The sequence below is a fragment of the Cottoperca gobio genome, chromosome 10, assembly GCF_900634415.1.
Source record: "Cottoperca gobio chromosome 10, fCotGob3.1, whole genome shotgun sequence".
Classification (NCBI taxonomy): domain Eukaryota; kingdom Metazoa; phylum Chordata; class Actinopteri; order Perciformes; family Bovichtidae; genus Cottoperca; species Cottoperca gobio.
Genome location: NC_041364.1, coordinates 5,581,422 through 5,725,600, shown reverse-complemented (window position 1 = coordinate 5,725,600; position 144,179 = coordinate 5,581,422). Strand labels below are relative to the sequence as shown.

At 41.5% G+C, this 144,179-nt stretch overlaps 4 protein-coding genes and 1 long non-coding RNA gene across 5 annotated transcripts; 2 read left to right on the top strand and 3 right to left on the bottom strand.

Annotated features, from left to right (window-relative positions):
• Positions 1-40,496: 40,496 nt before the first annotated feature.
• fgfrl1a (fibroblast growth factor receptor like 1a) lies at positions 40,497-98,319 on the top strand. The gene is made up of 8 exons (XM_029440884.1): positions 40,497-40,634; positions 42,228-42,331; positions 65,802-66,074; positions 89,915-89,992; positions 93,730-94,032; positions 95,730-95,902; positions 96,000-96,180; positions 96,325-98,319. Exons 2-8 carry the CDS (start codon positions 42,271-42,273, stop codon positions 96,741-96,743), a joined length of 1,488 nt encoding a protein of 495 aa, XP_029296744.1. The 5' UTR covers positions 40,497-40,634; positions 42,228-42,270; the 3' UTR covers positions 96,744-98,319.
• A 9,020-nt stretch (positions 98,320-107,339) lies between these two features.
• Positions 107,340-116,276, bottom strand: rnf212 (ring finger protein 212). The gene is made up of 13 exons (XM_029442315.1): positions 115,981-116,276; positions 115,635-115,751; positions 114,491-114,552; positions 114,272-114,346; positions 114,035-114,091; positions 111,857-111,915; positions 111,695-111,754; positions 110,557-110,621; positions 110,268-110,328; positions 109,291-109,333; positions 109,035-109,089; positions 108,028-108,097; positions 107,340-107,659 (listed from the first exon to the last, which is right to left on the bottom strand). The coding sequence occupies exons 2-13, from the start codon at positions 115,741-115,743 to the stop codon at positions 107,515-107,517; spliced, it is 861 nt and encodes a 286-aa protein (XP_029298175.1). The 5' UTR covers positions 115,744-115,751; positions 115,981-116,276; the 3' UTR covers positions 107,340-107,514.
• On the top strand, positions 115,662-120,167 carry LOC115015120 (uncharacterized). Its single transcript, XR_003832969.1, has 5 exons — positions 115,662-115,766; positions 117,766-117,857; positions 118,765-118,833; positions 119,172-119,269; positions 119,404-120,167. It is a non-coding gene; the product is annotated as an uncharacterized LOC115015120 (long non-coding RNA).
• On the bottom strand, positions 117,094-119,379 carry LOC115015119 (transmembrane emp24 domain-containing protein 11). Its single transcript, XM_029442317.1, has 5 exons — positions 119,179-119,379; positions 118,736-118,827; positions 117,773-117,898; positions 117,477-117,623; positions 117,094-117,243 (listed from the first exon to the last, which is right to left on the bottom strand). The coding sequence occupies exons 1-5, from the start codon at positions 119,306-119,308 to the stop codon at positions 117,094-117,096; spliced, it is 645 nt and encodes a 214-aa protein (XP_029298177.1). The 5' UTR covers positions 119,309-119,379.
• A 2,013-nt stretch (positions 120,168-122,180) lies between the features above and the next one.
• spon2b (spondin 2b, extracellular matrix protein) lies at positions 122,181-129,327 on the bottom strand. The gene is given in 7 exon segments (XM_029442314.1): positions 122,181-123,111; positions 125,183-125,369; positions 125,602-125,793; positions 127,156-127,379; positions 127,731-127,818; positions 127,820-128,001; positions 129,216-129,327. Coding segments are annotated over 6 exon segments (1,017 nt in total). The 5' UTR covers positions 127,967-128,001; positions 129,216-129,327; the 3' UTR covers positions 122,181-122,932.
• Positions 129,328-144,179: the final 14,852 nt, after the last annotated feature.

Genomic DNA, 144,179 nt, shown 5'->3' with positions numbered 1-144,179 from the left:
TCGAGAGCAACTTACTTTTAGCACAACCTGTATTCCACCACCATATCAGTCTCTCCTTATTGGTTTAAGTAGAAGATGATGGAAACAGAATCATATGCAGGTCCCTTAAACAATCCATCAAATGAACACCAGAGTGGGAGACACACACACACACACACACACACACACACACACACACACACACACACACACACAGTCACACACTTGGATTTTAGCCTTTTTTTAACAAGAGGTCACAGGAAGGAAGGGCTCGTTTTTATTGGGTGGTGTTGATGGTCTGATCTTTGCATCTCACTTCCCAGAAGATGATACAGTTTAATCCAAGAAATGATTCACACACACACACACACACACACACACACACACACACACACACACACACACACACACACACACACACACACACACACACACTACTGGAAAACTCACATTTATGTAAATATTAGCTGGCAACAAAGTCAACATCCATCATGTGTTTTATGGATTCACACCTACATTACTAATGATGAACACACTCTTTTGTGTTCCTGGAATGAATATGTTGTTTCTCAATGTGAAAGTTATTAAGAAACTAAAGCTGAAGCTGCGTAATAACAGAGTCTCTTCTTGTCGTGCCAAAACTAGATGACTGATACCATTAAACATCAAGAGAAGTCTGTGAGTCACAGTCTCAATTAATGGAAGTGATGAAATGCTGGCACATCCAAACTGCGTTTCTCTGACGGTTGTTGGGATGTTTGTTTTAGAGAAAGAGAGTGAAAGGCAGATGGAGAGGAATAAGTGCGAAAGGGGTAGAAAGTAGAAATGTTATCCAATAAAAGGAGCCAAATAACCAGCATTCATTTGACAGAGCAGGAGAAAACCCCTTTGAAAAGTGGCTTATTAGATTTCACTGTACTTTGCTTTTAAAAGCCATGAGTTTGGGACTAAATTATATGTTTCAAAGCAGTGTTAGCAAAAAATTCTGCCTTGAGTAGCAAAAGCAAAGACATTTGTCTCAACAGTGAAGCGGCCGGCTATTCATTTTGAGCAGAAAGCCATGTAATTTACTGCTTTCCCAAGCACAATGTAAACTAAATTACAGGTTGTAATACAATGCATGGCTTACATTGATAACAAGGCCATTCGGCTACAAGGGAAAGAGTCAGATGGTTGGCCCGTGCCCATGTGCGAGCACACAAGTCATTATCACATATACACACACCCTCACACACACACAAATCATTGTGAAGTTTAAGATGAGACTGTAAACTTTGCTACGAAAGTCTATTGAGGCCAGATCTAGTGATAATCATTAGATTAGTTTACTGAAGCGAGCAGAGAGAGAGAGAGAGAGAGAGAGAGAGCTCAGGTCTTTACGGTTTCGACTAAACATTTGAGAGAATTATTTAAGCTCCGAGCGGAGAAGGGAGAAAAAAGTTTACATTTGCCTTGCCCGGGCCCTCGATTTCCTTTCCCAGGATATTAATGAGGAAATGACACACACTTGTAAAGAAAGAAAGAGAGAAAGAGAGGGAAGAAGGAGAAAAAGAGAGAGCGAGGGATGTAGGTTTCTGGGGGATGAGGGCTGGTGATTAATCCCGCTTTGAGTCGACTCCGCCGGGAATTCCATCAAAAGGACGGAGAAAAGGGGATTTTAATTGCTGCTCCCTCCACGTTTCCCAAAACGCTTACCTTCTACCCTCCCCTCCACCACCACCACCACCCGCCCTCCATTCCTTGCCCTTTCCTCCGCCATCCTGGTGAGGGGGGTCGCCCTGGAATCCGGCAGGCCTCCCACCGCACACACACACACACACACAGACCCAGAATTACTTTCAGATGTGGGGTGAAAGCAAAAGGTAGGTATGCGCTTTAAATGCCACCTCACCCTCTCCAGCCCGTGTGTGTAGCTCCTCATTTTAGTATTTAAAAGTGTGTTTATCTTGCTGTCACATGCGTCTGTGTGCTGAAACCCCACCTGTATTCAGTTACAGTCTAATGCAGAGTGCTGGTAGAGTTAAACCATCAGTGCTACTCACTGTGTTGATAACCTAACACAAAGGACTGACCCCCTTTTGTGGCTGTTAGATTCGTCCGCGTGGATAAAACTGCCAGTGGAGTGTGTTCCCGCCACATCTGCTGGATGCGTTTCATCCTTCTGCTGCAGTGACTGTCAGAGTGGACACTGGGGACCCATCAGAGGTCCTTGAATGAATCCCTGTGGTTCCCCAATAAAAATGAAGAATAGTTTCATTTCAGTATTATTTCACTTACCAGTTAGCTAAATCAGAGCGTAACTGTGCCGTGCAGCTATGTACTGTACACCTTTCCTGTCCAAAGTGCCACTCCATTTAAAGTTTTACAGACCTCCTCTCCCCTGGATACTCTATAACTGTTAGATATCCTCAATTTATGATATTCTAAGCAACGCAGGAGCTGTTTTAAAAAGACCAATCCACCAATTGTACTCAGTTTGATGAAACTGAATGTTTTTATGTGGTTCTGGATGAGCCTTCTCATGTCTGGAAATAGGATATCTCGGCCTCGGCTGCAAACGCCTTCACCGTTCTTCCTTTAATCTCAACCTAGTATCCCCCAATTGTATGGAATGCCCCTTTAAAATGCATCATCTAGTTTAAATGTAGTCCTGGATTAAATAGATGACTCAGCCCATTAATCGATTAATGGAAGTGATGAAATGCTTGAACATTCATCATTGTTGGGATGTTGGCTTTAGAGAAAGAGGGTGAATCATCTACTGAAGTTTAAATTTAGTCCGTGATTAATACTTCCCAGAATGACTTTAAAGAACACACAGGGTTCAAAGGTCTTTCTCTGCAGTCAACAGCAGATCTATTAGAATCAACATAGATAGATGACTTATCGTACTGAGAGATTTCTCTTTGAAACATTGCTGAATTACACTGTCTGAAGGACATTCTTCTTCTATGGTGGATTTCTCATTTGTATCACAAAAAAACGTTTCCAATCAAAGTCCACAGAAGTTCCTATGTGGAACAATTTGGAGAAGATAGGTGGGTAAACCAAACACTTTCACCCAGGAGCACGTAACTATAATAATGTAACAAATGTACTTATTTCAAGTCAAACCTTGATCTTGTTTAAAACCTAACCAAGTACATAGCTAAGAAACTATATTGCATTTTTGTCATCATTTTGTAGGAGACCGAATTTGCTCTCCTCGCTGTTTTAACTATGTTGAAGAAAATACAGTAGATTGCACTAAATAATGTAAATGAGAGTTGCTGGCCTGCAGCAGCACCTTTATTATGTTTTAATAATGCATGAAGTAGCCTAACGTAGCTGCTATCAGGTTTAACGTCCTTCAAGTGTCTTCGCATCTACAGAAACACGGGATTGAAATCTGTTCATATCCAACAGTGGGACTGTGTAACTACCACACGGATGAAACAGATCTACGCTGAGTTTAGACAATACGTAAGCAGTCCCTCTTTATTTTAGTAGTCCAAACTGTTCTACAACCCTATTAAGCTTAAAATCCCCTCATCCTCATCCTCCACTCCACTCCCTCCTTTACATCACACAGGATCAAAGTAAAGAGGTTAAGGGAAGGAGGTCTTTAAGTGGAGATAAGATGGGGGTGTTTGATTTCGATCACAGCAAGAGGTCTGACTGTCATGTCATGGATAGAGGACTTTAACAAACTTCCCTCAGATGAAACCAGTAGACGTGTACCTCCCCATGTGGCATCATATGGCCCTGGTTAGAGATAAGAGTCATTTTAAATGTATTGTGGAGTTGTTAGTGTTCTTTTCCTTCATTGAAACAGAACAAAGTGACAAAATATTTGAGTGACAAATGGTCAAAGATCACACATGTGCAGGTGATTTTGAACATATTCAAGATGTATATATATATATATAAGGTTTAAAATGAATAGTTTTACATCTTTCTCAGCCAATAACACACCAGCAACACATGCTCGCATACACTTGATATCAGATGGTTCTTGTCGGACTTCTTAAAAGGCCTCTCTTTGTTCTTAAATGCTAAAAATACCTTTTACAATGCAGCAAGTTATTGTTTGGTCATCTGTGCCTCAGGAGGGCAGCCACAGGATAACATCTTTACTGTTGATGTTTGCAGGGACAGAGTGCAAGGGGATGTCATTTCCATGTCCAAACATATATCAGAGAAGCACAGGGAAAGTAATAGTGTTTATGTGTGTAGAATACTGCTTACATATAACTCAGTAAGATAGACATTTCTGATTATGTGTGGATTGGTAACTAACCATAGAAGGGGATCTTGTTCTTCACTATGTAGATACATCTTTATCAGGCTACACAGCAGAAGAAGAAGACCGTGGTGTCTCTTCCAGCTACTTGAACAATTCTGAGAAATGTCCAGAGGCACAAGACTGCAACAGTTTAGCAAACACCCAGTCAATGTATTCCCATCATGTCTGCATTTAATATTTTAATGAATATTGAGCTTGGATGGAACTTTGAATCATTTGCTTAAACCTGAATCGTACTAATCTAGTAACTATATGCTACTACATCTATTTATTGTATACACACACACACACATATATATATATGAAGGTATTAATGTTACTTACCAGACCTTTATATATAAAGAAAAACACATTGGTTGGTTTGCATTGAGACTTAATGATCCCCTCTCACTCTAAAATGTTTTGTCTGACGTTGTCACGCAAGGACTAAAAACATTTCCCTCAGATGTATTTGTGCGCCATATTTTCTTTAAAGCATAGCAAAAAAAAGAAGCATATTATTTTAATTTTAATGACAGTGGCTCCATGGGTGGATATGTTGAAGTAAAATAAAGATTAAAGATAAGGACATATACAACAAAAAAAAGGTAAATATCTTTTTACACAAGCTTGCAATAGTTTCGGGAAGAGAAAGAAAAACTGTATCTAAACAACATCTCACGATGTCCTTTCCTCATGTGTGGCAAAAACCACCGGGTAGGAACATATTATTTTGCTTTGTGTATAATGGAAAGCGCATGTAGAAAGAAACATGTGGGGGAAAAACACAATTCATATTCATGCAAATAAACTCCAGAGCAATGTGTGTTATCACTGTGGCTGCATGGAAGTGATAGCAGACATTTGTTTTCTCCTCCATGAAACACAGAGAGAGCGATGTTTACAGACACCATGTAGGACACAAATGTAAACAGAAAGAGGGCGCAGGAAGAACCGATGTGGCGGCACATTTAATTAAATACAGCCGTGGGAGATGAACGGAAGTGATACCAAGTTGGATGTCTTAAACATCTCTTTATGATCAGATCTCCAAAATCACATCCACACTGGGAGAGCATAGCATGATGCTTTAACCCTTAGTTAACCGAACATGCATAAAGCCTTTTACTATTTCTTGTTCCTTATTGCGCTTTATTTTGTCACTTGTATCGCCTTATGATGTGTAAGAACAACAAGTGTTGAAATCCAGATGCACAACAGTTGGACTTAGTTTACTAAAGCTGCCGTTTATAAACCTTGTGAGGTCCCAAAGATCTACAATCTTTACGATCAGACGTCATTGAAAAAGACAAGTGTAACTCTAAATGCATCACATTAAGAGTTTGTTGTTGAGCTCGCTCCTCAGTGTCGGGTATGCTTCTAGTTAGCGGCCAACAAGAGTGTCAGATCATAGTCAACGTGACACCTGCAGGGACTACCCAGAAGCCCCTGCTCATATGGGCTGTATTACCGGTCTCTCTAATTGGCTGGCTCCCCTGTGAGAGCAAAAGAACGTCTGCACTGTGATTGGCGGAGCTGCAGTTTTTAAGCCGGCCGGGTGTCACAACTGCGAATCTGTACGTGGAAATCTATATGTGGTGTTGTTTTTTTGGAGAAACACTTTTATTGTTTTCCCTCACGGAAAATGGAAAGAGATGGCCTCCGAGAAACAGTCTTAATATTTAGTAAATTAACTGTAGGCCACTTCCTTACGGCTGAAGCCATGAGCTTGTGGGTTCATAAAATGTCAAATGTTGCATGTGCAATGTTTTACACCCCGGGAGGAGGTCTGTGTAGTGTTCTCGCTAATTCAGCCGCTCTGCCAGCCTCCTCAGTCGATCCCATGATCCTCAGTGAAACATTCCCTTTAGCCCTCAAACAATACAAAGTTCTTCTGGTACATATTTTACAACCAAATGGTGTCATGGGCACGCAATGCCAGAACACATTGTGCAGAGAAAAAAAAAATATATATATATATGAATGTTTTCATGTGTGCGCACACACACACCCACACACTGCATGCACACACATACACACAAAGACAAACACACGATAAAAGTCAATAAAAAGGGTTTAAGGATGCTCCGGAGAGCAGAGTTTTAAGACTTTCTTCCTGCTTTCACTACTGGATACCCAACACTTAGGATTTCAATTACTATCATTCTGCCGTGTGTGTGTGTGTGTGTGTGTGTGTGTGTGTGTGCACCGGTCCTCCATCAGTCCATGTGAGTCAAGCGCACAATTAACGACCTCTGTTCTCTGGTAGCCGGCAGCCAAGGTGGAATGGTTCGAGTTAGTAGGAAAAATGGCGTGAAAAGAAAGCTAAAAAAAAGAAGAGAAGAAAAAATACTAAACGCACTCTGGCTCCATGGTCGTCTCCTGTGACAGCGGAGGCTGAAGCTCTCGTAAGCCTCATTTCCACCCGGCTTACTCCCTGAATTTAATGCAACACTTGTGGAATAAAGGGACTTTTTTTGCCTGACTTACTTGAACTTTGCTTAACTTACAGTATTTTGACACCAGAGGAAGCACAGAAGCCTGTACGGCTCTTATTACTGATGCAGCTCTCGTGTGTGAAGTAAAACACAGCATTTACATAATATATATTTATATATAAATGTAAATAATGGTGACAACATGGTGTTCATTTGGGTAAAGTCGAAACCATAAATGTCAGATTTAGTAAAGAAAGGTTTTTGGGGGATTTTGGGATTATTTTGTCAGCCAAGGGCCAAAGCAACCTACGATCCAGAAAAAAAAGACATTTGTTTAAACATTTCACAATCAATTAGCTTCTAAGAGAAAGTAATCAACTATTGCGAATGAATCTTGTTTTCAGTTGCTGCTCAACACACATCCAGATTCTTCCAAATGCTGCCTGCTAACCGTGACCTTGAAGGGAGTTTTACTGCAGGGGAAACACAGTCAGCCTCCAACCACAGTCAGTGTACTGCTGCACACTGAGTTAATCACACTTTCTATTAACCTTTATTGCTTACACACATGTAATGACTTTTAATTGAGTAGAATGTAGATAGTTTAAGGCTATTTTTCTTAGGTTTGGATAGTGTCCATTGTGGGTTGAAAAAAAAAACATGAATGGAGCTAACGCGGTAGTAATTAGTGTACGAATGACGTGGGGGGGTTTACTCATGTCTAACTTTAATTTCGGCCAATTACCTTTTTTTCACCCGATTGGAAACATCATATAAAGCTACTATGACTAAAATTAACCACTCTCTACAATAACAATTGTTTTCCATGGATTATACTCCAAGTACTACAGTTAATTCAGTAAAAACAAAAGATTAACTTGTAAACTCAAGAGCCCAATACTTCATCTTGGGTTATATACTCCTTCCTATTGGCCAGAGAGGTCTAGAAATGAGCCAATCAGGGATGAGTAACATGATTCCTGGGGTTGTTTTCATACATCAAGAAGAAAAGAAAAGAAAGTAAGTGACCATTCAAGTAGAGGGAGAGAAAGAACAGAAGGGGAGAACGAGGGAAACGAGTCTTCTAAAAGGTTAAAGGAAAGATTAATGAGGAGGCGAGAACAAAACAGAAACAGAGAGAGGAAGTGTAATATGAGTGAGTAGGTAATTGTGAAATTAGTGTCGACCATAACACTCGTACATTCACGTTAGCCAAACACACAAATGTTGAGTCTCTGCAGTGAGAAGGAATCTGTAACAGTAGATTACCAGCGGGGCAGAGGCAACACACATTCAATCTTAAACCCACATTTTCATAACATAAAACCCAGTTCAGATATTTTTTAAATCGGCGCCGCGGGAGCAGGTGACCCATATGCAAAGAGTCCTTACTGCAGCAGTTCAGATCCATCCTGTGGCCCTCTGCTGCATGTCCCCTCTCTCTCCCCCTTTCATAATCTCATGCTGTACTATCATTAAAGGCGTATAAAGCAGATAATCGCTTATAGCTCGTCCTTTGAGACTTCAACTTTGGGATTTTAAAGATGACCTTAAAAGGTCACATCACTGTGTATCCGCTCGTGGCCTGAGAACACCTATTCATCGTTTCCTTTGGCTGTGTATATTTAAGTGAGTGACCACATCGCTTTTTCCAGCCCTAGCTTTATTCAGAATGGGTCAGTGCACATTGTGGCTGGATTAAATCAGTGCCAGAAAGTTCCAAATTGGGTGTGGAGTGAACCATGTTTGGGGGGGAAAGTCAGGCCATCTATCCGTGTCTCTCTGGACCCTCATCAGTGGACGCCCTTGAGAAAAAAAGAGCCTTTGTTTAAACTCTGAGGAGGAGTAACTGGACGGTGCTGCACGGCCTTGAGGCAGCATGAATGAAACTGCTCAGGATGTATTGACATCTTTGCTAACAATTCATTGTGTATCCTGACAAACAGCCAAATCAAAGAGGCTCCAACTGAGGATTTCAGCTGCCAAACTCTAACCCTTTAACGCAAGAAATAACAAAAGAAATATCGTGTTTTTCTCAGTGTCGGATGTTCTTATTGTCTCTTTTATGACAAGCTCACGACACAGATCATGCATTCTTGTTTTTCAGCAGTCGACTCTTAAATCCTCCCTTTCTAAAGGTTATTTTATAGACAGAGTCCCCGTCCTTCCCTGGATGAAAAAGAAAGCACCTGCACAAAGGGTTTTTCTACTTCCAGGTATTGGCACTTAATATGTATATGTATTCATATATATATATATATATATATACACATTGCATCATCAAATACAGTATGTCTTTTGTTTGTTATGACACAAAATTAATTGAGAAAATGTTCATTCTGGAAAATATCTGCAGAACGTTCACTGTCAACATGTTTTCTCCTTATCCACCCGAACAACTCAAGCGTCATTTTAAAAGTTATGTTTATGCAGCTCAAAGCACTTTCTTTTTTAATTCAACCAAAGCCAAACTTTAACTCAAGTCATTTAAGCACCTAAACCTAAGGGAGCCTTGTAAACGCTCCATCCGCTTGACTTCAGTGCAGTATAATCACGTTGCACTTCATGAATTTGAAAAGTTAAAAAAAGGGTTGCAGGCGGTAATTACACTTCCAAGAAAAAAGATTTGGCAAAGAAAATGAGTAGTAGTAGACAAGGCTGGCAAACTGTAAGTTGTGTAGTGCAAACAAAACTCTTGCTGTTTGCCATTGAGCAGCTTGACTAGAAACAGTCAGCAGTTGTGCACGTCAACACAGTTGACAGCCATTGTGGAGGAGAGGGAGAGCATTACTAAATCCTGTATCGAGCCTTCGATGGCCGACGTCCAGACACAAACAGATTCATTCAAGCTGAAAGTGATTGGAAAAGAGAGGAGTCATTTGCTCCAATCAGACCTGGTGTTGTTACAACAGCCTCCTGGGTTCTGCTTGCGTCATTCACAATTATTTACTCTTTCTCTCCTTCGATCTGTCTCTCTTCACTTCTCTTTCCCCCCCCCCCCCCCCCCCCCTCTCTCTGTCTTGATGGAAGAAGAAGAAAATATCAGCTACCTTTTGTAGAGCCACATCAGCATCTCTCTCCCATCCTCCATCTTCTGTTTTATACCTCTCATCATAACTCTGTTTCTGTCTGTAAGTGTGTCTGTCTCTCTCTTTCCCTGATATATATTCAGTTGATGATTCCTAGAAAAGCAGTCATTGTTTAAACACATCCATCTATATGATGCTATAAAGCTTTGGGGTATGAAACCGCTAACCGCATAATGACACTCAGGAACGCAATCTTCAACTAAAGTCTTTATTATAAATTAACTTAAAGAGTACCTGACATGTATTTAGCATTTGTGGACCTTTCTCTGCCCTTCTCTCTGTCTCTCGCTGTCTCTTGCCAAAAAAAAACATTGCTGGAAACACTGTTTTGTAAAAAAAGCTATTTGTTTGTCTTTCTCTGCTCCATCTCTCTCTTTAGATGATTTATTTGACTGCGTCGTCCGCGCTCAGCTCCAGTTTCAGGCGGTTCGGCCAACATAAACCTTGTCACAACTCTGAATTCCTGACTGGGCTACAGCTTCCAGGCAGAGCTACAGTGGATCAGCGCTGGATAAATACACGAGATAAGCCGCGCCAGAGCCGTGCATAGCACACGAGTTAGGCAAAGATCTCCTAACCACAGATGATGATGCACGGCGGGATGCTTCATCTGACAGAGGGCTGGGATGGGCAACTTGAAGAGGAGCCGGTGTCAGTGTTTCATGTCATTCTGTACGCCATGCTGCCTTGTCGAAGCCTTTTACACAGCAACAGCTCTCTGAAGTTTGCTAACATTAGCTACAATTAGCCTCCATAAGCTACTAAATCACAGCAGACCAAGTGAGGCTGTTGCTAGTGAGTATACCAAAGAGACTGTGTTTTATTGCTAAACACAGGAAACACATATTTTTGTATAGTTTAGCAGAGAAATCTGATCATATTCACAAGGCTGAAATAGTTGTGGCTCACCAGAACAACACTGTCAAATATGACTGATCGCAACATTTCAAATCACATATTTCATTTTTCATGCTCTAGCCATTATCTTATATTAACCACAGTGGTGAGTATTTTTTTTTTACAGGAGAAGCAAAATCCCTTTAAAGTTATTGCATAACCATTTCTCACAGAGTGTGAGAGTTTATGTTACAATGAAAAAGACAGTCACAGTTTGCTTGCTCAGACTGTTGGCTGACAGTGAAGAACAGGGATCACCGCGTCACTCAGCATCTAAGTTTCAATGCTCACTTTCTGCAGAACAACCAACGAGATGAAGTGGTGAGAGAGAGAGCTGCCAGCTGGAGCGGGAAGGCTGCTGACTAACAAGCAAATCCCTTCCATTTGCTAAACTATGCTAACCTGACAAATATTATGAAATATAAATACTGCGTCATGTTGGCCTGTTATTTACCCTGTGTGCCACATAAGTTGTATAAGTGCATTGACTTTGCAATGTTTTGTCCACTCAGTTAGCTTATAGCCGTCTTTGTATTTACTTCAACAGAAGGTCTCTTTGTCAGCATATTGTGCCGACAAAGTATTTATTTTCAGTTCTGCTTTGGTTTACCATTATCCTTTATTAAATTAGTCAGACCCTGTCGTAAATCCATCGTGCTATTATTTCTGTGGTGATTCTGCAGCTCGGGGTGATGCAAGGCCGCTTGGGAAACTGTCACCCAAACTTTAGGCTCCTGGCTTTTATATTGACGACGCACAGTTCATATGTTGTTGTCCATGACACTGTCATTGAGAAGGATGCAGGTAAGATTGTGTTGAGATAGAAGCTTTTGAAAGTAGGTTGTTGGGTTATTGTATGCATGTAGAATGACTAAGTTTAGGTTGAACTTAAGTTGTTCTGTCTGTTTATTAACCGAAATGAACTGAAAGCAGAAACAAATTCAAAGAGTGCAGAGAGAGGAGGGCCCTATGTCGATGTGTTTGTGAGAGAGCGGGACCAGAGGGGGGTGGGGGGGGCAAATCAATCTGCTGAGCGAATCAATCTGCACAGCTCTACAATGAAATAAGATTTTACCCACTTAAAATCAATGTAGCGGTCAATTTTGATTAACATACTGTGTGGACCACCAAGATAAAGCCTATGTGTGGGAAACACTGATTTATAGGAAGGATGTTAACAAATGTGTGTGGTGAGACACTTTTCTTAATTACATGACAGGGGGATGAATATGATAGCAGTCATCGGTCTCAATCATATCAATCAATTATGTTCAATAAATAAAACAAGAGGACTGACCCACATCCATCATAGAAGCACACAAACATGACTATGATGGATCCATTTTGTTTCATAACCTTTTTAGTTAAAAACCTGTGGTCAGTCCTGGAATTTGCAGCTTTTTGTTTTCCTATGACCCAGATTTGCCTAACCCTAATGTGAACCACGGCTCTGGGCCGGACTAAAGCTCTCCAAACAACCAAGAGCGCCTCGATCAGGGGTCGGGTCAGGCAAACCTGTGAAGTAATTTCTACCCCGGTGAAACAAGGATTAGAGGGGAAACAGCAACCAGGGCCACTGGAGTGTGTGTGTGTGTGTGTGTGTGTGTGTGTGTGTGTGTGTGTGTGTGTGTGTGTGTGTGTGTGTGTGTGTGTGTGTGTATCCATGCATGAGAGTGTGCATGCCTGCTGTGTTTTGAATTAAAAGCATGCATGCATACAGTATGTGACGCATATCTGATATGGGGATGTGTATGCATTTTGGGTTGATTGTGTGTGTGTGTGTGTGTGTGTGTGTGTGTGTGTGTGTGTGTGTGTGTGTGTGTGTGTGTGTGTGTGTGTGTGTCTGGTCTGAGCCTAGCTGTAAGGCCTGAAAGCACCCACCCTGTGTTTTCCCACCAGTGTTTGATCAGGCTGACAGGAGACCATTGTTTAGAGCTGGCTGGTTAAATCTTTGTGACCGAGTGCTGCTTGGCAGAGAAATTGCATTTCTGAGAGTTAGATACACAAATGATGGCTTAGATCACTGACCCTGTTAGCCAGGATAAAAATAATAACACTGCTGTTGTTATTCAGGGACCTACAACAAAGCAGGACATATTTTTAGGTCTCAAGGAAAAATGTAAGAAACCAGGAAAACACAAATACTTCTATTCTATTCTATTTATAGGTACATACTCCGAATGATTGGGGTCAGACTATTTACTGTGGCTGAAATGAGTACAGACATGTCATCTATATTAAAATACATTCTCCATCTCATTGTTAGGTTCACTCTTGCCAATACGTAATATTAAATATGATTATTTGGACATACTTCTTCAAAAATCATTCCTATAAATTAGACGTAACCATCAGTAGCAGGCTGGAAAAAGAAAAGGAGGTTTTTTTGTCATTAGATGCATTTTCAATCTTTCTGCAATGTTAACAAACGGACACTGCCATTTTCAACTAGAACAATGAACACTGCAGTCTCTATGTTTTATCCTAACAGCATGTGAGCCTTGCATCACGTCTGTACAGTTTCAAACACGTTTAGGGAGCTCACTGCAGTCATCTGTTAGCAACTGAACTTCCCCACTGCATCAGTTTGGAGCTCTACAGTCACTTCAGTGCAGTTGTCTTATATCTATGACTGAGGGATTGCCTCCACACGGTTCTCAGCATGGCGACAGCTGAGCCGGCGGCCCGCAGCTAACAGCGCTGTAAGTAGTGTAAGTTACACGTGTAACCTCTGGATTCTTTGTGAAGTGTTCCTCAAATTGTTGCAAATGAAGAACCCATGATGTTCCTCCCAACTGTCTCCTGAACAGTGCCACCCACTGCGGTCGAACGCTGACTGTCATGTGCTGAAAAGCCACATAATTTATGTGAGCTCCAGAAATTCTCATGGGAGCCGTCCTGGAGTCGCTCATTTCTGCAAAAGGGACATCTCCCAGCTCGCCTTGGTTTAGAGAGAGTGCGGTTCAGAGTCGGAGCTCTCCCAGGGAAATCCAGACTTTTGGGATTTGGCCAAAGAATATATGTCTGTGTGAAGCGCTAGAAAAGACCAGAGTCAAGAGCGGGTTAAAGGAGTTTAATAATGTTGTCGGCCCCGACTCATTTTCAGTGTGAAAAGGGTTGTTTCTGATCAAATAAAAACAGACAAGTTGTATCACTTAAAAACAAATAACAAATTAGCATTTGGGTGACTGCACTCACACACACAACACACACGTACACACTATTGGATCTCCCCACTCTGACAGTGTAATTATCCGTCTGTCTCTGGTGTTTGCAGCCAACATGGTCCACACAGCAGAAACCACTTCCCCTCTGCCACAATGGACAGAAGCACAGAGGAAATAAAGACAGACTTGAAATACCTTAGGGGTCTCTGTTTCGTGCCCCTTTTTCTATCTGTCAATAGTGGATTGAAAACCAAAAAGTAGCCTAAACATATTTTTGCAATTGTCGACTGCCAGAGATTTAGTGTATTTTAACATTGCGGCCTGCACAGAAAATTAAAACCATGTGGACAGCTCAGGAGCAGAGGATAAGGAGGAAGAAGAGAGGAGGGATGCAGCAGCCAAAAATGCTGAATTGTCATCCGTCTTCCCTCTCTGCAGGCCACGAGACACCAGACAAGCTGACAAGGATAACCAACCCCAGCAGAGATGAGTCAGTGCTTGGGTGGAAACGTTGGGATGTTGACTTTATTTTTAACCTTTATTTATTCGGGGAAAGCTCGCTGAACATGCAACCTCTTCCCAAGCTCTGCATCACACAACCACAACCTTCAGTCTTCTATTCCGCTGCAGCTGCTGGGGGTTACCTGCCGCGCTCATCTCACAATCATAGCGTCGAATGAAGCGAGAGCATTACTCATTCTTTCCTCGACCACATTTCAACAGCGAGTACGAGGGGATTCAAGCCGCTGATCGTCCAGCCTCTAACCACATGGGTAGCATTTATTGTGTTAGAACAATGGTGTTAAGTTGGTTCACATAAAGTTTATTAAAAAAGGTGCTACTTGTAACTTTTTTTCCCCTTAAAATTAAGACCACGTTTCCCATAAACCCTGTTGCTTCCTGTGGCAAATGAACGTGTTTTGAAAAGTAAGAAGGACAAGAGCCAGTAACAAACGTTTGATAACAGCAGAAAATTGCTCCAGTAGGTTTTAACTGTCATTTTGAATAATGGCAGTGGGCTGATTCCTTCACAGTAAAAGAGTTCCCATTACAGATATTTCCCCTTCGGGTGTGAGGAAACCCGGCGGCTTCCCAGCCAAATTCAACTTAAAGTTAGTCCGTGCAAAACAGTGTAGGAGAGAAATCAGGATTTTCCTCTAAATTCTAAAGGTTAATTAACCTGGAAAACTAGAAACCCTATTTTAATTCATACATTACATGCGCTTTTGAAAGTCTGTGTGTCTTTATGAGTCAATATGTGTACATAAATTCTCACGTTTCTCAGCATTACCTGAGCTGCCGCCCGCACCCTGATTAAAGGACAGCTGATATCATTACATCAGTGGTTGCTATGGTAGTAAATTGGCACAAATTACCAGAGTGTGGCGGTCATTTCCTCGTTAAGTGCTCTGGGAGGTCGCAGAGGCTAACGTTACACCAATCACATGAAGTGTTCTCAATCAAGTCCTCAGATTACCAGGAGTGTTATCGCAGCCCGGGAAGGTCTTTCTCTTTGTTTTTGTCTTTTCACTCAAGCATCTCTCTTTCTGTACGAGCCGTCGCTCGAAATAAAACGTATTTAACACTTACGTATCACACCCTTTCTCTACATATCTGTGTGATTTCTCTTCCTCTATCCAACACATCTGTCTTCTCTAAAATAAATAAAGATTTCCCTCTGTCTTTCTGTATTTCTCCAATTTCAATCTCATCATGTCTCCTGCTTATCCTCTCTTTCCTCCATGTTTCAACTCCTTGTTTATCCCTGAAACGTTCCCCTTTGAGCCTCTACCCCTTTCTCTGCTTTAGCCTTTATGATTTTACAAGAGGAGAAGTGCGGCTAGAGGGGGGGGGGGGGTGACAGACGAGTTAAAAATTGAAGAAGGGATTGAAGAAGAGTTTGGGGAGGAAGCAAGCGAGGAAGAGGAAGCAGCCCAACGTTTCTGCATAATATGAAATCAACTCGGCATGTCGTGTAACAACTTTTCCGAGTTGTTACGACTTGAGGGGGGGGGGGGGGGGTGTTCACGTGAACTTTCCCAGGCAGGAAGTAATATTTTCGCTTATTCCAATGCCACATGAATGAAAGATGGAAGAAAGGAAGAGGTGAGGAAAGGGAGGGGGTCAGGAAATAAGTGGAAAAAAACAATTGAAGGATGAATGAAGGAAAGGAGAAAGTTATCAGGGAGGTAGAAGTGAAGGAAAGAGAGAAGAGGTGGGGGAGGAAAGGTGCACAGGCAGGATGGAGGCAGGCTCAGCAGCGGGAAAGGTCAAAGCTGTTGAAACTGTTGGCACTTTGTTAAAAACTCCAACCAACAGATTATTTTTCCCAAGACGGAATATTTAGGGCTCTTTGCGGTATTAAGAAAATGTGAAAAAATGACATGGTTGTCATAACATTTGTACAGCAAAATGTTTTTAAGAATGATGGCTCCTCTGCCCGCCTCTGCCTGAGTAAGATTTAATGTGCACTGATGTCTGGATGAATAATGGTGTTTCCATCGTAGCTGAAATTCTGAAAAAAAAAGAAAACAGCAGATTTTCTTGTGGCTGGGTGTTCAAAGCTTTATCAACACGTTATATCTCTCTGAACGTAGAGAAGGGAGGAATTCACTCTCACACAGGCACACAAACACAATTGCAACTAAGACCTGTGCAGGAATACACATTCACACATGCCTAATATATACAAACACACACATCATCATCATCATCATCATCATCATACGCACACATGGTCTCGCTGTGCAGAAATGAAGTTGTGCCTAATTCTCTGTGTGTTGAGTGATACAGACCACATAGGAAGGGAATGTTTCTGCTTCACATCAAGTTTAAATGATGAAAAGTCAAACTGAAAGCCCACACACACACACACTCACTCACATACACACTGTACTCATTCATATAAAGTACACACACACACAAACACATTTCTCCCCTAAACTCTTATCTGATGTGTTTTCAGATCGTATCATGATTACTGTTACTGTGTACAAAGGTTTTATGATTTTCATCAGTATAATCTATTTTCTGTCTTTGATTATTGTTCCAGGCGTAGGTACTGATGTTCCTATCTGTCTGCGGCAGGCTGTGCAATATGTGATAGTGTCATTTTTGACTCTACCACTAGGAGTCCCCAATTTCAAGAGATTTATTTTCTTTGATTGAGAGAAACACAAAGATCGCTGTGACTTGCTTTAAATCAAGGAAATGGTCAGATTCTTTAAACATGTTGGTCAGATCCACAAGCCTCCAAAGCGTCACCAAGCTCTACCCTTGATAATCCTGTTGTTCACCATACTGTACGTTTCCATCACAGGACCTTAAAACAAAGTGCATAACAATTTAGAAGAATGATGAACACTGCAGAAAGGTTTTTTGGGTTTATTTGAAAATCAAACTGCAACATTTTCCTAATTTCCCTTTTCCTTGTTCTGCACAGAGTAGTTAAAATATAAGTCTGCATTTGCAGAATAAGCCTTTTTTTTATTGCTTACAGGTGCAGCATGACTCAGCTGGGTCTGCTCCGTCCTCAGATGCTGGTGCAGGACGTGAGTTTATGTAATCTAGACCAATATTGAACCAATCCTGTTCTACATTATCGTCTCTTTTATTATTGTGGAAGAAAACATAAAAAGCAGCAATCCAAAAAAAATCTTTATTAAAATAACCGTTAAGATTGTGGGGTAAGCGAGTAGAAAGGCTCCAACTAGTGGACGATAAAGTAAATAACGAAATAAATGACTATTACAGCCAAAAGAGAACACGAGCAGAATGATAGCAGATGGGCTGAGGAACACATGAGGCCCAGTGTTGAGCAGGATGTCATTATATTAAACTATTTTGGACTGAAAATCCTACTGCAATAATAACTAACACTAATAATTTAGCTTGTGAGTGATCTGTGCGTATTAGGATATTTTAATCAAAAGGTCATCTTGACACAAAGAGGCTGTAAAGAGTCTTCTCAAATTGGAGACCCAAAGTCAATAAAGTCTATTTTCATTGCCCTTAATCACAGTTAAAGCCTCAAAGGGCTTCATGAGGTTCTTATGAAACAAAAAAGGAAAATAACGACCTCTAGAGGCCCAAGGTTGGCTGCAATCCCTGACAAATACTTAATGTTTAATCAATGTGGCCTCTGTGGATTAGAGAATAAAAATCCCCATCTAGACACAGGCAGTGGAACTATTCGCCAGATTTGGGACCGCTTCACTGCCATCAGAGATTATATTCTACTAAAACTGGCCATGATTATGTAAGAATGGACAAACGAGACTGGCACAACTCAAATTGGGTGGTTTGTTTCTTCCCTTAGACGCAACCGTTTCTCAAGCCCGTTCAGTACGTTTCACCAGAAACTGTGCAGAACATTCATTAATGCTGGTTTAATCGTTCCGCAGTCTGCAATGTGAGCGGCAGAGAAAACAAAGCGAGACAGTGAGCCAAAGAGAAGAGTAGTATAGTATAGTTCTAATATTGTTAGAGGCTTTTGGGCCACATACGTCCAGAAGACGAATTCTGAGAACAGAGAAAGACAGACACGTAGAGGAAAAGGATACGAACGAGAGACCATTCAATCATGTAATGTAATATCAAGAAGGAGGTGATGAGATGAAATAACCACACAGGATTTCTGCCCCATTTATCAAATATCTGATATCTCCTTTAGGGAGTTCCCCCCCGACCACCCAGCCAATTGAGTTTACAGTATGACTCACAGATACAAAGGAGGTTAGTTTACACCACTATCTCAGAAACTATCTGGAATATCAAAGGACTGATCATATCCTTGACACAACAACCAACATATTTAGAGAAGTTACAGCTGCCCGGCATCGTTCTCCCTTTCTGAACTTGTTGACGTTCAAACTTCCAGTAACTTCACTTATCGTTTGGAATCAGATCGTGATTGCTCAATTATTTTTGTGGTAGGTCTGGTTGAGAGGTTAAAAGAGGCCGCATATATATTCTGGGATGGATGAGCACCTTTACTTCCACAAATGGTAACTCAAGTACATTATTTCTGTATGCTGAAGCCGTCACAGTAAAGGTCATACTGAGCGCAAATAAGCAAATTAGACTTTGCCGATCATCTTTCTTTATGTTTGCTACGTCAGTATGTAAACTGATTCCAAATGGCACGATGCAACACAAAGCTTTCTGTGGATCCGAAGCAATTTGTTTCGTAAGGCGTGTGGGATACCAGGCATCACGGGACTGACTAGAGATGTGAAAAAAGGGAGGGGCCGAAAGTCTGAAACTTTGACTTCATGCAAAAGAGGGTGAAGTTCACCTGCAATACCAGAGTCATTTACTGAAAACTGACAGAAAGGTGAAGTGAGACAGGAAGTTTAGGCTTTGCAGGTGAGGATAAACATCTGTTGAGGAGAAGATCACCATCCCTCGCCTCCAAGATTACAAGTACGAAACAAAATGAAGGGCTGCTCGTCACAAAGTCACGGAAATTTCAATGTTTGCTAACGAGCAAGCTAGCGTCATAGCGTTTATATGCACACAGCAAAGACGGATGAAATCCATGACGCAGGATGTGCTCCAGTGGGTACCCTTCTCTAACACTATTCTTAAAGGATAATGAGGAAGGGTGGGGCGGACTATTCAAGTTAACCTGAACATTAATGTTGTGGAATAAGACTAAGAAATAATTGTAAAAGTGAATGAGGAAGACAGAGAGAGAAACTGTGCATCTGTCTAAACTCCATTAACAGAATGAAAAGGATCAACAAAATCATTGTGTTGGTGTGAGAAGCATGATTTACATATATTAAACACAAACCAGGGGAAACATTAAATGATTAATGATGAGCAGCTGCAGGTGCATTGCTGTTGTAGCCGTTGCTATAGCAACAAATGTTCAGCTGAAACCAACTGCTGGTGGCAGAAGAACAATTTGAAATGTCGCACTTCCAAACTATTCGTACTGATTATGACATCAAATTGAGTATAATGTGCGTACCAACTGCATAGTGTGTAGGATGCAGTACTTTAGGATGCAGTACTTTAGGATGCAGTACGTTAGGATGCAGTACGTTAGGATGCAGTGCGTTAGGATGCAGTACGTTAGGATGCAGTGCGTTAGGATGCAGTACTTTAGGATGCAGTACTTTAGGATGCAGTACTTTAGGATGCAGTACGTTAGGATGCAGTACGTTAGGATGCAGTACGTTAGGCTGCAGTACTTTAGGATGCAATACGTTAGGATGCAGTACTTTAGGATGCAGTACTTTAGGATGCAGTACTTTAGGATGCAGTACGTTAGGCTGCAGTACTTTAGGATGCAATACGTTAGGATGCAGTACTTTAGGATGCAATACGTTAGGATGCAGTACTTTAGGATGCAGTACGTTAGGATGCAGTACGTTAGGATGCAGTACTTTAGGATGCAGTACTTTAGAATGCAGTACTTTAGGATGCAGTACGTTAGGATGCAGTACTTTAGAATGCAGTACTTTAGGATGCAGTACGTTAGGATGCAGTACTTTAGGATGCAGTACGTTAGGATGCAGTACGTTAGGATGCAGTGTGTTAGGATGCAGTACGTTAGGATGCAGTACTTTAGGATGCAGTACTTTAGGATGCAGTACGTTAGGATGCAGTACTTTAGGATGCAGTACGTTAGGATGCAGTGTGTTAGGATGCAGTACGTTAGGATGCAGTACTTTAGGATGCAGTACTTTAGGATGCAGTACTTTAGGATGCAGTACGTTAGGATGCAGTACTTTAGGATGCAGTACTTTAGAATGCAGTACTTTAGGATGCAGTACGTTAGGATGCAGTACTTTAGGATGCAGTACTTTAGGATGCAGTACGTTAGGATGCAGTACTTTAGGATGCAGTACTTTAGGATGCAGTACGTTAGGATGCAGTACTATAGGATGCAGTATGTTAGGATGCAGTACTTTAGGATGCAGTACTTTAGGATGCAGTACGTTAGGATGCAGTACTTTAGGATGCAGTACGTTAGGATGCAGTACGTTAGGATGCAGTACTTTAGGATGCAGTACGTTAGGATGCAGTACGTTAGGATGCAGTACTTTAGGATGCAGTACGTTAGGATGCAGTACGTTAGGATGCAGTACTTTAGGATGCAGTACTTTAGGATGCAGTACTTTAGAATGCAGTACGTTAGGATGCAGTACTTTAGGATGCAGTACGTTAGGATGCAGTACTTTAGGATGCAGTACTTTAGAATGCAGTACGTTAGGATGCAGTACGTTAGGATGCAGTACGTTAGGATGCAGTACGTTAGGATGCAGTACTTTAGGATGCAGTACTTTAGGATGCAGTACGTTAGGATGCAGTACGTTAGGATGCAGTACTTTAGGATGCAGTACGTTAGGATGCAGTACTTTAGGATGCAGTACTTTAGAATGCAGTACTTTAGGATGCAGTACGTTAGGATGCAGTACTTTAGGATGCAGTATGTTAGGATGCGATTTCGAACACAGCCCACGTTCCAGATATTGTGTTCTTAACCTACGTAGAGGGACAGGAATTCATGTAACACAAGCTCATTTCCTTTATTTTCTATTCCCTCTCTTTCTCTCATTGTAAAGGTATGCTGTTTTAGGCTATGTCATAAATTCAGAATACTTCACCTAGCCGCCAAGCTCAACAGGTACATTTGAGCCGTTTTAAAATCCTCTCTCACACAGTTCATTTCCTCACTTACATGTTTTTTGTCTATATACCTTTTTGAAGTGTTGCTCTCCCTCATTTATCTCTTTCTGTGTTTTGTTCTGGTGTCGCTCACTCTCTCTCTGGTTTCATTGCTTTCCACTGATTATTGCCATCAAAGAAAAAATAACAGATTCCACCCAGATGTAAGCACTCAGAGTTCAAGAGGCAGGGTGGATGCACGTTAAAAGATTTTGACCAGATTTGCTTCCAATTAGAGAAACACAAGAACATAAATCCAAGTGTATGTCATGTCTTTCTTTGCAGGCTCTCCTAATCCAAAAATGTATCGCCGAGGGTAGCATTTAGTCTAATTACTTAGGGAAATCTTGCAGGCCAAGTTCATGCTTTGTCGAAGTTGAGGTAATACAAACAAATGGCTCATGAAGTATCCCTCCATTAAAATTAACATTAAGAACGGGTTTAATTGTACGACTGCCAGCACCGCCACATCAACAGTTACTCTGAGGTCTAACGAAGCAGCAGGAGTAAATAAGTGGGTGAAAGAGTATAAATTAATTCATTAAAAGAGCACAATACATCATGAAAACATGATCAAAGCAGCCAACTAGTGATGCGACAGGGTGAAATATATTGTCAATATATAGAACAAATACATAGTAAGTGGATCAATGAGGACAGTACATGTACAAAATGCACAGGCTCGACAGAGTGACTGAATGAAAAGCAACAATGTCAATAACAATAAGAGAGACAGTGCAATGAGGTAAACAATGTGCCACAAGGAAAAGATGAGGGGGGGTTGTAAAGGAGCCAAGATAAATACAGTGAAAGATAATAGCAGAAGTAAGAGGAGGAGAAAATGAGACGAGAGGAATGAAAATTACAGAAGGAACGGCTTCAGTCAATCAATAACATCATGAAACATAACCCAGTAAAACAGAGAAAACTGAAGTGAACTAAAACAGATGCATGCCGTCTCTAACTTTAGAAGATAAATATTTAGTCAACAACATTTAAAAGATAAACCACCCATTTCATGAGTAATGTTTATCAAGATTACATTTCAGAGTCTCAGAATCAGTTGTTTATTCCTCACATATTCTCACTTCAAAAATGTTTGGAAAGTATTGCAAAAGTATCCTGAAGTAGAAGTATGGCTGCTGACATTTTACTAAAGTAAAATCAGTTGTGATGTACTTAAATGAAAGTTAATTAGTAGGTCAGTTGAAAATGTACTCTAAACAATACAGCATTCATTTTTAGAAGAAAGTGTTTAATAGGACATCTTTTCATATCTAGGCTACAAGATAAAGTGTCAGCATCAGCAACAAGAGCCAAACTAGTGTACAACCAGGTCCCGTCTACGAGAACATGCGGCAGGTGCAACAACCAGCATTATTAAGCCACTTTATCATCACCAAAACAGACAGCATGGCGATGAATGAACAATATAAACTGTACAGCACCTGCAGCCACAAACACACACATTAGAGCAAAAATGAGAGACTGCAAAGTTAACACACACACACACACACACACACACACACACACACACACACACACACACACACACACACACACACACACATACACCATGGGACGCTCAACCGTTGTTGAAGTTACATCTAACAGTAGAGTCACAAAGTCACTTCAACAACTGTCGGGACATTTTGTGTCCACTGTACTATAGTGTGATTGCCATGTTCCTTCCTAGAGTAATACTTTGCCTCTTGCTAGAAGAGTGTCATTAACATTCAGGACGTCCGAGACAAGGTCTGAAGTGAGGGACTGAAATTACAGTAACGTCAGAATTGAGAGTGAACAGGGAAGTGCCAACTGTGTGACAGTGGGAGGTCGATAAAGCTCCATAAAGGTTATGCCAAAGTCTGGATACTGATAACTGTTAGCTCCAGTTGTCTCGTGGGCACACACACAGGTTAGTTCATGTTCTCCCAATGTATGTGTTACATCCTGCAGTCTCAAATAATGACAAATGTGTCAGTCAGTGTTTACTGCGGAAGTTTATACTTGGCAGGATGGGGAAGCCTTTGAAACAGCATCTAGACCAGAGAAGAAAAACTTTTTGTAGTATTATTTAAGGTTTCGGGTTTGATTTTGTGATTTTCCCCTCAGCATTTTCATAATTTCCCATTCCGAACAGCACGAGGGCATTTAACACGAGCTTGATTCAGACCAAAATAGAAAAATTGACCTTACTGTTGAAAAGTGCAACAGTGTCTCTGTAGCACTAATCTAATAATCTTCATTTGCAGGTGTAAACAAAGATGCTGCATTCAGCATCAAAGAGCAGTGGTCATGGAAACGGCAACAAACACAGCAAGGTGTGTGTGCGTGTGTGTGTGTGTGTGTGTGTGTGTGTGTGTGTGTGTGTGTGTGTGTGTGTTTGTGTGTGTGTGTAATTTGAGCTTTCATGTGTTAGTTATCAGTACCTGTGCAGGTTTCTTTGTCTCTATCTGTCTGTTGCATACATCTGTCTGGGTTATCAGTGCGTGTGTGTGTGTGTGTGTGTGTGTGTGTGTGTGTGTGTGTGTGTGTGTGTGTGTGTGTGTGTGTGTGTATGTGGGGGAAGCTGTTGGCCTTTTAAAGTTGATTAACAACAAATGGATGCACATTCCCAGCTGTGAAACAGTGTGCTGTGTTCCAACATTCACAGTCGTGTTGTCTCCACTCACCTGATCAGTTATTCATTAGGAAAAGTGTAATTGGCCATTTTACAGCCTCAGAAGGAGAGAGAGCCCGCTTGTTGGTGTTTTGGTTTGTTTTCTTTGACCAGTGATGTTATAATGTTGCATATTGGAGGGCTTTGGCTCTAGAAGTAAATGCTGTAAATGTCATGCTTTTAATTATTTCAATTTTGTTTCTGAGAAATCATGTTTTTACGTCAGTTTGAAACGTTAAATGGCTGTAAATACTACAATACCCACGAGCCAAGGCTGTCATTGCTGCGCAGGAGAAACCAGCCAGAAGCCTGAATGAGAACCATAACAAATTCAGATTGGTTTGTTGTTGCAAATGAGAGCAAAACACTGAGCCAGAGTGGCTTAATTCATCAACATGTATACAGGAAATCCAAATAAAAAACCAGATTTAAATTGCTAAATGTTTTCTCAGGTTTCTACTAAATGTAATCTTCAGCTTCAGCTGGCCATTTGCAGAAAGTTAAGCTGAATTATTGTTTGAATGAGTCAAATAGCTCGATATTGTAAATGGTTGCTTTGTTTCTGATGAACATTGTCTATCAGCTGTATTTTAATCTTCACTCTTATATTGCTCTTCATCCAAAGTCTGTTTCTTTTTCTTTTTTTACAAAAGTTCACCACAAGCAGCTGGCAGCTGCGGGTGTAGCTCTAACCTTTCCCTCAATGTGATTCTGACTGCGTCCATCTGTCTGTGGCTGCCTCTTGTTTATGCATCCACAGTATGTGCTTGTGCACATGCATGCTACTGTATCTCAGGGGTCACTGCACTTTGGCATCAAAGAGAGGATGTTTTTCGCTGCCGTTGCTTGGCAACTATCTCCGTAGAGACGGCTTATCGCGGACACAGAGAGAGGAGTTCTATTGTGAGAGGTGTGGCGTTAAGGAAGCTGATCTCTGGGAGTATAAGGATGATATCAGACGAGAGGGACGCTCATCTCACCACAGAGCAGGGTCTTTGCGTGAATGTTTACCAGTGAAACAGAGGGGAGAAAGTGAGGAAAGACTTTGTTGACTGTGTGCAGGTATTGTGTTTGTGTATGTGATCGTGTGCAAAGATGAGGAGAAGAGGGGGGGAAAGGAGATCAGGGCCGTGCTAGCGTCATTGTTCGTTCATGGGTTTCCTGTTGTCACCAGTACAAAGGAGGCTTAAATAGAGATAAGTAGAAGACAAACAAACACGCAGGATCTACACTTCCCTCCACGATGCTGATATCAGTATGAACTGCACTACACACACTACATTACACCTCCGGGGCTCCAAAGTAAAGCCAAAGCGGAAGCGCCTTAAACTTGCATTCTTTCTAAAAGTCTGATTGTATAGAAGTCTATGAGAATATAAACCTACTTCTCCCTTGATTCATTACCTCACTAAACATTTTCCTTATGATTTTATTGTCTCAATCAGCTAGTTTCAGGTCTTCTTCAATACGAATATCTTGGTTTTATGATCCCATTAAGAGTCAAATCGACGATAAAGCTGCTAATTCCACTTCTTATACTGTCTAACACTCGCATGGTATCGAGGAAAATCTCATCCCAAAACCATATGTTGCTATTTTAATATGTATTAAAATGCTGCTATAACATCTTCTACTTTTTTGGTTTCAGGCTTTCCACAAGATTTTGCAGCCTGGCTGGAAGGAATTTCTCCCATTCAATGAACATTACTGAGGCTGCTGTTGGAGGATAAGTCCCGGCCAGCAGTCGATGTTTCAATTCATCCAAATGCTGTTGAATGGGTCGAGGTCACGGCCCAGTCCAGGGAAGTTCTTCCACAACAAACTATTTCTTTATCTTTGAAAACTGTATTTTATTCAAAACCTTGAATTCAAAACAGTTTGTCACAAGAAGTATTAATATGTCCATCATAATTACATTTTCTCATTTCCCTATGTCACAGACATTTCATCATGTTTGGATGTGAGTTCCAACAAAACACTCTCAGTTATTATGAAAGAAGGTTTTAATCAAATGAAGGAAGTACGTTGTTGAAGTTAATAACAAACTTTCCATCAGGGGGAGAAAGGATCCGACCAAAGCTGAAGGGTGGCACCTCTAATAAGTAATAAAGCAATGAAAAGAGTATTGTACAATTTTATTCATTTGTTTTTACCTGACAAGGACCTCCTCCATTTGAAGGATGCCTCTTGCCTGTCAGAAGGCAGAAGCAGCATGTTGAGCTACAAACCTTGTAGGAAGAAGATTGAGTTTGATGGCTGGGTTTTTGAGCCTTAATCCTTCCCTGACCTTTCTCAAGATATGGATTATGTTTCTTTAACATGGACGTGAGTTATCAAGAGCCACGAGTGAATTCTTGTTTCCAAATCTTGAGGTCGGTTGCTTTTGAGGCCTCCCACAGGTGAGCTTTCACTAATTGCTGATCATGTGATTGCAGCTACATGAGGAAGGTGCGATGTGCTGAGAACTCTCCCAGCATGCACTGGGGCAATAGATGTGTGGACATGAGTCTCATGTTCTGTGTAATCCTGCATCGTTAGTGGTGCTATTTCATTCTGCACGATTCCACTGTTTTCCACATGACAAATTTGCTTCATTGGTCTTTTATTATTATATATTATTGTATTATTATTAATCTTTTATTTGAGTAAATGCCTTTTTGCTCACAGTTTCTCAAACTACATTTAGTTTAATATTAACAATAAATGTATCAGACCATAGTGTGAACACAAGTTAATGAAACTGCTGTCACTCATTCATTTGATTGACCTGTTTCCAATTTAAATCAGAATTCCTTTCCACCTTCCTTCCTTTATATATTTATTAATTGAGTGATCAGTCATTTTGTATATTCCGTTACCTACATACCACCATGTCAAGTGCTTCTTCTTTCATCCGAATGGAGAGAAAAGGTTTTTATTAAAACAAGCTTTATGGACCAGAGGTACAACGCATGTTGAGGCATTAATAGGGGGCAGCTCAATGCTTCTAAATAGGCTATAAAAACAAAGTAAAACGTAACAGAAACCTGAATCTAATATAAAAGAAGAATGCTGAAATACATACAGGCTGAAGGACCCTGTAAATCCACTGATTAGGCCTTCGCAGGAATGGTAAACAGTATAAAAATTAATGGCTCTCTGCATGGGCTCATGTGTGACTTCACCTACATTCATATACTTTCATGTGTAAAATAGGGAGTGAGCCCGTGCGGAGAGTAATAAGTCATACATGTGGTAAGTCTGTGGAATTCCTGTGGACCTGTAGCAGCGCTCACAGCCAGTAAAGACAGCCTGTTAAGCCGGGCTGATGACTTCGGCCTCTGATTTACAGGTGGACAAACACCAGGTGACTCTGGGTCTCGCTGTGGGAGTCTGACTTTTGTGTTAGTGAGGAAAAAAAAGGAGATAAAGAGAAATGTACTAACAAACAGTCCAACAGGTTTATCAGAGGAAGGCGGCGGCGGCGGCGGGGGGGTAATTGCAGTCCTGATAGTACTTTGTTGAATGAACTAAAGAAATCTGAAGCACGTGTCGACCTGTGAGTCTTTGTTTTTATTTCAAATACAACAGGACCTATAAATGCTCAGCCTGTCACCAGTGATATACAGTAGGGAACAAGCGTGAATATCTGGTTTCAACCTGAGTGTGGTTCTTACGAAGACTTGAATAGGTGCGACCTAAAGTGTGAACATTTTTATAACACAATACTCATGGTTTCACTACGGTTGGGTGAGTTTGGATAGTTTGGATAGCGGTGCAGATATCTCAGTTTCAATATCAACACAGAAACAATTCAATACCAAAGTTTGGGGAATATAAACATGTTTTTCTAATTGAACTAAATATGCCATGTTAATGTTCAAACATGCAAGATGTTTACAGAATTACTGATACTAAAATTTGAATTTAGATCTGGGAATATCTCGTCAAGGTCAAGATTTAGTGCCAACTTTCAATTCTTTCGATAGTTTAAAATCGTTATGTGAATATAAATTATACCTGGTGGTACGTAAAAATTAGTGTCAACTGCTTTTTTTTGATGCCATCAGATTGTTAAATATTCAGCACGAGTCAGCTGATAGTCGTATATAAAACTGATTTGTGATGATTTAACCATTAATAGACGTGCGGTATTTTGATGGCTGATGTATAACTCCAAGGCTTTTGGCTCATTTGTCCTCTTTAACCTTTAGACTGAGTACAGAATGATGAGAAATACCATCCACTTAAAACAAGAATTAATTAATAAAAGGAAGGACGCTGCTCATTTTGGGTAATAAAATCCTGACAAAGGGGAATTTCTTTGGACCATAAATTGCACTGCAGACGTCAAAGAGCGAAGATGGACAGAGACAAAAGTGACAAAAAACAAAAAAAGTGGAAAAGGGAGAAAAAGAAACGGACAAATGTAATGGAAAGCAGATAAACAAGACAAACAAGTGACAGAAATTCAAACATCCTGAAGAGCATATTTAAAGAGTTTTATCTTTAAAATGTATGCAAATAGAAGTTATTTGACACAGATCAGGTTAAATCCTCAGCTACAGGAAATATGAGCAAAACAATCAGTCATATTCGGACTTACAGTATATCATAGCCAGGAAACTACCTAACCCAAGGTTGTAACAAAGTTCAACACCTTTAAGGGTGCAGAGGGAGTGAGAGAAAGTGAGATATATATGGTCTGAGTGTGAAAGGTGGGCGAGCTCAGAACATGAGCTCATGACTGCAGCATTAGTGTAACATTAGTGTTAAGTGCTCATAAAATCCCTCTTTGCTCTGCATTACCTCAGAGTGTGGCCGGACGAGAGATGAAGTTAATAATATCGCTGTTATGAAAACTTTCATTTTTAATGTTTTTAATGAAACGTCTCAGAACCGAGAGGAGGAAAATGTTTAAATCAACACCTTCAGAAAGCCACCAGCTCCCACATTCATATACGGACACACAGACAATTTACAGCAGCACTAAACATACTGAATGCTATTAGCTGCGGTGCCAGTGGCCCACACAGGTACAACTGGCATGTAAATACTGACATGCAGTCAGAGCTTCTCCTCCCTCTCTACGTATTGTGTTTTGCAGGCCCCAAACGATCATAAATGTGACAGAATCACTTCTGTGAGTAAGTTTAAGAGACTTTTAATGCTAAACGCTCGCCAGGAAGTTTTCCTCACAGTGCTGGTTTCCTTTTTATGATCACTTATGATGCACATGATTTGCTGATGTTTGTTCCCAACAGTGTTGAGACAGAGAATTCCAAATTATTTCAATTTGTTGTACTGGCATCCAGCTATTTTAAACGGCCAATGTCCGCTTCTCCCCTGGGTTCAAACCAGCTGGCCTTTCAGTATAAATTTGTATTTCTACCCATGACTGCTTGTGTCCCTGCAGGTTAGGTTAAATTGTCTGAATGTCCCCTGCCACTGTGTTGTATGTAATCGTGCAGACATAAAAACATTTATCACTGAAAGCATTATATAATTATAAACAGGCACAATTAGTTATAAGTTAAGTTGATTTTAGTCTATTGTATAATAAAAAACAAACAAATGATACTTACAATAAATAGAAACGTAACGCATTTTCATTTTGCAACCAGAGAAACCCATGAAACATTATTATTATGTCATTAGGGAGTCTCACACACACCTAATACAACCTGCTTTTATCCCACATCTGATCGCTGACCCTGAATCAGTCCAGTCTCAGGTTTGGTTACACTAAGTCACACTACGTTAGGCAAAGTCCTGTTGTATTCAGTTCTGCAGCATTCTGTGCTTTTACAGCTGGCTCCATTACATTACACTTTTTATTTTCCCAGTCTGGGGGCTAAATATCTCCCGTTAGCTTAACAGGCCCCCATTGGTCGCTTGGACCAGTGTGTGTGTGTGTGTGTGTGTGTGTGTGTGTGTGTGTGTGTGTGTGTGTGTGTGTGTGTGTGTATGTGTGTGTGTGTGTGTGTGTGTGTTTAGGTGCGGCGGGGGGTCAGACTACCTGGCATCCAGATGTGGAACACAAAGTTCTGTTTAAAACACAGCTATTGTTTCCTGCAAACTGTACAGATTTAGTGACAGCTGTAGTAGAAGCGGTACTAGTGTACTGGAGTGGAAGGCAGGTGATAATGGTAGCAGTAGCAGCAGCACCTCTTCCAGGATGCCACAGGTAACAGTGGTAACGATAGCAGTAGTAGTTGTAGGAGCAGTAGTACTACGATAGTAACAATGGTGGTAGTAGAAGGAGTTTGAGCAGCAGTATATTGTGTATCGAGCACAAAAACATCACATTTCACATTTCAAATGTCAGCAAAATCCACAAGTTTATTTTTAACCATAACTTTGTAAGTAAGTAACAGTAGTGTTGGTGGGGGAAATATAGCACGTTTCCCCCTGTTGCCAAGAGAGAACCTCTGGGTCTGAAAAGTGAAGCCAGTTAAACCTGCATTCTTTGTAATGGCCAGCAGGGGGCGACGCCACAGGTTTCAAAAAGAAGTCAGATTGTATAAAAGTCTATGAGATAATAACTCTACTTCTTAATTGATTTATTACCACAGTTCACATTCTCCTAACAAGTTTATGGTCTTAAGTTTCAGGTCTTCTTTAATGCAGCATGACAGAGGCAGAGAATGAGTCCTCGAGTTGTTAATGCTGGTTCCAAAAGAACAAGATGATGACAACCAACATGTCAAACTCAGGGCTTCAAAAGAGATCCACAAACCGATGGGTGACAGCACAGTGACACCCACTTCCTATATACAATCTATGGCAGTTGCACGTTAGAAAAGTGAGAGTTGAAATATACATATAAGATATTTAATAGAAGATTTTGACTTTTCCAACACAGTTAGATTAAACTTTAAGCACAATTCATACATCATTTTGACTAACTACCAAAATAAAAGAATGGGAGGAGTGGGCTGCAATGCTTTATTCTGTGTGTAGGCTATACCCTATATATTCAGGCTGTATCCACATTAGTTATCTGTCATATCGGAACTAAAATATGGCAAATAGTTGCTGAGTGGGTCTCAAATTTGGCTGCATGAATCAAAGTTGAGTTTGTTAAGTTGTGTACCAGCCAAGTACGGTTGTCAGTTTAGTTTGTTTGGATATTTTGTTTGAAAGATGTCATAAACCTCAAGTTAATCAAGTTTTTAAATTGGTCAATTTTGACATAATGGCGCTGCCAAGGTGAAAAACATGTCACACTTGACTCCTGTTTTCAGAGTTTAGATCCCAGTGAAGGATGATGATGACAATAATACTCTGTGTCACTCCTGATTCTGCATTTTGTGGTCACGACTCCATATTCATGGCACTTCACATACATCAACTTTAATGTATCTCTTCGTCCTTTAAATCCGTTTTTTTTTGTCCAGAGTTTGCCGTCTAACTAGCATTAGGAAATGATAATACAAAAAGTCCCTGAACGACAAAAACATATTTTGAGAAATGGGAAGTGAATCAGAAGGCTGCCAAAAGTCTCTCTCTCTCTCTCTCTCTCTCCCGCTCACTCTCGCTCTCTCTCTCTCTCTGCAGCCGTTTTCCATTATCAGTGCCCGAACCAGCTTGTTAAAAAGAGTGAAACTCAAACCACAGTTTTGAAAATTACAGAATTCCTTCATAAATGCCCAGCCCTCCCCGTGGCTACGCTGGGTTCAGGCTTGAGGTGAGACCGCCATACTACAACATACACACACACACACACACTCGCGCACACACACACACACACATTATATGTGTATATGCAGAAACAGCCAAAGGTATAAGCACACAACAAAATGTTGCACAGTAGATACACATGAATCTACACACACTCTCAGCACAGTAATAGCCTTGTGGCGACATCGCCTGCTTTCCTTCCCTCCTTTCATACTTTAACCAGAGCCATTTCCTACAACAGCTGAGGCTGCCGCATAGCAACTGGTCAGACCGCCCTAGCAACAACAACATTATCACTCATTTGACCTTTTTGTGACAGCAAAAGTAATAATGAAACATTTCTTATTTTGCACATTTGGGGTTTAAGTTTTTAAACTATATATATATTTGCTCTGCAGCACTGACATCATGTTACATTGAAACAGTTACCTTTAATTCTGTTTTAAAGGCATGTTTAAGAGTAATATTAAACAGTATTTCTGTTAACAATTGTGATGAAATCAAATGTCAAATGTGTTTTTGCCAGCAGTACACCTGGCTACTCAGTAAATTGCTTTTCCAAATCTTTGAACTGGCAGGTAATTTGTGGCAGGTATGGTGATGCTGGAGAAATGACACTTCTCTGCAGCTGCTGTTTAATTTTCCTCATGTGTGTGTGACCTCCTATTGCCAAACCCTCTCCAGCCTGGCGAATAAAGAGTAATCATTGTCAGCTGCTACATGTAGAAGTGTTAAACTGCTTGAATCTAACAGCATTCATGCTCTGCAGACAAGATTCAAATGTAACAGCCAGTCTTTCCGCGTTACATTTAACGTTTGTAGCGGCTACAGAAACAAAGCATTTGATGATGGAGTAAGAAGTAAGAATGGAGTAACACCAAACCACAAGTGTTTCACACATACACACCATTCAGTTTCGCTCTCCATGAGTAATTCTATGTTTTGCTTCAAGGGAAATTGGTGCACTTTGGCCATAATTGTTTCAAAACTGCTAGCTAATTATGACCTTTTGAAAACAAAGTGTACAGATTGAATGTGACATTGTGCTGCGTCTGCAGAATATAAACGCCCTCTTGCACTGGCTGAAGCCCAGTAAAACCTTATAATGAAAACAACCATGTCCCAACTTGTGCTTTAACTGAACTAGAAAGACTACATTCACAGTTTCTGCCCACTGACCCCCAGGACAAAATACTACTTGCACTTTGGTACAGTAAGACTGTGTGCTGCACTTTTATTTAGGATTGTCTCTGATGTTATGATTGTGCCGCCACAGTAAAGTGATTATCCTACATCCTACACGCTTTAGATGCGTACGATATTCAGCTACAACCAAAGATCATCTGCATAGGTAGTAAATCCTACTACACAATGTTTATCAAGTCAACGTGGACAAAGAGAGCCCAGAATAATGGAGAGATTGAACGTCTGTAGTTCCACAAATGAGCAAATTGTATCTGCTGATGAAGACGAAAGCGTATGAACAAGCAAGTGTGTGGACCTTGAGTCAAAATTGTCAATTTAGTAGTACAGTAGGTCTACATATTACAAAGTGCTTTACAACCTACATCAAATATTATATGTAAATACATAACATATTGACACTTGGAACTGCACAAGTTCATTTACAAATCATTTACATCAATTTCAACTAGTTAGAATCCAACATTCATAATAACAAATGTATAATAATAAATCTTTAGGGTATGCAACATTAACGGGATGATTTGGATTATGCATAGTCATTGTATGACCTACAGTAGTAACACACAGGAGTTATGGCACGGAAGCAAAGCAATGTACTGCTGTGGACGGAGGCAGCCAAAAAGACACTGTCGTTATACAAACCACCAGACTCCATTGACAAAACAAGTAATTTTACCTTGCAGAACACAGCTGGTATCCCGCTGCTTTGATCGATTAGTTTGTTTCTGTTACTGCGTGACACCAAAGTCACACAGTTACGCTAACAAATCAAGGCAGCGGTAGAGCATTAACTACCGTGTTCTGCAAGGTAAAATTACTGTTTTTATCAATGGAGTCTGGTGACTTTGAGGAGGTCATATTATGGCTTCAGTCCCCGGTGGAAAGGACTGTCTGACGGCAAGGTGAAGCGGTCAAAATATTCTAAAGAAACAAAATAATTTAATTGGCTAAAATATGTTTTGCTGCTTCTCCTCATCCACAGAAGTACTTTGCTTTGCTTTGCAGTTTCTCCAAACTGGGGGCTTGCCAACCACCATCTACTGTAGAGGTGTACTGTAGTACATCATATCCCCCGACTTCCAACAATCCGAAAACAATCCCTTTACATCCCTCTTTGCTTGACCTTGCCTACGTGAAGACTACACATCCTATGAACACTATACACACACTGTGCTGGTGTGGAGAATCAAGAAGGATTCAATCCTGAAGTAACTTCACACTTTCAAAATAAACCTAACACCCATTCAGAAAAAGACATGCTGTGACAGATTCCCAGTTGCTGTTGTTTGTCTGATTTAAAATGACAGATTCCCAGCTGCAGTATGACAAAGGTTGCAGTAAGAGTCAGAACATGTAGGAAAGTTAGTACGTAATCTGCTGCTGACAGGGGATATTCTGTTGAGTTACGGTTATGTTCTCCTCTCAAACAAACTGGCAGCGACCATCACCGCTGGCTGACCACTTCTCTCACTTAGTCTCTCTGCTTGTAGAAAACAAATTGACTTTTGGCTTCTAGCGACAGTTTCTTTGGGCCAGGCAAGAGCAGAGTATAGCAGAGGTTAATGATATAATAAAGAGAACCGAGAGCCTCTCACAAAAGTAGTATTCATCAGACGATTATATGTTCGCCAACAGTTGCAAGAGGTGAAAACCATTACACTCCACAGAAATTAAGGAATGTGCGTGTTACAATAATTTCTAGAAGTTGGACAGAGCTATTGAATACATTATTAAACATGACTCTCTCCCTCTCTCTCTCTCACACACACACAGACACACGCACACACACACACACACACACACACACACACACACACACACACACACACACACACACACACACACATAAATAGTTTCAACCTACTGCCTGTCACAGTGCATGGATTTCAATGGAGCATACTCAACCATATTCCCACCATCTGTCATGATGATTTGAGAAGAAAAGCAGGTTCTTACAACTACAGCTGTACTTAAAACATAAAATAGTAGTGTGTGTGTATTTTTGATCTCCTTATATAGTCCTGTACTACCATCTACTGGGAAAAACATGGAATTAAACTGCCATAAATCCCCCTGGCAATAATGCACTGATTTCTCAATTGGATTAAATAATTTACATTTGTATTCATATATTGTATTCTATTATTTATCTTATAAATATTTAGTATTGACTAGATTAAATCAGATTTGAGGCTGTAAACAGTTTATTTAATAATTAGTCTAGTCTCCAGAGAAGTGGGAATTCAGTCAACTTAAAATACATTTTTGAGCTGTAATAATACTCAATGTAATATAAATATGGTTATTATAATCTTCTAGCTCATGATTACTTCACTTTCATGGATACTTGTCGACATAAGACCTCGACATATTAGAGTAGTACCACAATACACAATATGTTGCAAGATAAAAGATGTAGAAATAAAGAACATTTAAAAGAAATTAAGATTTTACAAAACTGAGTCATTAATATTTGTACACAAAACTTCATAATCATCCTTGCAACTGATAAACTGTCATAGTTTCACTTAACCCTTGTATTATGTTGAGGGTCAATTTCAGTTTTTGAGTTGAGCATTCTGGTTAACTCGTCATTTTCTTCCTGAAATGTTGTGACCTTTCCTCATGTAGGGTCCTGAACTGGGGTGTAATATCTGAACACTTAGATGTGTAGTGGAACGTCTGTGCAGAGTTTGTATACAAAGATGATGTCGCAGGTCATTTTGATCCGGACACTGTGAGGTGGGTAGGTAGCTGTTCAGACCCAAAGAGAACATGTCTCTTTGATGCACTTCATTTTTATTGCATTTGTCTACTGGCTCTGAACACCTGTTTAGAGCCAGGTGTGTGTGTAGATTAGGAGGAGGAGTTAGCTTTCTCACGCTTGTCCTTGTCAGTGTTGTAATGTCATCTCTCTGAGACACACAATAAAAAATGAGCTCCAAAAGATTTACAACTGAAGACGCTTCATCACAGATTCTGGACTGTGATAGTGATGAAGAGGAAGAGGTTTCAGAGACCGAGGACAATACTATTGACGATCCAGATTATGAATTTTCCTACGATGAAGATGATTCAGAGGACGATCCTGCCGTAGTCTCTCCATCAGATGAAAACCAAGGACTGCAGCGATCCTCGACAGAAGTGACATGAGCATCTAAAGATAAAGTGGTCAACATCACCACACCAAAGCCGAGTCATCTTCCAATGTCATCAAGATGTGCTGCCACACGAGTTGATGATATTCAATCAGCATTTCAGCTCTTCATATCCCCACCAATAGAGAGGATCATACTGGACATGACCAGCTTGGAGGGGAGGCGTGTATGTCAAGAGACATGGAAGCCACTGGATCAGATTGACTTGCATGCAGACATTGTAATCCTGGTATTAGCAGGAGTGTGCAAGTCAAGGGGAGAAGCAGCTGCCAGTCTGTGGGATGAAGAGAAGGGAAGGCCAATCTTTGGAGCAACAATGTCTCTGGAGTCATTTCACATGAGAATATTTTGAGAAAAAAGTGAAATTAATTTTTTTAAAGTGTCATGAGGGAAAAATGGTGAATATAGTGTTGGATTGTTGGATGTTGAATAAAAAATGTCCCTTTTCTAAATAGTCATATGATCTAAATTGATGTTATTTTTGACTGTTTTGAGTGGATTTACACAGTAACGGTCAATATGACCCTAAACCTAATTAACCTAATTTCGTTTCAACGTAATACAAGGGTTAATGACCTAGATTCAGACTGTTAGCTTTAGTTGTTTTTTTAAGTTTTAGAATTTACAACGTATTCAACTGGGATGGTTTGACTTTTCTCTCTTTTTTTAAAATCGGTTTGACATTTATTTCCAGTTAGCATTAAAGGTTCTTTCTGCTCAGACACTCAGAGACTCCGGGGAGTTTGTTCTGCCGTCTCCTGACGCTGAAATAAAACATAGTGGTTAAAGCCATGGAACTGGAGCACAGCCATGGACAATACTCTGCTCTGTTTCACAGTTTAACCAAATCATTGCTGTAAAGATGGCTGTAGTACATGACCGTTTAACAGATATAAAGTGCTGGATGTCTTAAATAGTCCTTCATGCCATTTCAGACAACTCAGGGTTGTTTTCAGACAAAATACTGAGTTATTTTCCTCGCTGACTCAGTTAGCTTCCTTATCCTGGATTATTGTTGATTTACTTCTGTTATTTTTTAACGTGGTTTCTAATGCAGCTTTGTCTCAAAGCATCAAATGTGGACAACATTTTTAGATGGAATAAAAAAATCTATTTTGGTATAACTCGATACAGACGTCTCTGCTCCGTCTCTTTATCTAAGAACTTGTTGGTGTATTTGTGTGGAAGTATTCTCTGGGTGGAATTCCCAGAGTGGTGTTATCGGGTCTTTGTGTTCAGGGGCTTTTAGTGCCACGGATACACATGCAGCTTTTAAAAATATTTTCTTTCATATTTTATGCATCAGGTTCATTCCTTCAGGCGCCGATGTTTTGGTTACTGTTAATGAAACAACTGCTTGCACATCTGGTGGTGCAGCAGCGTGAAGCATATGTATAATTAATATGTGGCAGACTGAATATTATCTCCCTTCTCCCCCTCCATTTAGTTTTACATTTTTGAGAGTTGTATTTTGGTCGTTCTCGACCTTTTCAGATCTTCTTATGTTGTTTTATTTGACATGGATTCTAAGAAACAAATGTACATTTCTAAATATGGACTGGCTCAATAATAACTTGTGAATAATGATCTTGATCAAAGAATGTACATAGTCGAATTTGATTGGCCAAGTCTTGCCTATCGTCAACAAATATTGGCGTGTGTGGCTATAGACCTATAACTAAACATAATAACATAAATAACTTCTGTATTCACTAAGATACAACATAAAACACACACAAAACACATGTGTTTTTTATATATATATATATATATATATTTGAGAGGGAGAGAGAGATGCTCTCTGCACGATGCACGTCATGCTGTTTTCCGGAACAGGAGAAGCCATCATTCGCTCTAAATAGTACTTATTATGTGAGTCAACTATAATTTCGCTGAATGTGATCTCACTCATTTTCCTTCAGCATGTGTATCTGCTTCATGGACTCTCCGAGAGAGGACTACAAAGACTCTCCAAGTCCTCCAGTGCACATGCCCTCCTTTCCACATCCTGCCAGAAGATCCCCAGGGTTGGCCTGAGTCTTACATGGTGTTCACAGATTAACACAAGACATAGTGTGACACCAGCACATATGCTGTGGTTCCCGGTTTACAGGTTCAAATTAATAACATTTATGTATATGTATGTATACGGCCAGATAGCTGTGAATTTCAAAGTCTTAATCCATAATACATCATAAGTAATCTGTTAAAAGTAACAAGTATCTAATAGTATCAAACTGAAACATACTATATATTTCCCTTTGAATTGTAGTGGAGTAAAGCATAAAAGTAGCATACAATGGAAATACTCAAGTAAAGTAAAAGTACCTCAAAACTATAGTTACGTACGGTACTTGAGTAAATGTACTTAGTTACTTTCTACCACTCACAATCCGTTGCTCTTCATAATTCCTTCAGGACTGCTTCACAACTAATAGGTGACAGGACAGATCAGAGATCACCTTGTCAACCACTGGCAATCATTAATAATCCAAAAAACATGTGTTTTTGTGCATTTGTGATTTATTATTTGAAAGAGAGAGACTTGAACTCCTGTGTGAATCATTGTATTGGTTATTGTATTCATCTATTACCTTTCTTAGGCCATCTGCAGGACATCTATGTCACATAGTATGTGAGCGACATGTTTTAAAAGTCTATTTCTGTAATAACGTCTAAAGTCCATGAGGCGGCAGTGTTGGTCCATAATGTTACCTGGAGCGAGCTCTCACGGACCACAGAGCAAAGCAATGGGGTACTGTACATGCAATGGACTGCCTGAATAGAATTGAATAGAATACAATAGGGCTGCAACTAATGATCATTTTCATTATCGATTAATCTGCAGATTATTTGCCAGATAATCGATTAATGATTTGGTCTTACAAAATGTCAAACATTTGTGAAAAATGTTCCTCAAAGTCCAAGGTGATGCCTTGTTTTGTCAGTCCAAAACCCAAAGATATTCAGTTTAACATGATTTAAAAGAGAGTAAGAAAGAAATTTACATATTTTAGATGCTGACACCATTTTCTGCTATTTTTGCGTGAAATGTTTATTTGACAATTAATCGATTAGTTGACTAATCACCAAATTCTAATAAAACAGAAAATAAAAAATAGGAAAATCAATTTATATTCTAAAAAGTAATTAATTATTACTATAATAATAATTGATATACTATTAATAATAACACCAATAATAATCAACCGAACCATAATACATAATACTACTACTACTACTACTACTACTACTACTACTACTACTACTACTACTAACTACTACTACTACTACTACTACTACTAATAATAATAATAATAATAATAATAATAATACTACTACTACTACTACTAATAATAATAATAAGAAGAAGAAGAAGAAGAAGAAGAAGAAGAAGAAGAAGAATAATAATGATAATAATAATAATAATAATAATAATAATAATAATAATAATGATAATAATAATAATGATAATAATAATAATAATAATAATAATTTCTATATAATAATAATACTATATAATATAATAATTGTTCTTTATAGCTGGAGGTCATATAGCTGGATGTCATTTATATGGTTCTAAACTTTCTGTGTTTTACAGATATGAAATCTTATCCTTTAGGGATAATACAAAGCATTATTTACTCTCCAAAGGTATTTTATAAAGGTAATAAGGTAATTAATAAAGACAGGTAGTAAATAACGGAAGTCCAAAATGTGTGCACCATTCCTGTTAATAAAAAATTATTTTCGTTCATTTGGGTTAATGTCCCCCTGGTCTCCCCCCTAAACCGCTCCAAATTTGTCCACCAAATTCCTGCTCGCTGATTGGTGGGCTTTCTGATTGGCCTGCCCGCTGATTGGCTGAAAGTTCCTTACTCGGGCAGTCAGTCGACGCAGTTTGTTTTCTCGCCTGCGGCTGAAATGTGGACGGTGAGACGCTGCTGATATGTGGATAAAGTATTCAGCTTTGCATTTTATAGATACGTGTGTGAACAGTTACACAAACAGGCGGAAAATGTAGGAAAAGTTTAGTCTTTTTTTTCTCTTAGCTTTCTTTCTTTTCCCGGTTCTGTGAGTGGTGTCCCTCGAGCGTTTTACATGCGGACTGTCATTCAGAAATACTACAGCCTCACGTGTTTGACCTTAGCGTATGTATTTTAGATTTTTTTTTTCTACATTTACTCGCCTATATTTCGCTCGTGCAGTCAGAGCCTACTTTGTACACTTTGTCAAAGTCGACTTCATTCACTACAAGTTGGCGTTTCGGTGACAGACGCGTCTCTTTACGTTTGTAAATTATTGTGGGTTTGAATCACGGATTAAGATATCGCAGTCATACAATCATTGGAGAGGACGTGAAGGACTCTTTGGGAGAAAGGCATGATATACGTGCAGGTCATCACAGGGTAACAGACCATCACTTTTTACAGTAAGTCTGACTACTAATAAGCCAAAGTCAACGTAATATTTATATAATGTATATGTACATGAGTCTTTATGCATGTTTGTTGCACTTTATAGTGCTTTTTAAAGTTAATTTGTATTGTCTGGGTATCACCTTTTCATTCGTCTTTCTTTTCTTATTACGCTACCTAGTTTTTGCTTTGCCTATTCTAACTCTAAAACTTTAATTTAGCGACTAATGTACATATTCCTATATACTCTTTAACGCTGTTAATCTATAGAAGTTGTTGCTTAAAGTTATTTTTCTCATATCTGTGAAGAACAGTTATTACATGTTACAGCACCTGCAAAGTTCTCTTATAAAGCGGTAACAACTTATTGATGGCACGTTCACATAATACAATATAGTTTAATAAGGGAAGGTGCACGTGCCTACCTGTATGAATGCAAGGGAGCAGGGCTTATGATCAAGCTTTTTAAAATGAATAGGCATCTACATTATGGATTTTAAACAAGTGATGCATATAAATTCATTTGAGTTTATCATAATGCAAACAATCACAGGCTCTCCTGCTCCTTAAAGAATCTTTTACTCTTTCATTTGAAGCCAATTTCAGCTTCTTTGCACAATGTTTATTGTAAGTTTAGTGGATAAAGATTGTTCTCCCAGTAAGATAAGTAGTACACTACTAAAAATGTGACTTAACCTGACTTTGGTAGGTTGAAAATCAACTCTTGATTGCCACAAATCAAATCAATTATCCAGCACTTTTAAGTGAGCAGCAGTTTCTGGTGAACTGAGACGCTGAGGTTGACAGATGCTGATCAAAGATACGCGAAGTACTGAAATAAGATCTCAAGTTCGGGGAAGAATTTATGTGGCGGGGAGATTAAAACCGCTGTAAGGAAATACATGTGGACAGGTGGACAGAATAAATCTGTGGGGAAAATACTTCCTGAAAATCTCTGCTCCTGTGCCACAGCATTAGGACGGATGTGTAGTGGTGTCCAGCCAGGTGATGGACACCTTGTTTAATTCTGACTGCAGTGGACTTATGTTGACCTGAATAAGGTTTAAGGGACAAAACACACTGAATAGAGGGGATGACGTTGAAACATTTTGATAGAGAGTGCACTTATTCAATCCCCCCCGTGTCTAACGTCTACCTTTTTAGAAACTTTAGCCTGGTATGTTTTAACACATCTGCGTCGGAAAGAAATACACACATCTCTCACTTTAGTTCAGTTCAGTTATTCCTACTTTTGTCTCTTCTGAAAATCAAGGCAATTTCTCACATTGATGCTCACCAGCTGTCAGACAGTTGGTAGTAAATTGTGTCTTAATTCCTTTGCGCTAGCAGCTATTTTGGCAGCAATTAATAATAAATAAAAATAAAAACAGATGGTGAAATAATGAATGTGGCTGGTGGATTTCTGAAATAAATCAGACTCTTGCAGTGGAGGATACAGCAGTTTTGATAAATTGATGATTTACTGTATATACAGAAGAAAATGCACCTTCAAGGTGGGAAATAATTACTCAGTCTCTCCTAAATATAGATATATCACCTGTTATCCTTCAATAAGCAACTTCAAGAAGCTTTCATTTTTCCTTCAGACCAAAGAGGCTGAGAATTCATCTTCCGGAAAATTAAACCTAAATGGAGCTTCTCTGGGTCTTCCTGTTGCTGGAGGTGCTCCTGATGTCCACTGCTGCCAGGGGTGAGTAACAGAAGCACTGACTTCCACAGACACTCGGAGCATTACAGTCATCAATGCCAGCAGTAAGATGAATCACTGCAGCTGACATCACTATGTGGCAGTACTTGTAAAAGTGCCTTCACCCGGTGTGGAGTACATTTCCTGATGTAATGAAATTGACTTATTTTTCCATTCTTGCTGTCACGATGCTGTTCCAACCTCAGGAGCATTTGATGGGGGTACGATTGCTTTGACTGACACATGTGTCTCATTAAAGCTGAAGGTGTGATGGAAAGACATTAGCAGGAGTGAATCTGTCTTTTCTATCGTCTCATCTTCAAAACTACTTTAATAATGTGCTTTGTGTACATCTTTTCAATTTGCTCAGATATTAGAATACTGCAGACATTTGTCCTTGAGAGAACTTTACTCAATGAATGCTTTTGCTCTTCGGAGAGTCCGTGAACCTTTGACTTCGACCGGTTATTCACTTACTGTCAGGTATTCTTGCACTCTCCTGAGAGTTTCAGATTTGTCGTGTGGTTTTCAACATCCTGCTTATTTTTGCAAAGATGCTACCTCGTTGGCTGCAGAGTAAAATGTAGTGTTTCAACTCAAAATCTAAATTCAACAACTCCACAGGAAGGTCGGTGGTCAGGGTCAGATCGGGAGCAGGATCCTCAGTACTTGGCACGCCACTTTGTTTTTTTCATTGAAACTAAAACAAACAACAACAGCTACAGAAGCTGTTAAGAGATGAGAACGATCCTCGGTCTGCAGGCATAATGGGCAGATGGTCGCAGTGTTAGCGCCCGCTCCCGAGATCACACCGATGATGAGTTTAGAGCGGGAACAAAGCAGCATTCAGCCGAGCCAGACTGCAGACACGGGGCTGAAAGTTAACACAGGCCCATAGACCGCAAAGAGATGAGATTAGATTAGCCTATTAGGGATGTTTACTGTGCAATGCTACATCATTTACTCCCCCTTACAGCTTGCAGTGTGTCAATGAAACCAGGTCAGGCAGCAGAGAGAGACAGAAGGCGGGGGTAAGGGCGCAGGGGAGGGAAGAGGAGAGAGGTGGAAAGGAAAAGGGGGCCTCAGGACTCGAGTGATAATGGATGATAAAAGAGAACGAAGGGGAAGTGGGGAAATGAGGAAAGGAACTAGAGAGGAAAGAGTTAGGAAGTTAAAGGGGAAAATGGACAAGGGTAGGAAACGGATTATGAGAGGGGGTGTGAGCGAGAGAAGGGAGAGCATGACAGAGGGGACCACATGCTATAATTAAGCTATTAGAAGCTGCAGTTCTCCTTTATCTTGTGATAGGCTGGACTTGAGTTGCCAGACAGATCTTATCTATTGGCCAAAATACAGTATTAATACTGCAGAAATCTAACTGAAGCTGCTGTGAAATGTTGTAGAAATGAAGAAAATGCAAAGGGTTGTTTCATGTGTACCAAGGACTGAAGACTGAAGAGGCATACGAAAGACATTTATACAGTACTGGAGTGTGTGTGATGAAAGGGTTGCTGGGTTTTAGTGGCCTTGTGGTCTTTTCGTGGCCTGAGGTTCAAACCATTTAAACTATTTGAACTTGAGTAAAGCAGAAAGTCGTCTGTTCTCTGTCTGTATCGCATCGTAAAGTAGTTTAAAGTGTTTAACACATCTGATCAAAGAACGCCGGAAATCGCAGATTCTTTTTGAAAAGCAGGAGTTTTGATCTTGGAATTTTTGAGACAAACTTCACCAACATTTGCATATAAAATAATCCAAGTCACAATATTGAGCGTCAAGGTCAAACAAAATGGTTGTGGGAAAGCTTCCTCTCATAGTGTGCCCTTGTTGCATTCTCCACTGCACGCTAAGAAGTGACGTAGAGAAAGCGTTTTATTGGTGACTTGGTGACGACTGAGCTGTCCCAGAGAAATATGCATACCGGAGAGGGGTTACTCTGGGCAACTGTATAAACAATGAACAATAAAAAGCAAAATATCATAAGACACATTGAAAACATTAACTCTTTTGTGGCCTTATCTGTCTGAGCAGCCCCCCCTTTGCACACAAGGTTCAGTTATAGTTGATGTGAAGCCGCTATTGTATAAATATCCTACAACTTTATAACTGCATACGATTACTGCAAAGTACAGTATGGCTTATTGTATGAAAGAAATAGCTGCATGTAATGTAAGAAAAAGAGAGCAACTTGATTCCTTTAATGATAAATGATGCCAGAAGGCCAAACAGTTTTAAAGATTGTTCCTGGTGGTTACTTTTCCCTGGGTGTCCTTGGACTTGGTGAGTGCTGAGCATCAGATGGCACTGAAGGCTGTTTTCCACTGTGAGCGCTGATTGGCGAAAGGAAGCAGGAACAGTGGGTTAGCTAAAAGCTTTGCTGGACCGCTGCGAGACACGGAGATGAAGAGAAGAATTAGGAGATGGAGGGCTGGAGCAGAAAGAGTGGAAGAGATACAAATGAAGAGAGAAAGAGAAAGGAAAGGGTAGCCAAAGAAAAAGAACAGGAGGGAGACAGATTTGGACCAAAGATACGGACAGAAAGCGATAAAGACGCAACATTTATGCCCCTTATTACAGCAGATGTAGAGTTACATAAACTGCACTCCAGAGGCTTACACAACCATGCTGTTTGAACCAGTCTGAGCCTCTGTGTGCGTGTGTGTGTGTGTGTGTGTGTGTGTGTGTGTGTAGCTGAGCATAAGACTGAGCAGCTGAGAGATTAGCATTCTCCACTGTTAGCTGAGCAACATTGAGCTTGAATACAGAGGTCAGAGACAAGCAGTAGACCAATGCATTCTGGGCTACCTGCAGCTCTAGACAGAGTTATGCAGCATTTCCGCTGCACGGCTGATTGGAACCGTTCTCTTTTGTTTTCCTTTGGCAAAAGTTGTGGATAAGTTGTGGATAGTACCTGGTACCTTGTACTTCTTTTGGTATCGCCTCCGTCAGGGTTCCAAGCGAGTATCGATACTAGAAGGTGGAGTTAAAACACAGCAAACACTAATGGTCAGAGAATCCTCACCTGCACAACATGGTGTGAGATGTCCATTTATTAAACCGCCTTTTTTTAAATAACCAATCAATAGCTTTTTTCCAGTCTTAATGCTAAGGGTCTCCTGGCTGTAGCTTCATACTGAATTGAATGTTGTGTGCGTGGTATCAATCTGCTCCTTTAATTCTCGTACAAAAAGCTAATTAGCATATTTTACAAAATGTCAAACTCCAAAAAAATCCTTTTTAAAGCAACAGGACGCCTTAGTTGTGAAGTAGTTCATCTTTCCTCCTGTTTAAACGTAGATGAAGTAGTTCTACATTAACACTTCCACTGCAGCTACACGTACACGAATAACGTCTTCCCTTTAAGCCGTTCTCCTCTAGCGTTTAACAATCTTACAGAGAAACACGTTTCAAAAGAGCAGATGTTGCGTTTGAAAAATGGACTTTTTCTTCAATGGAAAAAAACCTTTGTAAACTCTTAGTTCTGTTGCTCTCTCGGGGCCGATGATGAGGCAGGTGGCATGTGAGGGAGAATACCAGAAAACGTGGGAATACGCTGAACAGATCAATCGTTAGTTTATTGCTAAGAGCATGCCTGTGTTTCTGCTTGCCTCCCCACACACACACATACATTAAATGTACATGTGATGTGAAATGCCACGTGTATGTCAGACGGTTATCAGCACGTCAGATGGTATTTACGTAAGCCAGCTGTTGAACGCTTCACAGTCAAACAACTGGAGCAGGCCGGAGAGGATAGTAATAATAATGTGACTGTTGAAGTTACTCCAGGAGGGATTTCCATTTTTTCTTTGCTAAAACCTGTCAAATGACCTCCAGTGTGTATCATCACAGCAGTCTCGTCTGCATCTTCTACCCCAATCCTTTTGAAGCAGGTTCAGAAGAGAAAAGATATAGCAAGACATCAGATCATGGGTGTGGTTTCCTGATGCAAACTTCTGTCTAAACAATGTAATGTTTTCTGGGGGATTGTGCCATATAGACCACCCATTGTGCAGAGGGAGGGAGAGGAAAAAGAGATGAGAGGGTTCACCGGTTGTTATACCAAGTGTAAGGAGCCACACACACATTAAAAATGCATCTTCACTGTATTGAAGCTGCCAAAACCAGAGATGCACGTGCAGCATCAGAGAAAGACAACAGAGCATCGTCACACACACGTAAACAACCGCATACACAGTTGCTGAAAACGTATACAGCTAGAAGATGCTACCCATAAATATGACTTAACAAATGTAAGCACCCACACACACACACACACACACACAGCCACACAAACACTTAACAACCTCCTGTCCCACACACTCATTACCGAGGAATGTAATTAGCATGCTAACACAAACAATGATGTGTAGGAGAGAATTGCGGTTTGGTAAAAAGAGTCAGGAGGAGGAGGAGGCACACGGTCACCAGAGACACAAGGGGTAGTAGAGCTTTAAACGTTAAGACGACTAGATATGAAGACATTCAGACAAAGTAGAGATGTCAGTGGTGTCTGTTCCACTACTGGAAGCCTTCCATAGAGATGTAAAGTAATACACAAAGGTGCTGTCAAGACATTTTGGAGTATTTTCCTTGTCTTTCCTTCACATCACATAAAGATATAGAAGGTAGATGGGGAAGCTACATGAATACAACAGAGGGGAGGGAGTCGGACGAAATAACAAGTCCTTTGAGGTCACAAACTCTTGTCTTACACTATAAGTGCTTCAGGTCAAATACATTCTGTATTTTGCCAACTAACGATTATTTTCATTATTGATGATCGACTTCAAAGTGTCCAAAATGTTGAGATAAATGTCCTTTCCATTGTTGAGTCCAAGTTGACGTCTTCAAATGTGTTGATCATCAGTTTGCGATGATATAAAATACAGAAAAGCAGCAAATGAGAAACTGAAACCAGAGAATGTTTTGAGTCTGGAAAACGATGAATCAACCGTCAAAATGGTTTCAGGTGAATTTTTCTGATCGATTAATCAAGTAATCTTCTCAGCTCAAGTATCATTTACCTGCTGGCTCCACTTCAGGAGTTGTGTCCAAATTGCAGAGCTAAGAAAGGAGGGGAGAAATAGCTCAAGTAGCACCTGTGGCAGATAATTAAGCCCTCCATCACTGCATATTGAGATTTCCTGGTTGAAAAATCCTCCATCTAACAGTCATAGGTGACCGATGAATAAAAAGAGTTAATCTTTAATGATTCAAGTCATTGTATGTTTAAACGACCCCCTCATTAATGTGTATTTTCCCACACACTGTGTTCAGTACTGATTAACCACGTTATTACATGTTGTGATAAAACACATTGTGTGAGTCGTGGTCGGCATCTGCCTGTCTTTCCATGTGAAGAATGGAGCGTCTTGAGTCCTCATAGAGTAAACAACTGCATACCACAGACAGATGCTTCAAACACACAACTTTACCTCTTTGTAAACACACACACTCTATAGACTCGCGTCAGTAAATCCCCTCCACCCTCACTCCTGTGTTTTAAGTCACAGCTAACTGTCGTAAAAACCATTTGACATGCTGATAACCGTTATATGGCCTGATGGGCATCTGCCCGCCAGCTTCAGGGTTTGCAGTGGAAGAACCGAAATGATATACAATATATTTCAGTTATAGAAGAACATGTCTATGACCTAGAGAGACCTCGATTTGCGGAGGTTTGATGCTCCAAAGACAAATCGTAATGTTCCTCGTTTGTCACGCTTTGTTTCTGTCCACCTGCTGTGCAACTTTTTTTAAGAAGAAATCGATCCGTTGTACGTCTGTAGAAACACGCGCGAACTAGCATGTAATGGTGAAACGAGTCGACCGGAGCCAAGCTAACGCGAGTATGAAGTGCCAGGTTGGTCGTAGTATCCTCCAATGCTCCAATTTAGCGATATAAATTATTTTATTTTATTTTATTCGTAAGCATGCTTACGTTAACATATTTCTAATGACCTTAAGTTGATTTATTTATATACTAGCCCACCATGTATCTCCCCGTCATAGAGCACATTCACCATGTAGCGCTGGTAGACCGCCAAAACTGGCAACTCCGCAGTGAGTCAGTGTCGGCTGAGCACTTTTAAATATCTCGTTTCTGTCTATATTTGCATCTTTTATCAATTATTATTATCAATTATTTTATTATTATTTGTAGGCTAATAGAGCAGACACAGTTTTAATGGGTTATATGTAATATCCCTGCTTGTTTTTATGAAATATCTGTATTGACTGCATAATCATATCTATCACCCCTTTACTTAACCCACTGCCACACGAGCCACCAATTAAAGCTTGGCGAGCCGCGCAGTGAGTAACACTGCCCTAGAGTCTTAGATTTGGAAACGACGACGCTTAATGTTAAAATAATGAAGAAGTCTGACTCTTTTATGCAGCTTCATTTATTATTTCTAATTGGTCACTTGATCAGTTTGTCCTTTCAATGAGAGAAAAGCAGAAACATTCAACACTGATGTGTTTGTTAATTACAAGGTGATTAACAGACAAAGGGAAGCTTCAAAGGTCACCAATGACTCTTTCAGTTCCTCTTGTTAAATCCTAACGTCAGGGCCAAATGTTGTCTTGTTGGAGCTGACTCGTACAATTTGTTCTTCTATTGTTGTTAATTTAGTTTGATTTCAGAAGTTTGGAAGATGTATTCGTCTCTGTTGGATCTTCAGACTATATTCTTGCTAGAAATGCTAATAAAACACAACATTAAATACACGTATCTGTGTGTGTTTTGTGCGCTGATAGAAATTCACCATCACTGACATGAACCCATTTGCAGGGACATTAAGGGGCAGCCTCTCTTCCCCACACCCCTCCTCTCCAATCACTGTTTTCCTTCTCAGAGTTTTACAGGGCCTGTTAATGTTAAAGGCTATTAGCCCACATTTAGATAAAGTCAATGTTTGCTTTGACTTTGCTAATGGTGGGGTGGTAATGGGGCTGTCTGGATGCTCTCTGTGGGGGTTGACGGTGTGTCGCAGTGATGTGAAGAAGTGTTGTGTGTTTATGGAGGGGGTGCAGCAGAGAGAAGAGCAACAAGAGAAGATAAGGTAGCAAAATAATCTTTTGTGGAGAGAAATAGTGAGACAAAGAAAGAAATGTGAAGGAACAATGACCCCTTAACATTCGGTTTCCCCCCCCCCTTAAGTTGCTATAATGCTGGGAAAATCCTCTTGTGCCACACTATCTGACAGTACCACGTATTTCTATCAACTCTTCATTTAAGCTATATGACGTTTATGTTATGACTGCATCATGCATTAGGTAATGATGTCTTGATGTCTTGATTATGGTTTTATACAACATTCAGCCTCACATATTTGGTCTGTTTTGAAACGAGAGCTCCATTAGATTAAAGGAAGTTCTTTAGGTTTGAACAGTGTTTGACTGCACGGCATGAGTTTCTCTCATCCCTTCACACCAACACCAACTTTTGACACTCGTGATTTTGCTAAGATGCCGTCTGACGCTGCAGTTGTATTTGTTGACTGTCGCAGGTAGTTGACGATGATTATTTCTCAGTTCCCCGTTTGAATGTGACGTTATACATATTTCAAAGTTTCTCTTTGTTCTCTCTCTTGCTCTCTTTCTCCAGCTTCTCTGTGTCTCTCCTACATACTGCAGTACTGTGTGGGTCGTGGCGCCACAGTGCTGTATTGTGGTCTCAGTGGGGTTGGGGTATGTTTGGTCAACGCTACAGCACTGCGGGTCAAAGGTCAGCCAGTGGATCAGGGAGGGGTCAGGGAGAGTGTGTGCGTGGGTTTCTGTGTGTGTGTGTGTGTGTGTGTGTGTGTGTGTGAGGTAGGGTCAGAGAAAGCACATGCCAGCACCAGAGGAGACTGTAATAACACACCAGCAACCCCACAGGACTACACACACTCTGATTTCACTGCTTTATCTCCTCTCTGTCTCTGTTCAGTGACCTCATTGACATGTGTGTCAGAAACAGAATGACTAAACATTCAATAATACATTCAACCTAGCTATTATGAAGATACTGACTAAAACTTTAGTGTTTCAACCCAAATGTAGCAGAGATTTAAAGTGTCCCCGTCTGCGAACATCTTAGTTTTGAGGGTTAAACGTACAATCCTTGCAATTATGTCTGTCAGCGAATCAAATCAAGGAATCTTACACTTACGCTGTACAGTCTGTAAAGTCCACTGAGACAAATGTGTAATTTGTGATATTAGGCTATATAAATACATTTGATCAGCAGTTGTGGCTGCCTTACACAATACCATGAGATGATATAACTTAGCTTGTCTCTAAGTATACGTTTTGGAGGTACAACATCTCACCCATTTAAAATGTGAATGAATCCAAAGCACAAATCATGTTTTTACAAACCGTGTTTGTAACATTTGGTTGAACATGTGTGGATGTTTGTAATTGGATTTGGTACTTTCAGTCATTGACATCACTACAATATTTAACTTGACACAAACACACCTAATTAATCCAAATTAGATTTAATCTGGCCAGGTGAGGCAACATAGAGAAATTATTGAAGTTATCAACTGATGATATTTGTCACATAAGAAAATACAAAGCTGTGTGTATTTCCATTAAAGGGCCAGTCGCAGATATATTAGTTCTTTCCAGTGAAACAATGCTCCAGGTTACTTTGGATAATCAATAGACTAGACTATTTTCTTTTAAAGGTAGAACAAGAGTAAAAGGTGTCCACAGGGAGGTCTTCATGAGTGTCACTCTGCTAATTGTCTGCCTTCACATCGTCTCTCTCTGATCTGTCTCTTCTCTCTGTCACTTTCTATCTCGCTCTCTGACAATTTAATTCCTTTACCACTTTCTTTGTCTCTGCTGGTTTCTCTCCCCCTTGTGTACCCTTCAATCAGACTTGTTTCCAACCTTTTTAACCCCCACCTACCACACACACACACACACACACATACACACACACACACACACACACACACACACACACACACAGTCTCCAGCTGTTATTTCTGATGGTGTTACAAATGAGATGTTGAAAGGTGATCGCTGGGACAGGAGACACAGACCCTTGTTTTCTTTGGGCTTCGGTCTGTCAGGTTGGGTCTGGTGGAGGGTGATACAGCAGCTGTGTGTATGTGTTTGTGTTATTGATGGACAGGAAAGCAAAGACTTTAAACCAAAAAATACCACTATTATGACCTCAGTCTGAAATGTGATTGACATGTTGTGGACAGTCAGCCACGCTCTCTCCCTCCTTGGATGTTTATCAGACCTACAGATGACCTTTGACCCCAGGAAGTGAAGGCTGATCAGGGGAAGGATGTTAAGGCGGACAGCTTTAGGAAATACTTTTTGTAAACTGTTGCTGTAGATTCTAGCTAGGACATATTGTGCTTGTTATGTTGCTTATTTATATTAATTTAAACATAAAGAGTCTTTGGTGGTATTCATATCATATATGTATATACACGTTTTACTATTTAATCTAGAATTACAAGATTATCAAGGAATATGCAAGTTCAATATCATGCCTTTTTCTTAAAGATGATTTTGAAACTAAAGTTATACAAGTAGCTAACTTCTTTAAAGATCAACTTGTTGCTTAGGTTGTGCAATGCTAGCAAGTGCGCTAATTGAGAGACCGTGTGTATGAAGTTAGCAGTAAAGTTACAGTGAACGTCGCAGTGCAGTGTGTATATAATATATTTGTTGGTGAAAAATGCTACAACTCCTCAAGACCCACGCCAAGTGCCTGCGTCTTGCAACCTGCTGATTATAGTGAAGGAGGTTTCCCCCGAAGCTAGAGACTAGACAATCACGGCTCTTAAGGTGCACCAGCTATTCTCATTGTAGTGACAAGCCGCTCCTCCACCACACATGAGGGGACACAAACTCACTCGTCTGTCTCCGCAGTGCCAGCTGTCCATGTGGAATCCATACTGCAGGGGGAATGTGAGAGGACTGTGAGAGATGTGGGGGTGGGTTCAGCGAGATGGGAACTAGAGGGGACGTATACACTGGTGACCGTGTGGCTGGACAAATACATTGTTATTGTCTCTAAATTTGTATGGTTTCATAGAATTCAAAATGTCTAAGATTTACTTGTTAGATTTGGTTATTTTGACATCATTTGGTCCACCAGCATCCCAAATTTCAAAGGAGTGTGAGGAAACGGTCTTCTGAAGAAATGTACTGATGCCTTTAGTCTGTCTTTTGGATTTGGAGATTTAGCTTTACATCAAGTGAATTTCATTAGAAGTTAAATGAATCTGGCTCTAAATATGTGGCTTGGCCTTAAACTTGTTGAATCTGACCTCAGTCCGTCCCATTCGTGCGAACGCGATACCTCAACACCTTGAGGACATTTCTTCAAATTTGGCACAAAAGTCCTTTTGGACTCAAGGGTGAGCTGATTAGATTTTTGCGGTCAAAGGTCAAGTTCACTGTGACTTCATAAAAAAGGTTTTTGGTCATAAACCTGGAATTCATATGCTAATTATGACAATTTCACACAATTGTCTAATAGGATCAAAAAGTGATGACATTTTGGACACACATGGGTGTAAAATGTAACTTCACAGGTTGGTGGTCCTTATTTTAAAATTGTGAATTTTGCTTTGTTGTTGTTTTGTACACATGACATCTATTGCCTGAGTCTATCCTGGAACAGGGATCCCCTTCTATTTCTTCCTTTTATTTTGTGCGTTCTTACTCATCCGAATCAACGGTCTAAGTGTTGTAAAGCCCTTTGACGCACGTTTGTGAAATGTATGTTTAGACTATACTAACAAAACTGACATGACATTGAAATTCATCTAATGCAACAGAAATGTCTACACTGAGCTTGAACTCAGCTCGGCTTAGACAGTGTGTTCTGACACAATGTGGTACAACTATTTCAGGATTTCACAGGCAGCCAAAGTAGACAGTGCATCTCGTGTTGATTATTATTAATAATTTGAAAAGCAGCAGAGAATAGCATTAGTGGCATTTCTTGCATTTTTCCTAAAGTAACAGGCAAAACATTGACCAGATCTGTGTAAAAATAAAGAACAGAGTATCTCCAGATATTGGTTACAGCCGCAGTGAAAAAAACCCAGGACATTAATCCCCTGCCAGTAACCACACAGTGCTGACGTCTAGCTGAAAGGCCTGCAGACCAGTTAACTGTGTTAATTATTTCCCACTACATGGCCCTTCATCACATTGGTCGGCTCAGCATACGTATTATCCGGAGGTAATCCCTCTGTTGTGCTGGCACCATTATCACACAGGGACACAACAGGCCTATTCTTCCACACGTAATTAACAAAGGTACTTATGGGCTGCTTTCTGGGATTTAACTGTTGTTTTGTCGCAGCTTTAGGGAAGGCAGTGAGAGGTGGAGAAAAATGGAGAAGGTGGGGGAAAAGAAAGCTCTCAGATCAGTGGTGTAGGGGAGTTTAGGTGTATAGCTTTAGTTTACTGTATGTAGCTCTAAGTGCTCGAAAGTTAGTTTTGTGCTTAAGTACACGTCTGAAGTACTTGTACTTTATGTGGGTATTTTAATTTTAGCATTACTGTTCTGTGAAACCCACTTATCTCCAGAATAACAGGACTTTTTCAGCTTTGTGACGATGCATTTTTCAGATAATCCAGTTCTTATATGGTTTATTTTGCTCAGGGGTTCTCAACAGCGGCGGTAGCGCCGCCCAGGGGGCGTTCAGAGGACGTCGGGGGGAGCTGGAAGCAATATTTTAGAAAGGGGGGCGTTCACGTGTCTTTGGGGGGCGTTTGTGTGTAACGGCCCGTGAGGTAATTCATAAACACACGTCCTTGAACACAACACGAGCGGAACGTGTCATCACGTGGTCACGTCATGTCATTGACATCAGCGAACGCAGCATGGCGAGTGTAAAACAAGAGAAAGGTGGATGCGGAATGTTCCAGGAGAAATGGACCAACAATTATTTCTTTGTGGAAGTAAAAGGCCAGTGTTTGTGTCGACGCGCTTGCGGTCATGAAAAAGGCTCTCGAGCTGCATTACACCACGAAACATGCCAAACTGCACGAGCTGAAAGGACGAGTCGAGTGCGTTCCGCCACCATTGCTCGAAAGCATTAATGTTATTCCAAAGATACACCATGAATAAAACTAATCTGAATTAATGTCAAAACACTAACACTCTGGTCGGGACTTGGACCAGCAGCAGACGAGCTGCACTCTGGCTGCTCGTAGCAGCAGAGCTAACATCAGCAGAGCTAACACCTGCAGAGCTAACAATCAGCAGAGCTAACAATCAGCAGAGCTAACAATCAGCAGAGCTAACAATCAGCAGAGCTAATGTTATAGCAGAGCTAACATCAGAAGAGCTAACACCTGCAGAGCTAACAATCAGCAGAGCTAACAATCAGCAGAGCTAACAATCAGCAGAGCTAACAATCAGCAGAGCTAATGTTATAGCAGAGCTAACATCAGAAGAGCTAACACCTGCAGAGCTAACACCTGCAGAGCTAACACCAGCCAAGCTAACGTTATAGCAGAGCTAACATCAGCAGAGCTAACACCTGCAGAGCTAACACCAGCAGAGCTAACACCTGCAGAGCTAACACCAGCAGGGCTAACACCAGCAGAGCTAACACCTGCAGAGCTAACACCTGCAGGGCTAACACCAGCAGGGCTAACACCAGCAGAGCTAACACCTGCAGAGCTAACACCTGCAGAGCTAACACCAGCAGGGCTAACACCAGCAGAGCTAACATCAGCAGAGCTAACACCTGCAGAGCTAACACCAGCAGGGCTAACACCAGCAGTAACTTCAATCTCAGAGAATTTGAATTTTTATAATAACATAATATAGCCGCCTAATAATAAGAAAAATATTATAAGAATTTAAATACTAAATTAATATAATCAATATGTAATATAAATTATAAATACTAAGAATAATAATTAGAATAATACAAACAGAATAATAATCAACATTAAAATTCAGGGGAGACAAACAGGAAGCCTACATTTTATTTGATGGGGGGGCGGTAAGGGACCTGGATAATGGATAGGGGGGCGCTGGCCCAAAAAAGCTTGAGAACCACTGATTTAGCTGAAAAAGCACAAATAAAGAAATATATAATTGTTAGTCAAGAAGGTATAGTTTTCACTGGACAGCTACATTATTCTACTCAATACTTTGATACATATTGTTGGACTTTGTTCTTGACTCGACGTGTATTTGACGGCTGTAGAACTCTCTTAAAGCACCGTTTTGCTTATTTCATTCACTTACTTAAAGCTCCTACACGCCCACGCCTCACCTGCACAGGTGTTTTCATTTAATAACCCTAATTAGACCTCCTCTCTCTGTTTGGGCATCACCTGTACAGACTGTCTCACTCACTCTCCTGTCCTGTTGTTACCTGTTAGTGCGGAACAATTTAAACCTTTTATCGCTCCTATCATTACATCATAGCTGTGCCCATTACAACCACAATAATGGAAAACACCTGTGTGGGTGTGCAAGACATAAAACTTTAATTGACAGAACTTTACATAGCTGTTTCAGTATTATTTCTATTACTAATAATTTTAAGTATTTACTTTTACTTAATGGATCTACATGCTTTACCAACACTTGGTAGCTTTAGCCTCATAAACGATGTGTAATGTAGGGTTCTGTGTTATTCCACTTACCGACTGTAATTATGACACACTCTCATACAGTATGCAGAATGATGAGAGGAAATAAAAAGGACAAGAGTTGAAGAAAACATGAATGAAGCAGACAGAGAGATCAGTCCACGCTGACAGCTACAAGTGACATGATGACTGATTGATCTCAGGTGGTATTCTGGGATTGTGTGTGTGTGTGTGTGTGTGTGTGTGTGTGTGTCTGTGTCTGTGTCTGTGTGTGTTTGGTGGAGAGTGTCCACTATCAATCAACACTTCTCGGGCTCAGTTTCTGAATCCCCCTGTGCGTCATGGCAAGTACTGTATGTGCTGGTAACACATACTCACTTTTAGTTTGTAAAAGGAATGATTCATGATTGGATATTTTTACTTCTTCACATATGGTGGTGAGTAATGCGGCTTTCAGATTGAATGCGGTGTGTGTGCCGCTTGGTTTAGCACAGATCTGACCAAATGTTCTGGGAAGTCGTGGAGGAGCTCGCTAAAAAATTGAGATGTACATGACGCTCTGTTTTTTTTTTAAAGGTTAAAGGTCACAACTTTGAGGTTTGTGTAAGAAATCAGTCGTATTGTTGTATTTTCATTTTGCAGTTTTATTTCCTTTTAAGACTTTGGGAGACATTGAGATGCCAATGAACATGGGGTGATTAGAAATAAAGAGATATAGGTTATGAACATGCAATCACACACACACACACACACACACACACACACAGACACCTAATCCCCTCTCTCTCTCTCTCTCTCTCTCTCTCTCTCTCTCTCTCTCTCTCTCTCTCTCTCTCTCTCTCTCTCTCTCTCTCTCTCTCTCTCTCTCTCTCTCTCTCTCTCTCTCACTCATACACACACAGTAGCCTGAAATGAGACAGTGACTTGAGCTGAACAAATGGACTTAGTCACGGCTGAGGATTGGTGTGGAATGTGTGTGTGTGTGTGTGTGTTATGTGTTATGTGCATGCTTGGAATGTCTGACCCACCCAGTGAAGCAGAAAACACAGGTGAAGGAGGAGGAGAAGGAGGAGGAGGAAACACAGGAGGAAGAAGGAGGAATACTGAATTATCACATGCAGCTTGAGTGTGCGTTTAGGTTCAATTATTTAAAAGTGCTTTATAAATTAAGTTTTAGCTACAAAACTTAAATGTATCTGTTAACAGGGATGTAATGCATGAAGAAATAACAGGTTAAACCTTTGTGACTATGTCATAAACACAGGAAACTTAGTCAGAGGTATCAAACATAAAAGTCAGATAAGAGTGATGTTTATTCAGATGGTGACCCAGTAAGTATTGATTTGGTGAGTGGCAGGTCAAAAGAAGACTAATACTTAAAATGTAACTTCTAGGAAGCCAAGTCTGTCTGTCTGTCTCTCTCTCTCTCTCTCTCTCTCTCTCTCTCTCTCTCGCTCTCTCTCTCTCTCTCTCTCTCTCTCGCTCTCTCGCTCTCTCTCTCTCGCTCTCTCTCTCGCTCTCCCTCTCTCTCTCTCTCTCTCTCTCTCTCGCCATCATACTCTGTCTCCTTCTTTATATGTGTAATGTCAATATGAAAGGCTCCCTTACAGCAAATATTCACCTTTTTATCATTAAAGTGGACCACAGCAGGTGGTGTGTGTGTGTGTGTGTGTGTGTGTGTGTGTGTGTGTGTGTGTGTGTGTGTTACCCCTGCGGTTAATGAGTAACAGTGTCTGCCTCCAAAATGCTGATAAAAGTCAGGTCGAGGACACAGGTTTACTTCAAACACACATGCACACAAACAATCACACACACTCAAGAGTGTGTTAACTATTTATTATCTGCCACCAACCACGTCTTACCTTATCTGTAAGGCACGAGGCACTCTGCAGATAACACACACACACAAACGGATGTATTTACGGTAAATGTAGTTAATCACAAAAGGTGTGTTTAATTGTACTTTGGTTCAGAGGGTCATTGCTCAGTTGTGTCCACTGCTGGCGACGGCAACTTGACATTGACAGAATAAGTAAATTGACCCCGACCTCAGATTCCTCACATACGACCACAACACCTGCCACTGCTGCGCTGGTGGGGAGGGACTTTGCAGTCGCTGGTGAAGGTTGGCTGGAGTGAAATGGTGAAGCTGTTTTCACGTCTGCATGTCTGCAATTTTCTCACGTTGTAAAAATGTTGCTCTTTTAATCAAGTGTCCTCTAAGTGTTGAAACAAAATACATAACTATTAAACCTTAAATGCAAAACCCACATCTTCTCTACCGAACAGAATGAAGCCAATTTCAAACCTTTCTGTCTCCATGCTCCACAGAGCAACTTTCATAGGAACAGGGTCCCGCCTCCAAAGCTGTATCCACTTCTCTTTAGACATCAGTGCATGTTGCTTCCTGATGCCACTTGTCTTACAGGTCAATGCTTCTGCATAAGTAGAAATAGACTGTTTTGCAGTTGTTGTTTTTCTTTTAAAATGTTTTAAACTTAAATTGACGTTGACCTACTTTCAGCTGGTCTGCCGTTTGTTCAGTCCTGCTCACTTTTACACATGTGCTGTATGCTTCAGAGAGCTGAGATACAAAAGGTGTTTAAATAACTCCATCCTTAAAGTGAAGCAAAGCTCATCAGGTCACATGGATGTTTTGGAGACACTCTGTCACCACCGGAGACAGGTGTGACATTTTAATACGCTCACTGACAAACTTTGTAAGAATCCAATTTACCTTCGGTCTCCGTCCGTAAAAGACCAAACATAACTAACAACTAGCAGATCAGAGTTGTTAATGAACCATTGAGGATGTTTTGAACTCTGTCAATCACAGAATGTTAACGTAACATAAGTTTATAGAAAGCAAAGTACATTCTGTTGCGGTTTTTATCCAAGGTACTCATTAAAATGTCAGTAAATCCTTAAATGTGAGCAGGTAGTTGTTTCGTGAGGATTAATTCCCTTTCCTGACTCCGTCCCTTAACGTTCTGCTGACGTGTGTCTTTCCTGCTATCTTTCACACATTATTTCCCCTCGTTTTCTTCCCTCATTGTACTTTCTAACGGCCTAAATTGTTATTACACACTCACACTCACACAAGTGCATACTGTGCATGATGTGGTTTCTGAAAAGCCCTTTATAAGCTCTAAAAGAATGTTCTCGTTTCAAACCGCCCTCAGGTTTTTGGTGGTTTGCAGAACTTTATGTTCTCCGTCTGGGTTTCCTCAAAAGCCTCATTCCCACGTTTCCGATGTTTCGAGTATCCTTCGTCTTTACTACCGCAGTGTTTATTTTTGGGAACTTGGACTGCAGGTTTCCCAGGTGGACATGTTTTTATGCATTTTAATTTGTTTAACTAAAATCAAACATTTGCATTTAAGCGATGTTTCTGCATGAATCAGCGTTGGTCTCTCGCTCTGGACACCAACAGGAGGGATGCAGGTGTATTCAGGTGATTACTGTGAAGCTTTTGTCACCAGTAGATTGTCCGGGCTACTTCTTTCCATAAGTAGCTGCTTCGTCAACATGCTGATTGTAAAATGCATTTTAAAAAGGCGTTTTAGTCGGGTTACTATTCTCCCATTAGAGACACAGAGTCGTGAGTTAGTAATTCTACTCTTTTCATTCACAAATAAAAAACATTCCTGCATAATGACATAAATAAATCTAATTTCAGAGTGACATATTAACAGTTAAAGGTTTTTATTAAAATCACCCCGAAGCTCGCTGCTGCAAAGAATTGTGCAGCGAGTCTCGCTGGATGTTTTAGTAGCTAATGTAGACATTTCTCTCACAGTTGCAAACACAAGACGAGATTTCAAAATGGCAAATTGTTCCCATATTGGCTTTTCCTTTTCCCCTTAGTTAGTTAAATTTACCGTCTTCATAAATCTCTTCTCCTGTATTCATTTGGGTGTGTTGAGTCATTAAAATGATTCACTGCTTTTTTTAGTTTTTTGGGGCTTAAACTGAGCAAATTTATTGCTCTTGCCAAGTGTAAACCCAACAGGAAAAGGTCTGTGGTAGATGTTACACCTTACCCCGCTGCTTTCAGAACATTAACATGAAATATAAACGCTGGTCTTAGAAGCAACAGTTTGACTATAAGGGCATTTTATATCAAACTGAGGGTCCATCTTATTCTGTATGTGTGTGAGGTGATATTTCTAAATGAGGTTTAGGGAAATCATTGAGCTCAAGTTTTCTCCTTCAAGGGGTTAGTCCCCATTTGTGGAAAGTTTTTCCTCCAGTGAAAAGCAGACAGGTGCAGCAACCTGAAGAGAAGAACGGTGGAACAATATAACCAGCTATTAAATCTGCAGTGAAAGGAGCCGAGAGAGAAAGAGACGTGAAGATGAAGAGAGTAAAAAGAGAGAGAGAAAGTAAGAGCAAGAGAACACATTACAACATTACAACATTACAACATTACAACATTACAACATTACATGTCTCGGAGATTATTATCAGGCCATAAAATATCTGATTAAGACAAATGAAAAAAGGATTTACACAAAGTTTTACACCTGTGTGTGTGTGTGTGGTGTGCGTGTGTGTGTGCGTGCGCTCTCAGACAGCCGATGGTGTGAGTCGCTGAGGGGATCAGGTTCCATACCAACCACTCAGCAGATTCCTCAAAGTTCTTCTGGCCGCTGTGTGTTTTTCTTTTGTGTGCGTGTGTGAGACAAGTGTAAGCCTTAGGTTTAATGTGTAAAAGTGTGTGTGTGTGTGTGTGTGTGTGTGTGTGTGTGTGTGTGTGTGTGTGTGTGTGTGTGATGTAGCCCCTCCATGATGTCGGTGTATCCTCCCCAGCCTCAGGCCCAGTGTTAACTGTCAGGACAGAGTAACAAGCAGCAGTTGACCTATTGTCGGGGTGGAAGTGACTGGGTCACAAGGAGAAAGTGTATACCTGAGGAAGACAACTTAATGTGTTCCCATCAGTGTGCCTGTTGCCTCGGGCCAAAGAAAGCCCCAAATGTATCAGAGTGTGTGTGAGTGAACTACAGGAGGAGAAGGAAAGACAATCAGCGAGATGTCTGACATTTTTGGTCGAGTTAAATCTGTCAGTTTAAGCATCGTGATGAAAAACATTCAACCTCGGATCAGATAATCCCACTGGTCATAATCAATTTAGAGAGTATTGACGTGATAACAGGATCCAGACTTGTAAAGAGAATTCAGATAGAAAAACATCACAGCGGGGGATTACAGGGTTTCACGGAAAGTGTTGCATAAATAGCCGATTTACGAGTATTTGGGTAATTTGAGTTTTGCACACACACATTCTCATTGAAGCACATTGCGGAAGGATAAACCTTATTACCTCTGAGCTTATTTAAAAGTACAAGAGAGAAAGAGACTGATCCAATAATAATGATGACCTTTTAAAAACCTAGTTGTCTCTCCGTGCTCAAGTCTTTCATAGCTCAGCATGTACACACACACACACACACACACACACACACACCTCTACCTTGTGCAGTACATCGACGCTGCGTCCCGCTGTTAAGTGCTCTCCATCAAAAGCATTCCTCAGCTCTCCCCTCTCTCTCTCTCCAGTCTCACTTCCCTGCCAACAACAACGTTGTGTTGGACTCTGCAGAACCATCTCAGAGTGCTAAGACCCGAGGAACGTTACGGGCATTAAAAAGTGAACTCTCCATCCAAAACCGAAACATAAAGGGCCGTCCCGGCTGTCACACACGGCCAAAATATGCAAAAGAAATCAACTAAATTAGCAGGTAATTTTAAAAAAATGACAAAGCATTTGGAGGCTTTGCTTTCACGGGCGTTTATTGTTCTCCAATGTAAAATATGTTACAAATCCTACTTTGTCAGCCGGTTATGGCTTCGATTATTTTTCATCTAAGTAAATTTCCCTGAAGGAAGTCTGTGAAAAGCATTAGTGAGTCTGATTTAAACAAACAGTCCTGCAACTCAGACATTAGCTGAGAATCAGAGAACCAAAGAAAACATACTAGAGCTGAGTTTGTGCTAAACTCCAGTGTGTTGTATCTGCTAATGTTACCGTGTGAAAATGCGACGGCGTACCGTAGTATTTGTTGGCCGAAGCAAGAAAAACAGTCTGTCTGCACTCGAGTGTGACGACTAATAGCAGAATTGATGTCTGCAGATGATTCTAGATGAGACAGAGACAAATGTGAGAGAAAGATCCCACTAATCAGTCACACTATTACACACGTGGTACACATGTGTTAAGATACTGACGTCTTCCAGCTCATTATCTCACATCCGCTTAGAAATCAGAGGAAAAATATGCTCCTTATAACTCCAGAACTTCAAAAATAATGTACACCGCAAACAGGAACTGCTAATAGCTTATTGGGCATACTTTTAATAATGGCAATTTGCCAAACATATAACAAATATAGGCAAAAAAACTCAAGTTGTAACAACTAACTAACATCGTACGTCCTGTAGTGTGAAAACTTAGAGCTCGATTATCCTCTAAACAGTCCTTTATACGCTAGTTACAATATTGTTGGGGAGCGCCCTTCATATTGAACATAGTGCTAATCTATCCTGGGATGGGACTCTCGGGAATATGCATGTTCCCCCAAATCTCAAACTTTTCCTTTTATGGAATTGAAGCAGTGCATTTGCAGTTGTTTCTGGGAGTATCCAGTAAAAGAACAGAATGTGTGAACTGATTTCTGCTCTGCTTTATTTGGCCTTCAGCTACCATCCATGCAGAGGATGTGCAGCGCTGAGCTGGAAGGCTCTAGCCTCTGTGGGAGTAGTGTGTTTCTGACGTGGGCTGTATTTTCCTGTCATTAGACTGCAGAATACCAGACGTGCACGCCTAATCTACCGACACACTCCCTGTATAAAAGGAGAAAGAGAGGGAGGGTGTGCGTGGTATGTGTTTGTGTGTGTCTGGAGGCCCACAAACAATCTTCAAGGTGCTTTAGATCGCCTTTGGGAGCCGGTTGCAAGCAAGGGAGTGCCGTAAAGCCCCAAATGGACTAAACAGACCAACGTTTTAAAGGCCTGCAATTTTCTTTTCTCCCCCACACACACACACACACACACACACACACACACACACACACACACACATACACAAAGACATATGCATCCTAAACAATATATAAACAGACAAAGATGCACACAAGACTGTAATTAGTATTAACTGCAGCGTTTATATAAAATGACCCATACATGTGCAAAGGCACACACTCACACACTGACCCTGTGTCTCGTGAAGGAGAAGAATAAATGTTTCACTCTCTTCAGTTTCACCCCTAGAGACAGATTTAAAAAGACGTTACTTCGGTCATGGATCGTGGAAGAGGAGGAGGAGGACCAGGATGAGGAGGGGAAGGAGGGAGGAGTGGAGGAAAAGGGGGAGGTAGATTTAGGGGAGGTTAACTGTTGAAAGTTGAGAGGTTCAGTTCGAGGTCCTGCTCCTGTGAGCCTCTGGGGAAGAAACTGGGGAAGTTATGTGTGTGTGCAGATCCGAAAGAGGCAGGAGACCAGTAAATCACAGAGGAGAGAAGGAAGAGGTACTGCATTGAACGAAGAGGATGGTGCGAATGAGTGTGATGAAAGAGAAAAGAGAGAGCAGGGAGTAAGAGAACAACATAGAGAGAGAGGGAAAGAGTGATGACAGGGGAGAAGAGAGGATGGGAGGAGGTAGGATAGTAATGGGAAGCGAAGGGGGAGTTCAGGGGAATGAGATTACAATCTGTTGGAAGAAGAAATGAGAAGAAGAAATAAATAAGGAGAATAAATGGAAACATTAAAGGAATACGAGGAAAGGGAGGAATATGTATAGTAGGCAAGAGAAAGAAAGAAACAGGAGTTAAAGTAAGAACAGAAGATTATACAGAGGGAGATATAAAGTGTGTAAAAAGAAAAAAGAGCACAAGCGAGTGAGAAAAGAGAAAGAAGCGGGGAGAAGGAGTGAGCTGTCGGGCCCCTGATGAGAAAGCCATACAGCTACACGAACACATTCCCCGTCCAGGAACGAGGAGGATGGCGGGAGGACAGAGGCTCCCGTGAATACCTCTGTGTGACTAATGCCTTTTTCACACATTTCACCTCCATCCATCATCGTGTCCACCTCCCGCTCGCCTCGTTAAAACAACAGCCTGACGCGAGCAAATGCTAGAAGACTACTGTAACTGTTCTCCTTCTTTATAATCAGCTTTGTGTACACGACACCGTATTCATCTCCGACATCTACAGCTGCACACAGGAGGAATAAATCAAGATGTTTTGTTTTGGTGACAGTTGACAGCTGGCCACTGCGAGCCAATCATGTGATGTCTTTTTTTTCCTTTTGACACCCTGAAGGTGTCTTTGAAGCCAAGCTAAAGAAAAGTGCAGAGAAGTAAACGCAACTAATTATCTGCAAGGGGAAAGAAGTTTTTACACTTAAAACAGGAAATGTTAAAGAATAACTCTAACCCAAGAAACAAATATATATATATATATATATATATATATATTCAATTGTTACCCCTGAAACGTGATGCGTATCGCCTGAGTAAAATGTTCTAACCAAGAGAAAGATGGCCGACAAACAAAGTTGTTCAGGAGGTACAGTTGGTCGTTCATTAATGGCAGAGTTAGTCTACCGTTTAATTTAATTAATTAATTAATTTCCACTATAATCTGCTTCACTGGATTTAAATATATTGGGGGGTTTTGTAACTCCTCCTGTGTACTTCTCCTCTAAACACATAAACATAGCACAAATCTGCCGTTAAAGCGTTTTCACAAGGGCAAATGAACGATATCAGGCTGTGTTTACGCCACGTGATAAGAAAGTATCAGAGAAAAAGTGTGTTTCAATAAATGAAACACACCTGAAATGTTTTTATGTGAGGTGTTTCTAATCTTTATCAGACCGTATGTATTCTTCTAGATAAGCCTCTATCAGGCTCATTGTTCAAATCAAGCCAGCCTTTGTCCTTCCTCTTTAAATCTTTCCTAAACTACAGGACATGACCTGAAGCGGTTGTTTTCTGATGGTTTTGCCTTGTGTAGTCTGTTAGGACATTTTGTTTGCTACATGGTGGCCTATTATGTGTTTTCACTGCTGTGTTTGGAGAGAAGCCAGAAGTAATGAGAAGAAATGCACTGAACCTTGCTAACTCCTACACCTCCTCCTGCTTCCATCTCTCATCTTCCTGTTTCTCTTTCTTTGTACTGCTCCCCGATGCGACCATATTTCATTCCCTTTTCTCTTCTCAGACTTACTCCCTTAAATTCCATCCTCCCTCATTCCCTTAATTTCCTCCCTTCTTCTCTTCTTACCTTCCTTCCTTCCTCTATTCCTCCTCCTCCTCCTCCTCCTCACCCCTATGTGTTCTCTCCATCACCCCCACTTCTCCCCACAATTTCCTCCCACCTTTCCCAGTCAATCAGGCTGCTCCTTCACCTCCCTCTGTTTTTCTAGTGTGCAGTTTCACAGCAGAGCGGCTACTGAGCGGTCAAGGTCACGCCTGATTTTATGTCTCGCCACGACATCTCGGTTGATATTAGCATGGCTTTGTGTTTGCTCCCGAGGAACTCTTTTGTTGTCTGTGATACAATGTCAATGTTTTAACTACGGCGTTATAAACTTCTTAAAGGTCAGAGGATAATTCCTCTGTGTTAATGCTTCTGGAGAGCGAGTGGCTGTACACATGGTTATATGTGGAATAGGCATTTACGAGCGGTCATCCTCACCTCGATCATAAACCTATGATAAAGTACTTTTCTTAAAATGCCTCCATCCCTCAACGCACCTATAACTGCAGCGATGCATCCACCCGTTGTTTGTGAATCCACACTTTGTGTAACTAGTGTGATGAGGGAGTTGTGTGTTTGATCATCTCAATGACTCTTCTTCTCCTCTCCCACATTTAAGGTCCACCCCGGGTGTCGGAGCGGGTGGCCCACCGGCAGAGCATCCGTCTGGGTCGCACCATGAAGCTGCCCTGCCCCGTGGAGGGCGACCCCCCGCCGCTCATCATGTGGACCAAAGATGGCCGCAACATCCACAGTGGCTGGACGCGGTTCAGGGTGTTACAGCACGCTCTGCGTATCAAAGAGGTGGAGACTGAAGACGCAGGGACTTACATCTGTAAGGCGACCAACGGGTTCGGCAGCGTGAACATCAACTACACGCTCATCGTTATAGGTAAGTGGTTTGTTGAAACAATGTTAGTGTGACATGAGACACCAGTCTGTACTGAAACACACTTGATATGTTACTTAAGAACTTAGTTAAAGGTCCAAGGCACTCAATTTATTTGCAAAGCACAACTCTTTTATTTCTGCTATCCTCTGGTCATGACTCATCATTATTCAGTCTTTATTTTTCTTTAAAATCTTTGTTCATGCTTGTTTGCTTCCATTGACTCTACTGTGTGAGGACACAAGTAATTACAGGTTATTTAGTTTCTATTCTTTTAGAAAAGAATAAAAAGATATTTAAACAAAAAACATTAGCAACAACAGACCTTAAAAACACACAAAATTACAAACACAAGACCGCTCGGGGCGAGACAAAGCCACGTTTACTGTAAATAGGTTTTCGACTGCTATAATTAGCCCAGTTAGCTTGGTGGGGCCATTATACAGTAATCAAGTCCGTGTAGTTCCCCAGATGATGAAGCTCACAGTGTGTTTCTGCTGTGTGCACGCGTTTGTGTGTGTGACCACTGTATGATTATGAACGAGGCATGAAGTGTCAGGTCTGTGTGCGCCTCAATGTTGAATATCTCTGTAAAAGACACATTGTTGTGCCTTGTTTTCTACATAATCATTTTCTAATTTAGCATTTGTTCCGTATGTCTGGGTGTGTTTGTCTGGGAGTTTTACAAACTATGAGTTGTGTTGTCGGTGGCTGTGTTTCGTGACCCCGTGGACTCTGACAACCTTTGCACTCAAATGCAGTTTTGTTTCTTTCTATTCTGGGACTCAAATAGCTGCTTCCCTCAACTCCTGTCCATGTAAACAAAATACCTGGAGGGGAGACGGTGTGCACATTTACACATGCAAGTCAGTGTGCGTCTGTCTCTACACCACTCTGTGTGTGTGCATCACTCCGTGCCATCCCATGTGTGTGTGTGTGTGTCAGATTCCAGCGTTCCAGAGAATCTGACTAAAGCATCTCTCTCTGCCCACCGCCGGCACTTCAAAGTTGGCCTGGAGTAAAATGTTCCGATACAGATATTACCAGCCGATATTTTCTGTAATTAATGTTTGTGAGCACGGTTTGTTTTCAGAACAGTTTGATCGTTAATTATTTGTGACGTTACACCACTTAGCAAACAAACAATTGGTGTTATTCTCAAAGATGCAGCAGTGTCTGTTATAATATTAAAGACGTATTGTTGCTTCACTTACATTAATGAAACTGAAAGTACAATTTCTGTTTCTGTCAAATTGTATTTGCACGAATATGTTTTTTATCCCAGTGGGTTCAATACATTGGGCGTATTGGCAGTAAATAATGTGCTTTTATTCTGCAGTAATCATTATCGGTATGTGATCCAGAGCTGTATCGGTTCTGACCTGAACTTCAAAGGCGAGCTGGCATACAGAGGGCAGCAGGGCGGGGGGGGCAGCAGCTGCCGCTGAGGTCATCCAAGCAGACAGCTGCTCCCTCCCTCCCTCCCTCTCTCTCTCTCTCTCTTTACCTCCCTCCCTTGTTCACTCCCGCTCATTCACCGTCCCTTTCATTCACTTTCATATATGCGCGCATGTGCTTCAGAAACAATGGATTGGGACTCATTGGACACCTTACCACGTGAAATAAGGACTCTTTTAATTGACTAGGATTTCTACTCCTACAGTAATGTCACCCAAACATACACACATAGATTCTAATGAACACAGCTGTCTATTAGATTTAAATGTAGGCTGTTTGTATGCACACCTGCAATAGAAAACGCTGTAGACCTTAAAGTCCGTCTACAGTAGATGTCCAGTCCAGCAGCTGCTCCGGAGAACTGTAGAGTCAAATTTAAGATTTTAAATGTTGCAAGATAACTTTTTCTTAGACCTTTTAGGAGTTCTCGTACTGAAACTCAACTTTATGGCCAGCTAGAAGTGTTTAACTCCTTAAAGTTTACAGTGAACAGTGAACAACTGGGCAGAACTTCACCTGCTGAGATTGTCAGCTACTAAATACATCGATGTGACATTTTGCTGTTTCCAAGACCAAGAATGAACTTTGAAACTCAATACAGAAGTTCTCAGGGAAACATTTTTAATGAATAGACATTAAGCGTTTAATCATATACCTCAAATCTATGCTCTAGAGCTTTTATTTTGGCACGGATTGACACAAACTCTGGTTAAAATTGCAAGAGGATTGCCGTGAATAGGTTCACATGCTGACCAAGAATAAGAGGCTACACCACTGCATGTTTTGAAGATTACACAAATGGTACCCAGAGATACTTTGTGCTCCAGCAGGTTAACCTTCAAAGATGACCCCTCCCTGTAATTCAAGCCAGGAATCATGCCGCGGCATCTCCTTGGAGCGGCAGTTAGTGTGCTTTCATAGCTGGAACAATCTGCATAGGCAATGATGTTGAAAGCATGGATGCAGTCGTCTCAGCGTGTAGTTGTTGAGTGTTTCTCTCTCTGCTGCTTTGCATCGCCTCCTCCCATCTCTCCTCCACCTCCCCTGTGTTCATCTCCTCTCCTGTGTGGTCCTGCGGTAATTATTCTATGGCCGCTCCGCTTCCCAGTAATGAGCCCACACCTGCGTCTTATTGTCTTTCCCTCTCAATTTCTAACCCAAAGTATCTTTAACACCTTTTTCATATTAACACTCAGTCTCGGCCCCTCATTCCTCCTTCCTCAGTTAGCCTTCTCATTTTCCTCTCCAACCGCACGCTTTAATTTGTATCAATATTTTCACAGTTTCCCATTTTTTCCCGGACGTAATAGCGTTTGATTGCCGTAAAAGATCCAGTGTACCGCTGCCCGGTGGTTGGAAGTGATGGAGAGGCTTTGTGAGGGCAGGCTTTCGTTGGCGGAGGAAATGAGTGTTTGTTCTTTCATTGTGTGGAGGTTGGGAAATGTGTGCGTGAGTAAATAGTCTGTGTGTGTGTGTGTGTGTGTGTATACGTGCTTGTTTATCCGTGGGGTTGTGTATGTATGCGTTGGTGTACGCAGATTTATAGGACCACCAGTAAAGTGAAACTACTCAACAAACCTCAATGTCCTTCAAAACGCCGCGAGAGAGGAGCGCGCTCGTTTGTTCCTCCCACTCGCTGTCTTGATCTCTCTCTTTCGTGTCTCTGCTGTCTGTCTTTCGTAGTTGCTCTAAATTACATTTTGAAATTGTTTCCCTCCTCCTATGAGAGTGATTGATAGAAAAAAATTAATAGTTCAAACCAGATGTGACGACAATGCGAGCGTGTCTGGAGCAGAGTTGGGAAGCCGTGCGTAAGAAAGAAGGAAGGAAGCGGTTTAGAGTGTGTTTTTAATGCACGCGAACATGAAAATGCGGTTTCGAGTTCTAATGAAAATGTTCATCAACATACTTTTGTCGGAGCGCGTGCGTGTGTGTGTGTGTGTGCGTGTGTGTTTGCATGCAGGTCCATTCATGAGTGACTGGTGTGATGATTTGTGGTGATTTAAGAGCTCAGTCATAGCAGCTGACATCTGGCCATAATTGGAGAACAAAGAGGAAAAGAGAGACAGAGAAAGATATCAAGCGTAGAAAAAACTGTTTGAATAAATGAGCTTTTACGCAATTTATGTTCGTCAAGCGGCACGCGCGTAATGAATGTGGAAATAAGAAAAATGAAAGCGAGAGATAAAACGTGACAAATGGAAAACGTACTCTAAACAGTACTTGGAAGAGGATTGTTCTACATTTTCTCAAATTGAGCTTTATGCCGGGATTAGTCCACTACCTTTGCCAAACTCTACTAAAGTCAGATATCACTTAATGCAGCCTGACGCCCTGACGTCACATGTCACGGCAATTCAATGTGATGTTGCATGCAGGCTAAATGATTCTAAGTTGTTGCTTCGGTGTGCTTTTCCATCTAGTTCTTGGAAAGCAAATCACGCTCCTTCATTCAGGTTTATTCTCTCGCCATTGAACTGCATTGCATGTGTGAGACTGCAGCTGTCTTCCGGCCAAAGACTAACACATCAGATCAGGTTGCTCACCAACATCATCTCTCGATCCCTCAGTTCCTCCGTCCTGATACCTCCTCTGTGTTTGTCTTCTCACATTACGTAGTTTTTAATTTAGATATCTGGTGCCTCGTCGGGAGAGGATGTAGAGGTGGCCAAGGTTTGCAGCCTAATTGGTATGAGTCATACACACACACACACACACACATAGAGAAACGTATGAGTGTGTGTGTGTAATTGCACAGGGCCTGAAAACAATCTCAAATAACCCAATCTCTCTCACACACACACACACACACACACACACACACACACATCCTCACCCACCTACTTACAAACACACCAGGGCAGCTGTGCCTGTCTTGCTGTATTTTTGTGCGTGCATGTGTGTGTGTGTGTGTGTGTGTGTGTATTTTACCGCCAGATTCTTCTGCTCAGGTTACACACACAGCACTTTCTGGAGTGAACCTGGAGCTGCAGCTCGCTGGTTTGCAGGAACCGCGCAGTTGGTGTTCAGTTTGAGGGTTTGAGGCCTCACAGGGGATTTTTTTTGGGGGGGGGAGAGAGAGAGAGGGGGGGGGGGGGGTCTCAATCATGATTTACAGAACATGAAAAAGAAATTATCAAGTGGTTTAACCCCCCTCTTCTTAAACTATAGTGTTGCCTTCACTTGCCTTGAATCCCCAGTAGAAGTTTGTCTCCTGTTCTTCTCCCTTTGTTTCCTTCTTGCTGCCTAAACTAAAGGTTCGTCACCTTTGTTTTAATTTTACACGCAAGAAAGCTTAAATATATTGTATGAACTTGTCATACACAAATATTAATAATACTGATCAGACGGTATATGCAGAAGTTTTGCCTTTACTCCTCTACTGCTCCAACAGCTCTTTCTGACCTGTGTTTTCTAATACAGTGATTTATTACTATATGCGTAGAATGTAGTTAAAGTTGTATTTGTTATAAACACATGAAACACGGGGAGGGGGAGGAAGGTCCCCAGCCAGAGCTAAACCAGTGACATTGTGATTCCCTGATCTTAGACCAGTAGCACAAAGGGATCCCTCAACTTTAACTTTTGAATGCATTAGCGCTGAACCACTGCTCAAAGTTTGACAACATTTTTATGAAGGATTTATTAACAATTGCAGAAAATCTAAAAACAGTTGAAAGAGCGTAAATGCTTTTATTTTAGTTCTCGCTCACTCTGCATCTGTTCAGTTCATGCTGGTCCTCCTGTTGTAACAACGTGCCGCCCTCACAGCGAGGTACATAAAGCTGCAGGAAATCAGGGTGGCACTGAGGAGAACAGTGATGTAAACATGCTGGTGTGTGTGTGTGTGTGTGTGCGCTCATATGAAAGAGCATCGGGGGGGGGGAGCCTGGAGTTACAGACGTGGGGGAGAAAGATTGTCGAGAGTCGAGTTTCAAAAGCTGTTTTCCACCTTGTTGTTGAGTCCGGTTGAGACAAAAACAGATGCACAAAGATATATATGTGCTGTGTCTTTGTGCATACACATATCAACAAGACAGGACATGAAAACATTGGGTTGTTTTTCCATGCACCCTCACACTCACACACTCACACACACAGCTCAGACAGATGTGGACACACACTCCTCAGAGGCCCTGGCCTCCATTTCACGGCTGTCTGTCCCACATCCTCTCGTTCTGCCTCGTTTCACTTGCAGCAAAGAGGCGATGGACAGGACGGAGACACAGAGAGAGAAAAGAATAAAGCTTCTGTTTTCTTTCCCCCGGCTTCAGTCTGAAGACGTCAACGAGTCGGGAGGACAAAATAAACAATGACGGTCGGATGTTTTGGAAATCCCATGTTCTAACAGGTTGAGATGTCAAATCCAAAACACCGTATCTATAGAAACTGGAACTTCATGAAGAGATCAAAGAAAGGAAACGCTTCCCAGTATCTAACATGGAGAAACCACAACATATTCCTCCCGTTGTCCCCTCACCAAATCTGCATCTGGTTTCTTGCACCTCGTCACCTTCTCTCTCAGATTCCCTCTTACCTACGTCAACTCTCTTTCTTCTTCTTCTTCTTCTTCTCTCCCTCACAAACCTCCCTGTGGTCGTATTCCTCCTGCTCCACCAACCGATAGAAGATTTCTTTTCTCTTGAGCGTCTTTCAGCTCCTCATTCTTCCCCCCTTCTATTTGCCTTCATGCTCCATTTACATCCGTGTATGTGCATTCGTGTGTGTGTGTGTGTGTGTGTGTGTGAATGAGTATGGCTTGCATCTACTATTTGTATGCCAAGTCAAGCTCCCATAGACCCCTAATGGGTCTTAAATACCCTCTGCTAGCTTTAACTTTAATTCTCCGTACGAGATGCCATCTGTCAGTCAGCGGGCAGTGAGTCTTTCTGAAGGAGAAATCCACCCGAAAACAGAAGTAACGCACTCGTTTTCTGTCATTTTGCCTTGAAGTCTCTTCAATTCCTTCTCTTAAATCGTCCACAATTGACTGTGAACACAACATATTGACCGGGGAGAACTTCTTCACGCCCGCCTCCACTTTTCCCCCCCACTTGGCACCACCTGTGTTTTGTATGTATTGTACTGTCCTCTACACATCCCCTTTGTCTCCTTTTGTATATTTAGTTTTAGGGTAGATTTTGCCTTTAACTTCATCTGCCAGCTGTTCTCAAAGTTTAAGGCAAATCGTGTTTTTTACTCCAGGTTTCCACAGCAACTCTCCCATAGCTAATATGAGGTGTAACTTTACTTCCCCGTGTGTGTTTTGGCATAGCGGGCATCCTCTGAGTGCAACATATAAGTATGATAAGTAACAAATGTAGCACAATTCAACACGGGTCATTTGGAGCACTATTACTCATATCATGAAGTACACTCTGTCCCCAAATACAAATGAAACGGAATATTTTAGGATGTGGGCTGCTTTTAAGTATCTCAGTTCCTCAGTTTGTTTAATGTAATTAGGACCAAACTCCTCAGCGTGAGTCCAACAGTAACAAAAGAGAAGGGGGGGGAGGAAAAGAGAGGGGGAGGCAGACGGGGGTGAGGAGAAAACAGAGAGAAATATTGGCAGTAATGAGCAAAAGTGTGCAGGCAAGAGTGGAGCAGTTGCACAAAAGAAGTATTGTAATCATTGATTACTATAATATTTCAATTGTTTTAAAAGTGAACTGTTAAATAAAGTACATATAGATGTTAAAATATTAATGACAAAGGGTGAAGTTACCAGTAAGCTGGAGGTCTAACCTCAGTAAGAGACTGAAATGCCCTTTTTACAAACTTCAGAATTGTCTCTTGTACGGTTGTTAAAACTGAATTCTATATTTAAGAACTTTTTTGTAAGTAAAGAAAAGAAAAGTGTTTAAATTTCTCAAAGCAAGATATTAAATAAAGTGTTGTTTTTATATCAATACCGTAGGTTGGACAATATATCGTATAGAAACTGTAACAAAACTCTATATTCAATATATTTTCTATTAAACAACTTCAATCAATTTCAGCGATGAAGTAAGTGAAGTAAACACAAGTGTGGGGATCAAGCAGGGGGGGGGCTCTAAGAGCAGTGAGCATCAACAAATCCTCTTGAGGAGACACTCACTGCTCTTAGAGGCCCCCCCCCCCCCCACACACACACACACACACACACACTTAACAACCACCCACCACCAACCTAAAGCCCCACCCCACCTACAACTGAAAGGAAACGAGGGGCTTCGGCATCCTTCGCTGCATATCTCCCGGTCCCTCACACGCAATAACAACGACCCTGCATTCTCACGGCAGAGGGTTTAACCTCATCACACACACACACACACACACACACACACACACACACACACACACACACACACACACACACACACGTATAATATGATGTGCAGGCCTTGACATCTCTGCGTCTCCACAATATATCATTTAAATGGTCATTTTGGACACATTTCTTTAACAAATATTAGAAATTTAAGTATTAATTATTCAGCCCTTGTAATTAATGGATTTATTTTAAATAAACAAAAAACACAATTTTAGATAAAGATTTCTTACATTTGGATATTACTGTAGAGAAGATACTCCTCAGGATATTTCACTGAAATGTCTTACTTATTCACTGACATAGGCCAACATACAATATGTCTGTGATGAAGTAAACGTGCCGTGCAGACGGACGGAGGAGCGATGAGAAGCATTCAGAACATATCAGAAGGAAGGAGGGAGAGCGCCGGTATTCATGTCCGATCAGAGCAGGGAGCTGTGTACTTCTGAATAGACAGCTTAGTGGCCATTATGCGGTCTGGAGGATTTGTCCGGTTTACTATTGTTACCCTCAGGAGGTAGCAGCACACACACACACACACACACACACACACACACACACTCTTCTTATTTATTACTTTGATTCCTTTCTATTTCTTACTCTAGTTTTACTTTATTGCTTTATGTGTCTATCACATACAAAGACAGATGCACCTACGGCTTAACACACGCAGAAAAACACACACACACATGCTGTCCCCCCCCCCCCCCTGTAACTCAATAATAGGCCAGTCTATTGACAGACCTGCTTGTTCGCTGAAGGAGTCTTTTCTCATTAGGGCTGGGATTTTGTCGCTGGCCCCGCAGGCTCCATTGTCCCGCTCAGAGCGGGTTATTAGGCCTTCCCGCTGTAACAACCCCCCTGCTGAATAGACCTGAGACGAGTGGAGAGCCTGCGAAGGGCAGAACAGGGTCTGGCAATTAGCAAAGACATGTTTGAAGAGAGGAGGGAGAGGGAAGAATGGAAGCATCAAGGAGAAAGAGAGAGCGGACCTGCGCTACAAAAAGGCTTCTTTTGAAGTTTTAGAAACCTTTGTCTGCTTTTTGCTGCTTTGCTCTTGCGCCATCATCAAAGGCAAAGACTAGTTCTTCAACACGCAATATCCCTCCTCCTCTTCCCTCTCTCTCCTTTCTTTCTTTTCTCTCTCATTCGTTACTCTTCTTCCTGAGAATGCATTTGTGCCAGCGCTGAAAAGCTCTGTATCTCCTGCAGCCGCTTTGATGTCTTAATGACGACGTGAAGAGCAAATCACGCTCAGAGATTCCCCCTTCCCCTTCGCCTTTTGTCGCTCTTCAGATTCCAGCGGTTACATCTGGCTCTTCCAATCTCACCTCACTGACAACAAGCAGACGGGATGCAACTGGAAAGAAACGCAAAAAGCAACAGGCATGGAAAAAGCTGTCCCGCTTATCTAAAGGGTTATCACAGCTTCAGCTGAGTATCCCAGAGCCAGTGTTTTATCTGGATTTGATAAAGCTCGTTGCCTATTCCATGCTTTCTTGTCCCGTAGTTGTAGAAGGTGCGGAGACTAAACTGTTGCTTTAAAAGCCACCGTGCCATATCTCAGCTCCGGGAAGTTTGATAAAATTCTTTTAACTCTTGTGTTTGTTTTTTTAAACATTTAACTCAGCTAAGGGGAAAAGGGCAGACACAAATGACTGATTATAGAAAATGACTGTTGACAGAAATATCAGATGAAATTATATGTAATTTGAAACTGAAAATGTCACTCTTAAGAAATGAGCTCTAACAGACTGGTTTTGTTCGCAGCCATCAGGTGTGTGTGTCTGCGTGTGCTTACTTGTATAATGTCTCTGCATTCCTCTGCATTGTATTTCACATAAAAGCATGCACAATATGTGTTTGCTGTGTGTGTGTGTGTGTGTGTGTGTGTGTGTGTGTGTGTGTGTGTGTGTGTGCAGTTTGTCCCCATGGTTCTTAGGCAAACACAGCGATGGTTCTGCGGCGCCTCTGCTATCAGCCTGGAGTTTGATCAGTGTGACAGCATGCTGAAAACTGATATACACACACACACACACACACACACACACACACACACACACACTCTGTGGCTATGACCATAATCTCTTCTCTACATTCCTCTGTTATGACTCTATTTTGAATTTCTGTATATACCCGTATCCTATATTTTTAGATTTAAGGAGGTTTTTTCAGTCAGAATTTCCGAATATAGATTTAATTCTGTGCACGTCCCTTTGTGGCTCTTTCTATATCGAGCTCACTCAATTCAGCGCCTTTTAAATTCCTTTAAACTCCAGAGGTTGCGAGCTGTTACAAGATTGTCCACGCTTTCATTCAACGCTAACATCCTTAGACAATTTCTCTGTATGCGAGCATTGTTTCGATGGCGGTGCGGAGCGCTTCATGCCAACACCGGTCGGATGTAAGCCGCCATGACGAGCCGAGTGTGTTCCGGCCGTTTCTCGGCTGTAACTCTACTTGGCCCGAAGACCAAAGCTCTCACAACAAGTGGAAACAGAAGTAAGAAGAAAGGAAGATGTGTAGATGCTGTCAGACACAAGAAGAACAAGCCGCAGAGTTAAGCCGCTGTCAGCTCACGCAGACCCTCCTCCTACTTTACTACGACTGCTTGTCTGCATCTATCTGACACTCTGAGCATCTTAAATGCCACTGTGTCACAAGATGAATGTAAATGCATTTATATCGTGCTTTTCCCATCACTCAAAGTGCTTTACAACACATGTCAGCGGCTACCATACAAGGTGCACGTCACCTCATCAGTAGGGATAACACACATTCACACACACACACCGTTGGCCATCAGGAGCAATTTGGGGTTCTTGCCCAAGGACACTTTGACATGCAGGGGCATGGGATCGAACCTCCAACCCCCCGACTACTGGACAACCCTACCCCCTGAGCCACAGCCGCTCGTGTGTGTGTGTGTGTGTGTGCCATTGATTTTACTGTAAAAAGTCTCTTAATGTATGTAAATCAAGGGATTAGAAAGTATTTTCTATTCTATTTTCTATTCTATGGACACACTGCAGACGACTGCCTGATGCTGTGTGCTACTTAGTTTAACACAGTTTCAGAGTCTACACTTGGAGCGGGCATGTACACATCCGCTCCTTCAATACAAGACCAAACATATGCAAGCTGCTGAAACGTCCTGTAGAAAGTCCCTGATTATTGGAGGTGAGTAAGCAGCACGAGAGAATCCAACTGATAAAAAAAGTTGCATTGTGATTAATCCAAAAAAACAGCTCTCAGTAACACAAATGAGAGGTGAACAAAGCAGGCGTCGGGGTGAGTCATGTTGAAACGTCGCCCGGCGGCGCATCATGATGAGCGGGTTAGTTTTACATTGTTAATAGTTGTTCATCAAAGACGGCCTGTCAGCATGTAGCCTCACACTGCAGAGCGTGCCAGCATCTTTGAAGTTAAACAAGACAACTGCATATTCTCAACACACACACTAAAACCCTCACACGAGGGCGTGTAAACACTTGTTGGTACATTAGTGAGCATGAATGCAGATCTATGCAGAAACAATCACGCATGCAACGCAAAACATGCTCATGCACACACTTGTGCACGTGCATATGACAGACCAACACTCCAGAGGTCCAGAGGTCCAGAGGTCCAGAGGTCCAGGGGCTGTGACTTGTTTTAAGGCACATGTTTTAATGTGTTCACTTCTCTGTTGCAGCTGGTAAAGGTGGAGCTGATTGTTATTAATGTCTATCCTGCAAGGCATTAACGTAACCTATAATAATATATAATCATTTATTAGTTTGATTTATGTTTTGTACTAATAATCTAAATCTCCAAAGTAACTGGAAACTAAAGTTGTACATTTGACCTCCAAAATGTAGAAGAATAAAATGAAATAAAATGGAAATACTAAAGTGAAGTACCTCAAAATTCTACTTAAGTGTAGAACTTGAGTAAATGTACTTACATTCAACCTCTGCTTGATTATTAATATGCACATGTGCAAGTATAAAACACTTTAAAAACATAAATGAAAATTAGATATAAAATGCAAATCTTACCTAATTGGACTGTTTCTGCTTGTGCACTCTCCAGAGCTTATTGTAAAATAGTTTATGTATCAAAAGCTTTGTATTAAGTACTTATTTCTTGCTTTATATTTAATAAATACTCGTGGTTTGACGGAGAGGCCTCAGATAAGAAAGGAATCGGACTGTAGAAGCCGTTAAATGAACGAACGTGAGGAATCATGAATGAATAGTGAGTAATAAAGAGAGCATGAGTCTTCTAGGAATAGTGAAGTAAGTGAAACGTAAGAGTGAAAGCGTGTGCAGTTTGTAGGAAACCAAAGGTGGGAATGTTCTCTTCAGCCTTTTCTACCTCGTGCGGTCCGCAGCAGTCGTGATCGCACCTCCGGGCCGAGCTGTGAAAATGAATTTGGGCATGTAAGATGAGAAATAAGTCAAATGGGGAGAAAGCTACTAAAGTACTAATGAGTAGATATTTAACTAGAGTATAATTTGATACAGGGAAGAGCAGGGTGGGCGAGGGAGAGAAAGACTGAGAGTTCAAAGTCCTGAGCCGAGGCTGGCGGTGTGTGTTTCAAAGGCGGCGCGTGGCGATGGATGTGAGAGATTCGTTAATTCAGCAAAGTAAAGCGCCGCCTTGATGTTTACTAGAGTTACACAGGCAGCAGCTGGACGAGCGCACGCACTCACGTATACATGCATACGCTGCACACACACAGGCACCATTACAGTACACACACAAATGCACTTGGACACGAAAGACGGTGCACATGTCCTCGCTTTCAGGCAGAAACACACATATAAATGCAGGCAGATGCACTAATACACGTAATAAACTCTGATAAATACACATTGCATACACATGTTCACATGCTACACACACTTAATGGCACACAACCGTTCGAAAACAACGAAGGCAGATACATGCACGTGTACATTAAATGTCTGATGTGGACTTCATTTATATATTTTTTGTTCTTTTTGAGTGCTTTCACTGAGACGGACACAAATACTTGGTGTTGTTTAGGTTGAGGGTTCAGTGTATTACAATCTGACTAATAATGCAAAGTGCATCAATGAAAACGTTGTAGGGAACCTTTTTTAACGCGCACCTGGTGCACAGGTGTGTATGAAGTCACGCAGAAGAAGGTAATGAACTCCTGCACACTGTCAGCACTGAGTTTGTTACAACGGTTACATCGCGTGAGACTCCTTGCTTCTCTCATTTTATGTGAGTCTGACTTTATTTGTAATCTGCGTAACCTACGTTTACTGTATGTTGACACACTCTGTTTCCACTCCTGTGATCTCAGAGCCCCTCTGTGAGCAGCGGACGTGAAGTAATTCACTAATTCCACTGAATCATTTCTGTCCTTGACTGGATCTCCTGCCGTCACGTTAATCTGCGGAGGTGCAGGGTCAAGGCTTTAGGCTGCAGCTGCACGTTCGCCTGCACGTCCACACCGTCTCCATTGTAGGCAAATCTCAGTCTGTGTTCCACACTTGACCCCGCTGCTCCATCAGTGAAGTGTGAACAGTGATGTAAAACAGCGACACACACACACACACACACTGCACATGCAAGAATGCGAGCATATGGAAAGAGAAGAAAAGGGACGAGACAAAAAGAAAGAAAGAGGAAGACGAGGACTTTTATTGTGTGGATTAGAAAAACTAAATGAAACCTATCCAGATGCATTTGCTGTACGCACACACACACACACACACACACACACACACACACACACACACACACACACACACACACAGAAAACTTGATCCCTAACTGTATGTTTTCAGAACTCATAAACCCCATCACTGTGTGACGTTTATGAGCGAGTGCGTGGAACCACTTGTGCCTCGTGCCTCGTGCCTGTATGTTATTTCATCGCTCTGTTGATATTTCATGCTCGCACACAGTCCATGTTCAGCGTTAGAGGAGGCCGAGTTTCTCACTGTTGTTTTTCCTCAACATTTTTCATGTCATAACCAAACCCTGGCCTTGTTGTGAACTTAAACCTGACCGCCGAGGGTAAATGGCCCGTGCCTGGCCACAGCGTCTGAAAATATACCAGAGCTCAATCTAGTTTCTACTCTGCTGGAAAATAGATCTGGACTTCTAAATGCCTCGTAAAAATGTGGCACGGTAATCACATATTGTGTATTTGGATAATATCATGGAGATTGAACGGGGCTTGTGCTTTGTCAGCTGGAAGAGACACAGTTGAACTCTCCTCCTTCCCCTCACTGCTACAGCGAGGCAGCGTTTGCAAAAAAGAGTCATAATTAGAATATAATGTGATACTTCATTGATCCCTACTGGAAGATTTCCTTTCTTTTGCCTCCTTGCAGGGAGGTCAGGGGGGGGGGGGCAGGGTCAGCAGTAGGAAAACATAGGGATTTAGTTTCTTACTCAAGTATACCTGAAGGAAAATCCTCCCTCTCTTCTGCCCTCACTGTAGGTGGAAAGATATACAGCGAGCGAAACACACTTCCAGTAATGGTTTCAGTCTGTGTTGGCATAGTGTTAAAAATGTTAAAATAGTGCTGGATATAAAACACAACCAAAGGTATTGCACAATGGAATTAATACAGTAACAGGAGAACTGGACTCACAAAAGTATTGCCTACTTAGTAGACTGTCAAAGTAGTTGCTGGGAAGAAAGTAACACCAGTGCAATGGCGTTATTTCCACAGTTTCAGGTTAATTATCGTGCTGAAACCATATTGAACATTGTCCTCTTAAGCCCAGTTCACGCTTGCAGCATTTACATTTTGCCATCTGCCCATGTTTCAAAGTCTGTGTCAGTGCTGACTGTTCACACTGCAAGCGCGTCGACTTTTCTAGTGTGCATGAGTGGAACTCACCTCCCTACGCTGATGAACAAACGTTTACTGTCCAGCCACATCATAGTGTAAGTAAGGTATTGTGCAACACAATCGTGCCTCATAAATGTGAAGTGATTCTCTTTCCTCTTTGGGGAACTGAGCCAGAGGTTTGCAGGCAGGATTAAGAGTGTCAAACCATTTGTTCGATCGACATGATAAATGTTAACTACAAAAGTGTGAGTTTATTCTGCCGTTCATCCTGAGTCAGCGTGAACAAGAGCTCTATAATGCCACATATAATGTGAATTAACATAGAACTGGAGGTGAGCGTGCAGTATAATATGATGCAGCTGTTCATTGGATCTATAAAAGTTGCAGTGCCGAGGGGTCTGGAACTATTTTCAGCCTGTAGGGGTGGTAGATTGTACTTCCTGGAACATGATTTTATTGCTAGCATTTTACGCCAAAACTCTGCTGCCTGGCTTAAACGAGTTACCTGGAAGCGTTAGCTTATTGAGGATTTTGTCAAGAGGAACTGGGAACTTTTGTGGGATTTGCTGTTCTCAATGGCACTTACAGTTCTGCCTGACCTTCATCTGAAGCCAATTGTACTAAAAAAAAAAAAAAGAATTGTGTAGGATTGAAACACAAGAACACCAGATGTCGTGAGCTGTGATCACGTTGATATTTACTGCTTTTGCCACAAACCCGGCTGTTTTATCTTCAAGGACAGTCGTTTGTAGCTTCCTGATCAAACACATGAGTGCTGTCCCATCTTCAGATAAAGTAAAGGGTAGGCACACGTAAATACACACAAGGAAAAGACACAGAAACAATTCAAATAAATTAAAGACATGAATTTGAACATTACTTGGAACACGATCTATACGGGGTTCATGATATATACTGTATTAAAGATATTAATAGGACTTCACAATGGACAAACACACAGAAAGATGCACTTTGATGGTGAAGACATTTTTTAAAAGATGGGAGCTAAAGCAGCGCCTTGGTAGCAAAGTGGTTCCAGCGCATGTCAGATAACCGCAACGTCGTCGGGACCTTTGTTGCATGTCATACAGTAAGAATGCAACAAAGTATGACACAGCATTAGAAGTGAGATGGTTAGTGTTCCCTGATTATTTGTCATTATATTGTCCCGATCAAACCTAATTTGTGTCCATTTAATATCCTTATTTCCTGGAATTGTCACACACACTAAAAAGGTAAAAATGTGCGTCATCAGGTTTTGTTGCACACATGGAAAACGAAGCTTCAGAAGAAGCCGCGGCGAGGGTTGGAGAGAATTTGTGAGGAGCACGACGTCAGTGGGTTGATGGATCAATGAAGCAATTGTCTGTCTCATGCTTTAAAACTTTTCTCAATAGATTTGAGTTTTCTTATATGTTTAGACTTAAAACATGTATACTGAGTGAGTGACAGCTGCACAGACCGACTCAGACATGCTGCTGCCTGGTCGGGAGACACGGACAAGGCCAAAGTGAAGGCAACAGGCCTGACACAAACCAAATACACACACACTGAAGGTTAACCCACGAGTGGAAAACAGCACCTCTGCCTCCTCAAAGTATGACACTACATTATTTCTTCCTCTAAATGCATGTATGTTTAAGTGGAAACAGCTTTTTTCATGACCATACAGTCACCCTCCTCCCTCACGCAGCCACTCAAACCTCACACGCACACGCACACACACACAAACACAGGTGGCTGTAATTAGTGTGTTGATCCCATTCATGGCGCAAGATCAAACTGCGGCTTCAGGAAACACAGAGCTCTGCTTAGAGTTAGACACACACACACACGTCTACATATGTATACACCTTCAATCTTTATTAAGGCCCGAGCGCTGACGAAGTCTTGAGTAGAGGACCTTTTGAAATATTAATGACTTTTGTTATTGTTATTATTATTTTGCTCTCTAACTGCTGGCATATAAAAAGTTTCCCCTTTTGTTTAGTCTGCAGCTTAAACTGAGCTTGACTTCCCTATAGAAACTTACACACTCAGTGTTTACTTCTGCAGCGAGAGAAGATGGAGAGCAAGGGATTATTGGTCCGATAAGGCAGAAATGTTCAACATCTCCAATCTGATTCAACAATATCCACGGTTGGTTTTTGCTGCAGCGGTAAGCAGAGCTAACACAGCCGGACAGGCCGGGCACAAGGTTAGAAAAGCAGCAATAATGCTTCTGGAGGAAAAGCTTGTAGCTCCGAGTCGTCACATTTTCATACTGATGACCGGGCATGTTTCTCTGTGTGCCGCCCTTTTTCACTTTGTTACATTTTCAGACAAGACTGGAAGTATTTAAAGACAAAGGAACGCACCGTTTTATGAATTTTCTTCAATTTGGCAGCGTTATGGAGGTCTTTGTCGGGTGGTCCAAACATTGCTTTACTAAACACAACCTGTGTCTTTTTCATTGTATGCTGCTTTGTACCCCACATGTATCATTTTTGCTTTGGTTTTACAATTTGACCAGTACATCTATAAATAATAATAATAATAATAATAATAATAATAATAATAGTAGATCTACACCAGAAGAGCAACCACAAGCTGCACCAGTCAGCTGTTCATGTGCCGTGTGTTTGGTGTAGTTTTTGTTGATTTGGTGAGTTGTGGTAGATCAGCTGTAGATATTAGTCTTTGTCAAAGACGTTATGCTTTTGGTCTGTTTGTCTGCTTATCTCCTGTCAATGAAACATGTGGAACGTTTGTCCGTGGGTCGAGGATGAACTACTTTGACTCGACGGACTTTCATTCACTCTTGTCAGCGATCCAAAGCTTTTTTTAATGTGCAACTAAGCTGCAGGGAATTGTGCTATGACTTCAAAACCTTTAGCTCCTTGTGCAATCCTTCTTCAGCTGTAAGGACTTGGAACAGACGGTTACTCTCACTGCAACCTTATTCAATTGTGACTTATATTTTATTCCAGTTTTTTGACTCTCAGAGTTTCAGCAGTTTGATCAAATGTTGGTGTTCTTGCCCCCTGACTGACATTACACAGGAGTAAATGCAACACACAATATAAAGAATAAGTTAGAATATAATAAACATGCCAAAATGCTACAACTAAAATATGAACATTACAGATTGTATGGACCCAGTTTAGAGATGAAACACTGCCCCCTGTTTCTCTGGAGCAGGTGGCTCAACCGCAAGATCACTTTATAAAATAGTGTGTGTGTGTGTGTGTGTGTGCGTGCGTGTGTGTGCACATATATGTGTGTGTGTGATTGGCTCACACACATAGGTTCGTACCAAATAGGTCAGAAAGCTGGAAGCAATTCCCGGCCGAACGTTGACGTGTGTTCATCATCTTTCAGAGAGTGTGAGGCCAGAACTACGTGGCGTGTAATCGCATTTGTAAATAGCGTCGTAAAGTTGCACTCATAACAAGTTTTGTTGTTGTCTTGGCCCGGTCCGAGGGAAGGAGGGGGGGGGGGGGGGGGGAACATTTGAAGCAGAAAACACTGTCAGGTGTTGTGTGAGTCTGCATGTGTATGTTGATGACGGGTAATCAAATGTTCCCCAAACGTTTCCGAGCAAAAGATGTTAACCTTATGGGGACTTTTTTTTTACTTAGAAATTGGTTCTGTGTGTGTGATTTAATGAACGTTGGGAAATGTCATCACCTCAAACACACGTCACCATTGTAGTTACTGCTCACTAAATACTCTGGGCTCACACACACACACACACACACGCACGCACAAGCTGTTAATCTGTCATGTAAGCCAGTGTTGTCGCTCCTAGAGAGTAGCAGTTAACTGTAGTGTACGATTGTCTGTTCTGCGGTTACAGTTAATAAATCTCTCTCTGCACTGTCGCCTTTTTCTCTCCCACTCTTGTCTTTTCATCTCTCCTGCTGCCTCTTGACCTCTCAAAGTCAGTCAGTTCCCGTCTCGTTGCCTCCCGTTCCCCGTCGCAGCCCCTTTCAGTGTCTCTCTCTCATGCTGTTAATGGAGGACTGTGTAGCAGCCCAAGTTATAATGATTTCCATAAGGCTACCGAGCCCCTCCGCCAGAGAGAGTGTAAATCACAGTGATGTGTGTGTGTGTGTGTGTGTGTGTGTGTGTGTGTGTGTGTGTGTGTGAAATTGTAATTAGAGGGGTCAAGGAAAACAATTTTCTGCTATAAAGCAGAGAGAAGCTGCTTTTGCTCCATAAATGATTAAAACATTTGCCGAATCGTTGAGCCAGTCACCTTAATGATTAATCATCTAATCATTTCAACCGTAAATAACATCCTTAAGCACAACAGTTCCTGCTTGACCTTGAGAGAACAATCCCAACTCAAGGTCCACTCACTGTTTTTTTTTCCTGAGCTTTCAGCTGTATCTTCATCAGGTAGGAATCTGCTCACATGTCCTGCAGATGGATGTGTTGCGCAGTAGCTGTTATAATTTCATCAGAGCAGCAGGACTTTACATCTTAACTTGACAGTTCCACCTTTGTGATAAAGGAGCATACTCTATCCATTGAAGAAGAGTGTTTGATATGACTGAAAGAGTTTGAGTTTGGTTTGTTAAAAGAATGAATGAATGTTTTGTATTATGACCCCTATGACAACTGGAATATAATGAGTGTCTTTGCAGATGCTTTGTTACTTATTGTAATTATTATTTCTTTGGTGCATTAAGAAAAACCTATAAATTCCTGTCTGTTATACACGGTACCGTCTGGAGCTTTGGCTCGCTCCGACATTAAACACCTACTGTCCACAGAGGATCACATGAGCTACTCACATATGAAACACGAGCCGCACTGCAGACAGAACGTTTCAATAGAACATCTACAGTATTACATGTAAATCTAACCATTCATTTCAATAACACTGTGTAATGTTGCAACTTGCGGCAACTGAATTCAAATAAATGTTTGTTAAATCCCCGTGGCTGGAGAGAAAAGTATGTTTGCAACGTGAGCTGTAAATGCAGCATGTGTTGCAGACGAGCAGAGAGAGAGAGAAGTCTCTTTTTTCACCCACAAAAAAACCCTCCAGTGTGCAAAATGTAGCCGACCAACAGCAGGAATACTGAGCTTATAACATGAGATACGTGTGGTTTCATTGTTTCCAGAGCATTGGAACTGATAGAGTTATAATGACAGTGTGTGTTTTAGTAGGGGCTCAGATCACCGACAGGCCAGCTAACTGCTGAAGGATGAATGTTTGTTGCAGTAGATGGGTCTGGAGGACGATGGATTGTTGCAAAACTTCACCTTTCTAAAGTTCATCTGCCCAAATACAACATTTATCATCTTATCCTGCTGCCAGGGCTCTGCTGACACACTGATCCCAGATTCTCTGTGGTACACCTGCAGGAGGTCGGTTGATAAACAGATCACGAGGTCCTCTGAGTCTTTATTTTACATTAAAAGAAACGCAAAGTGATTGATTGAGTGGTACAGATTGGTAAAAACAAAAAGTTAAAATCTACAATTCTGTGACAACTGCTTTCTGTTCAGATGTAATATGATCAAAAGCTTCAGCCACTAAATGGACCTTGTGGTGAGATTGTTGTTTGTTCAAGAATGAACTTTGCACAACAATAGAAACCATAACGTTTGCTGTACAATAGCTTGATTGAAACATGCCTCATGTAAGCAGTTTATCGGGTTAAAATTAGAGCCAATTTGCAAAGCCTGCGGTAGCTCCCGTCTGAATTATGAAGTGAAGCATCAAGTCTGGATGAAGTGTGTGGCAAACTGTGCCAATGTGGAGCCTGAAACTGTGACCGTGGTCAGTTTTAGAGGACTAACAGTGGTTTACTGGGTTTGTCAGATACACAAACTCAGCATCAGGCTGATGCTGCAAGAACCAGCCGTAACACACACACACACACACACACACACACACACACACACACACACACACACACACACACACACACACACACACACACACACACACACACACACACACACACAGAGAGAGGTCCTGTCCACATATCCAGTGTCTCTATATTAAAACCTGGAAGGACATGACCCTTTAGGAAAACACTGGCCCCCTGGACACATTCACACACACAAACACACACACTTAAACACACACACATACTGGACTGTTAGGACTCGTATTTCTGAGCTCACGTCCAATTGCTGCCTTTTCTCTACAGACCTAAGTGTAAATACAAGAAGGGGTTATACAAACACATACACTCACACAGGAGGTACCCCGCCAGTGAATGTGTGAAATGTAGCACACTGTTGAACCGGTTACCCCCCTGGAGATGAACAGAGACAGGAAAGAAGAGAAACAAAGAAAAGCACGAGTATGAGGAGAGAGAGTGAAGAATGGAATAAGAGAAACAATTATAAATGTGTATATTACACAATAAAACAGCTTTAGCCTTATTTTTTTAAAAGCTACTTGATCCAAATACTCAAAGTCCTGGTTTGAAAGTATTAGGTAGTAGGGTTATTGTTAAGTGTCTGGCGTGGTAAAGCAAAGCAGCGCTGCATCTCTCGTATCGGATCAGATTTCGTCTTTATTTGAGCAGATATCATTAAAATATACCCGGATCGGCCCCGACGCTGATTAACGGGCTCGACTCGGGAGACTTTAGAGTATACAGCTGATTTTATCTTGCTTATACAACTTCACGTATGCATGTCTGTGTCTGTGTGTGTGTGTGTGTATTTGGCAATGTAATTGTGTGTGTGTGTGTGTGGATTAGTTGTTGTAATCACCAGCCAAAGTATCTGGCCGAACATTAGAAGGTGGAACAGGATCAGAAGAAAACATTTAGTTTATTGAAAGCAGCTGAAGCGGGGAGGGAATATGTTTTCTACTCTGTGTGTGTTCAGTTTGAACCAAACAGGGAAGGGTTAAGTCGGGACCCACGAGAGAAAATCAACAGTGACTTTAATGCTTCTGATGTGCATCATGTTCTCTGGTGTCACAACAAAAACCTTTTGCGGCAAAGTGTCGCAAGAGAGTGACCGCAGGTTCCTGAGACATGTTGACTTGTGTTGCAAAGACTTTCTTCCCAGTCGAAAACACATGAACCGACCTCCAAGCTGCAGGATTATGTAATTATTCCATTCATTATTATTACTGTGAGTTCACGGACACAGTGAGTCTGATACAAGGAGCCGTCCTGATGTGCATGCAGAAATATAAAGACAATATAAGATCATTTCCTGAACTGGTTTCACGATCAGCAGATTGATTTATTTGCGGTTTAGCTTTTGGAAATCCTGCTAAAATCACAACTCTGCTGTTATAAATCCTGCGGTCGGGTCCTAAAAGTATAACGTTAATAACACCATAGTTACTAAGATCACACACACTCAGTTTGCTCTCTGAACATCTTTGGATGGAAGCTCTTTCTTCAGGTCATGAGTGAAGTGAGAATGTAGAAGTCAGCAGCGACGTCACGTATTCATAGTCACACTGCTTATTTCCCTCCATCAGTATCCTGATATATGTTTTGAATTTGTTTTTAAATATTGTGTTACTTCTGATGTATGGCTGCACTGTACGGACAGTGGAAGCGGTCCGGCCCCCCTCTGTGAGCGGGTCTGTCGGGGGTCTGCCAAGTGAGGTTTACAGGCTCGCACCGCGCCTGGGGGAGGGCTCGCTAGCTGTTAGGAGCGCTAAACCGTGTTCCCTCTTCAGATCAGACCCCCATGCCGCTCGTCTTCAAACGCGCTGCCCTTTCTCAGAACACGCCGTGCATGTGGCAGGAGGGAAAGATGAAGGGGGAGTCAGGGGAAGGGAAGGAGGACTGAGGTGCAGCGGGAATACCGGCACCTCAAGTTACCACTTAGTTAAATAACGCCAGAATGCACGCACCCGCACATGCACTGACACACCCATACAGGAATCCATATCACACACACACACACACACACGCGGCCTGCCTGCATGCTATTAATACCAGCCCCGAGGATGCAGGCCGAGCCTCGCATTTGCATTTCAAATGCGTCTTCCACTCCATCATCCAAATAGTGATGCTTTTAAGACATTTGGCGCTGCATTAAACACTCTGCGCTTTCAGGTGGACTTTTGAAATGCCCGCACTGATCCGTGTGTGTGTGTGTGTGTGTGTGTGTGTCTGTGTGTCTGTGTGTCTGTGTGTCTGTGTGTTTGTGTGTGTACCAACATGCGTGATAAACATCCATTTAAAGTTACGCACTCTCACGTATTTCCTGCAGGTGGTCCAAGGCTGTTTCTTTCTTTGTATAACTACCACCAGGTTTTGGTGGAAGTTTCAGGTTCAAGCCAAGTTAACCGCACACACCCCCTCTCGTATTTTGACAGACCTGATATTGCACTGTATCAGCCCCCCCCCCCCCCCTCTGTTAAAGGGCCCCTCGGATACATTGGTTCCATCTTGAAGCGGTTCCTAGCGTGAAGGTTCGGACAGATGTTTGTATCTTTTTGATAATCAATGTGAGAAGACATGCTGAGGGAGAGAAACCCATACACCAGCGTGAGAGCAGAAGCAATATGATACTGTGGAGCATGATACCATCACAGACAGTATGAAGGAATTCAAAAAGGAATTTGCTCTTTGGAACAAATAATTTCCCCCTGAAAGTTAGTTTGGGGAGAATTAAAAAAAAGAAATCTAAATGTTCACGTCATGCACATGTTTACGATCATGCTTCTCTCACTGACATTAGTCAGGAATGAGTTATTTTAGGGTTACGGGTGGCGGCATGGGGACTTGTTGCATTAATTTCACCGCTTTCATCACCCGTGAGTTACAACACGTCTCTGGCACAGTCACACTAGAGGACAGACATATCATGTAATTTGTCATTTGGTTTTCTGGTTTGACAAGAAATGTGAAGCTGCTGAGCAATTTGAAATGCGTGGTGCGGCGACGAGGGCCAAGTGCTGGATGGAAAGTAGGTTTTTGAAAGCCAGAAGTAGCTTCCTGCCTGTGAGTTATAACAGCTCAGCCTCAGCCTCAGACCAGTACCTGCTACAGCCTGCTTCTCTATCCTCTGTTTTCCTACCTGTGTATTAAAACTATTTTCAAACGTTTAAAGTGATATCAGTGACGCTTCTGCTTTCCACCTCCCCTACAATGTCATACATCACGACCCCGTGCTGAAACAGCTGCATCCTATAAAAAGCACAGTCAGATGCTGATAGAAAAGTCGACTAATTGTTGCAGCTCTACTCATAATCACATGTTCAGAAGTTGCCAATTCACTAATGATGCTTCTCGTCTTTCTCTCTCCGTCACCAGATGACTCCAGTTCAAGAGGTGGAGCAGCGACGGCCAATGGCGACTCTGAACACGCCCCGGAGCTGGCTGGGAAACTGGGTAACCACTCTCCTCTCCTCTCCTCTCCTCTCCTCTCCTCACTGCAGGCTCATAATAAACCTTTTATAAAGAGAAGGGACACTTTAGGTAGCTCAGAGAGTGTGTCGCATTGTTTAGTTTTTTTAATTATAGTAGCAGATTGTACAATAAACACCTTACACACTGTCAGAGCTGAGGCCCACACACACACACACACACACACACACACATCAGGGTGGTTGTTTGCTCTGATAATTGGCTCTGACAGAGTGGAGAGCAGTCTATTTGTGTGAGGTGTGATTTGGTGGGACACACCCCCCCCTCCCCGGTCCCCCTGCCATGTAACTTTACCCTTGGCTTTTTGTTATCCTTTTATCCAACTCTCCTTCTCCCTCTCTTTCTCTCTCTTGGTCATAAACGTCCACGCACACTCACTCTTAAATGTCAACTAACACTTACTCTCTTTGTTTTCTCACACACATTCTTTCTGTTTATCTCTTTACCTCCCTGTGCTCACACACAGCCGGACGTACACGCTCGCTGCTGCGGCTAAGGCCGCGCTCAAACGGTCTTTAACGCAGCCCCTCTTATTTCTTTGAATAGCAACGTGAACACATTAACTGCTGTTAACCTTGACATCGTTGGGACAAAAGATTAAAACGATTTCCTCCGCGATAACGTTTCTCCAGTTGTAAAACGCTGCATGTGAGTGTTACAAACCGCCGTGCAGTGTTTGGTGTTTGATTAGCATTTAAACACATTAATCTGTTATTCCACCTGGATCGTATTTCATTGATAAACGTACTTAAACGTTTTTGAATTACAGTGTGTGTGTGTGTGTGTGTGTGTGTAAAGAGTTGGATGAGAAGAGGGGAAAGCTAGCCTTGCTCTGTGCAACGTCCAAAGCACTTTTTAAGTCGCTTTTGTTTAATCCAAGCACAAACAGAAATCAGTTTGTGTTTTTATGGAGAGTCATGTGCTGTAAGTTGTGCAGCGTCTCAGGTGGTTACGGACAAGAGGTGCCGTTCTTTACACCAAGAAACAGTTTTAAGCGCTTTCAAATCTTCAAATGGTCTTCTTTTACTTTGTACTTACCCGAGCTGCACAGGCAACAAATGTCTCATCTAACTCGCAGCGAAAACAATTAGAATCCACATCTCGACCTAAACATTAAACTTAACCCCTAAAATAAATCAGTTAGCTAAAACCTCCTCAACCTGAGAATCGTTGGAATAGTTGGAGCGCTCTCCCTCTGTCTCTGACACGCTGTGTGATCAAAGGCGGTCAGACGGAGGGTCAGCAGTATTTTTACACTGTGAAGTGTGGCGTTGAAGTGGCCCCTGAGACCCAGAACAAGCCTGCCCTTTTAGCCCGTTCTGTGGCTCTCACCTTCTCCCCTCTTCCCGCTCTCTCTCTCTCTCAGCTCGCCCTCGCTTCTACTCCCGCTCTCTCTACCACTTCGTGTGCCCTCTCTTACCTTTTGCCTTTTTATTGTTTTAACTCCAACCCGCTGTCTTTGTTCTGCAGTCACTCCCGTTTTATTCCCTCTTAGCAATCTGTCAGTCTGGATGTGCTAACCTTAACTTCACTCTTTCTCTTTCCATCTGTTTTCTCCTTAACTTCTGTTTGGATTATACAAATCACTTCATTTCAACTGCTATATTTAGCTCGTTCTCCAGTCTCATCTTTAGTTCAGCGTCACTTCGCTTTGGCTCCTCTTCTCACGTCGTTTGAGCCGGAGCCGTTGAATTCATGTAATCATCAAAATAGGAAATTGCTAAAGCATTAAAGTGTTAATCATTGTCTTCTATTTATCCTCCTCTCTCTAAGGATCTGTTGACTCAGTCTGGTCACAGTTCAGCTGCAGTCCAGTAGCTTTTCTCAGACTCGGGGTGGGGGGGGGGGGTTTGTTTCTTCTGTCATCCTGCCCAGCTTCTCGCCGGTCAGCACAGAACTATATTCCTCTTGAGTAATGCAGCCGTAGTGAAATCTCCACATTTGGGCGCGCAAACCCGTCACATAACTCTCCCCCCCCTGTTTGTTTACCCAGAGCTAGAATAATAACTGTGTCCACAGAAAGAGGCGCAACAGCGGTAGTTCCAGGGTGATTTATCGGCCCGGTTGATGGCTATCTGCTGTGGCTCGAACATGAGGGCTGTAAAATCAAGCGCTCCTGTGAATGATTTCCTCTCCTCCCTCCCCACTGGATCGTTTCTTTGCCTCTTTGATCTGCTTTCACTTCTCGCTGATTGTTGTGTGTTTTTTAAAGAGGGATATGTGTGTGTGAATAGATGCACGGCTTTCCGTTTGTTCGGGTCTTGAGGAGGATTCTTAGAATGGCTGGATGGGGTTAAGTCGTGCGCGTACTGCGGAGGGATGTGGATGTTTGAATAGGTGTGCGGGGTTAACTGGCCATTTTATGTTTTGTAAGAAAGGATTTGCATGAATGAAAGGATGTTTGGTGTGACGCTAAGTCACTGTCTGGTCTTTTATGATGTGTGCACAGATATGTATTCATGACCGGATATTTACAGAGATGTTACATCGCCGCTTTTACGGTGGGATCTCATGGATGCATGGTTTCAGGCCAAATATGTGGCTTTCTTTTTTAAAGAGCAGCAGAGACGTACAGCCCGGGGGCCAGAGGTGCAGGATCAGTGGAAAACAAGGGATCTGGTGTGTGTGTGTGTGTGTGTGTGTGTGTGTGTGTGTGTGTGTGTGTGTGTGTGTGCGTGTGTGTGTCAGCCAGCAGAGGAAGTGATTCAAACATTTTTCTTAAACAAACAATTAGGTTTATTACAGCAAATTGGGTTGTATATACCAGGAGGCACGCTGCCATATGTTGTTACAGCACAACATGGAATTCCTGGCACGTCCTGCGGCGATGACCTCAGCCTGTCTGACGCTCCCTGCGACCTCCTTACATACATCCACTCAATCTCTGCAGACTGAGATGATTCAACGGGTTCCTAATTCCATTTTTATCGTTTACAAAGTTTGAGGAAACACATGTCGGTGTGTTGTAACATGTTCTTCGCACCAGACTTGAGTGTACTTGTGTTCAGATGCAGATTATTACTAACTTCAAAGTGAGAAATTGATTTCAGACGTCTGCGTGCATAAACAACGTTGAAAAGGAAACAACAACACGGTTCAGAAAGCCAAACAAACATGCAAACAAATCTGTGTGATTATAGAGTTTATCTCCAGAGAACTCAGTGCTCCATCCTGACATCTAGAGGAAAAGCATTTGTATCGTTGACTAACCATAGTTTGCATTTAGTCTTTTTAATAAGACATGGTGAAACAATGTGAGTTTTATCTCATCTAATACAGAACTGGTTACCTTTGTGGAGGTGTGGAGCTTGTGAACTCTCCCTTTGTGCCGTGGCTCCTTCAGATTACGTGTCTTTGATCGCTCTCTACGTCTCATAAAAGTCTCATAAGACTTTTTCCCAATCCGGTGTCTTTCCACTGGTTTGAAGAACAGAACACTGCTTGTAAATATAAAACTGCTCCGTAAAGCGTTTATCTCCACGAACAACTTCTTCTGTTCTCTCCTCTCACCTTTTTCCCATCTGTGTCTGAGCGAGAGTGAGAAAGAGAGTTTCTGTCATAGCTCTTTACATTTACATTTTGAGTTTTAAGTTTGATCCAGAGTCACTCATATTCTACAGGCAGCAACAAGCAGTTCAACTTGTTTCTCCAACATTGATCTCTTTCTAATCGCAGTTTTAATTCCCTCTCTCCCCCCTCAGTACGTCCACGTTTCACCCAGCCGTCCAAGATGAGGAAGCGCGTCATCGCTCGCCCAGTGGGCAGCTCGGTGCGTCTGAAGTGTACAGCGAGCGGTAACCCTCGCCCCGACATCGTCTGGCTGAAGGACAGTCGGCCGCTGGTGGACGAGGACGGTGGAGCAGAAGGAGCAGAAGGGGAAGGAAAGAAGAAGAAGTGGACTCTGAGTCTGAAGAACCTGATGCCGAAGCACAGCGGGAAGTACACCTGCCACGTGTCCAACAAAGCAGGAGAGATCAACGCCACCTACAAAGTGGAAGTCATACGTGAGTCACCAGCAACTGCAGGCTCAACCTCAGAGAGAGAGAGATCACTTTTAAACTGTTGTCCTACAATAAAGATTGTTTGGAGCTTGTTAGGAAGAATCTGCCCAGTCGAAGTGCTTACAACGTGTGCCACCATCCTCCGTAAAGAAGCAGAGAATGTCCACACAGGGATCAAACAAGCGGTAATGTTATTGTAAATATTATACAGGCCTAGGAAAGTATTTTTCTTACTGTAATAAGGTCGTTTTTTTGTACTTTTTAGATTAAACTCTAAATTAAATTACACTTTATTTACTTGAGGAGATTTTTGAAGCTGCTGGAAAAATATTTATTTTGGATTTTAGGGTGAACTGTCCCTTTAATACAGTAATTGAAAGTGGATTCACAAATTTGAAAAACAACATTTGAATGTCCAACTTTTAATCTTAATCCTATAAATTAAGTAATTAATGTCTGTTAGGTATTGATTGTTGCAAAGTAGTGCCACAGAGCCCACGCACGCCAGTGTTCTGGCTAACGAGTTGCACCAAGTAACGTATATACGTTTTAGAATAGCTTTAAAAAAGCCTCCTTTCAATTCAGTGGCATTTATTGATCACCACCAGACTCGTCAGCAAACACCAGCGAGCGAGCGAGGAATGTTCAGCAGGTTTTGCCAGCTGCACTTTTAGTCTAAAAAATGTTTTATTGTTGAGAGCAGTTTGTGAGTGTTTTCTGAAGCATTAAGTTATGTTGGACGGCTGCGTAAGCTGTTTTGACGCTGGATGATTTAATGTTAAGCTGTTTGGTGGAGTAGAATTTGTGTGTGTGTGTGTGTGTGTGTGTGTGTGTACTGGACTGTATGTTACTGAATGTGATAGCTCTGTTGAGAGCCTCGGACCAGCTCCTCTCACTTTACTCGCCACATCTGTTGTACATTAAAGTACAGCTGTAGTTTTTTCCTGAAAGACACTCAGACATGTACTCACACACACACACACACACACACACACACACACACACACACACACACACACACACACACACACACACACACATACATACAGAAAGGATGTAAATCAAACCGCTGCTTGCTTGTGTCAAATGTGACTTTTTCTCCATCGGTAGAGATTCACTCGGCTGTCAGTCATTCACAGCTGTGAGTCCAGGACAAAGAAAACAGTAAATCTCTCACAGATAAACATAATAATCCATAAAGTAGAGACACTCGATAAAGTACACGAGGAACATAATTCTTAAACACGATCATTTATCTGTTTGGTATGGGTTTGCACCTGCTTGACGAGCACCTTCTTAAAGCTGGGATTAAATTAATTGTATTTATTTTAAGACGTTTTTGTTTGTTTTTTACTTTTCTTTCCATGTTAGCGGAGTTCTGACCGTGTTGTTTGCACGTGTGGTTCCTTTGCATTTCATTGTAGGTAGCCAGTTTACCACATGTTTTTCAGACATGCTGTGTGATGCATTTACATTTTTGAAGTTAAAACAATTAGAAACATGCGCAGCACTGTCGGTAGCACTGCAATGTGCAGAGTCTTAAACATACAAATAACGCCTGCGAAGCATTACATCCTCTCTCAGGGCTGAGTTGTGTTCACACTCTCAATTTGACAAGTTTACAAAATCCAAAGTCAGTTCTTCTAATACACTTTGACATTAAGTATTCTTTCTGTGTATGCGTTTGTTTCCTTCTTCAGAGCGTACCAACTCTAAACCCATTCTGACCGGCACCCACCCCGTCAACACCACCGTGGACTACGGAGGAACCACGTCTTTCCAGTGTAAAGTCCGCAGCGACGTGAAGCCGGTTATTCAGTGGCTTAAAAGAGTCGAACCTGGTGACGAGAACAAGTTTAACTCGACCATAGAGGTACAGACGCGCACGCTGCTGCATGTAAACACAATCCTCGGAGGAAAATGAACTGAATGGATCAATGAACTTGTGCTTTGTGTGATTTTATTCACAGGTCGGAGACCACCGCTTTGTGGTCCTGCCTACAGGGGAGGTTTGGTCGCGTCCTGACGGATCCTACCTCAACAAGCTGCTGATCACCAGAGCCAAGGAGGAGGATGCCGGCATGTACATCTGCCTGGGAGCCAACACTATGGGCTACAGCTTCAGGAGCGCCTACCTGACCGTGCTACCAGGTCGCATATTCTTCTTTTTACTTTTAGTGCATACTGCAGCTGCCCAATCAATCCTCCCCAGCTAATAACATACCAGCTGTTATGTCAACATATAGATGGTTCTGTCATGTGTTCGGTTGTTAATGTCGTCTTGTCTCTTTGCAGATCTGAAGCCCCAAAACAACGTTGTCCCCACGGCAACATCCCCGAGCCTCCCCTGGCCCGTCATTATTGGAATACCAGCAGGTGTCGCCTTCATCTTAGGCACCGCCCTCCTCTGGTTCTGCCAATCAAAACGCACCTGCTCTTCTTCTTCGTCCTCCGCTCTCCCCGCTGCCCAGCGTCTACCTGCCGCCAATCGTGACCGAGTCTGCCCAGCGGTGCCACCTCAACCGGCCAACGGGGATAAAGATTGTCTTTCATACGAGGACTACGTCGCCCATCAGCAGCTGCTCCTGGCTCAGGGAGGCACTGGATTGGCTCCCAAGGTCTATCCAAAGATCTACACGGATATACACACACACACGCATTCACATGTGGACGGGAAAGTGCACCAGCACCAGCACATTCACTACCAGTGTTAGCACGCTTTGGTGTTTCACATCCAACTCTTCCATGGACATGTCCCTGTGCATGCAGACTCTTTCACAACAGTCCGTACTAGCTGCTGGAGCGAACCTGAGTCGCAAGAGACCCTGCAGATCCATTTATTAAAGAAGCATGGGGGCAACTCTTCCTCATTCTGCTGCAGCCGCGTTCCTGTGTAAACACAGACTTATTCAAGACACAAACAATGAAGAATGTAAAGAAAGAAGACAAAGATCCTTATTTGTAGGCAATCCAGTGAAATGTACGAGAGAACAATCCCAAAACATGTTTTATTCAAAGCTTTTGTTTTTATGTTCTGTAGATTTATAAATCTCTCTTCTTTTTTTTGTTGCTTTATTTGAAGCAGCTTCAAGGTAACTCTATCTGTTCTTTTAGTACAACCACAACCTCCTCAGCAGAAACAGCTTTCCTACAACTATAGCTACTCATGTATATAGTGGAATACGATTATATGGCATTTAGCACGTTACTTCATCCGGGTAATATATAAAGAACAATATAGCATGTATGTAATGTAATAGCTTAATTTCAGAGCATATCTCAGGCGTCAGCACAACTGAGCCATAAAGAAACACAAACTCCCACTGTATCCACTTCCTCTGCAGGGATCAGGGCTGCTGGGTTTCCCTTCTGCCGGGGCCGACAGTCGTTTTCATAAAAGTCCAGCTGCTATAGGGTACTGTGTGAAGAGGAGCTGACGTCAAACTGGGTTTCTGAGTTCCGACAGCATGAATCTCTCTTAGCAGCAGCTACAAACAAGGAGCTCCTCCAGAAGCAATCATTAGATCTGTCCCAACTGATAACTCACCTGAGAGTTTCTGCCCCTTTACTTCCTGTAAAGAAGTGGCATTTCCTGTTTCGCACTTTTGCGCTTTGTTTTGTTGCTCGCTCCCTTTAAAGGAGAGGGATAAAAGACATCAGTTCTCTTCATGTCATACGTTCAACTTCTTAAGCCATCAGCGCAAAGGGATCGTCAACAATGCCTCGGTGTAAAACGGTGCCTTCTAAGAATTGTTTCCAGATTTTGTGGATTTCTGTCGGATCATTGGATATGTCACAGATTCTTGTTAATCTGTTGTGAGATTTAGAGGGCTTAAAAGAGAGGAACTTCATCTTAAACTCTTTAAGTCCTCGACTCTTCTTCTTAAAGCGCCTCACAATATGACCTCAAGTATAATGGATCAAGTTCTGCATGTGTTCTCCCCACGTGGTTTGTTACGAGTCATCGGTTGTCTCTTGTTTTTCACTAGAGAGGAAATGTTTTAGGATAAAGTGCTGCTTCTCACCTGCAGAGCCCTCTCGCACCTGTCCGTTCTACGTTGCAAATGTTAGACGCTAAAAAGGTAATATGATGCAATGCAGCTTTAAACTGAAAAATACAAACATTTTGAGCCATATACTCTGCATAAAGTTCTGTTGATGACTTTAGCAGAACCCGCTGACCAGTACATACACCGTTAACTATTGCTCTTTAAATAATGAGAATTAAAAATGTGTTTTAAATGTATTTACAGGTGGGTTCACACACACACACACACACACACACACACACACACACACACACACACACACACACACACACACACACACACACACACACACACACACGTCCGAGCGTTGCTCCTCCTGAGGTCTAATCAGCCGGATTAATTGAACACACCTGTGTGGAGCCTTTCATTTGTTAACGAGGAGCTCACCAGCAGCTGTTTTGAGTAAAGCTAATTAGGACACTATATAAATGATCCTGAATTGAAGCGCTTTTCAAAGCCAAGTCGGGGGAGAGTGGATAAAACAATTAAAGTCATATTTGCTAGGTGATAATAAGACCCCCCATGGAGCCAATGCATCCAGAGAAAGATATCCAAAGATCATAATGGAAAACAGGTTGCAAGTCCATAAAATGTGTTTATAAAATCCAAAATGTTAAGATTACTTTTAAAACTGCAACTACTAAAGCATTACAAAATCATCTGCTAAACTACAGAACCATTAGAGAAGTAGAATATTGTTTTCAAAGTACCATCGTTAGAGGGATTTATTTCTTCGAGGTTTTACAGACTGATTCCTACCTTCTCTTAGAAACCAGCCCCAACAAACAGCCAGCTACAACACACTTTCTTCCGCTCTCTCTCAGGTCTCCATCTTGTTGTTCCTGTGTGTGCTCATAAATCTGACCACTATATAAAAGCTGCTTTACATTACAGCCCTCTCTGAAAGGCACACACACACACACACACACACACACACACACACACACACACACACACACACACACACACACACACACACACACACACCACGTATGGTTGAAACAGTGGGGTGACTGTCCAGAGATGTTTGATCATAAAGAACCTGTATGCTTGCCGTGTAGTTGATTGCATTAGGTAGTGTTTCTCTCTGCAGGACTACATGGAACAATGAGAACTTCACAAGGGTGTGTTTAAAGAACCATGTGACAGGAAGTGATATATTGAAATCACCTGGTAACTTTAGTTGCCCATGTGGTCGTTCTTAAGCATGTATTTTTGCACATAAATCTTAAAAGAAAATGTACAAATATATACATATGGATACTTCATATATGCCCATTTTTATAATACTCATTGGTAAGTTATCTTTGTTCTAAACAACTACTAGTCAGGCCAAAATCCCTTTTATTCTGCTTCGAACCTGTGAAGCTCTTTGTTTGTTTCACTTTCTGAATGATAGGACTTTTAAGAAGTAGCCTATAAAACATCAGATAAGATGATGAGCCTGCAAAAATACTTATTTAATGAAATGAATCAACTGAATGTGCCTCTCATCCCCACGCCTGTGACCACGTTGTTCTTGTCCTCCAAACCTTTTCTGTTTTGAAGCATCCGTTGACAGAGTCAGCTGCCCGTACAGCTGGAGTGTGATCTTTCATTTTAACGTTTTCCTTCCAATATTGGAGGTGTGGAAACGTTTCCCAAACACTAACAATTTCCTCAATCAGTGTCGTGTTTTTCTGTAACAAACTGTTGTTGGATCAGTTGCCTTAATTTTCACTCATTTCACATGTTAAAGCCAAGTTTTATTGTGTCAAAGCTAATGGACTGCCAGTAGACAGACTTTGTATATGTGCACTTACCACTAGCATGTACATGGAATGACATTAGTGTTGAAATTATAGCAACTGTTAGATAATATAGTGAGAAAATGTTACATACAGTAGCTCTAGCAACACATTGTCCCACTAACTAAACATTGTACATTGTCTCAAGATCCAAAAAAGAAAGTGTATCTAATTTATTTTCTTTTAAACATGTTTTTTTTTCTCATATAATCGGGCATTATACTGCATGAGTGGATTTTGTGTTATAATAGTGATGTAAGCTATGTAGCAAATACCATGTTCATGTCATTGTAAAATATGTATTTATACGTGCTGACGGAATATAAGAAATGTTATCGATAATCTTTGTATCGACAATCTTGTACAGTCTATTGTCATTTAGGTTCTAGTTTTCTGCCATTGTAATCGTTGTACTGGTGCCATTAAATAAGGTAAATCTATATATATATATGTATGTTTTAGTTCTTCTTGTTCATCTCTGAGTATCTATCAATCATTTTCTGCCACAGAGAGAGATTCCAGGCCGGTACAATAGCTCGCAGTACACCGTGGGACTGTCTTTAAGTGAATGTCCTCTAAATAGTTGCAGCCCTTCAATTGTGAGAGCCGCAGCCCGCTTTTCATCTGTCAACGCGTCCGTCTGCGGGGATGACAGATGGACAAGCGGTGCGTGCAGATGGAGGGTGTGAAGGCGCAGCATCTCTCTCCCGCTCTGACTCATTTAGGCGTAGAGAACACTGTTGAAAGGATGGGGCACTGCAAAAGGGTGGAGGTGGCAACATGGCAGGACATGGCAACAGAATAAGACCATAATAAAAAAGCTTACTGCATGTTTTTTCCTAACTTTGGTGTTTTTGTACTTGTGAGATTCTGCTTGACTGAAACATCTTGAGACTTGATGAAGTTGAGAATCTAGGTGGTGTTTGTGTCACAGTGCGGGCCTTCATCATACAGGACATCCTTGCTTTTGACCTTCCAAACAAACATGCAACAGGAGTTTTAATTCATTTTTGGGCCACTTGGGGGCAGCAGGACAAGCTGAAACACAACATTACACAAACATCCAGAAGCGCAAATGAAGTATTACGATGGATGTGTGTTTCTGTGCAAATATTCTCTCTCCTTCGAGCTCTGTTTCAACCAAACTCCTGGGAGAAGTCGCTAACTGTGTCTGTCAGGTAGTGTACAGAGTGGTTTTGTTGTAAACAGCTGTCTGCTGCGGCTGGAAACCAAATCAATTAGCTTAAAGACGCTTAAACGCTTCCTCCATTTATTCTAAGGAAGAGTGTTGGTGTGGCGAGGAACTAAAAGATCATCACTTCCTGTGTGGAAGTGGATTTTACCAGGGAAATATCCACCAGTCAATTCTGTTATTGCGATTTAACAGCTAATTATAGCTAGCTCACGTAATTTATACGACAATGCCCTTATTACGTTCATAGTTTAATTTGAACATCACTTTTCAGAACTACACAATTACAGATTACGCAACAAATAAAAGCCCGTTAGACTACAAGACTATAAAACGTTCTGAAGTATCGACCCCGTGTTCTGTAATTGATTTGCTTTGCCTTCCTCGTTTCCCCAGATTTCATTTCAATTGGATCAGACATCACATATAAAATGGACATGGCTCATTTTCCCCTCATGTAATGGATGTTTTGCCCGACATAAAGTCATTAATAAGGTCGAAGATTGAGCAAGGGGTTGAGGGGCTGGGGGGGAAAGTATATAGAGAAGCATAAGCCCTCACAGGAATCTGCGGGTTTTGAAATAGTTGCAAAGTCAACAGTTACTCATGACTACATGACCTAACCCAGGGATTTACAAAACCTGGATCCTCTGGATTTCTATGCATCTGGCAAGCTTCAGCGGTGATAAATAAATAGCTTAAGATTCAAAGCTATGACAGACATATTGAGTGTGAGATAAGAGCAGGAAGAAAACTGTCCTGGTGGAAGATACTGTACGACGCAAATATGTGACTTTCCCGGCTTGTTTTCATCCTTGACGTTCAGCTCTCATTCTTTTCTTATCTCGAAGATTAGAGCCAGCTTTTCCTGCTTTCTTTTTCCTCTTGTGAATTTGATTGACTTGAAGAGTTTTGTGGGAGGGAGGACAGGCAAGAAGAGGAGGAGATGAAGAGAGGCAGGGAGGAGGAGGATGACACAGAGCGCAGCTGCTGACAGATGTGTTGAGCTCACTGCTGCTCTGCACTGACGAGAGGAGATGAGAACATGGAGAAGAGATCAGCGCAGAGTGTGGAAGTGTCGAAGGAGACGAGAGAGAATTGTGCAGAACAGGAAGGGAGGAGCAAACGTCACAGAGGCCAAAATATGGAGATAAATACAAATAACACTTAGTTAAAAATTGATCTGCAGTTCTGAATCATCACAGATGAATGTCAATCTTGAGCTTTTGAGATCCATAGCTCACATACAGTATATTATATAATATCATGTTATATACAAAGTATTTATAAAAGTATTTTACAGTATTTAAATGCATCCTTATGGCTCTTTTGGCTGAAATACAGATCTGCAATTCTCTGCAGTTTAACCTGGATGCAACATTTAGGCTTCACTTAATGTAATTTAATAAGTATTTTTCACACTGGAAGAGTGTGTGTGTGTGTGTGTGTGTGTGTGTGTGTGTGTGTGTGTGTGTGTGTGTGTGTGTGTGTGTGTGTGTGTGTGTGTGTGTGTGTGAAGATATCATGTAGTGACCCCTCACACAGAACACAGTGTTTATTGTTTTGCAGAGCGATGCCTCAAGTCGAGGAAAGAAAATGTTCCTGCAAACATATTTTTTTGTGAAGGAACATTAACAACAATAAAAAGGATTTCAAGGTATTTGTCAGTGTTTGTACATTTGAAATGAAACGTAGTGTGAATGAAACCTTTAACCTTTAGAGCTCGAGGTTGTGCAGGCCTTTGCGGTTCAGTGTCTCCCACTCTGTGCAGAAGGGTGTGAAGACATTCCTGAGCTGCTGAGATGAAGGATGAACCTTTTGTTGGGTTAAAGTCACAGTTTAGTTTAGTTTTTTACATGAACCTTCTGTCAACATCACTAGTTTCATTTAGCAACGTTAAAGTAAAAGGAAATATTGCAGAAAGAGACACAACTATTTAAATAGTTTGTGTCTCTTTCTGCAATATTTCCGTGTATAACGTGTATATATTTGCCCTATTGGACACCAAAGAGGCGAGATGTAAGTTTTCCCTGGGTGTCAGTGAGCATACTTGTACCGTACTTTTTAAACCATCACAATTATGGCTGAAGGTTTGTTCTCCTCTATTGCAGCCCCACCTCCTCTGGCCAATAACATGGCTGCATTTGGACTAAATCTTGTCCATTGCCAGAGCAAATGTTTAGTCTTTTAGACCTTGAGGTCTTGCAGGACCTTTTGCTCGCTCTCAGAGGGTCCTGGTGCGGTTGGCTGGTTAAAAGGGTGTGATCCCATGGAGGAGATTCCTGGGTGCTTGAGTCAACAGCAGCTGTGGTTGGTGATGAAGAGAAGCTGTCCAAAGAGCTTTTAACCGGCAACTGCCTTTTCACTGTGAAAGGACGGCTCAGGTGAATGGAGTCAGTGACCATGAAGGGCTCACACACGCACCTGGGGGAAAAAACATACACGCAACGAAAGCTGAAAGATACTTACACACACACACACACACACACTTGAGAGATTGACACAGTTTAGTAAAGTGCATACATGTGCACACAGCTACACGTGGAGGTTTGCACACAGATGCACACACAAAAGCACAGATGCATGCCTCACACACACACACACACACACACACACACACACACACACACACACACAGATGGGAACAACACAGACACCTGGCCGGCATTCAAGCGCTGTTCTGTTTGCATACCTCTCCCTCTCTCCACTCATCCTCCACACAGCCACAAAGCCGCCATTAAAACTAGGAAAACAAAAACACAAAAAAAGAGGCTAAAAGGAGGCAACAGGCGGCTTCCATCCTTCTACCACCCATCCCTCCCTTCCACCCTTCCTCCCTTTCTCTCTGTACCACATGTTTACCTTCACCCCCCGTGAAAAGAGAGGGATGTGGACAGACAGGGTGAGAAAAGAAAGAAATCTGGCAGAGGGAAAGGGAGCCAAGGCCTTTAAAGTCTGCCACAGAGCCGTGACAAAAGCCTCCTAATCTCGGTGTTGTCTTTCGGCCCCTTTTTTCTCCTCGCACATCCTGCCAAGTGTGCGTGTATGTGTGTTTGTGTGAGTGTGTGAGTGTGTGTGTGTTTTTAAGACAGAAAAAGAGAGGAAGAATGTCAGTCCATGTGTGTTATGCAAGCAACAGTGTGCGTGTGTGTGTATTTGTTTGAGTAAGTTGTAAAAAAAGGCAGGGCAAGTTAGTGTGTAAAAAAGCAATTCTGTGTGATAAGGAACTTGTAGTGTGTGTGCGGTGTGTGTGCGTGTGTGTGCGTGTGTGTGTGTGTGTGTGTGTGTGTGTGTGCGTGTGACAGGAAAGGGATCTTTCCACAGCCATACTGACATCACTCAAGCATGCATAGGACAGTTGGAGGAGGCCGGGCCCCTTCAAAGGCAAAATGCCTGCCTGCCTTCACATGTGGGATGCCTGTGCGTGTGTCTGTGTGTGTACACGTGTGTGTGTGTGTGTGTGTGTGTGTGTGTGTGTGTGTGTGTGTGTGTGTGTGTGTGTGTGTGTGTGTGTGTATTGATGAGAATACGAGTGGTCCAGGTCACCCATCCTCACCTGTTCCTCTTTGAATCATAAATCGCCCCTATTCAGCTCTCTTCCGCTAACATGCAACAATGTGTCCAACAATTCCTCGATGTCATCCTTTTCACCCTGTTCAAAAGCAGCAGATGTGAAAAGACGTGTGTGTGTGTGTGTTTGTGTGTGTGTGTGTGTCTGTGTCTGTGTCTGTGTGTGACCTCCTCAGCGTCCCTTCCTCATCCTGTTGATCCCTATCAGAGGCAGCTGTGGTCCAAAGGCCTTCACACACAGCAGAGGAATGCATACTGGAGCTATCGTGATATATAGAAGGCTGAGATAGACCACAGTGCCACCTACAGGCCGAGCACTTTAATGTGGCTACAATTTACTTCCATATTTTCTATAAATGAAGGACTGGTATGTTTATGACATCTCACCTCAGGCTGGGGGATATGACTATTTTTTGTGTGATACGATATATAGTATATTATTGTACAGAAAATATATACAAGTTTATATATACATTATAGGTCAATGCAATAAACTAAATTAGAAACAATTAATTTAGACACATATTATGTTTTAAATTAAAGAAAATAAATCATATATTTATTCACGTAAATGTCGGTATTTTGTAAAATATATATGATCATATTATCACAAAATAATATGACTAAAAGCTAATAGATTATATAATTGAATTATTATCCAGCCATACATGAAACAAGCCAAAGTAATTCAGCTATTACCAGGGAAAGCCAGATTGTTTTGCTTTGTCGTCAGATATGGAGAATATTTTGGAGGGATTCTTGTGATTATATATGATTATATATTACATTATAAAAGAGAAGTGCTTTGTAGCATGCTTTACAGTACTTCCCCCATGTCATGACACACAAAGATGCGTAATCTTTTTGACTTGTGACCCAAAATAACCACAATAGTGATGATCCCTTCTCACAAATAAAAAGAATTAAGTGCAGCACAAATATCATATTCCCCTGCTGTGTTGGTCATCTCATTAACCCTCAGACTTATCTTGCAACCCCCAGATTGAGAAGCACCGCTCTATGAATTATATTTGATCTGCAATGAGGTATAAATGGTTTATGGTGGATCATCAAACTGCTTCAAAGGAGGACACTAAACGTACAGATCAATATACAGTATGCTTAAAATGTTTTACCTTAATGTTAAACTGTAAAGGTGATTATATACTGTCGGCCTCCACAGGAACACTTTCTGTGCACCTCAGAAAGACGAATAGCTCCGGTGTGAAATCATTTAGTTCATGTCGTGTCTTGCCCAGAGGGGATTACATTTACAGCACCAAACAGTACAGGAGTGAAACACTAAGTGACAAAGTGTGAAATCTGGATCAGATTAAGAGAGAAGCCTCTCTTTCTCACACACACACACACACACACACACACACACACACACACACACACACACGAAGATGGAGACAGACAGAGAGAGAGAGAGAGAAAGAGAGAGGGGGGGGGGGGGGCAAGCTGTGGGAACACGCTGCTGAATAATTACCACTGACATCAGAATAGTTTTCTTTAGCTCTCTGAAGTGGCAGGGCTCATTTGTACAGCCTGGAGCCATGCAGAGGTGTGTGTGTGTGTGAGTGTGTGTGTGAGAGTGTGTGTGCAGAGGGGAAAGGAAGAGACGGTAGAGAGATATAGAGGGAGACAGAGATGTCTTGTGAATGATGTGACTTTAAGTTAATAGAAAACAAGCAAGCAACACTTACAACAGTAACTGTGAGAGCTACAGCACAAGAGCTGACCAGTGTGTGTGTGTGTGTGGGGGGGGGGCATAAGGGAGAGATTATTCTGATTTAGTCTTCTCCCTGTCAGAGGGTGACACCATGACAGCTTAGTCTGCCCCGGGGAGCCATTTCTGTCTAAGTGGACCTTAAAAAACAGGAAACGGCTTCAAACCCCACTGGAGCACAGAGGAGGATCAGGCCTACTGACTCTGTACAATATACTTTAACTTTACACACACACACACACTCTCTCTCTCACACACACACACACACACACACACACACGTTCGTAAGAGCCTGAATATAGCGTGTACAAACCCAGAACACACACACACAGTCACACCTGAGCCCTCTTCAATAGACACCATTCAACACCCTGACAACCGGGGACAATAGAGGCAAAGCGCCGGTCGACAGAGAGAATGGACCTGTCTGAACACATCTGGACGTCCTCGCCACCCGCTTCACCGCATCAGCTTGTTCCTTGTGATGACTTCAGGTGATATCGTGTTTCTATATGGCTACACTTTTTGCTTTGCCTACACTTGCAGCTGTTTTGTAGCAAGATTTTGAGGTTGAAATCACGAGTCATGTTACCGGAGTTACAAGCAGCAGGCAGGGAGCGCGGAGACGATCGTGGAGGGCAGTTAACTACGTCGCTGCCTGAAGGGCTTTCTTTATGCCACTGCAGCATTTGTCTGTCAACCTTGAAGTATTGTCTTGTAGAATCCAGTAAATGGACGTGTATTTTTCCGTGAACATAATCCCAGTTTAACTTTGAACAGGTGCTGCAGCAGAGTGAGCTTGACAAATTGTGCCTTCGGCGAGAGGCTTGTAAGGCTCTGTGGGTTGAGGCCTGTAGGTCTCTCTGCTGGATTAGTGAAAGTAGTTCACTTTCAAAACAACACGGCCAAATAACTCCAACTCTACTGTACAACCTGACCTGTGACACCAGATACTGTACGCCAAAGCAACCAGCCTCATGTCATTATTTCATCACTTTAATTGATTAAACACAGAATACAGTACGAAGCCAAGTACATTTCATTTTCATTTAAAACACAACACACAAACTTTATGGAGACTCATTTTAGGTTGTGAGAGATATAAATACCTCTTTATACACGTCAGTGTTTTTCCTCTAAAGGCCGCGTGACAGTTTATGTGTGTGTTTGATAAGGAGGAGGGCAGACCAGGGAGGACATGGAGTGTCTGAAGGACGAGAGAGGTTTGAAGATGGGAGACTTCCAACCAGAACTCTGGCCGTAGGAAATCTCTGGCGTCACCGGAGATCCTTGAAAACGACTAGAGGGGAGAGGAGGAGAGGAGAGGAGGGAGGAGGAGGAGGAGGAGGGGAGACGAGGGAGGAGGGGAGGAGGGAGGAGAGGAGAGGAGGAGGAGACGAGAGGAGAGGAGAGGAGGAGGAGACGAGAGGGGAGAGGAGGAGGAGAGGAGAGGAGGAGAGGAGAGAGGAGGGGAGGAGAGAGAGAGGAGGGAGAGAGGAGGGAGAGGAGAGAAGAGAGGAGGGGAGGAGGAGAGGAGAGGAGAGAAGGAGAGGAGGGGAGGAGGAGAGGAGAGGAGAGGGAAGGGGAGGAGAGGAGAGGATTAATCATTAATCAATTAATAATTATTGTGATGTTAATATGATGCCTTCAATGAATGAAATGAGTCACCTGACTGTGGCTGAGCAAGCTGAATGGTTGGCCAGCGTGTTCTGATTGGACAGCCTGTGAGGGACGGTGCCTAAACAACCAAAGAGATCCAACATTAATCCTTAACACAGGTCATGCAGGTATAATAGCTCATAATGCTTTTAAAAATGCCTGAGATATTTCTGCGTCATTATAGGCTTATGTGTCTTTTCTTCCATCACAAGCTGCAAGTCTCATTTGGAAAATCCTCCAGGAAGACAAGATAAATGGGTGAATCATCTTCCAGAATCATTTTCACAATGTGCACATCCAACAGTGCAAAACACCTCAACCATGTAGCAACCCTCTGCTACAGAGACACGTCATCCTCATCTAGTAATAACAATATTTTTAATTGTCTGTGCTCAATAAATCTGCTGCTGCTGGTTAAACACTATGAATGCCTTCATTTCAATATTTACTTAAGCAAACGCTCACACAGATTTAGTGAAGATCTACACAATCTTGATAACATTTGAAGGCTGTCACCTAATTGATCTGCCACAATGGAGGTTAAATCCTTTAAGGGACTAAATGACCAAATCAAAGAGAGAAGGAGCTCCGCAGGTGTAATCCTAAACACAACAACAGTCAACATCTGGATTGGTTTAATCACTGTGGGTGGCCAACTGTGTCGTCCATTACCACCAAACAAGGTCGCAAGATGTCAGATGATTATAGTGCAATTATATCTGCGTCAATGTGACATATTTATAAATATACAACTTTAGATGCATACCTTTGGCAGAGAGGCTTAATTGTGTTGTATCCTAGGTAGCATAACATGTTTGATTCCCTAACCCCTGTGCCTCACTTTAAAAAGTGCCAGGCTTGTATACAGATGAAGGGAGGAGCGGTGTCAAACTACTAACCCTAAATGTACGGGTATAATGCATTATGGCCTACAGAGAAATCACCAAAGCAGATCCAAGGTTATGAGCTACATTTGACATGAATAACAGTTTAATGAGGCAGAGCGAAGCACAAACCCATTCGTCCATCTTGTGGAGGACTGATTAATGACAGTCTGGGGACAGTGTTGGGCTGAGAGACAGACACACAGAGAGAAGCATCACCAATCATCATTTGTTATTTGCTTGTTTTTCAATACCTTCATTCTTTATGTGCTAATGTTTTGAAGTAAATGTAAAAATGCTGCATAACCTTGACAGAGCTCATACGTTACATTACACAAACTGTGTAGTAGAAGTGGAAGCGTACTGCAGGCGGAATAATGACACTTACTTTCCTGAACAGACTCCTTTCATCCATGTCCATGTTTTCAGAGCTGCAAGACATGAGAGCACGCTTCATTAGTGCCGTTAGGTTCAGTTGGCTGAGCACTGCAGTGGTGCCTGAACAAGCCAAAATCCTATTCAACAGCAACATTTAGAGTTTTAATCCAAACGCAGATATTCACTTTGTGTAATATTGTTTTGTTTTTTAGGGGAATGCAAAACTAATTTCTCCAAGATTACTTTACTGAAAACATTATGCATTTGTCCAAAACTTGAGAAAAACATAAAACATGCAAAATATCGAGAACTTTGGGGCTTCTATAAGTGAAGCGCATTCACTTTTTAATTCAATTCAGTGACTAAAATATAATAAAACTGTATTAATCCTAGAAACCTTTCTGAAGTTAACTTTGCAAGACAAACTCTATTTTCCTTAATTTACTAATAAAACTGAACTGACCCTGCAGGCACGGTGGTAACACTGCAAATGGGGTTAATATCCGCTGTCAATCATGTATTTGCTCTGGACAAGAGTCTAAAGTCTCAGAGAATAAAAAAACATTTGTACTATTAAACTCAAGCAGACAATCAAGCCTGTGTCAACGGTGTCGAAGGAAACCCAATAGGGAATCCTGACTAAACCCAAGCAAAGCTTCGCTTATTCAGGTGTGTGTGTGTAGATAACCGCAGGGCAGGGCAAAGCTATACAGCAGCTAAAGCTAACATAAGACACCGGGACTGAACTCAGGATATAGCTTGTTTGCACTGTGAAATACCTCCTGCATTCCCCCTCTCTCTCTCTCTCTCTCTCTCTCTCTCTCTCTCTCTCTCTCTCTCTCTCTCGCTCTTATGGTGAGAGCTAATGAAGGGCCGAGTAAAAAGAAACACAGGCCGAGACGAGGTGAAGAGCGTGCACATCAAAAATGAACAGAGACGAAATGTTCAGAGAAATACAGTGAACATATATGGAGGGACGATACTCACACATTAGCCATCGAAGAGTGTCTTGATAGGGACATGGGGGAGTGATAGGGGATCTGTAGGACTGACACAACAACACACATGATGAGACATTATTAGTGGTCATGCAGGGAATGTATGAAAGTTCAGTGATATGACCACAAAGACATGAGAAGAGACAGTTTTATGCTCAGTGGCCTAATTTGCCTTTTTGCAGCCACGAGCCCATCCTGCTTGGCTGTGCATTGAGACCAAAACAATAACAAATACAGCAGTGACACAATTCTATAATGACTCATGAGTCATTTTTTACCTGATTTATGTCCATGTGGAGTATGGGAACTGTGGCTCATCTGAGGCACTGATGAAACTTTGGCACTGAATGAGAGCAATAAACAAAGTTAATCATCCAATAAAAAGACGCAGCTGCTTCTAACATAGTTGTCGATGTAAATCCAAGAATGAGAGATTGTTTGCAGTATTTTTCTTTCCTTGCGTTTGTATTTTACAGAACATTTAAAAACGACTTTAGCTGCCGCACTGATACATTACAGGTGTAACACTGTAGAGCTCTATCAGGATACTTTCTGACACTGTAGGCTGTAATATTTTGTTATTCTTCCGATACGTATGAATGTTTTATCCAGAACTTGCACTTAAGTACTATAAACAAAGCTTTTATCTGTTCTGTTCTGGTCGTCTTCTTCTTCTTCTTCTTCTTCTTCTTCTTCTTCTTCTTCTTCTCTTCTTCTTCTTCTTCTTCTTCTTCTTCTTCTTCTTCTTTCTTCTTCTTCTTCTTCTTCTTCTTCTTCTTCTTCTTCTTCTTCTTCTTCTTCTTCTTCTTCTTCTTCTTCTTCTTCTTCTTCTTCTTCTTCTTATTCTTCTTCTTCTTCTTACTAAATCTGTCCCTTGAACTAATTCAGTGTTGCTGCTGGTTTTATGCTTCCAGGGAGTAAATGTGCCAGGAGTGACACCTAGTGAGAGGTGAGGAATAACATCCAGCTGGTTGTTGATAACTTTATATGCTGCCAAACTCAAAGAGGCCATTTAATTCCAAATCATTACAGGTTTTACTACCTCTATAGATCCTTATTTAGTCTTTTATTTCATGAGCACTATGGTCACCGATGCAGTGTGACATGTTTAATGTTTAAATCCTGTGTGAGTGAAGGATGCTGAAAGGATCGTCTACAGAATGGGGAAATTAAACATCAGCCAAATGTTTGTTAGCAAAGTTAAAGACTCATTTCACAGCATCGCGGCTGTTGAAGTAAGAAAACCTGCCAGCATTCACGAAACTGTTTCAAATGTATTAGTTATATATTTTAAGAGCTCAAATCTTAGAGAATGAATAACACGTTAACATTAGTAAATAATGCTCATCTTTTAATATCCCATTAGCACGTATGTCTGAATGTAATAACTATATAAGTATCTCCTCTGTGCTGTACCTCTGATGCTGAAGTGAGTTTTCAAGTTTAGTGATGTAGGCGCTCTGTTCATTCAGCTTCCTTTAAAGGACAGAAAATAAAAACAGATAAAAAGGCAACACATCTTTCCTATCGAGCAGTTGATATGTATGAAAAGGCTTTTAAATGTATGCTTTAACTTACTTCGCCATCTGCTGCATTTCTTGCTTCATCTTGACTAAAACCTCTTCCAGTTTCTCATTCTGAAATCGATCAAATGGTTTGTGACACACTAGCAGTTGTGACTATCTTATACTGTAAGTAGTGTTTATCTCTGTTAGTGTGCAGCGAACAGAACAGGAAAATAATTAAATTGTTTCAACATGTTTGGTGGGTTAAAGAAAATGAGGTCAGACAACACACATCTCAAAATTAATAAACCCTCACACACACACACACACACACACACACACACACACACACACACACACACACACACACACACACACACACACACACACACACACACACACACACACACACACACACACACACACACACACACACAGTGCGGTAACAGGTAACATTTTATTGCCTCTGGTTCCTTGTTTGAATCCCAGAACATACCTCAAGGAGCGCCTGCTCGCTCTGAAGGTTGTGTCTGGCCGGGTCAAACCTTTACTTTGAATCCTTAAAGTCTCAGAGGAGCATAAAGCCCTTAAAAGTTTAGGCACAAGAAAATCAGCAGGTCCAGATAACGTGGAGCCATACTTTTTAAAGTTAGCAGCTGATTTCCTCGCCTCGCCCCTGGCCTATCTTTTCAATCTATCCCTGGAGACGAACGATATTCCCCTTATTTGGAAATCTGCTTTTGTTCTCCCGCTGTTGAAAGGGGGTGACCCCACTCTCCTAAACAATTACAGACCCATCTCCAAACTGTCTGTCTTAAATAAAGTGCTGGAATCATTGGTAAGTCAACAACTAAAGTACTTTTTAACGACTAATAATATTTTATCTGACCTTCAATCTGGTTTTACGAAAACACACAGCACTACAACGACCGTCATTAAAAGTAGTAAATGATTTAATATATTTCTTAGACAAGAGAACATTGTGCAGCACTTTTTATTGACTTATCCAAGTCTTTTACAGTAGATCATGCCTTAGTGTCACAAAGACAGTACAGGTCTCTCAGATCAAGCTGTCTGTTGGTAACTATTTATCAGGCAGATCACAGTGTGTGTGGGCAGAAGGTATAACTTCTAGTTCTCTTAATGTATCCAAGGGTGTGCCACAGGGATCGGTTGTAGGACCATTGTTATTTATCATTTATATAAATAATCTTAATCACAATGTTTTAAATGCAAATTTCCATTTTTATGCTGATGACACAGTAATTTACTGCTCTGCGTCCTCCCCACATCAGGCTCTTCGTCAGCTCCAGACTGCTTTTAACATTGTACAATGTAACTTGCGTGATTTGAAACTTGTTTTAAATGCTGGAAAGACGAAGCTCATGATGATCTCGAAAGCAAAACCCAAACACTTGAACTTCCCTCCTGTCACCACTTCACAGGGTTCTGAGATTGAATCTGTGTCTCAGTATAAATATCTTGTTGTTATCATTGACGATTCTCTTTCTTTTAAACCTCACATTTTAGAACCTTTGAAAAAATAAAGAATAAAATTAGGTTTTTATTTTAGAAACAAGTCCAGTTTTTCTTTTGAGGCCAGAAAGAGATGAGTCTCTGCAACGTCTCTGTCTGTGCTGGACTTTGGAGATGTTGTTTATATGAATGCATCGTCTCAGTGCCTCAGCTCTCTGGATACCGTCGACCACGGGGCAGATTCATAACAAACCTCAAAACCCTGACGCACCACTGCACCTTATATGCTCGTGTTGGATGGTCTTCCCTGACCACCCGTAGACTGAAACACTGGCACATCCTTATTTATAAAGCTATTCTTGGTGCTCTTCCACAATACCTCAGGATCTACATTAGTAGGAAATGTAGTGGACCTGTATCGGCTTCGCTCCGAGGACTTGTTTCTTTTAACTGTCCCAAAGGTCCGTACAGAACTTGGGAAAAGGGCCTTTAGTTACGCTGCTCCGGCTGCCTGGAACCAGCTGCAGAATGAGCTGAAGCTCAGAGAGCTGGTCTCTCTGAACAGACTTAAAGCAACTCTTAAAGACATTGAAGCAGACCGCTGTGTCTGTAAATGTTTTAATTAATGTTGTGATTGTGATTGTTTTTTTTGTCTGTAACTGTGCTGCTGCCTGTCTTGGCCAGGACACTCTTGAAAAAGAGATTTTTTAATCTCAATGAGGCCATATCCTGGTTAAATAAAGGTTATAAATGAATAAAAACAGATGTCTCTCACCCTTTGCTGATAGTAAGTCATCAGTCTCTTTTGATGTCTTGCCTGGAACATTATAACCTGAGAAAAGGGAAGAAACGTCGCAATGTGAAGTCTGAGCTAATAAATAATATAAAAATACATATATTGCATATATGACTCAAACCATCTTGAACTGACGGAGACATATCAATTATAAATGTTATAAGAAGTAAAAGACTGTTTACTAATATTTTATGAAGAGAAAGAAAATGCTCAAACTTTGCTGATTTCCGAGAAATGTTTTGTTGCCACAACGTTGATGTCGGTGAACAGAGCCTTCACCTCTGAGCTGCTCTGAAACAAAGACGTTTCACACGACTGTAATGACAGAAGGACTGTACAGTGATATCAGTCTGTTATTAAAGTTATAAAGTGTGACACTATCCCACACAGACAGCCCCACAGAGGATGCCATTCAACGAGAAGAAAGATGCTTACTTTGTCGGTGAGAGGCGATACTTGGCAATTGGCATTGCATGATAAACACTTGCCTGGTTTGCCTGAAAGAAAGTTGCAATTATTTAAGGACAAAACTACAAAATGCATAATCTTTCTTTGCTCATATTGAATAAAGGACATGTAGACTCTAAATCTAATATAGGAACTGAAAAAAGGGGCTCTCAGAGTGCTTAAGCCTGAGACCCAAAACTAATTAAGTATAACCCCTGGGTTTAACCCTGGAAGCCAGAGCGAATTCAAATATAATCAAACACTTGAGAGTTTGACTGAGATTAGACCCATCAGGAACAGACCCGTGGCTTGTGAATATGATCAGTGGCTCCCAAAGCGGGACTGAGGGACCTCCAGGAGATTACTTCAAGAGATCACATATCCAATGTTGAATGGTGTAATTTCACTCTTATTTCCTTTGAGGAGATGTCGAGACGCACCAATGGGCGGATTATTTGTCTCTTTTTAGACGTTACACATCTCTCTGTGGTTTAGTGTCTCTCTGTGGTCATTTTGTGTCTCCTTGTAGACGTAGTATGTTTCTTTGTTGTCATTTTGTGTGTCTGTAGTAAATTTAAGTCTCTTTGTAGTTGTGTTGTGTCTCTTAGCAGCTGTTTTACATCTTTCTGTAGTTGTATTATGTTTCATTGTGGTCATTTTGAGTCTCTTCCTGGTTGGTACGTGTCTCTTTGAGTAACATACTGTAGGTGAGGGCCCTCAGGGGCTGACACTTTGGCCCCCTGGGCCTGTTCCCGGTAGGCCCATTCAGTAATCCGTCCATGCCCATATCCAATGTTGAATGGTATAATTTACATCCACTAACTAACTAAGATTTCAATTTCCCATGCTGTTACATAACAATGGACAAGAAACAACAAATACTGTCTTCCTCAGGTAAAGTTTATTTACTGTGGGACTCGTTTGTGTGATATGCTTGGAAAGGTTTCGTAAGAAGCTTCTAGTCTGAATACAACTGGTGTAAAACTGAGCCATCAGCTATGCAATATCACTTGAAGTCCAACAGATGTCCCTGTTTTATCACTTTCACCTGTCTGGTACAACTGAAGTGAATCTAAACATCCCCATCAGCGATTGTTTTGACAGTCAGTTAGTATCATTAAACTGTTTCTACCTTTCTGATGACAGACACTACAGATGACATGGCCACAGGTTGTCACAGCCAGTTTTCTGTCAGCACTGGCAGAAAGGAAGCAGGAGTTGCAGCAGATCCAGTAAGACATTTGAAGACCTGCAAGAAGATGAGGTTAGCGTTAAGTTTAGCTAACTGACCTTGTTATGTCATTGTTACAAGGGGTTAGTTTGTTGACCTAGCGTTAGCTAATTTAGTAAAAGTGGTATTACAGCTGCCAGCTTCATTGGGTGATTTAAAACGGTTCTGTATTTCTTTTAAGACAACTTTGTAACACAGCTAACCCATTCTTACAGTCACGTAAGTAGATGTAGATGTATTACGTTACCTAGGATATCCCGCTGCAAGTGAAGCTAAATGCTAATAACGTTAGCTAGCTAGCATAAATAACAGATGTGTGAGAGCCGGGTTCTGAAGAATAGCGTCATGAGCTGCTCTTTAATTTATATTAATTAATGTTAAAACGGCGTAACGTTACTAAACATACACTTAGTTAATTTATATGTTGACTAATCTGAATTAGCCTAGCTATATTAAATATTTCCTTTATATTTAAAAAACTACTAGCACCTAACGACGTCAGTTTACACGCTAGCTAACCTGGAATATCATGTCGGTTAATGCTAACAGTTGCTAACTAGCTAGCTAATGCACATATCCATATACCAATAAACAGTAATACTAGCGTTATCTCGGTTAGATTAAGTATTGAAACCTCTAATAACACTTTTTCACAAGTAGCTAAATATTTCAAAATTAGGTAAGTCATGTATGATATCTGAATTCAATGCATTTAACTAATTGTTTATATTGACTATATTTATTATAATAAGCCACAACATGTGTGTCAAGTCATACGAACATACTTTGGGCAAGTAGTCAAATCTTTTATCAGTCAAAGGAAAAACGCTTACATTGTGTTTATTCATAGTCTTTCATGTGATTTATTTTTACAACTGCATATGTGTGTGTGATCTTTGATATTCAAATGTCATAGATACTACATATTTAATTGTGCTCCTTGAAGTTTTTGAGATAAAACCATTTTCTTATCATACTATATTTAGTCTTCGGGCACATGGGATGGGACTACAGTTCTTTTCCTAAAATATAATAATGTCTATTAAAAAAGACTCAATCTGAGAAAACTTCCACCAAAGGAAATTAAACATTTCAGTTGCTGGTACAAATGCGTTAAAAGGGAAATAACCACAAAACAATTCTCCTCCAAATTGCTTTTATTTTTCCCCCTTAGTATTCTGCCTGGTTGTGTGTTCAGTCTTGATAAACATTGCAACATTTGCTTATATCTGGATATTGCTGGTGCATATCCACGTCACCAGCTGTTTGGCAATAAGAGAAGAGATGTTTACAGGCATTCAGTGTGCAGCTTTGGACAGGTATGGGCAGGACATCAGGCTCTGAGCTGACAGATTCATTATCAGACAAGTTTCTTGGCAATGAAGAAGTCTTTGAGTCGTTTCATCTGCCAGAAACCAACCGACAGCAGCACAGATGTCTGCACCACGGCCCACCAAAGCACTTTACTGTTGGTGTCCTCACCAATCTGACGAAACACCTCCTCTTTCTCCTGAATGAGAGGAGGGAATATAAAACATTCCGAAAAAACGTTAGAAGATAGCATGTCAGATGGCATACACTTAAATGTAGCATGGTAAATAAACTAACATTATGTTAACTAGCTTTCGATCATTCTCGGATACCGTTGATTTTATACGCTCCCTGTTGTGCGATGATCTCACATGTACTGTCATGTAATGGGATTGTTATGTTTGCAGACAGGACAGTAAAATGTGTATCTACCCTCTGGTACTCCTGCTGCCTAGTGATGTACATCATCTGATCTATGAGGTGTCTGAGGCTGTACTCCAGAGTCTCCATGTTGTCTTTGGTCTTTTCCATGTTGGGCTCAATTGCGTGCTCTCCCATCTGAACGTCCAGATGTAGTTTCTGTGCGGCACGGATGCGGGAAAATAAGAGTTATTATATTCTGCAAAAAGACTTGACTCAGAGTGCATTATGATATTGTAACACTGTATGTGTTGCTGCATTTAAATAAAATAAATAATGAATGTTCTGTTTGTGTCCGTAGGTCTCACCAGCCGCTGTCCAGCAAAGACAGAAAACCTTGTTGAGTTGGTTTGGAAACAAAGGTAGTGCTGACCAGAGGCGTGAGCTGTGAAGGTGAATTTAGCAAATTTACCGTAGCGTTTGGTCATCAGAACCTGGAGAGCAGGAAAAACACCGTTAGGCAAACATTTCTTCAGCTAAACAAAATTGAGATGTGGTTTTGTTTCTTTTCATTGTTATAGATTCTCTGATTTAACGTACATTCGTTTTTCGGGCATTGCAAAAATGTCCAAAAAGATGAATTTGAAATGAAACTGAAGATTTTGTGTCATATTGCTGCCACATGTGCAAAAAGCAGTGGTGGAAAAATAACCAAATACATTTACTCAAGTACTGTTCTTCAGTAGAATTCTGAGATTATTGTACTTTACTTGAGTATTTTCATTATGTGCTGCTTTATACATTTACATAACTACACTTCAGAGACAGACAACTGTAGTTACAAGTTACTTTTCAGATCAAGATCTTACAAACAAAACATGTGATCCGCATACAATATATGATGCTGTGTTATAGAAGTACATTAAACATTAGTAACATTAAAGTACTGTTTATATGTGTATCAGTTAAAACATCAATAATAAGTATCCAGTGCTATTATAATATAAAACTAACAGGTTTGACTTTTGTACTTTCACTAAGTCAACTTTTTAATGCAGGACTTTTATTGTAATTGAGTATTTCTGCAGTGTGGTATCACGATTAAGTAAATGATTTGAAAACCTCTTCCACCACTGGCAAAAATCTAAAGCGGAGATGTGGGACTGATTTATTGTACAATAACAGAGATAAAGGCTTATGCTGTAAGTCTCATCAACTCTTATGGGTTTGGTTTGAATGTAGAAAGCAGCCAGCACATGTTGTAATGTACCATCACACTCATGTTTATGTGTTCCTGGCTTGGTGATGAACTTCTCCTGTGAGTGCAGTACCTCATGGTTTGGATCTCTGACTGTCACAGTGACGCCGAGGTGAGCGGATTGGGAGGGCGCCTTCAAATCCCACGGCTCCAACAAGAAATTACCTGGAGGTAAAACACAGTCTGCCATGAGTGCATTCACATACACAGTTACACCCAGCAGTAGTCATTATAAAGTAACATTTGCAATAAGGATTAGATTGAGCATGACGGGGATAGAAATGCAGATAATATAGTAATTAATAGCCCACAAAGATGCTACTTAATTACACAAATGGCTTTTGCACTTGTTGAAATAGTAGACGTGCTATCATGGAGGTGCACATGACATTACTGTGTGATTCAACAATCACGTGGGAGTTCACCATACAGTTTTCCAAACCTCACTCCCCATTCATTACCTCTGTTGCGATCGTAAACGACACTCGGGAGGAATATTCCCTCTCCAGGACTCACCGGTGACCAGCAGGTCTTCAGGAATCTCCTCGATGATGCACTTTTCCTCCTGCTCTCCGAGATCAAAATACATGGCTGCTGCCAACATTAGGTAACACTGGAGGAGAAAACCAACGCCTCGCAAACTCATTTTCAGTCAACAATGAGCTATTAAATATCACTACACTTGACGCTGACCGAATGTTTGGCCCGTAGTTTAACTTTAACTTCTTTGTTTTTTCGTAGATCTGCAAATTCTAACTGAAGATTGAGGTATTTTTAATGGATTTATAGCCGAACACTCGTGTCCTAGAGCATATATTGAAAGTGGAAGGCTGTCAGCGGGACAGTTGGAGAGTGAGAAACTCACAGGTGCTGCTTTGTGTGACGAGACATTCTGGTTGTTTTGTGACTGGTTAAACTGGGAGCCAATAGCAAAGCTGCACAGAATAATGATTTACTGGGACAGACCCCTTCCTACAGACACAGATAATCCAACAGTAAACATTATTGTCCCCAGTGGAAATGTGTGTTGGGCCCAGTGCTACAGTCTGTTGCTTTACATCAACATGAAAACATCTAAAAACAAATGAGTAGCATGAGTAAAATACTTGTGTATTTATTGCACTAAGATTTAACTTTAGGGTTCAGTAGCTTGATGGAGGTCGGAACAAACGACAGCTCAAAGCGGTTTGATTTGCACAAAGTCTTCTTCCTGAAAGCAGTGTGATCATACTATATCAACATGAACGTACGAGCAGCTTTGTGCCATACAGAAAATATCTACCAATTAGTGTAATAATGTAAGAACTTCCAGACATCTGATTGAAACATATTCATGTTAATATTGCAGGATTGTATTTCACACGGCAGTAGACTGTTTCTGATGTAGGGCCAAGTGCCTGCTTTGCATTCAGCGCACTAAATTGAAAGTGATGGATGCTAAACTGCCCTCAGGGATAAATCACTAGCTACAACAAGATGTAAGAAAAGAGGGTAACATCCACGAAAGTGTTTATCTGCTTTGCTTGTCCCTCCAGGGTGAGAATAAATGAGTGTTTGATGTTTAACAAATAAGACATGTCTCATCTGGCCTACTGACTTATTTCTTGTGGGGTTTTTTTCTCCTTTTTAAAATATAGTGTTCGGTTTTGTTTCACCTTTGAACCTTTTTAGGTAGTAAGGATGATGTGTCTGTTACTACAGTATGAAAGAGAGTTCAAATATCTTTGGAAATAGTTGCCAAACCATTACATACAGTCGCCATGTGCTCACCCTAGATGAGTTCACTTACAGTATAAAGTAAACCAACCCACACTCCCCCCACACACAATAAATCCTTCTCATATTTAGCATCTGCAAAAGTTGTTATTCCTCAAAGTCAGCAAAGACTCAGATTTCCTTCTCCTCCCACACTTCGGTAGTTTTGCAGAAAGAGAATACTAAATCAATATGTTGAATGTACCTTCCATTGAAATAGTGGATTCAGCCATTTTGAAAACATTTCTAACTTTTTCCTTTGGAAAGAGAATTTATCTTCTGGTTTGTTGTGTGTTATAAAAGAATGTGCAGTGATACACAGTATAAGCTCTTTTTCACTTTTGTCATCCTGAGCATCCCAAACCAAATGTGAAGAAACCAGAGGCCTGTAGGACGAAGCCAGTTCAACATACCATGGATACCTTTGTGTTATCTGTCTTAATCCCAAACAACATCTCACTAAACTGTCCTACGACGCTGGTCATCAACTCTGTAAGTGAACTCAGGGTTTCTGAGGCTATGAGCGCGCTCATATCAAAGGGGCGGGGTTTGCAGCGTCTGACCAATCACAAACAGGGACAAGTGTGCTGTCAGCAGAGCGGCATATTTTACTCATGAGGAGTAAACTACAATATTAGACAAATACGAAGAAGTTACACAATCCTGCTAAAACAGTTTGAACTGCCAACGTATTGCCTTTTTTTTTTTTTTTCGATCTGCGCACTGAGCTGTGATTGGTTGATCTCTTATCTGGAACAAAACAACCATAAGTTACTCTGGTGATCTAACCCAGTAAGAAGTGAAGCACCGTCGTAGGACTGAAAAAACCCAGAACCCTGAAGTTACCTCGCTAACCACAAATCCTGCCTCGTAGTACAGGCCTCCGGTTGGTATGGCAATACAGTTTGTTTTGTATACACAGCATGATGTATTCTTCATCATTTAATACTGTATATTTGTGGTTAACTTGACACGTACCTCTCTCTGACTTTGCTGAAACTGCTTTAAGGAAAGTCAGAAACTGGATCTGCTTCTGTTTCTCCTGATTCCATCTCAGTAATTTTCCTCTCCCTTGTCATTCAAAGCGGAAGGAGCTCCCTCTTTGCACCAGATGTTTAGTTCTTATTGCTGTTCACTAAAGAAGCGATCTTTCGATCTGTTTCAAATTGCCTTTTCGTCATCCTGCCAAGAAACTTTCTCTGAAGAAAGAGGTCACTTCACGTGTAACTGGTGTCTGTTCTGCCTATTAAATGGGACTCCCGCTTCTGAGTTGGACGTGCCGCACTGGACGTCGCCGCATGAAGTGTGCTCGGCGAGATTTCATGCCTTGCGAGGTAAATCAACATTTGGTGAAGTGTTTTAAATAGTTGAGCACATTCATCAATTTAATGACCAACACTTCATCAGGTGGCGAATCCGAGCCAACACCGGGGGCTTGAACCCAGGTCATCCAGTGAAGTCGTTTTCTCTCTACATTCAGTTTGATCCTGCAGCCCCGCTGTTAGAAATGCGGCCTTGGGAGCCCAAATGTGCGATTCAGATTTAAAGGTCAAGCATTGCACCGAGCGGAGACGCTAAAGAATCCTTTCACTCACAATTTGTGATGTGAAGTTAGGCAATAAGACTCCATGTAGTATATTTCTTCAGACCGTCCATATCGTGACACAGTTATCAATGAGATCACAATATCTTAAGATGTATTTACACTTTATTGACTATACAGTACATTCTTTTTTTTTTTTGTACATTCTTTGCATCTTCTACAAAATAAATGAAATAATATCTCAATAACGTAAAGGAATACAATTTATTACTTTCAGATTTGATATACTGTACACTACAGGTTAAAATCCTGTCAATAAATATATTCTTTGTCTTCAGGAAAACAACCACAATGTCTCTTTTTAAACGCTATGTTTTGAATGTGGGGAGGACCGTACATTAAACTCTATGTCTGACGCTGATAGAACAATTAAGGCGTCGTGTTTTCCCCTGGGCCAGAGCTTATTTGGATTTTCTGTTAAGTATCATTTATATGGATTCATTTTCAAATCTGCTGTATGGACGCTCCTGGGAGTTATAATCCTCTATGGGCAAACAAATGGCTGTGATCTTCAGAAATGTCCAATCAAACCCAATTATGATGTGTAAATGTGTTTATTGGCTAATGCAGCGTTGAGCGATCCCTAGTCAATTTAGATTATCTGCCAAAACTGAATTGGTGTCTAATAGCTATTTTGCCAAACTACACTTCTCTAGTGCTGTCAGATGTATCAATGTGACTTGAGGATGAGACAGTTTAACAGTCAACCAGTACATGAGTCATTTTCCCCAGACAGGGCATAGCCAGGGAGAAAATAAGGGCGCTTCTTCACATTTATGCCCGATGTGAATACGCCGCCGATCTTTTGTTGTTGTTTCTCCATCTTCGTCCTTTCCTCCCTTTCCTGGCTTTCCTCTCTTTCTTCTCTCTCCTCTCCTTCCTCTCTTTCTTCTCCCTCCTTTCCTGGCTTAGTCATAAACAGTTGTCCTGGAAGCACTTCCTCTCTTCCTCCAGCAGGGGGCAGGCTAATCCGTTGTTGGCTGGGTGCATGATGATGTAGCGTGTGCGGTGCTGCAGGCCTGAGTCTCCACACTTGCTCTTGCACAAGCCCCAAGGAGACCACACTGACACCTCGCAGTCCAGAGGGGTATCTGCAGCGAGAGGGAGGGGATTATAATCACATTAACATTTAGACTTGGTTTGTCATTTTGCAGAGTTATTGCTTTCTCGCTCTTTCCACGGAGTGTCTTGCCTCCTTTTTCAAGTGGTTGATTATTTGTGAGTTTCCTTGAATAGGCTGGAAAGGAGAGGAATAAGTCATAAAAGGGAAAATCACTGCACTTCAAACCTTATTTGTCTTTATAAAATTGTTTAAGTTAATGAAAGAGTTTTGCAAGAAATGGTGTTATGCTGTGTGTGCAGCTCTTTATAAACCCAGCGCTACTCGTTATCGATTCTTGCCAGTGGTCGTGCTTTGGGACTAATGTTTAATAATGACTGAAACTTTGAACCTTCAGTTATTGAGAGGGTTTTTTGGCTGACCGTGCTTGCTATTAGAGTCTTTGTTTTTTCAGTATAGACCGGCCTCACGGTAAACAGAAGCGCTTAATGAGTCGACTGCAGCACATCGGGATGTCGGGCACCTCTAATGTAACACATGGAAAGGGAGCTCATCATTAAAAGTCTTGTATTACATCTTGTCCTTTCTCTGTTTTGCTTTCGTTCTCTCTTTCTCCAACTTGGGAAACTTGCCGGGGGCTACCTTCGCCAACCTTGTTGTGAGCTTGCGTACAGCTGATATGTATCACAGACTCGGTTGTCGGTTAAAGAGTAGAAAAGCAGAAGGATGGGAGGCGCTACGGATGCTACATGGATGGACTGTCGGATGAAGGGATGCAACGAGCATGTGATTTGATTTGGGAAAGGTGATTTATCTTGTTGTATTTTACAAGATATAATCTAAAGCAGGTGATTTGTAATCTAATGTAAGTTGTTGCTGAAGCCCCGGGGAGAAGGCCTAAAGAGACAGAGGGTTTATGGAGGGAGGGAAAGATAAACAGACAGAAGGGTAGGATGTCACATTGGGATCAAGGCAGGAAACCCCAAAAGAGTCCTGGCCCCTCTCTGTTGTTTGTTGGTGGGTAGTCAGGGAAACGGGCTTGTAGTGTGTGATGCTGAGTCAAACCTCTACGCTCACCCTAAACACTGAATCTGATGACCGCTGTCAGCTCTGCTGCCCGTTCAACACGCTATCTGTTTCTTATTTCCTGGTCATCTGTTTCGACTGAAATATGTTTTTATATCCGTCACAAAGATTGTTTGACTTTACTTCTAGTCCGACACACTCTTCGTCTTCATTCTTCTAAAGCCTTTCTATTCTTAGTTGCAGTTTTTGTTTTACTGTAACAACAGAGTCTTACATTTTAACAGTCTGGGGATCAACTTTAACTAAACACAGCTTCACCTAATAGATCCAGATCTTCATACATACGCGTCTGCATCTTATTTTGGGTCACAACCAAAACGTTGCTGTACAGAATTTCTAGTTTTCTTAAAATGCTCTCTCACTTTTGAAAGTTTTCCACTGGATGCCAGATGTGCCCCTAGTATTTTCTGATGCCCTGCCCTCACTTGGCTTCTCTAGTTTCTGGTTGGAAACAATTGAGTTTGTGTGTGGCCTGTAATGGTTCCCAAATGAAAGCATTTGAGTCAGCAAAAGACTTAAACACAAGCTCCTAACATTGTGTGAAATCCTACATCTGGTCTTTAAGCTTTTTAATGTGTTTGTACAAGTGGAACAGAGAGAGGCACATTAGAGTCGGGATGATGGATGCAAACTCTTTTACATGTTGAACATATTGTGTCGGGCCATATATAAGTGCAAGTTTTAGATCTTAATACGATATACAGTACCTACAAAATATCCATATTTCAGTTTCCCCAGTAACTTAGTCAGAAACTCCACAGTATATGTTCAATTGTCAAGATAAAAGATGGGAGCAACTTTAGTTTGAACATTTGAAAGACATTACATGTTTGTTATGAGGCTTCCTTCAGGCTGCCTTCTCATTCATTCTAATGGCACCAGTGTGGCGGCGTTGTGGGGATGACATTGTTGGGTTTTCAGTAACGTCAACACCAAGTTTTTACTGTTTACCTCAACCGCGTTAAACTCATCAAAATACCACATCCAGTGTGAGCATCTAAGCTCCTCAGACTTACTTATGAGCGTGTCCTCTATCTCGTTTCCTGTTGGCAGTTGGTTGGAGTCAGTGGGCTCCACAGGCAGGCTGATGATCTGATTGGTTTTCTTTATCTTGGTCAGCATTACTTTGCCGATGGGCGGCAGGTGCTTCAGGCGGGGGTAGTAAAAGGAGTTGGCAGGGTGGTTGGGGAAGGAAGAAGTGATCTATGGAGGGGAAATGGGTAAGGAATAACAGTACAGGGTGATTCATTGGATGTGAAAGGCGGTATCAAAACATATATTAATATCTTCTCTTATATCGAATTTGTGCTAAAACATTTAATTTCTAGGACAAACAGACATTGGTTTTATCAAGCAATGTTAAGCCCATGTCCCGGATCAAACATTTTGTGATTTTTGGCCTGCCGGATGTTGCACTTGGCTCAGGCGGACCCACCTGTGTGATTTTGTCCTGTGGGATGGTCTCGAAGTTGGGAGAAGAGAAGGTGAACCCGCTGTCAGTTCCCGCATCGTACGGGAAAAGCTCCAGCAACACATTTTCTTTCCACTGGTCGCCGTCACACAGGTCAATGCTATCCACACCCACAAACCAGTCGGGGCTTGGAACGAGATGCACGATAAAAGACAGCTGCAGATAGAGAGCAGGAAGTAGACCGTGGGAGAGATATGGAGCGTAGAGAGAAGAGGGAGGGGTGGAGATAAGGAGAGAGAAGAGGAGAAAGAGAATGGAAAAGGTTAGTTTAAAAACAATAAAGTATCAAAATCAATGAAGCAGAGATATCGTCTTTTTTATTACACACGATCGTCTTTCTGGTCAAAACTCGCCGCCTACATTTCCCACAATGCAGCTTAATAGCCGACAGTGTAGCCGTAGATGTTTGTGTGTTATGCTGGCAGTGGCTAATGTAGCTTCAAGCCGAGATGAGGTGTGGGCTACAGAGGTCTGGTAAACTCACTCTAAACATGTAGTCCAATAACCCCCCCACCGCCCCCTACACACGTGGGGTTATGTAAGTACCAGAGCGTTATGTGTTGGTGAGCGTCTTCTGTCTCCAACTGGCCTTTTTCCATTTCTCTCACCTCCTAACACTTTCGCCTCCTCCTCCTCCCTCCGTCTCGTCTCGTGTCCAAGCCTAACATTGTGTTGGGTCAACTTTATGACCTCCCCAGAGACTCATCAGTAAAGAAGCTTTACTGCCAAGCAGAGTTTTACATAATTTGTGGAGACATAAATTAAGCTTGCTACATTTCGGAAGCTCTCTTTAGGGTGCAGCATATGGAAAGAGCAGTCTCTGGAACTGGTTTTTACAGCAGCATCAACCCACTCAAAAAGGAACAATGCAGGTATTTCTCATAAACTATTAGCAGTATAGTAAAAAACATATTGCTTGGTTAAAAACACACTTGGGGCATTGAGGTAATTGTAGTTTTTTTAACAACCCTCGTCTCCTTTTTATAGTTTTGGTTGTTGGGACATGCAACATTGTTGAGACATGCAACAACCTCAATGGAAATAACTTCAAAATAGAGTTCCCAGGGGTAACCACACTCCTGATAACACACTGCTGTATCACAGGGAAGTTAAATAACAGTGAATGCACCCAACATTTCCATATGAATTGCAAACTATTCAACTATTAAGGTGGGTCAAAGTCGTACTCAACATAATACTTCTTACAAAGACTTCCATTTTCACTTCTAAATAATCCGTTTATAATACAGTCAAACTGGGAATCTGAATGATCTGTGCACTCGTTAAGGCTGTGTCTATTGGTAGTATAATATCTTTATAGTGAGTGAGAATGATGCTTAAAACTACACATAAAAACTATCTTTGGTCCAATAAGAGCTACGATTGGCAACATTTAAACGTGGGCTAAGAAAAACACTTCATCACCTTGTTATACATATGGGCCCGTCAGAAAAAGGCCTCTGATATACTTAATGCCCTGAACCAGATTGAAGGAAACCTAGTTGTTGAAAGACTTACATAAGAGTGCCTGGCGAAGACCTCAAACTCAGTCTTCATCTGGCCAGTGCCGCCCCCAACAGCGGGAGCGGAGAGGATCCCATAAACACTCTGAATGCGTTCGCCGGCCTCCTCGACTTCCTTCATGAGCGTCCAGGCCTCGCCTTTCTCCGCAAACTCCCTCACTCCATTGCTGGCAAAGTCATTACGCTGCCACATGTGGTAGTCAGAGCTGTGGGTCACCCCTAAAAGCAGAGAGACAGGAAGAAGGAAGTCAGTTGTTTCAACAGGTCTGCAGCCAGATTTATATATTAACTTTATTAATACGTTTATACATCTCTGCAAAAGAATATAAATGTGTATTTATTATTTGTTGACAAGTTGCGTAACTTAATATTGTGTAATGTCTTTGTGGATTATTGAGAAGATCAGTGGCATTTAATGGGAAGAAACATTTATTCCACTTCCTGTGTACTGACCAATCAGGACATTCTTCTGAATGTACATTTCTCTGTATGTAGTTTTCTACATTAGCTCTCTGTTACTCAATCAGTATACTGTTCCACCAGTTTGACAGTGGCTTGCTGTGCACTTACCAATGAGGTTTGACCACTGCGCAGGGGGGCGGTAGAAAGGATACTGTTTAGGGAAAGCTGCATGGCTCCACTTGCCGAAAAACGTTAGCCTTGTACTGGGCTGTTTCTGAGGCCGTGCACATGGGGACGTCAGTCGGGACAGGCATCGAATGAACGCCTTGGCCCAGTGTCAGCATCATGACGATCAGGTGGTAGAGTGCCTCAGAGATGGAGAGGGTGTTCCTTGTGGTGTCCATGATAATGGGGCTGATTTGGGGGGAGAATGAATGACCTGAAGGAGGTTAGAAGGGACAAAGAAAGGAGAAAAGTCTATCAATCTGAGTCATCTAGCTGCAAATGTGTACAGGCGTAATCTCCACATACTGCACACTTGTTCATTCCAACAGGTCGGACACTTTTACCAATTGCTACCATGAAGGTCTTTATTCTAAGGATTCAACTATTCTGCCCAAGATGAGTTTCTTACTCTCTGTCCCTCTGCATTTAAAAGCTTTTTTGCAGTTAGTTATAGTTTGATTTCTTCATTCATTTTGAAGTCTTTACTTGCAGTTTCCTCTCAATCTGGTACATGACAAGACTGACAAAGAGAATTGGGGAAAGGGCAACGCGTCTGGCTGCAGCATCAGTGGAGAGTTTAACAAGCGGGGCATGTGAGTCAGAAGGAAAATGTCTTATTTAAATGTTCCCCACTGCTTTTCCACTGTTTAGACTTGTAAACTCAGTTAAGCAGTGGCAGAAGGAGATCTTGCATTAATGGTGAAAGTTTGGTGTTTGTTGTTGCTGTAGTTACAGCCTGGTGAGCTCTACATTCCTGCCGCAAAGAATAAAGATATGCAAGCTGACTTTCCTGTCTTTGGATACCTCATCGTATCGTCCTTAGCAGCGACATGGCACTCATCCTTGAGCTCTTTCAATGGCTCTTGACTAGTTTGGGTTTTCCCTCTCAAGTCCTTCTCTTCTAACAGTATGACTAAGAAGTATTTCATGTGTGTGGAGAGAGTAAAGGAGAGCTAAACGTTCCCCAGTGGGACATTTATTATTCTATGAAGCAGATCATAGCAGCTCATCTTTGCCTCTAAGAGGTATTACATGAGCAGCATGCAAATACAGTGATATGCAGTTTGCTTAAATCAATTACACCACTCAATATATACAATTCTGCTTAATGCAGAGTTAGTCGATTTGTAGACTTGCATATTGTCACAAAAGTAGAGCAGGATGCAATATTAACTACAGACGTTTGGATTTCACTGCAGCACTAATTCTCCTAAATATAACACATCACATCCATATAAAAACTTCCTTGTCAGGTATTTAAACGTTATCTGAATTTATTTTCTGTTAAATATGATTGCACACAATTCCCCCCCCCCCCCCATTACAGATATAATTGCTCTATATATTTCAGCTGATATTCCATTAGTACAAGGATCTCGGTGCTGTCATGCAGCGAGAAGATGAAGATGTGGTGTAGAAACTACTCACTGATTTTGCTCAGGCTTCCAGATGGATGGAGGGTTGCAGCAGATGAGTGGAGAGGAGGGCTGGAGGTGAGGAGAAGGGGAGAGGAGAGCGGTGGGGATGTGGCTGTCGAGAAGAGAGACTGCAAAGCTCCAAGTCCTTTTTTCGCCTATTTATGTTCTCCAGGAGGTTCACCCCTCTCTCTGCTCTCCCGCTTCCCCCTCCTTCCCCCTCTTGCTTCACTCCCCTCCTAATCTTTCTTCACTTTTCTTTCAATACTTTTTTATCTGCTTGTCAGTGACTTCCCTGCCCCCTTCATGCCCTTTGACTTTGGCTCTCCCTCCTCCACTCTCCTCCTCTTCTCTCTCCTCCTCTTTTTGAGTAGCACATTGACGGGCTAATGTGTTCAGCAGTTCATGGATGCACTGCATCATGGGTCCTGTGCAGCTCTGGGGGTAGAGTGTCATTTCACAGTGTGATACTGTAGGTCTATATACCTACAAATATGAATTAAGATAATAATGTGTTTCTAGATCCAATCCCAGTTGCCTACTGCTTTTTATTGCCATAAAATGTAGGAAGCGATTTAGCCTTTTTTTAGGGCGAATTGAGGCTTCATCTAACAGGAACAATAAGCTTTAGGATATAAAGGTGTGTTAAATGACACTGGGTCAGGGTTTAGCAGAAACCTTACACATTTCAGATGTGTGTATCACTAATGAACTTTATTTTTACAGGATCCAATCAGTGATTTAGTCCATTTACTTCATGCAGTCGATGTTTTGTTAATATTACACAGAACATAAGAAACGACGCCTATTCTCCTAGTCTCCCAGATCCCCAAGTGGTGTCTTAAAAATGTATGTTTTGTCTAATCAACAGATTTTCAATTAGACTAGAAACTAGAAAGGTGCACTCCCTCGCCCCTTTCAAACAAAGAAGAGTTGAATCTCACTCAATCTGCAGATGCTTTGGTTCAAAATGAGACCAACTTTTCATCTAAATGCAGCTGCAGGAAGGCTGCGTTTCAGCTACTGACTGTAAAGCATGACACTGAAGCTTCTGATGAGATCTTTGGTTATGGTCCTGTCAATAACAATACTTCATGGCAAGTTTTAGTTAGTTTAAGAATCATAATGTCTCATTTAGTGGAAGTTGAACACCTTTCTCTTTCGTAGCCTGACCTTGTGGTTAAGGATGTTGAAGCAGGTGTATTCTTAAAAACTTTATTGTACAGCTGTTACCACAACAAAATGTCAAAACCTCTCTTTTATATATTCAAAGTGCTAACACAGTGATGCAAAGAGTAATGTTTTCAATTATCACATCATTTACCAGATTATCCTCTTTTGAGCTGTAATGTAAAGCAGACCTCACTCATTTTCCACAAAGAAAACTGTAAACAAACTCACAAAAACAAACATCGCTACAAACAGGAAGTGTTTGTGGACACATTTGTGGTTTAAAACTCTGGTTAGGCTTGACATGAACAGACGATGTAGTGTCACTCAGAGTGTTTTACAGTGTGTGATGTGTGACTCGCACACCTACAGGCAGCAATGATAACAGATGCTGTTTTTTTCCGTGTGTGTGTGTGTGTGTGTGTGTGTGTGTGTGCGCGTGTGTGCGTGTGGGGGGGGTCCGGGGTGCGGTGCTTGGCTCACTGAACCTGGAGATTGCAGACAATACTCCACACACTCACGTGCAAAAACAACTAGGTGCCAGTATGCTGAATCAGCCCACATCTAATTATTTCCATGTGGTCACGTTTCTTACTAACACACACACACACACACACACACACACACACACACCAGTTGCCCTAAATCAACCTTTCTGAATTTCCAGGATTTATTGTTTAGACTTCTGAGTCCCGTCTGCTTTAGAAAGCGGTGGCATCTGAAAAGGGAAAGTTAACTCATCACCGCCCTCGTAGCTCTTGCACAGTGAACAGTGCTGTACTGTATTCGGTTTCATTGGGAGTAGTAGAGCAAAATGAAAGTAGGAAGCAGCCTGGGCAATGGGGCTGAAGCGGATGGTTTTCAGTTTTGGTCCCTCGGACACAGAATACTGCTGTCTTAATTTATCCCAACCAAGTCCTGCTCTGTTAGTAGTAGTAGTAGTAGTAGCAGTAATAGTAGCAGTAGTAGTAGCAAGTAGCAGTAGTCAGTAGTAGTAGCAGGGTAGTAGCGGTAGTACTACTAGTAGTAGTAGCAGTAGTAGCAGTAATAGTAGCAGCAGTAGCAGTAGTAGCGGTAGTACTACTAGTAGTAGTAGCAGTAGTAGCAGTAATAGTAGCAGCAGTAGCGGTAGCAGTAGGAGTTGTAGTAGTAGTAGTAGCAGTAGTAGTAGTAGTAGTAGCAGCAGTAGTAGTAGCAGTAGTGCCCACAGTAGTAGTAGTAGCAGTAGTGCCAGCAGTAGCAGTACCAGTAGTAGTGGTAGTACTACTAAAAGTAGTAGTAGTAGTAGTAGTAGTAGTAGTAGTAGTAGCAGTAGTACTACTAGTAGCAGTAGTACTACTAGTAGCATTAGTAGCAGTAGCCGTAGTAGCAGTAGCAGCAGTAGCCGTAGCGGTAGCAGTAGGAGTAGTAATAGCAGTAGCAGTAGTAGTAGTAATTCTTTCTGATTTATATCATATTAAACTGAACACTTTATAGACCAATCGATTAATCTTCTTAAAATAGCAGTAGTAGTAGCAGCAGTAGTAGTTCTGCCTTATCCCTCTTTATTGTTTGGGAATTGATCCAGAGACACACATGCCGAGGCCATAGACAGTATGCATGTCTGTGGCGACGCACCACTTCACAATGTAAACGATGGCCAATTTTTGCTTCATGTTTTTAGCATATGCAATATAATATAATGTAAAGGCAGATCTTGATTTGAAAACACGCTGGAACCAGTCTGAGAATATAGTTTGTGTAAGAAAACGAGCAGTTTTATGGTGTTCGAAAGGAAGCCGTACAAACCTGGGGAGAGGAGAGTCTAAGAGAATATAGATCAGGAAACACCGCGACGGCCTCGGGCCAAGAAGGCAAGTGGCACGTGTGCAGTGGGAGTTTAGGATGTTGGCACATATTGTGGCGGGAAGCTGCGAGTTTTGTCGGCCTCCTATATATTTCAGTTGACATAACTTTGGCGGGTGAACAGAATAAATTCTTAAACAAAGAGTCTAAAAGTTCAGTTTAATGGGTGTGTTCATCTGAGACCTCGTGTTTCTTAAATGATGCATCATGTTTTAACACGTTGAAGCATTAAGACGCAATCATCCTCACGTTGTGGAAATTTGGATACCAAGGAACAAAACTGACTTGATTAGCACACCTGTAACCAATTTCTGACACATTCTGATTCCGCTTTGTAGCCCGTGGCAGATATCCAGTGTTTATTCCCCTTATGGTGCAGGCAATATGTCGATGCAAGTCTCCAGCAACATTGAGCACAGCGTCAGGATTACCGGCCAATATGAAATGATCAAGTGTTGGATGACCTTTTGCAGAATGAGACTCTGTGCAAATGTTGGTTTTTGTAAAGTGCTGCTCACGGTGCTCATTTGAATCGGCCAGTACAATACTTACTCTTGGCTGCACCCAGTAACCTCACTGGTGTTTCAATAAAGGTTGTGAAACAGATTCAATCCTTTTTATATGCAGGCACAAACTTTCATTGCAATGACATACTATCCAAAGACGGGTTTACAAGCTGGAGTTATCTTTGTTGCCAAGTAACATCATTGAACTAAAGCTGAACACATTGATTTTGGTGAATATCAAGATGCTAAAGGCGATGGAGGGGCCACCATGTGCCAATCCAATGGAGCGGAAAGCCTGTAAACAAGAGAGTTTGATGTTGTTGGCGTAATGGCCGCCGTTGCTCTGGTGACAGAATGTGAGGTCATTGTTTTACCTCTCTGGCTTCATTTAAGAGATCTGCAGCACAACTGACCAACAGACATGCACACGTGGAGACAAAGAGAGGTTGAGTCATGTGCATTTAAACACACACACACACACACACACATGCATTCAGATTGATGATTCACATGAAAGCTCACACACAGTAAATAAAACAAAGAACACTCATTCATTATGAATCAGCCACTATCTCTCTTAATATCCCTCATACACACACACACACACACACACACACACACACACACACACACACACACACACACACACACACACACACACACACACACCTGGTCTTAGCATTCAACCCTTTTCACACTGTTCTCTCCTCTTACCTCCACTCAGAGTATCCCCGGGGTCTTGTTAGAGCAATAATCACCCCTGCTTTCCGGGAATAATTTCCTCCACTGTGTGGGAGTAATCTGTGTGCATGTGCATTCATTTGCACATTTCTGGATAAATTGTGTGTGAGTGTGTCTGTGTGAGTGTGTCCCCACTAAAGGAAGCTGCAGGTCAGAGCAAAAACGAAGGCTGGTGGTGGTGTTATATATCCTCTGGGTTTTGGCTGAAGCTTTACTCTTATTTATGGAACTAGTACAGTATAATGTTTCTGTTGTGCTTCTTTGTTCAATGTTGAATACATATTTGTATTTTTGCTGGAAAGATACTGCTGGTTACACCTATTTAGGCCCTAATATTGACTTATTGGTTGTACAGGAATTCAATCTCATAAACTGTCTGACCTGCCTCAACCCTGTGATGATACATTATCTGAGACCTACTGTTTGACTCCACAGAAGCAGACTGTGGGTATTGTGACTGACTTTGTTGAATGTTTGTGCCATCAATCATTAAAACCCACCACAGTGAGACGAACCAATATTAGATGTCGAGACCAAAGCGGTTTGTATCTGAATGTTGGATGTTCAGCTCCGTTTCAGGGTATTAGGTGTTAAAATACAACACATATCAATTCAACTTTAGGAAATCACAGCTGCTGAGGCTGCGGTTCTTGCTCCCTCGCAGTCCTTCTCAGTTGTCTTTCATTGGGCTTCAGTTGGCACCTGGATTGCATTGTTCAGGCATTAAAGCACATTTGCACGTCGGCATTTCTCCAAATGGCAGAGAGGGGTCATGTGAAGGAGATCAAATGGTGTTCACTGTCGTTTAGTTTTGAGTGGCCATAACCTTTGCCAGATTTTTACTTTGATTTAGGCTACTGAAGCAGAAAGGCTAATAGTTGGCCCATTTGTCCTTATGTTCTAAGACTTTTGGGATTGTTTCTGTCTTCAGAGAGCTTGAGCTGGATCAATGTGGTCTTGTAAAGCCCATTGAGATATTGTATTTGATTTGTGGCCATATAAGTAAATTAAAGTTAATCTACAGCAAGGGTTTTACACTGGCCCCCTCAGATAGAATCGAGACAGCCCCCAACACCACTTCCCATAATGCTTTGGGGGAAATCACTTTAATCAGCAGGTGGCAAGCTAGACTCAGGAACTTGGTTTGGGTCTTGAGGAGTTGTAGCATTTATTCACAGACAAATAGTCTAAGCTGTACACACACTGCACGGCTACATTCAAAGCTATAACGTTACTGCTACTCACCAACACGCACGCACGCTCTCTCTCTCTCTCTCTATCTATCTATCTATCTATCTATCTATCTATCTATCTATCTATCGACCGCACACTCGCCAACGCTATGACGCTGACCTGTTTAAATGTTTAGGAAGGAGGTGCGCTTGGATGGAAATGGTGAAACAGATGTGCCACGGGGATTTAAAAGTGAAGGTCATAAAATGAAATGATATGTGTCAATGGTTTCACTTTGCATCCATGATATTGGGTTGTTGGTTATTAAATCGATACATCGATCTAGACCGAAGTCTCAGGCAAGTTCTTGAGTTATAAGAAGTTTCTGTTTTGAAAATATCACATCTGTTTGTTTAAATATGAGTGAGGTATGACTCACAGAGAGAAGGAGTGTGATTTGGATGCAAGTTGCAGCCATCAGGTGCTCAGTGTTAGTTGAAAACCTCTTGCCTACATAAGTGGTGCGGGACATTGTCCTCATTGTCCGACTTCTTTAGGATCTGTGTTTTTATATGAAAGTTTTGTCTGGTGCATCTTTCAAAAGTGGTTCAAAAAGTTGACCAAAGTGCTGTACAGTGGTAAAATAACAATACAACATATAAGAGATATTATAACAGTAAAAACACAAGTGGCAGAACATGGATACAACCAGAACAATAACAACTGAATAAAACAGCAGGGACAAATTCAGGTGGACAAAAACTACTAAAGTGAGTTTTGAGTTGAATTTTAAATGAGCTTAGGGAAAGGGCTGATCCAAGAGAGAGTGGGAGATTGTTCCAAAGTTAAGGAGCCGTGACCACAAAGGGGCGTGGGATGGCTAGGAGGTCAGTGTCGGAGGATAGGAGTACTCTAGCGGTGGAGTGGGCTGAGGAGGTCAGATATTTAGGTCACAGTACTTTTTCTGAAGGCCCCTTTACAAAGGAGCGCCCGTTGGTTTTTAATGAGGCATGGTCACAGGTTAAGAGGCAACGTTTAAGTCTGCGTGTTCAAGTGAAATGATCCCCAGTACTTATTTAAAAGACTTGTTTCCTGTGGGTGGGGCTGAAGAGATTTCTCTGTATCTCCAGCACCTGTACACCACTTCTTCCCAATAGCAGAAAAGTGTAATCCTGAAAACAATACTTCTGTGTTAGACATTGATTGTTTCTTATGGTGCAAAAACGGGCCGTGTGGCTGAAAGGTCATGTGATGTAACGAGGGCTGTCGCAATATACCGGTATGGACGATAACTTAGTGGAGGATTGTTTTGTGTGTTTCTTGGTAAATGACCACTATAGATCACAATGAAATAATACAAATTAAAATAAAAAGCCGTGTCCTGTATGTACTCTTTTTGCACCCAAGAATTGATCAGGAATCGATAAAGAATCAGATCGATAATGTTAACTGTATCGATCAAATATTTTCAACTCCCATCCCTACTGCACCTCTCGCCTGCAATACACCCGCCAAGTATGATGTAGACAGACAGACAGACAGACAGAGAGAGAGACAGACAGACAGACATTATTTGCTTTACAGTTTGATGTTAGGCCTTGTAGATTTTCATGTTGCCTTTTCACTATCTCTAATGTCTAATGGTTTGTACGCTTTTGTAAAGTTATGGTTTATGCGCTGTATGGAATTGGGTTTTAACTTTGTCAGTTGCTTAAAGATGTTTTGAAATAGGAGTCTGATTATTTTTGCTGTTACTCGGGGTTTATGTCTTTATTTCCTTTTCTCTGTCTGACTCTTTTTCAATATTTGACCCCCCGCTGTCTCTGTCTCTTCTCATCCAGGACAGCTCCTGTTACCTCCTTCACAGCCTCTTATTCTCTTTTGCCCTTTTTCTTCTCTCCAACCCACTAAAGTGAGATCCCATCATGTTTTTCCCATCATGCTCTCCACCCACCCTGCGGTAAGGCGGTGAGCCCCCGGCCGGAGGTATAAAGGACATGATTTACAGGGCCCCTTCGCAAACAAAAAAAGGGAAAAAGAAAGAAGAAAATATTAAATGAGAGATCAGTTTTCCAGCACGGTAGTATTTTTGCTTCATTGCAGGATTCACTCTTCAAAGTTTTGACTTGAAATATGGCGCTCCGGGTGCGTCGCGGTCCAAGGTAGCGAAATGGCCAAAATGTAATTCCATGGGAGAAGAAAACTGTGATAATGCTGGTTTCAGTTTTCTCCATGTGTGTTCTGTTGACATGTCTGGATGGAGCGACGGGGAGATTCAAATGAGGGAGTGAGAGCAACAGCGAAGCTTTAAGCCCCAAGGCGTACTACACATTGTGATACTCTGCTTTAAAAGAAAGAAATGTCCTCTTGTTAGACTGTTCATACAGTTTGAAGCTGATGGTGGTGTTGTTGTGGAAAGCTTTCATCAACAGTGCTGTTTTAGATTAGCCCTTTAGAAACTTGGAAGAGGCGACTGTTAGTAAAGTGTGATGCAGCGGAGATGATGTTGAGTGACAGAATCAAAATGTTTTGGATTGGACGGGACATTATTGGCACTGTCGACGTGAAGTGTGATAAGCGTATCACTATTTCTCAAAAGCAAGAGTACCAGGACTGGATTTCTGAATATCTTTGACTGAAAAACATGCACAATGGCTTTCCCAATCAAAAATATATTTAGAATGTTTTTGCAAGACACCATTTCTTATCTTGAAAATAGAACTTTTCTAACAACTACTTTTTACCTGAGAAAGTTTAGAAGCAGAAACAACCTCCTTCATAATTACACAAAAGTTTTCCAACATAAACAAAGTCTTTCGCTGTTGACCAATGGCCAACAGAGCTGCGTCAAGTTGATCACGCCAAACCTTTAATTGGGATATGAAACCACACATGTTACACCAAAGACTCAGTTATAAAGTGTAGGGCTGTAGTCAACCAAAGACAATCTCCTCCCCTTCCACTATCTCCATTATCTATTTTTGCAAGAACACCGTCGATGCATCGTGTGATTGTAATCGGCAAAAGGAAATACAATCTTCTATACTAGGATGAAAAACAAGTAGAGCCAGACCTTTCTCTTGTGCTGAGGAGATAGACTAGCCGACATATGAGAATTTGGTCTGACAAGAGCCTATCGACCAACAGACCAGAAGGTGTCAGCCCTAATTAAGTGCTATAAAGCCAGTAGTCTGGAAGTTAGAGTATCGCGCTTGTGGCTGGAAAGTCATTAATTGACATCCTGCACAGAGTTAAGAAGAAAAATGAACAGCAGTTTCCACTCCCTAAGCAAGCGAGACATTTTATTCCAAACTGGTCTGGTGGAGCAGGTCCACAGTCAATAGGAAAAAAATAAAACGGTTTACACTGGAAAGATCCCAGGTGGTTGTGTCTAAAGATTTTACTTTAATATAACTGGCAAACGAAGTAATGAAGTGAGAATCTAACCTCTAAATGCTGAATTTATTAAGTTATAACATTTCACCTCCTGCCACAAATTGGTGGCTGCACTTCATTGAGGCTATTTTATTTTATTTCTTTTTTACAAATGTCCCATATCATGTCCCTTTTACTTCATCAAAAGTGAACACCTGTTCTGCTTTGGCAGCAGCTGCAGTGCTGGCTGTCACGCTGGGCACTTACCACTGCATGCACTGTGTTGGTGTTGTAAACGCTGACTCATGTGTAACGACACGTTTGTTGGGCAATTAAACATGCAACCTGTTGGGTACAAGTTTGCCGGGCAGCTTATAATCGTGCAATAATCAGAAACACGTTGAGTCCTGGTCAACATCTTACATCTCCTGTCAGTGAAAACAACAGACAGACACTCCTCCTGTCAGACAGTGACAGGATAGGCCCATAAACTTCACCGCTGGAGACACACCAGTACATCTGCGCTTCAGCGTCAAAACAAACCCCAAACACCAATAAATAAGGTTTATTACACTTGCGTAACCACTAAGAGTGAAGCTAGCTACTGTTGGCCCTACTTCCTGGAATTCACCCATTTGGTTTTTTTTCTATTTAGAAGCTCTATTCAGTTATCAAATATTATAACACTTATCCCCCTTTAACTTGTAGTTTTGATGCAAAGTGTTAACGTTCCTTTACTGGCAGTAACTAAACAGAACCAGAAGAGTACAAATTCTTCTCAGTCTTCAGTAAACAGGCTTACAGTTGGCAGTGCACAGACCTGTAATGTTAATAGTTTGACATTTTCTGAGTAATTTCTGTGTTTTCCCCCCCTATCAATTCTGATAGTAGGAGTTATGTAATCGAGGACTGCAGTAGGAGTAAGTTGGCACTGCTTCTCCTGAGCGTGATGTGGTAAAAGCATCAGGGTTTGTATGTACTGTACACGGAGACCTTGACTGGAGTTTGTCTCTACAGTACATGATGATTAAATGCTGGTTGGAGGATTGAGGCAAATTAATAACATAAAAGTCTGAACAAAACTATGATGCAAGAAAGCTAATGACTTAAACACGCAAACTCAGATCTCAGTATGTCTAAATATTTTTCTAATATATGTTCATATTGTAGTTTGGCAGTTGCAATGTTTCCTGCGTGAGCCACTACAGTTTGTCACTGATGTGAACAAACTGATGAATGTAATAGTCAATAACGGACAGTTTACAGTAACTCTGTGAGCTGCAAAAAAGGAAGGCAGGAGTTGAAAATGATATTACCACAAGCTAATAACAGCTGACAGTCTCTGTGAAGACTCTGTCTACTCAAATCCTGTCAATGTCCAGATATTTCCAAAGGTTTTATGGAAAAACATTTAGCTGGTTGCACAAAACACCTTTAGTTTTCTCCTCAAATATTTCACTTACTTAAGTGTTGCACAGAATCTCTTTAAATCTTTCCTTAGTGAAAACGTTTACTGCATTGAAAGAGATTTTACAAATTCTAGTTTTCATGGAAAACCAGGAGTTTGTTTGAACTCGCGCTTGTCATACTTATTGTTATTGCCTCACCTGTGATCGTCGCACAAAGTTGGCTCATAGATAGTGGAAAAAATGGCAGAAGACCAAATTGGTCCGAGGAGGAAAAGATTATACATCTGGACGAATACAATAAAAGAAAACACCTGACCTGTGGACTCGAAGTACCCGACTGACTGGAAAGATCCTGTATTGTAACAATCTGCCTGTTTGTTAGATGTTTTGTGTTGTGTTTGTACTTCCTGTTTTATTTAGTTAATTACCTGTTCTCTGTTGTTTCTACTTCCTGCCCTTGTGTTTTTGCCTTTCTCCCCCAGGTGTGTCTCGTTCTCTCATTTAGTGTCTGTGTACATATCCCTGTCTGTCTCAGTGTTCTTTGTGGGTTCGTTGTTCATGTTACGTGTCTGTTATCTGCTCGCTCGTGTCCTGCTCAGCCTGCTCGTGTCCTGCTCAGCCTGCTCGTGTCCTGCTCAGTCTGTTCGTGTCCTGCTCAGCCTGTTCGTGTCCTGCTCAGCCTGCTCGTGTCCTGCTCAGTCTGTTCGTGTCCTGCTCAGCCTGTTCGTGTCCTGCTCGTGTCCTGCTCAGCCTGTTCATGTCCTGTTCGTGTCCTGCTCAGCCTGTTCGTGTCCTGCTCAGCCTGTTCGTGTCCTGCTCGTGTCCTGCTCAGCCTGTTCGTGTCCTGCTCAGCCTGTTTGTGTCCTCTCTCTCCTACACCTCACGTGACACGTAGCATCAAACCGAGGAGCGATCATTAAGTGCAAAGAGTCTGGAAAAGCACAGCTGCGTAACCTTCAGGAGGGTGTTTTTGTTTAATCAATTTTATTTGAAGAAAACCTTAATTTGGATATAAAGGAAAATCTTAACTAAAGGTGTTTTTCTGCAACCTGAGGATACCCGCAGCTCAAAAACAGGCCAGTACGAGGGCGTCTACGTTGTGATTGTTGGAAGAGACTTGAGTTGGACAGAAGTCTGTCCAGCTTCTTGTCTTCAATACAGATGAGTTACTAATAGTTTGGAAATGAAGAGACAGGGGAGGATATTAAATTATCGCTGCAGTCAAAAGAAAACCCTGAATCTCTGAAGACATATACTTTTCACCCCGCAAAAAAAACAGCCATCTTCAACTCTTGTCCTCCTTGAAAAAGGTGAAAACATGTGATAATTTCACTGGTTCCTAATGCACTTCTAAGAAGTTTCTTTTAAAAAAGTGATGACATTTTGGAATAGTGATAAAATCGCTTCCAGAGGTATCAAGATAACATCACTTGGAAATTGCTCAAACAAGCCAGTTTGCTTTATATATGATTACCTCAGCCCTCCCTTACTTTTGGATAAATATGATTTTAAGACTCGACATTACACTGAATGACCTCTCAAGATGGATCATTTTTGCAGCGCAAGAGAAAGAGAAAACCTTTTTCATTTTCCAGGTGACGCCAACAGAATCATTTGTTTTTTAAATTCTACAATAGGATTGAAATGGTTTCCACAGACATAAATGTCATGTCACTCCCTCAGCATGTCGGAGGATGATGTCAGCTTTAAAGTGTAAGGTGAAAATGAAGCAGAAGCCAAAAGTTAAAATGCTAAATTACCACAGGAAAAGGACATTACGCAAAATCACTTGAACAATGATGCTTTGTCCTAAAACTCCTTGTGGCGTATGAAACGCCAGTTAGTTCTGCAAATCAAAGCCTGATTGACGGGCTGTTGGAGTAACACACACACACACACACACACACAATGGGCAAAGTACCATGCATGCAAAACAGTGGATATCACACACACTCTCTTCATGCACTCTCAGTGACACGACTGCACTCATGAATAAAGAACAGGAGGAATAAAATGCAAGAACACAAACAGAAACCTTCAGTGAAGATGTGGTTTGATATTCGACCAGATGTCTGCACTTTCTGTTTTTGTTATTATGTGGATGTGTAGACACATTCACACACAATCATGAACTCTCATAAAAATACAGACATTTCTTTATGGCATTATTGCAGGACAGATGCTTTAAGACAGAAAATACATACGTGCACACACCTCATCGGCTTTCAGTCGGGAAGATCATCTTGTCTTCCTGGTGTCCCTCTCTGTTCAGGGATTTACCGTCTCTCTCTGAGGAACTGTTAAACTACGCTGCCCAGAAACCCTGCGATTCTTAAGAACACAGCCATACACTAAATGAAGAAAGAAAAACATCGGGAGCACCTGTTGTTTCCATGAACAGGACTGAGCCCACCCAATAAACCCACTTCTACCATCATTGGACAATTTGAAGGAGGATTTTTTGACAATGGTCAATTCATACACATATGGATTGTGTCAAAGCAGGTGCAATTTAATATCACAGTCGCCAAAACTGCCAACTGCACTAAATATAAGGGGGATTTGTGTTGGTGACATTTCCTGAGACATTCAGCAGTACCTCAGGAAGTACAAGAGAGAGACAGTTGACCATACTTGTCCCTATAAGTCAGACTGTAACGTTTGGCATTAAACAGCCTGGCGTGGCTCATAGACTCTTTATAATGTCTGTCTGCGGCATCGCTTATAAGTTTCTAAAGAAATGTTGCTCAAACTTATGTCAGAGCGGGCGGAGAATACATCTTTACGTCTTAGTATTGCCGTAGTCTAGGCCCAAACTAAAGTATGCTCTGAATGATAGCGAAATGAAACTCAACTATGCAATAAGTCACGAGAGTAAGGCGGAGTGTGTTCAGATGTCAAAGGTTCGATCGTAGATTTGAGCACATGACGTTTTAGCAGAAAAGTTTCCCCTCTTAACTCCAGAAATTCCCCCGACAATGGAGGTAAATTTACTTTTCTCATTTTAGCGGGTGCACTGGTCCCAAAGTTGGTTCTGGATAATGTCTTTTGTAACCTTTTATATGTATTAATGAGACGTCTTTTTTGCCAAAAAAAGCATTAGCCTTGTTTCATGTTGACATTTGAGGAAAGTTCAAAGGAAAATGGAGTAAAAGGGTGTGTGTTCAGGTTCTATCAGCTGTAATAGACACACTGAACATGCACACTTCTGACGTGTGTAGTCATTCAAACAACAACAAACGAGATCTAATGTTTCTTTTCCCAAATAGCATACTTATTGTAAGATTTAACATCTCAGGTTTTGGTATGTTTTAGAGCCACTTGTTGTTTTCAACTCCTGCCTTCCTCCCAGCCTTGTACATTAGGACGTTTGGAGACAATTCATCACCTTAAGTGATGATCAGCAATTATTTTAAGTACATAGTGTGGGAGTATATTGTGAAACTGTATGATATATACAATTAAGATAACACGCATCTAAGTTACTGAAAGCATGTACGTACCTGTACAAAGATATCTGTGAAATATTACAGTGAGATAAGAATTATTATTACAGTTTAATCCTTCCAGTGACGTCTTTACGGAGTAATAAGGTCCACGCTCTTGTTTTCATAGGTGTATGCAGTTACTGCACAATATGTTGTGTAAATGGCGTTGCCAGCCGGTGCGTGTCTCAGGTTTCTCTTTTAATGAAATAATGATGACAGATGTGAGAGCTGAGGGGGGCGACTGACAGGACTCTCCTCCTCTCTTTCTGTACCTGTCTGCCTCCGTCTCTCTTTGTCAGTCTGAGACATGCTGGGAGCTAAAAAATAAAGGATCCTGCAACACCGCACAAGACAAGGATGTTTAACCTGCAGCTGTTGCCTCACAATATGCAAACTGTATTTCTTAGATACACATTTATGCTGAAGGAAGTAGTTTGGATCTGACATCTGATCCTTAGTGTGTGTGTGTGTGTGTGTGTGTGTGTATTATCTGTATGATAGGAGGCCAAATGAATCACTGCTATCTCTCCTTTCAAAGTACCTAATTATCTGCACATGACTTAATGTTGCAATAACCTTGTCCATGACCTTGCCTTCACCAGCAGTGTGAGAGTAGATACTCTGTTCTTACTTTAAACATGTCGTCTAACTTTAAAAGTAAAACATCAGTCCTCACGTTATATTCACTAAGCCAACATCTTCTATCCTGATATGCAGTAGGTCATTTCATATGTTGTTCCATTCAATAAATAAATGGTTTATATGAAAACCTTTTATTTGTATACTCCTGTGTGTATTAAATACTTGATAAATGATTAATGAAGCACTTTAACCGTGTAAAGTGAAACTGTCACGCTTGCTGATACTGTTTGTGCAGAGGTGTTATAAATAGTACGTGTTTGCAAAGTAGTGAGCTACGACTGGATAAATGAGACTCGGATTACACTGCATGAGTTTTGTAAGAGTTTGCAAACAAATGTTTTCATATAGTTTTGCTTTTGCGTCACGCGGCCCCCATTTACTTCAATTATTCGTTCGCCGTGGAGTTTGCGCCAAAAACAAAATTCTCTTCTCAAATTCCAGGTAGGGTCAGGGTGAAGAACTGATTTACAAATGATCATTTTGGAGGTGAAGTATTCCTTTAATCCACTTGAAGATAAAAACCTGAAGCTGTTGGTTTCATTATTTCCTCTGAAATATCCAAATGACATGTGGTTTGTGTTGGATATAGATCTGGTTTTCTATTACGATTTGAAATAACACATATGGC

What these genes read in the sequence shown, in the direction of transcription:
- fgfrl1a (XM_029440884.1), top strand. Translation starts at nt 42,271, where the DNA reads ATGGAGCTTCTCTGGGTCTTCCTGTTGCTGGAGGTGCTCCTGATGTCC. An exon ending in GATGTCCACTGCTGCCAGGG is followed by an intron (nt 42,332 to 65,801) that starts GTGAGTAACAGA and finishes CCCACATTTAAG; the next exon opens with GTCCACCCCGGGTGTCGGAG. An exon ending in GGAGCTGGCTGGGAAACTGG is followed by an intron (nt 89,993 to 93,729) that starts GTAACCACTCTC and finishes CTCCCCCCTCAG; the next exon opens with TACGTCCACGTTTCACCCAG.
- rnf212 (XM_029442315.1), bottom strand. Translation starts at nt 115,743, where the DNA reads ATGTCTTACTGGATCTGCTGCAACTCCTGCTTCCTTTCTGCCAGTGCT. An exon ending in TAGTGTCTGTCATCAGAAAG is followed by an intron (nt 114,553 to 115,634) that starts GTAGAAACAGTT and finishes ACTTTCTTTCAG; the next exon opens with GCAAACCAGGCAAGTGTTTA. An exon ending in GAAATGCAGCAGATGGCGAA is followed by an intron (nt 111,755 to 111,856) that starts GTAAGTTAAAGC and finishes TGTCCTTTAAAG; the next exon opens with GAAGCTGAATGAACAGAGCG.
- LOC115015119 (XM_029442317.1), bottom strand. Translation starts at nt 119,308, where the DNA reads ATGAGTTTGCGAGGCGTTGGTTTTCTCCTCCAGTGTTACCTAATGTTG. An exon ending in TGAAGACCTGCTGGTCACCG is followed by an intron (nt 118,828 to 119,178) that starts GTGAGTCCTGGA and finishes TTTTACCTCCAG; the next exon opens with GTAATTTCTTGTTGGAGCCG. An exon ending in GGCAGCAGGAGTACCAGAGG is followed by an intron (nt 117,244 to 117,476) that starts GTAGATACACAT and finishes CCTCTCATTCAG; the next exon opens with GAGAAAGAGGAGGTGTTTCG.